Here is a 138269-nt window from a genome sequence, read left to right as displayed (position 1 = left end):
GTTACCAGCAGCAGTCCCACGATGCCACTGTCATCCATCCCATCTCCGCCGCGCCACTCAACACCAGCATCACCAACCACATCAACAAACTGGACAAATACGACTCTGTGGAAGCCATCAAGGTATGGATACAACCTCAGGACTAATTCGTATAGACCCACTGATGGTCAGGAGAAAAAAAAGAATTGCTGGAAGTTTCTGGGGTTTAAAAGCCCAAAGCAATGTTTTCCTCGAATGCTGTGAGATGAAGGATATTAGATATTGAGATAAATTTGTTTAACTTCAAATGCTCCCTCTTTCACAGATTGATGAATATGTTTTGGCCTTAACCCCAGCAACCTTCCAGATAACAGTTTTGACCAAACAGGTCTTTCTTATCTGAATGCATGACATGAAGCACCATCTGTTCTTGTTGTTGTTGTTCACTTACTCTCTGAAGACCCTGGCTGCTCTCTAAGGCCTAATGTGCGTCTCATCTTTGTGACCCGACACTGTTCTGTCTCAGCTCCCATACACTGCTTTCTCATCAAGTTACTACTGACCCTCTACCAAGTGTTTATTGTAGTTCAGACAGAAGTGCTTGTGGATTGTTTTGTTGAGTATTGTAAGTTAGGTTTGCGTCTCAGTTCTTACATCATGAGAGTAGATCAAGTAAGGTGTCAGGAGATTGCTCATAGCCACTGTTTTGAAATTGGATACTGGCTAGGCTGGTGTTGCTGCTGTAAATTACAGACCAGACACATCACTGCAATAGCATTGAACTCTTTGGCTCGGGACGGACTTCTTTGAGTGAAATAGTCTTCATCTATCATGTAGTTAGAGTCTAAAGTGAGAATATAATCCAGTTCTTGCATTGGGGAAGAGGCAGATATGAATTTAGAGCAACCTCAGACGGGGGAAACATGAATCCTATCTTATTTCCCAAAGCACAATCTGCCAAACTCCTCTCTTTTGTTTTGTTTAATTATGCAGATATTTCATCCAGATGTTACAGCTAGTGAATGAATCTAGTTCAAATCCTTCTGAATTGTACAGACAGGAGTGAAGAAGAACACCTGCTGTCATAACTTGCTCAGATCTCAAACAGCTTTGTCTTTCAGCACAGCTCTAATAAACTAGGGAGGGGGACAGAAATTGTCGCTAACAGATTAGCTGTTGTTATTCCTCACCTAGTGTCCCCATGTTATTGGAGCTGTGTTGGAGGCAACTAGCAGCTATTATGGTCCTTTGTGGTCAGTAGCAAAGTGGTCATCTTTAGTGGTACACAACTACTGTAGACAACATATCCTACAGAGAGAACCTCCATTTTGGTTCCTAGGTGCTTCTACCATTGCATGCATCTCTACTCTGGTCAGATTGTACAATAGGGCAATAGGGCTCCATTGTGGCTCCTGTGAGGATGACTGTTGCTCGTTCCTCCCCTTCTGCAGCCCGATGTGTCGGTCCTCTTGCCCCTGGACGACCCCGACATGTGTCCACCACTGTCTACCAGCAGGGGCGTTTCCATGCGTGGCCTGGAGATTTTCTACTAACTCTGACCTCTGCTACTACCACAACCATCCAGGCTCTTGAATCTCCACCTATCCCAACAACCTCTTCCTCTTCCCCCACCGACACACTCCCCCCCACTTCCTGTGGCTCTTCCTGTTTGATGCAGGTCGGAGTTCTGACTCACTTTCTCTTTGCTTGGAATCCCCCCATCCTCCATTCCCCTCATCCCATAACAAGAACCTTTCAGGCTTGTGAGAAGGCAGTGTATTCCTCCCCTTTCTTTGAGTCTTCCCATCCAGCATGTACCTGCTACTTTTCTTTTACAACTCTTTTTCATGTTTGTCCTCCTTGTTTTCATGGCATGGGTTTAACTGGATGGGACATTATTGTGGGTTGGGATAGTAACAGAATATACTGTGGCTCCAAACTCAACATCACCATCAGCTGTCACCACAGTCCCATGGAGATCCATAAATCAGGCCCCTGAAAGCAACATTAAATTACCACCACCCCCCCACCCCCGAAGTACACACTTACAATTTGTCCATAAACTGCTGATGTTGCGCCAAGCATGAGGCTACTCAAGGAACTGTATTTTCAACAAGAGCATCTTCAACCCAGAGCTGCGCCATTTCGCATAGCGGTCCCCCCCCCCCATCCATCCCACTCCTCCCACCCCCCACTCCCCACTCCCTCCCCCGCCCACCCTCGTTCTGACAACCGTACAAACCTGATGGAGGGTATTAGACAGGGCTGCAGTGGGTAGACAGGCGCTCATCATCATTCCGCTTCACTTCGTTTTTTTCTGTTGTTAATGGTTTGACCTTGATCTTTAAATGTTGTGCTTCCTGCACACAGCGACCTCCCATTGATTTATGCTGTTTTTCTTTGAAACCTCAAAAGGCATGTTTTTTCTTCTGTTAGACATATTCCCTTTACCATACCATCTGGTCTGAGTTATAACTTGTTCTGTGTGTAACAATGCAATCAACGTTGACTGCATGCTCTCTTTCTCGCACTCTCTCTCTCTTTCTTCCCGTCTCTGGCTTTCTCTCTTCCCTCCTCTCTCCCTCCCTTTTCACTCTCTGTCCTTCCCTCCTCTCACCTGCTGTCTCTCACAGGCCTTCAACAAGAACAACCTGATCCTGGAGGAAAGAAACAAGTACTTTAACCCTCAGCTGGCCGGGAAGACTTACACCAATGCCTACTTCACCGATCTCAACACCTACGATGACTATTAAGACTTTGTTGGGCGTCTTATCTCCTCCCTTTGTGCATACCGCCAACCCCCAACTCCTTCTCCACCCGCCTTCTCCCCCACAAGCCACACAACTGGTTACGACCACTTTGTTATTTCTTTGTTGTTTCTCATGCCGTATGTGACATCACCTCCCATGCTGAGACTCTCAGGCAGCTGCCCTCCAACCCAAGAGAGATCTCTCCTCAGCAGTCCCCCTCAGGTGCCCAGGGGGTTTCTGGGAAGGTCTGGAGGTGTTTAGGGGGGTGAGGGGAGGGTTCTTGACTCTCACAAAAAAGGACAACTGGAATACTATACATTACCATCATGGACAACAAAGGAAAAGGTTTTTAAATTAAAAGTAAAAAAAAAAAAAAAAAACTTGATTCATTGCTGGATTTGAATTGAAATCCTATGTTCATCTTTCCTCTGAAGCCTCTCGATCCAGACCGGTGGTGACTTGGCGGGAGAGATCCACCCAACTGCTCTGCATGACTTCACCTCATGTGTTTTGATCTGTCTCTCAGCTTGCATGGTTGATAGTGGCCGTCCAGAGGTTACGGTCTTACAGGCATCCTATCATACCTGTGATCTCTAGACTGCTGTTTCTGTGTCAGAAGGTCCCTTTCGAGGACCCAAAGGAGGGTGACCTTTGAGATGCCTGATACCACCAACTACCACCAAACCCCTCTTTTGGAGAAGGGCATGTACCCAGTGGCAGACTAGGCATGGATTCAGGATGTAGATAGTCGAGGAGACATGTTTGTGTTTTTTCTGTTTTGGGGCTTTCATGGGTCTAGTGGTTAAAATACAATATCAATGTCAAATATTTTGCTTTTGCTGTTGTTATTGTACAGTCATTTCAGTTTTTTGAAGCTGATGTTCTCTGTAGATTTTATACGCACATTTACTCTATGTCTGTTGAAAAGTGCAAATGTTTTTGTTTCGCAAAGAAGAATTGATTCATGTAAGTTGAGAAGAAGCATCTTTTTTTGGCACAGTAATTTTTATATAGTTTTTGTTTTGAAATTCAGAATTTTTGATAGTATGTGTTCAGTGTTCTTTTGGCTTTTTGGATTAGTTAGACATGCATTGTGAAGGCATAAGTCTCTAACCAAATCTTGAGCATAACTATTATACAGCAATTATTCTCAAGGTGATGCCTTTCTGTTAAAGATGAACGTCATAACTGAGTGAAACACTCAGCTAGTTCTTTTTTCCCCTCAATGTTTCAACTGTAACTAACTCTTTTTACATGTTTGCTTGTTTTATTGTGCATAAATTAAAACGATTGCTTCGTATCCTTCAGTGTTGTCAGAGTCTGCAAATGAAAGTACTTTTATACCTTCTGCCATTCATCATCTGTAAGGCGTTGCTTCTTGCTCGTAGTTAAATGTAATTAATCACACAGAACATCATCATTTGGCCCAGTGGCCCATATATATCTGCGACAGTAGGGCACTGTGAGGAAGGTAGTAACATACCAGTTTACCCTTTTGTTAAGAACCTTTAGCAGGGGTTTGGAGATGAGTAGAACTTGCAGCTGTGGAAGGATACGTGAAGGATACAGCTTAGAGAAAAGGGAGCGTTTAGGTATAAGGGATCTATATGAAGTGATGAAGCGCACCTGCGTTTTTCTCCATCAACCTTCAACCTGACGGGCCATCTGTGAGCAGAGGGTAATGGTTGGGAGGGGGTTGTTATTAGTCACCTTCAGCATTTTGCCTCAGACATGGGGTGTGTGGGGGGGGGGGGGGTGCTGATAACAGCCGAATCACAGGGGCCAAACTCCTCCACCAGAATCAATCTCTCTTTACCTGACTCCTCTGTAACCCACAGAGGGATGAAGCAATGGACCCAGAAACACACACGTGCAGCTGGGGTGTCTCCATGGTGGAAATGGGATGTGAGACGAGAGAGAGAGAGAGAGAGAGAGAGGAGAGAGAGAGAGAGAGAGAGAGAGAGAGAGAGAGAGAGAGAGGAGAGAGAGAGGAGAGAGAGAGAGAGAGAGAGAGAGGAGAGAGAGAGAGAGAGAGAGAGAGAGAGAGAGAGAGAGAGAGAGAGAGAGAGAGAGAGAGAGAAAGAGAGAGAGAGAGAGAGAAAGTGAGGAAGATAGAAAAAAGGAGAGAGGAGGAAGAGAGAGAAGGGAAATAGAAAGAGGAAGAGAGCTAGAAAAAATATAGGGAGTGTTTACATGTGAGTGCTAATATGTTTGCCTCTATTTAAAATGACATTGCCGATGTTAGAACCGTCTATGCTGCTAAGTGAACGTTGTAAAAAGCATGCTATTTATCCTGGATTGAGGATTCATGACTTGATTTACATTTTCACACATACACACATCCAAAGGCATATCAAATACAGTCTAGGCTTTTCTCGGCACTTCCATTTGTCACTGTAGAGTGTATATTCCTTGGCGCTCCAGCAGAATGATCTATGTTGCACTTAGTCACAGAGACACATGTGACATTCCACTTCTCAACCAGTGACATTGGACTTGGGGACAACAAATTACTTTTTGGACCCTATAGATTAAAGAAAAAGGTTCGAGATACCAGGAGTTTTTGTAATGTAACCTACAGGGGCTGCATCGGACTGGTGTAGTTCATAAAGGAATGTGTGTGTGTGTGTGCATATACATGTGTCCATCTCCCTGTTCGTACTGTGTCTTGACGCTCTGTAGGATTTGCTAATTGAGACATCTACAGAGGCCTGTGAGTGACAAACAAGGCGAGCGTGTGATGTTGTACCTGTCAGGGGAGTGACAGAGTGTGGCTGTTCCATTATAGCCCAGCCCCTTCTCCCAAGAGTCAGTGTCCCTCATTCACAGTGACGTCAGAATATTCCGGAATGTCATTTTAGAACTTTGACAGAATCCATTCTATTAACCCAGGCATGTTGGCTGTTAGCCACGGAGTTCTATAGAACCATGACAAATATTTTTTGACAATTCAATGCGACACTCAACCTTTTTCAAAAGCAATTAATATATTTCAGGCACATTGAAGGGGTGTCAAGTTATATTAAATTAAAATAAATATACATCACAAATAAGCAGAAATTAAATTAATACAATTCTAAGCGCGTTGGGCGACATCATGTAGAGCTCTTTGAAGCGGGCAAAACAAAAGAGTTATTCCAACGTCTTTTTCAGTGACGTCTCAAGGCTGGAGTTGGTGTTACCCTTTAACTCGGAAGAGGTTACACATATACATGCACCCACACACACTACGTTTGATATGAACTGAAGAGGTTGTGTAATAAATTCTGTCAGAAAAAATAGCCACAGGAACAGAAGTCTGCATCTCAATTGAGAGCCTATTCGTGACGTGAAGTGGGTACTTTAGTTCTATAGACCCCCCAATTACACAGTTAATGTGTCGACTGTAACAGAGCCGGTTAGAGACCCCGCTAATTGGTTGTGTGTCAGATTGACGAGGTTGATGAAACAGTGAACCTCAGAGCTTTTTTGGAGAGTGCTTTCCCTCACCTTGCATACAGATGAGCGTTCCATCTCATTTCATTTCCCAGCTTACTTCTTTGAGCGGTGAAAAGTGTGTGTATGTGTGTGCTTTTCTTCTTGTTATATACCAACTAAAGAAAATAAATTGCCATTAAGAAAACCGGGACATGACAAACTTTCTCCAGTAACTTGTACACCAGCCTGTACACCACAAACTGATTTCGCTTCAGCAACTTTCCAAGGTGCCCCACGAGATGACCACAATCCAAGTTTCTGTGGCCGCCATGGAGCCCTCCTCTGTCCCTGCTGACCCTGGTCTCTCTCCACCTCTCAGGGCAGGCATGAGTGAGCCTGCTCATCTGTGCGGGAAGATAGCAAGCTGGCACATCTCAATGGCTTCTTAACGCCAGCCAGGGAACAGATATCACCATAGACACCCGTGCCAGCGGGAAAATAGATGCCACCATAGATGCCCGCCCAAGACATCTGGCACCCCAGGTGCCCTTCCATGCAGCCCCGGGATTCAGCTGCAGGAAGCCAGCGGTGTGGGTCCTGCCAGGATGACCCCCCCCCACACACACACAAACCACCCCCTAGCCAAGCTCTTATTGAAGCTTATTAAGGTCAGCAGGTCCCTTAGGATCCCATTCACCTCTCTAAAACCTTTTGGTGGTGGAGGATGCGAGGGTGTTCCAGACGGCAGTTCCATCTCCTCCTCTATCCTTCCGTGCCAACTTCCCCCACAAACAAGCTCTGATCCTGGACATCTGTCCCAGCTTAGTCCCTGGTCTCCGGCCCCCTTCCTGGGTACCTCAACTGAGGGACGTGTACCAGCACACTGGGATGAGCGATACCAGTCAGAATGAGCTTATTGATTGCGGCTGTGATGCTGATCCAGATATGGGAATGGAGAAGGCACATACACATACAGCTGCAGGGGGTCTTCTTGGGTGGTTCAGCTACAGAATAACAGAATAACTCTCTCAGGTAAAGTGTGTTATAGTAACTGGTGGGATTTTTTGGTTTGTTTACATCTGCATTGGTTCTTGTGGCACCTACTGTACAGCAGGAACACAAACTGTGGTGTACTTCTAAACATCTACAGGAGAGTTGGTAAGCTGATTCTAGAAGATTAAAATACTCCCACTTGGATTCAAATATGTCTCCTTTGCACATCCAAAAGGACATGGTTTCTTATTTTGCCAACATATTTTGTGTCAGGTTACTTTTGTTGTACTTGTAGCTCACTGTTCTCCTGGCACGCTGGATCTAGACCCCAGACTCTATCTTCAGATCACCATCAAGAGATAATCAGTGGAATGTCCTTGTTTACGTCACGGTTGGAGCTTGTGCATGTGTGGTTTGTTCTTTGTCTTTCTAACATTTTCTCTGTCTTTGTCAGTCTGTGTTGGTCCATTCACTGTGGTTGGTGACAGTGCTTGGAGATAGAGTGAGAGATGCCTGAAGGGAATTAAATAGTCAGGTGAAAAACTGAGATAAAGAGGGAGCACATCAATGCTGTGAGTCAAGCTCCAGTTTTGAAATGTGAAGTAACTTTTAATTTTGGGGTTTTTACAGGCATTATATCTCTGTGTGTGTGTGTGTGTGTGTGTGTGTGTGTGTGTGTGTGTGTGTGTGTGTGTGTGCGTGGGTGTGTGTGTGTGTGTGCGTTAGTGAATAGACCGTCTCTCCAAGGTATGGTTTGTCTGTTTGATTAATGATAGAGCTCACACCAGACACTAAAACACTTAAGGGATTTGTGCTTCATACAAAAAATTGATTACCTTTAACAAGAGAAAGATGGAGGCTGAAGGAAGAATAATGATTGGGCGCCTGTTTTGCTCCACAATCATTAAACTTTACTGAAGTAATCATTGGTTCCTGTTCTGACTAAATTATCCAATATCAATGTCACCAGAAGCAGCAATATTGAGAGTCATAAGTTTGTTTATTTCCAAGTCCCCCAGCTACACTGCATTTGATTGCGGCTGGTATGCAACATGTGTACTTACTACTTAGGAGTTATTTAAAAATGTTACAGTTCAGATTATTGTTCAAACTGCAGAAGCATCCAAATAATCCTTTACAATGTCAATTTTTTTCTGTTAATCAAAGAAGTGTGTTTCGTAACTGTGGTCAAAGATACATCAGAGGTTTCTTACTTTATTCTCTGTCTCTTTCAAAAACTGGAACAAACTCATTTTTGGGATTTTACTCATGTACTGTAAAACCACTTAGCTCAGCCGGCTAATCACCCACCACAGCTCATGAAGAAACCGATGTCATCCATACTTCATAGATGATTCTCCACATATACTTTCTGTTCCTCCACTCTAGGGCCTCTTATTGAATCCCTGGCCCTGCTCTAATGAGCCTTGTGATGAGGTATGGATCCACATCCTGTTTACTTCAGGAACACCTACTTTACCATAAACAAATAAATCAATATTTGGGGGGGCATCCATTTTACTAAAGTGTTTATATTTCAACATCTCGTATTTACTTTCTGATCTATTTCTCTGATAGCCCCTGACCTTGCCATGATCACATTTCTTTGGGGACATTAGCCTCCATATTTAGCTGAGCAGTAGAGTATTCCAGCCCCTCACCCCCACCAGTCTGGGCACAACTAGACAGATGAACGGAAAGGTCACTCACAGAGCCACTAGCCCTCCTAAATGAGGGTCAATCCATCATTACCCTCCCAACCTGGAGGCTGGTTTGGCAACAAGCCCTGTTTTCCCAGCGGACCACTAAGGGTCCCCATCCACCTCTGGAGACTTTCATGGAACTACAAATGTAAAACTTTAGATGAAACACACAAGTGCGTGTGTGCATGAGTGTGATGGGGTTCTGTCGCACGCAAGGGGAAAATCCTCACAAGCAAAGATCCTGTATCTCTCATTAGCGATGCCATCCTCCATTTTCAGAGGGTGATCAGATAGGGAAGAGGATGAGTGATGGTGGTCATTAATACTGAGGTCATCCTGTCTCCCCCGTTCACTTCAACCTTCTCCGCGTCTGTCAAAAGGGCAAAACAGCTGAATCATAGATAAATGACCTTCAATCACCAGCTCTCTCTGAAAACGTTGCCCATAGTTTCGTTTTCAGCATTTCACCAGGAGCCTGTCTGGCTTTGGTCTGCTCTCATTCAGTGGTTGACTCACCTGTGTGTTCATGTACTTAGACTCCATTCGCACACTCTCCATCCGACACGTACTTTGTTCATCGGGCTGTTTTCCTGTCTGCGGGAGAGATCTGCCAGGTGGTAGAATTTGATCCCCCTTTTCTCAACCACTGGAGATGAGCTGCAGGAGTGTTGAGCACAGTGGTGCAGGACTCCTGCTGCTTGGAGAGCCCGCTGTGCTGACTCAACTGGCGTTCACCTCACTGACGCAAACTCAACAACGGACCTTTGTTCATGAAAGGAAAAGCTGCAAATAGTGCTCATGGAGGTTTGAGTGGTGTGTGTGTGCACGTGTGTGTGTGTGTGTGTGTGTGCACATGTGTGTGTGCATGTGTGCGCAAAGCTCTTGAGAAACAGCAGGCACTGGAAACACATCTCTCAAAGATTATTTTTCTCAGTGAAGGAGTGACAGGTAGGATGATTCTGGACAAAAATACTCAAAGTCAGGGTCTTCTGAGTTCGCAAGATTGATACTCTCCTTCTCTCTTCTTGTCCCACTCTCACTCCCTCTCAGTCACTTTTTCTCTCTCTCTCTTTCTCTTCGTCTTTACCTCTCAGTGAGATTGACTGGTTTTGTTTTGGGCCGAGCAGCTTGAGGCTAGAGAACCACTCTGGGGGAGAATTGGCTTTAGATGAGATGAGGTTTGTCTCTGTGAGCTGTCAAGCCCTGTTTTTGAAATTGGGGGATGAGGAAGCAGGGGAGGGTGGATGATTCAGTCACCAAAGCATCTGTCTGGAATTTCTTTGGCGACCAGCCAACAGGTGCAAATCACTCTCTGTTCTGACTCTGTTCACCTTTATTTGTTTTAGACCCTGCATCCCAATAACGCTCAGAGCCACTAGGTTTCTCAGAGCAAACAGTGTGTAGGCGGACTACATCGCGTTCTGACTTGGGCTACACAGCCCTGCTTTGAGCTCTCGAAACGAGAAGAAAAACACATGATCGTTTCCAAATTGAATATTGAGGATGAATGTGTGATAGGGAGTTGTAGTTCTGTGTGTGCTGCAGCAGAGGGTTGTCCTCCAACACCAGCTCAGCCAGGGGGTGTCATCATGACCATCATCACCGTGAGGCATGATCGAGGCCATGGAGTGCGGAGCACTGCGGTATGTCACTGGATTTATGTAATACAAGCACAGTTTTCTTTCCTTCTCCGTCTCTGGTTCATATCCATTTCTCCTCATTTCCCTCTCCTCCAGTCATGGTGTGAAAGAGGAGATGAGGTGGATGGGGAGGGGAGAGGTTGGGGGAGGGAGGGAGGTGGGGGAGGGAGGGAGGGAGGGAGGGAGGGAGGGAGGGAGGGAGGGAGGGAGGGAGGGAGGGAGGGAGGGAGGGAGGGAGGGAGGGAGCAGAGTATGGAGGGTGTTGTCTGAGTCTCTTTCAGAGAAACAGAAAGCTACCCAGATGAGGTGGGAGGAGGTGGGTGGCCTTAAGCCACGCGGAGGCCAATTCCTGAGAGGAGAAGACAAATGACACTGACACCATTAGGGGGGAACATTAACATATCATGTAACATAATATTAACAAGGGAATGCAAGATGATTGTCACCCAAACCAATGCTTATTGTAGAATGTTTTACATTTCATAAACGCAATAAGAATGAGGGGGGGGGGTCTATTAGACTTTATGTTGTTGAACTGAAGTTGCACTGAATTTGGTGATGGATTAAATTGGCTATGAGAAACTGCCTAGTATGTGGAATATTGATTGTGGACACTCAAAAGCGACTGTTAACTGAAGCAAGCCTCCTATTTGCACGCAGTGTGGAAATGGCTCTGGAAATGGAAAACACTTCCGGCCACTAAATGTGTTAATTTAAACATTGGGTATTTTGGACGGTGGAATGCATGACCAATTAGTGTGCGTAGCATGTAAACTAGCATGATGTCCTGGTTAAGGGCTTTGATGTGCGCCGGGTTGTGTAGCATTTGTGGGTTGGAGTTTGTATCAATGGATATGACCCTAAAGAGAAACGAGAAAGGAAGACAGAGAGCGAGAGGAGGTGCCTCAAAGCCCTTGATACAATCAACCCCCATGGGCTTTCGTTCAGCAGTGTTTATTCTATAGACGCATTTTAATTAGCCCCTAACAAAGCTCTAGGAGACAAACATGATCTGATTATGAGTAGAGGCTCACAGCGAACAAAATCTAATTTCACAACTAAACATCATTCCATGATCAAGCCAGGAGGACACCACCCCCCCTGTCTTCTGAGAAGGTCTTCCATCCAGGCCTGTAGCTTTACCATGTATACCGTAGACCGTAGAATAACGTAGCCTACCTCAACTTTATGAAAGGTGAAACACGTGTTAACTTTGCCTTCAGACGACATGATAGCTCGCCCCCATTTGCATACAGACAAGATTAGAGTACCCGGCGACTGCCGTCGACTGCTTAATGTCTGCAGGGTGTAAACACAAGCTGATGTTTTATTCAGATCTAGGTGAGGAGGTGTCTGTAGGTGTCGGTTGATGTGATAACTCTGACACCTCGCATCTGCTGCCTAATGAGGCCGTCCGCGCCCCGCGTCAAGGACATCAGGCGTCTAGCTGTGGCGTGCCGGAGAGAAGGACTCGATTCTTTGTGTGAACGATGTTCTGATGCAGCAGGGAGGGAGGCAGGAACCTCACCGTCAGGAGTAGAGATGGCCTTCAGATCCACACATCACTCAGGGCAAACAAAGAGAAAGGGCATTACATAGGACGAACGCCTCGAAGAATATTTGCATAGCTGACCACATCTTAAAGACTGAAGATGGAGCGGGTCTAACACCCGACCAACCACTGGGCATGGTTGGTCATGTGACATCTGTTTTCAAAACCAAGGAAAGGGTCATAAGATTGGACACTCAAACCTTTACCTTTAATACATTTTCAGAAGGAGCCAGGCTATGAGGAGCGGGGTACAGAGAGGAGAGAAGGTTAGAGCAGAGAAGAAAGAGGGGGGAGCGGAGAGGGTGAAGCTGAGAGGAGAGGAAAAGAATTCTTCGGAGGAGGAGGACAGAGGAGCATGGGGCAGGACATGATGAATGAAGCCAAAGTTTCTGTGATTGAGAAGGAGGAGGGCGAGCCTTGCAGACAGTTTTCTACCATGCTCGTTGATTCCTTGTGACCCAGGGTTAATGTGGCGGCACAAGGCCCCCTACAGGTCACAGTCATATTTCAGCTCTTTAATAAGCCTGCCTCTCAGTCCAATGGTGTTTCTGCTTAATTACTCTGTCCAGTGTTCGGGCAATACTAACTCACATATTACTGCAACCACAGGCATGAATAAAGATATTAACTATATGTCTCTCTATTGCACCCCCCCATCTCTCTTTCATTCTCTCTCTTTTTCTTTCTCTCTCTCACACCCACATATGCAACACATCTCTTAGCACTCTGTGTGGAGTCTATTGTCCTTACTAGTTCCCTTAGTCATGCATCAAATGTTCAATTTGGCTATTATGAGCTTCTGGGGAAAATAAACACCCCATTTTTCGCAACTCCCCAAACAGTTTTAGAGAAGGAACACATGCAAATCAGCACCCAATTTATCAACACCCCTATGATGCACACTGGTGGGTGGGTATCACTGTCAAAAGGCCAATTAGCACGAAGCCCATTGCGATCGCACGTCCCCAGGAGAGGCAAGCCATTATTACAGATTCATCATTAGCAGAGACCAGGACAGGATGGGAAAGAGTCCCCACCGCCTCTGGCTCTGACAGAAACGTTCTAGGCCTTGTAGTACAATGTGTACAGTGGCAGCAATGTTTTGTAGGCCATGGGTGTATTTTTATCAAGGTTTTTTTTTAATATTTCAACAAACCAAATCCAAACCATTACAATCTGATGCTCCCGGTGGTATGCAGGAAAAGGTGAGGTTGAGAAACCCAAGGACTAAGGTTTTTAGTCCTCCAGCATCTGGTTGCCTCCAACAGCTTTTTGATGATGGTGGAGAGTCAAGGGGCTGTACATGTTCCCTTTGACCCTGGAAAGGTTGTATCCTCACATCAATTGAATTCACAGAGGAGGAGGAGGGGGGGGGGGGGGGGTTGGTAGTCTTCTGCAGCGTGATGTCAATACAACACAGAGAGAACATCTGAGAGACATAGACTCCTCACGTGTCCGAGAGTAGAGTCTCCTTCGCGGGGAGACAACACTGTCTTTGAAGCTTGATGAAACCTTGACAGCAATGATGTGTTGACGACCTTGGGAAAGCCTTACAGCAAATGTTTTAGCCCTGACTTGTGGAAGCCGCTTGCATTATATGGTATCGACTGTAAGTGTGAGTTGACATGGTTCCCTCATCTCACCTAACATTCTTTTTTCAGCAGGTTATTTAACATTTGAAAGCCTGAAGTTGAAGGTGACCTGTTATTACCTTCAGGAACAGAGAAAGATCCAGAGACAGTGCCCTTTAATATGTCCTCGCCCCCTCTCTTTGTGCTGGCATTTTCACTCACCTCCACAGTCCTCTGCTTTTGCATTGTCAAATTCCCAAATGGACATAGAGATTGCTTGATTCACAGTGAAAAGTGAGATGAACAATAGCATTTTGATCTCAGGTTCTAATTAGTCAGGTTTGGTTTAGTATCTTCGGTACGGCATTCTATTGTTAGGTCTTAATTGTCCTTCACTGAATGAGCTTGATCTGAAAGTGGCCTGTCGGGGTATGAAAGCCTCACAGCAGCTCTCAGTCAACAGCCTGAGCGGGCTTGTTTCCGCAACTTCTGAAGGTCGTAAGATGATGATCTGTCAGTCAGCATGGTGTGGGTGATGGCATCTGGGTACTGCAGATCAATATAGAGGGGATGTGTGTGTGTGAGGGGGGGGGGGGGGGGGGCACCGGACAAAGATCGTGCAGGGAGGGGTAACAAGGGCAAGCAAGAACAGAGCAGAGTGGCTCTAGGATTGGTAAATAAATGTGACTCAATGTAAAATTGCCTTTCTTCCGTTCCAGCATGGAATGTCATTTAGAATCTGTATACATTCATTAAATGTCCAATAGTATAATTGGAACAATTTGGTATATTTCCTTACGATGTAGGAGATGTAAGACAACCAAGGTTTCATTTCCAGTGTCACACTAACACAGTATTGGGAGTTAGAAACACACACACATAGTAGTAGTACCTCATTATCTCTGTTTATTTATCATTTCCCTCAAGTGCTGGCCAAATGCAGACAGCACAAATAGACCAGTACCTGTATACACAAACACACACACATAAACATACACACACAGGGACAGTTCAGAGGTTCTCAAAGTTAACTAAAGTAATTGCCTGTTTAAATGTAGCCAGACAGTTTGCTCTTCTCAATGGAAGTTAAAGACTGTAAACTCGATGGTATGAGGAATACCATTCTAAGCCACCATGTTATTTTACCAGGTCACTGTGTGATTTGTAGTTGGGCTATTCCACATATCAATTCACAATCCCCTGTACAAAAATGTAATTTCTCAGGAATCATGGTATTCCATGGGTCAGATGAAAGATGCTGAACCTTGCTTGACACTACCTTTCCCAGCATGGAGTATGTCAGGTGCATTTAAGGACATGGTAATAATCCTCACTGGTGTGCCAAATGCGTAAATGAATAATCAATTTATTAACTATGCATTCTTTTTTTTTTCAACAGGGCCTCACCTCCAGTACGACTCATCATTGTGAATTTAGGTCCCTCTTACTAAAGAGTCGTACAAGTGTGTGCGCTTTTCGTTCTGCTCTGGCATTTACGTCATCAATTATGAAAGTCTTCTATTGCATATTCCTCTTCATCACATAATTTCCAGTATCGAAATCTCTGAATACTAACTGATCAAATGAAATATTTAGATAAATGAAAAATGCAATTGACAGGAATGATGAATATTGACATAGCCGTGGGGTGTGTTTTGTCCAGTCCCAACACACAGGGAAGTAGGTTTAGGAAGGAGAAGGAAGCAAAAGCATTACCATTTTGATTTATTCACCAGATCACAAGCAGAGGTGTGTAGGGGCGGGTTGGCTGGCTGAGAGACAATTACAATGTTCTGGAGTGTGGGCAAGCCTCTCGTAACGAGGTACATTGATATGAGTTGGGGGGGGTGTTATTGGTAAATGGAGGGACAATTTTAACGTCACTGAAATGGAAAGGTAGTGTGCCGACGGTGGAATAGGTGATGAATAGGTTCACCGTCGATTTTGACGCAGCTCTCGGAGAGACTGACTGATAAAAGGCAGAGTTTATTATTTCATGCCAACCTATAATGGCAACATTTCAGAGCAGGAATTCAATACAGGTGCAGGTGTTCCAAAAAAGGTCAGAATGTTTTGAGGAAAACATTCCTTTTGTCGGCTCGCCATTTGAAAAAAAAATATTCTACTGTTCTTATTTTTTAACTGTCAACTGTCAAAATCAGCGCAGCTGCACAATCTTCTGGTCTTCTGTTATGTTTCTGAATAGGGCTTCTTAATTCTTGTAGCGCATGCACTTTGTTACCTTTTATTCTCAGAAGGTTGACATGAGGTTATGTGTTTCTCGCCAAACACTGTCCACCTCAAATAGAATACACCATGGAATACTACTAATCTTGTCCACCGTTGTAGCTAGGGTGACAGCCCTTCTGACCAATGAATTATGGCCGTGCTGTTGCTTTGGCCAATCAGACTGGCACTGTTCCAAGCAGCGTTGGCTATTACAGTGCTGTGTCATCACCCCTGCTGCCCACCAGCAGATAAGGAGTTAGAAAAATAACAAGTTGAGCACAAGTTGAGGACCGTTCTGCCCTCCACCAACCTCTCATGGAGACTCAGCAGATGAGTGATGACCCGAGTGAAAGAAAGACTGAGACTGAGACTGAGAGAGAGAGAGAGAGAGAGAGAGAGAGAGAGAGAGAGAGAGAGAGAGAGAGAGAGAGAGAGAGAGAGAGAGAGAGAAGAGTAATCTGGTCAGAGATACACACTGTCCTAGTAAATGGTGGTGAAGATGGTACACCCAGACACTGTCCTACTTTTCTACAGGCCTTGGGAACTCTAAACCAATCTTCATATTTTAAAGGCTTATTAAGGGAGGTCTGATTTATGATGTTTTTCAGACTTCAAATGAAACTTTTTGCCCAGCTTGCATCACTTACACCCCCACACACACCACACTCATGCATACATACACCATGTTGCCTTCTGTGATGCAGTGGAGCTGAGGAGTGCCAGTTTACCAATGACACCAGCTGCTAATTAGAGCCATGGCTCATTAGTTTTCCGGTCTCCATCTTTGGCCTCCACAATGATCCCTCTGTGGACCTCCACTGGCCTCTCACAAGCCTTCCCCTCATCCGTCAAGATACTGGACATCATGATGTGTGTGTGTACATATGCAAAGCTGTTTGGGGAGGCTGGGGTAAGAGAGGCCAAAGGGGAGCGAGAGCAAGTGTGTGTGCATATTTGTCCCTTTGTCTGCACAAGTCTACGTGCCGTGTGTGTGAACACAGAATACAACATGGAGAAAAGATGGGATGCGTGCGCGCGTGTGCTGTGTCTATGCTAAGCACACGGCAGGACAGTCGTGTGGATCCAAGCTTTTGATTTCTTCATTGACAAAGATGAGACATTCCAGGAAGACTGGGTCGTGAGCTCGCATCAGACATGGTGGACAAGCCTGTCAGGAGGTGTGATGGATCAGGGCTGGAGTGCGGGCACGAGCACAGACAGGAGCTGGGAGGCGCCTGGGGCCTCAAGGAGCATGCCTCACAGAAGCTCTATATCACCCAGCTAAACCACCTCCTGTCTGACAGCAGCACAATCCGTGAAGCCACATGGGGAGAGGGGTTAATGGCTGTGCTGAGCATGTAAACATGAGAACGGATCCTCGCAGCACATCACGGTGCTTTAATAACCAGACATCCTCCTTCCTGAGGGGCTGGAAGAGCAAACACGTTCCTGGGCTTCCGCTGACTAGGCCATCGCCCCAAGCGCCGGTGTTCGGCAACTGAACGCGTGGCACTTACAGTTTTTTTGTTGAAATTTGTTTCCGCATGTAATATAGATTTTCCAATGAAACAGTAATCACTGCGTAAAATCCCCAAGGTCGTATCTGACGCACACACTCAATCACTTTATATGTGCCATGATTTACAACACGAAAACAAAGAATCCATTTTTAAACCCATCCTTGACGCATTCTCTTTCCCCTACTCCTCTGGGTACCACAGCCCCCCACCCACCCCCCTTCTCCCTACTCGATGTGTGTAAGGCGGATCAAAACTCTCCTACATGCCCAGTACCTGGTACTGCCTGGGTAGAGCAGAGGAACTCTGGGTTCATTTAGACTTCTCCAGACATCACAACACAGCTGGCCAGCTGACAGCTAACCCAATGCTACGGTAACCATCTGTTGCCAACTCTGACACCGCACCCCCTGTGTGACACACTGCATGAGAAACCGAGCAGTGTGTGTGCACGGGCATGTTTGTTCATGTGTATCTGAATGTGATTTTGTGTGATTCAGATGTTTGTGTGTGTCTGTGTTTGTCGTTATGTGTTGGTGTGGATGGTGTTTGATTGTGTGTTAGAGAGGGCATGTAGTGTTCAGATAGGCACAGCAGGGGTGAACAACGATAAGTTAGGGCTGAAACGCAGTCAGCGTTCCCTCCTGTGGTCTGGTCAAGTGCTTGATGATGTATTTGTAGACCTCACCTTCTGCTTCCTTCATCTGTACTTACAACTCTCGCTTTACTACACTCTCCTACTCCATCCCTCTCTCCATACAACATTTTCAACCTTCACTTTGTCCTAATCTCTCCCTGTTGCATCATACTCTCATATCACACCATTCTCTTTTTCTTTCTCCGTCCATCTCCATTCTTCCATCTCTCCTCCCAGCAGGGTGGATGACATTAAGATGGTTCTAATGAGTATCTCTCACCAGAAGACAGTTGGCTGTTTATGTGGGCATAGTTGGGATTAAAACTGTCCGGCCTATAAGGCTACTTAGAAACTTCCCCTGAGAGTCAACGGTCACATCTAAGGAGTTTAAACATCTTAAATGACAGTGTGTGATTAGCCAGGCCTACAGATGCACTTTGGCCCTCTGAGAACACATTTAGTTAACTTTTCAAAATAAACTTAGTACTAACGTAGTAATGTGTCATAAGACAAGGCGGAAAAAGATTTATTAAGGGGAAGATAAGTGCCGAGAACACTTTCCCTGAGCACAGGAAACACATGATTGTAACACACACACACACAGTCCATCCTTCAATCAGAACACGTCCTTTACTGCCCAACACACTCATCTCCAGGAAAACCAATTAATCATTCATTTGCATAAGCCATTATGGCTGTCGGAACAGAGGAAGTCGTAAATCCTGAAAAGTGAGCAATTGTTGTGGGAAGTTTAGAGACGCTAACTATTGATGTGTTTTTTGTTGCTGTTAATGTGTTGTCTTTGACTGATGACGATTGAGAGTCAGGGCTGAAGCGCTATTGAAAGTTGTACTTGCTGACGATGGAGTTTTGTTTTATTTTTAAGTGATAAATTCACTGTAATGCAGAGAATTTAGCTTTGAGTTTCTTCAACAGACTTTGTTATTGCAATGACCGTTATCAAATGTATTGTATTCTTCTACTGTATGTTAACTCCCAGGGCCACTAAATTAAGATAGATTGTTTAAAAGCTTGGGAGTGTTAAGGTCAGTGTTATTCAATTTCTTCCCTCTACGTTTCATTCACATTTCTGCAAATATTCATTTACTCACTGGACCAGAGGTTCATCAATAAACATGATGAACCAAAACACAATTTTTTTGCAATGAGAAGAAACTATTTCAAAACAACCGCCATGTTTGGAAAACATGTCTGTCTCTGGACCTGGAGTGTGCCAAGCAGGGTTCCTCTGTGGAGTAGATCTGGCTGGCTCTGGCACAGTTATTCTGTTGACTTAAGATGCTGGATTTGATAAGAGCCCCTTTGTCCTACGGAAATGTGGGGTACTGTTGGCCTATTTGTGTCTTCGGGCTTCATTTAGGCCATTCAATAACAAGGGAATACTGTCGTGTAGTCTATCCTCCACTGCACTTTTGGTGCCCTGATTTATTCAGATTACCTCTTCAGTCTTCGGTCGGCACTGTGTGGTAAAAAAGGCACCTTGAGCTTTCTTAATTAAGAAACCGTAATTTAAAATGTCATCACCCCTTCCAGTTCAGTGACCATGGCGACTGAGAGAAGCTGCAAGGCTCTTCATCTTGGGGCGATGCTCGTTACTCAGATTGGGTGAGGTGAGCTCACGCTAATAGCCAAAGCAAACAAGGAAGGAAGAAATGACGGATGCTTTCGTGTTCTGAAACCACTCACCTTCCCAAGGGGTGTTGCTTTGTCAAAGACAAGGCCAAAGCTGATGGGACTCTTCCTCATGTTGATTACTCTGGTTGGGTTTCCAGTCATATATCAAACTTTAATGTGTGCGTGTGTGTCTATTTGAGAGTCTAAAAGCTATTGAAAACTTGTTCAATCCCACAGGAGTATTTAACTTCTTGTCCATCCATCACCGTTGTCTGATTTGACTCATTGTTTTCTATTAAACAACGTTTTGTGGTGGTAAATTGTAAGATGTGTAGTGCTTGTACTGGATAGGCCCTTTTGGGATTTTTTTTCCTCTACCCCAGATTTCATTTTTTACCTTTTCACAGATATGCCTACCTTCTGAAATAATGGAATTCAATAACCCTCCTGAATCATTTGAACCCCATTTTGAGTGGATACAACAGCTATAGTGTTCTCAGCCTCACTAAATAAAGGTCCGGATAGAGAGAACTTGGCTATGGCTAAAGGCTATAGTAAAACACATCCCATGCCCATGTTCACTATTAACAATACCATACTATTACATATTCTTATTCCTCTCAATGTACTTTTTACGTTCAAATATTAAAAAGTACATTTCATCTTGTGACCTTTTATTTTGAAACTTAATTTATGAAATCCCCAGAAATGAGATTGAGGCTAGCTTCCCTCCGCTGTATGCATCAAAGGTTTAAGAGGTTCACTCTGAGATACTCCAGACTAGTAGAAAGCCCATAGCAAAGATCTTTCCATTAGTAGGCTTCATCGTCTGAGGAAAGGCACCTTGAACAATAAAATCATCCTCTAATTAAAACAATAATTGTCACATGGTCCCAAGATGACCCCACCCATGTCTACACACTGTAGCTATAACACCACAGCACATCATGGTCAAAGCCTCCAGACTGAAGCACAAGGTAAGCAGCTTGAACATTGTTTCACGCCCAAACACATCCTCACAAACGTGCGCACACACAATAAAAACAAAAAAGACAATAGACAATTAAAATCTGCAAGACTTCTCATCTCATAATACAAGGCACAATTTCACGTGGGTTTCGCGCGTACCGAAAAATGAACAGCCTGACTAACTCCTGTCTTCTCTTCAGCTGTGTTAGCCTCCAGTACAATGTGTGTAGGCAGCATGCTGTGCATCCTATTGCCCTTTCCTGCAGGATACGATGAGTCAACATGAGAGTTCCGCTTGGCTCCGTCTCCCTACTTTTTAAAACTACTGATCCCATGGTTGGTATGCAATGAGAATGTCAAGATAAACAGAGGTATGTGTGTGTAGCTGGCAGTACTTTAGCCTTGCATACATCCATAATAAAAAATGAGGGAGTCAGATGGCTGAGCGGGTAGAGCATCGGGTTAGTAATCTGAAGGTTGCCAGTTCGATTCCCGGCCGGTGCACATGACGTTGTGTCCTTGGGCAAGGCACTTCACCCTACTTGCCTCGGGGAGAATGTCCCTGTACTTACTGTAAGTCACTCTGGATAAGAGTGTCTGCTAAATGACTAAATGTAAATGTAAATGTAAAACACCTGATCAAAATGTGTGGGCAGCTTGTATGAGGGAGGAGGAACATAACTTGATCTGTGTGGTCAACCATTAGCATGTAGCTGTGAAGACAAAACAAGTAAAAGCCAATCCCCCCCATAGGAGTCCATCTCAGTGCTTCCACCTAACTACTCCTCGTCTCCTGCAAGGAGGAGAGGAGACACGAGGAGGCAGCTGGTCTAGACTATTGGGACACGTCCTCAACTGGTGCCTCCTCAGCTCCATATGTCCTGGAGGTAGCGTTTCTCCTCCCGCAGGGAGGCCAGCCTCTTCATGGCCTCCAGCTTATCCAGGTGCAGCTCTGCTGCAACCAAGTCTATCAGGGTGTCGTTGACATCTTTAGCCATGTTCTTAGCATCCCTGGTGGGGGGCAGGAGAAGAGAAACATAAGTGGAGCATAGGGTCAGCGCTTTCAGTAAACAGAGATCCTTGTTACATGTTGCCTAGGGATACTCTTGATCCGTAATGGGACCGTTTCCTAAAACAACGAGATCCAGACTATGATCTTATTATTGTCAACTATCCACATTACCATTATCCTCACCATATCGTTATCAAAAATAGATATCCTTATTGTTGTGCTGAGCTTACCCGCAGACATATAGGCGGCCATTTTGTTGAAGGAGTATGTTGCAGATGTCCTTGGCATGCAGCAGCAGGTTGTGCTGGACGTATCTGGGCCCTGCCTGGTCCTGGCTGTCCCTCGAGAAGCACACCTTTAGATGGGTCAGGGAGCCGTTACCCACAAACCCCTGCAGTTCCTCCCTGTGGAACAGACAGAGACAATAGAGAAACTCGATCAGACTTCTCAGCCATCTTGGTCTGAAGAAAGATAGATTCCATTTCATGTGTACAGGAAGTGTTCACCACAAGGTTGCTCTTTGTTATTCATGAGAGGTTTTAAAACTTCTCTCAGGTTATCAAAAAGTTTTTTCTCCATAGCAGCAAAACAAAACTACAACTGAAACTGTCAAGTGAGAATATGTCTGTGCACCATCTAAATGATACATAGTATGTACTACAGGAGAAATGGAAAATATGGATTTTATAAGCAAGGCTGAGTCTCCCGTCATGAGCACCTTTTTTAACAATCAATCCTCTCAGGCATAACCCCCAGTAAAACCTTGCTTTCTGAGTGGGGGGTCCACTGGCTGCTTTCTGTCCTTCGAAGAAATAGGCCTGGTAGGCCAGTCCAGGAGAACCATATTTAAAGTTAAGCAGTCAGAGCTCAAGACAAACCCAGTCTAGCCTGTTCCCTGAGCAGGGGTTGAGGGATGTTTGGGTGGGGGATGTACCTTGGGGTTGGGAGTGTGTCCGAAATATTAATCTATCAAGCATTGCAGTTGGTGAACAACTTAAGAAAGCTTTATTGCTTGCATTGTGCTACAACGTTTGTCCGTTAGCATGTTGTGCTAGCAACCTATTTAAACAGGACCGCTCTTGACAGTGATTGGCTAAAACAATGCATGCAACTGTCCCATGGCTCTTCTTTCATTGGCTCCCTTGCATAGACCTGGCGCGCGTGTGCGTGCATGTTTACGTGTGTGCGTCTTTACGACATCAATCCTGATTAGCAGAATAAAGAGCAGAATCTCCGGTCCTGATGTCGTAAAAGCTCCTTCACATAAGTGTCAAAAGCAAATGGTCACCAGACTTCAGTCTTCATCTAGCCCTTGTAAAACAGTATCTCTTTGAAACAAACAAAAAACCTCCCTCTTCTTAGTCCTCACCCCCAAGATAAGGGTCTTGTTTGTTTACCCAGAGTTCAGATTTGGGGGTAGGCCTCTCTGCACACAAAGTTAAACACAGTACCATTTTATACAGAATAGTGTTACATCTTCAATTTTCCCGACTGAGTGCTTTATAAGAATGATAAAGAGCAATATGAGTCTCAATAAAACATTGCGTACATGATCCTGAATACTGAGCGGTGTGAGAAAATAAGCCACAGTCCTACACTGGCTCCACATTTCACTGTCTCTCTCTCTCTCATCTGATTGCTCTTTGTTCATCATAAATAATATTTTTTTGTTTCGTTAGTTTAGTTCCCGAGTGTGTTGGAACATTATAAAAGAAAACAAGAGATAGAAGTTAAATTGACCAAAGAATAACAACCAAGGACTACAAATCCCACGTGTCACAATACGCAGAAGTGATAGTTCACTTTCTGGTTTTTAAAAGAGTTCCTCTGACCTCTTCTAACTTACCTTCTCCCATAGTACCAGATACTGGTGTTTACACAGAAAACAACCCTGGTGATACTCTGACCCCAAATCAGAATCCTGCAAGCCAGCTCTCCTCTGTGGTGAAATAGGAATCCATTGAAAGAGGGAGAAAGAAAGAGAACAAGTGGGACAGAAGGGCAAGCGGCAGGGGAGGGACTGGGTTGCATGTCTTGTTGAGTGCAGCTGACTGAAGGTCCTGGAGTTGATTACGCCAAATCACACAACTTGTTTCTGTTCTAGAGCATTGTGTATGGAGTTCCACATCCTGACTTTGGAGGGATACTACCTCAAGCTATTGATCATTTACGCTACCAAAAGGTCAATATTTCCACTAAATATTCACATAGCACTTGAATGACAAAATGAGGTCAAGTATTTTCGACTCGTGAAAATGTGCATGGCTTTGTTAAATCTAAATGGGTTTATTTATGCCTTGGATAAAACAAAAATAAAAGCCCTTCAATCACAGCTAAAAAAGCATTTTCCAAATTGACATGATTCAGCCCTGCTTCCGCCCGTTTTACTTCCATTCGTGATGACGTGACAAGTTTAGACTGATCACCAGTCTTCCTTTGCAGAATCAGACCAGACCACTACAGGCTGTATGCTCACAGCTGCAGAGGTAGACCAGTCCACTACAGAGTCAGACCAGTCCACTACAGAGTCAGACCAGTCCACTACAGGCTGTATGCTCACAGCTGCAGAGGTAGACCAGTCCACTACAGTCAGACCAGTCCACTACAGGCTGTGTGATCACAGCTGCAGAGGTAGACCAGTCCACTACAGAGTCAGACCAGTCCACTACAGGCTGTGTGATCACAGCTGCAGAGGTAGACCAGTCCACTACAGAGTCAGACCAGTCCACTACAGAGTCAGACCAGTCCACTACAGGCTGTATGCTCACAGCTGCAGAGGTAGACCAGTCCACTACAGAGTCAGACCAGTCCACTACAGAGTCAGACCAGTCCACTACAGGCTGTATGCTCACAGCTGCAGAGGTAGACCAGTCCACTACAGAGTCAGACCAGTCCACTACAGGCTGTGTGATCACGGCTGTGATGCAAACACACAGGATTGACTCCTGGCTGGGAGACCATGTTTAACCAAGGGATAACCAAGGGATAAAGAGACAAGCTAAAGCAGACAGGAAATCCCTTTGATCTGTTCAACTGTGATTACAATAGACAAATCCTTCCTTTTACACCCTAATTCTCTAACCCAACCTGATTGGTAAGCTATTGGTGATTCTGTACTGTTGTGGTATGGTAAACCTGGCGAGTGGAGTTGGTAAAGTTGGTCAAATTCCAAACTCAGCCAGCTGAATAAAGGACAACACGGTCCTAATCATCCATTCTGTACCTTAGTTATAGACTTTTGGGGCCTTTGGGACCTAAAAACCCCTAGTCATACTTCTATACTATATGACCTATGACCCCACCATCATTAAATGGTGGGGTCATAGGTAAATGGCTCCTTATTTCCAGAGATCTTTCTGGACCGTAGCTGTGGCTGAGAAGGACAGACCTGTCAGGAGACGGTGACATCACCAAGCCTGGTGAAGAAAACTGGGTGTTTACCCGAGGTAAGGCGCTCTGATTAAAGCAAACACCCAGTCGGGGGGGAAGGGCATTGCGGATGATATGGTTGGTTTTTGCTGTCACCCGTCGGATGACAGGCTATCCCATTACACGCATGCTTGTCAGAACACACCTAAACAGGAAGTACTCACCTAAACAGGAAGTACTCACCTAAACAGGAAATCTTTGTCTCTGTGACGGCAGCCATAGAACAGCCAGGTCTCGCCAAACACGACCTCAGGATGTTCCCCCCTCTCCTTCTCTCTGAAAGAAGGAAAAAAGAAAGGAGGAAGAGAACTCACAGCTCAGTCAACATCCACAAATCAAAAAGACAAGCCGGGATGCAGAGTCCTTCCTTCCCCACACAAACAGCCAAGGTTAAAAGCCGCAGAGACATCATTATCTATTTCAACAGCAATACAGTAAGTATCGCAATCTGCTAATGCACTGGAATGAGTGAGGAACACAGTGGGGACAATTACACTCAACAAAAAGATGAATCATGCTTTGGTACACGGCAACTGAAACTTAACCTACTTGTGTTATCACACTGCGTGTGTGTGTGTGTGTGTGTCTATCTATCTATCTATATGTTGGTGTGTGTGGCACCACTGCTGTTAAAAATTCTCTCTCTGGCAGGGCTCCCAGAATCCTTTGCAGCAAGGGCTCAAGGGCACGAGCTGTGTTGCTATCTACACAGCACACCTGCTAGGAGGTGACAGGTAAGACACGCGACCCCTGACCTCTACAGTGGCGTCAGTCAGGTGACCCTCCAAAACACCAAGCTTCATCTCCAGCTGGCCATCTGGACAGAGGGGGAGGCCAAAGGAGGCGAGGCCTTCACAGGGGGACCAGAGAGGAGCCAGAGGAAGGAGGGAGAGAGAGCCTGTCTTTGAGCCCAGAGGAAGGAGGGAGAGAGAGCCTGTCTTTGAGCCCAGAGGAAGGAGGGAGAGAGAGCCTGTCTTTGAGCCCAGAGGAAGGAGGGAGAGAGAGCCTGTCTTTGAGCCCAGAGGAAGGAGGGAGAGAGAGCCTGTCTTTGAGCCCAGAGGAAGGAGGGAGAGAGAGCCTGTCTTTGAGCCCAGAGGAAGGAGGGAGAGAGAGCCTGTCTTTGAGCCCAGAGGAAGGAGAGAGCCTGTCTTTGAGCCCAGAGGAAGGAGAGAGAGAGCCTGTCTTTATGCCAGGGGCTGCAGTCACGCTCCCAAGGCGCCCTCAAACAGGACACGCCACTTCCCCGTGTGCCGCACCGACCCGTTTATTCATATCCACGGACTGAGCCGCACTGACAGCGTCTCTTGAATTCCATCAGGACGAGGAAATTCTCTCCCGCGGCTAAATGGAGCCTATCTGCTCTGTGGGATCAGTCACCAGCCAGGCCAGACATTACGCTCTGCTGGAGGAGCTGCCAGATGCTTCACTACTGACGTCTTATTTACAACCAAAAAGATGATGATGCTGAATACTATGCAACAGAATTCAATTATGTTGCGTTGTCCAAATGCTAAATATAATAGGAATCTCCATGCGTGTGTTTGTGGCTCGATCATCTTGTGAACCGAGGACAATAAGAAGTATGAAATGTGTATATGATAACAGTATGAAATGCGTACATGATTAACAGTATGAAATTCGGCAGGTGACTTGCTCCGGACCCAAGTGTGTGCAGTGTCGAGTGTGCGAAGTTGTTTGGTTGAGCGGTTTCACGACTAATAAATATAAACGCGTTTACTGCCAGCTGCACCAAGCGATGGAGCCATGGATCCCTCCAATATGGTGTCCTTCTGCATGGCAGGATGCGCTCTGAGACCCACTCATTTGACAGATCACAAAATGTTTTATTCCAACCGGCACTGCACTAGTGCATCGAATAAGAGAACAGACACAGGAGATAAAAGCAGGTATGAATGTCTGGCTGGGTTCACATCTAGAAGTGATTTGAGTGGATGTCGAACGGGCAGATACACATTTTTGCACTGTTGGCACCCAGGATCTTCTTTTACTGATCTGCCTCCAGTAAACTCATTTTAGCGGCCCTCTCTCTCTCTTCTCCCTGCCTGCCCTGAAGAGATCAATACCAATATGAAAAACCTGCATTCCATTACAGCGGAGCAGACCATACCGGCGCCTTGCTTGAATACTAATGACGCCTGTCCAGTCCAGCCCGTCCCAGGATGCATTGTTCTGGGACACAGCGCTGGGGCCATTCGCTCTGCACAGGGTTGGAACACAGGCCCCCCATTACCCCCCCCCCCCACCCCCCCCCACAAAACCTCCCTGAAAAACAGAGGAGGGGCTTGTGAAACTACAGGTTGTGATGTACCTGCAGGTTGCAGGGTGACTATATTTCGGCCTAGCCTGCCCCCTTAGGGATCAATGGCACCCCTGGTCTATCTGCTCCTTATACATAGGGCCCATCTATGTCCTGGAGCTATCTGGCTCCATTACTTATCCTTAGATCCAGGCCTTAGTAATCAATAGCAGGAAGTCTGGGACCTTCGATGACTCGGAAGGTTTTGGTTCCGTACAGGCGGCCATATGGTACATTTAAAAACATCTACTGACCTGCAGAGGAACAAAGTGTCTCAATGTTGTTTTTGTTGCTAAAAGGCAGCCCTTCAGGCTTTGTGGCAGATACAGCATTGTGCTGACAAAATGGAGATGGTTATCTTGTATCAAACTGCTGCATCTGGGCTGGGTGTCTTGTGATGAATCTAAGGGTAGGCTCTGCACAATGTTCTCCCCATGACAGGCTTTTATACTGGCACAAGACCATACCCCACCGAACAGAGGAGGGGGACGGGTAAGGAGAAAGAGAGGAGAGGGGGAACAGGAAACAGAGAGAGTGTGAGAAAGCAAATCAAAGAAATGGGGCTTGGGGTTGAGAGTTGAGAAAAAGAGAGAAAGAAAAAGGAGACAGGTGCACAGATAGATCTTCCCAAAGCTTTTCCCTCCTCTGGAAAAGAGCTTTATCTCACGAAAAAAGGCTTCTATATTGGAACACAATGAATGAGAGGATTGCTGTATCAGAGCCGGGAGCTCTCAGGAGGAAGGCCCTTGAGCAGGCGCGTGCCCCATACATGACGTTATGTAACCTGCTGTGTTTGAGTCCAAATAAACCCTGGAAGGAAGTATTAGGCTGTAGCTTCACATGGACTTGCATGGGATTAAAGATTCCACTCACATGTAAATACATATACAGTGACGGTCAATCGTTTATTCATCCGTTTAGCCAACCTGAAAGATCATGCAGCCCGTTTGTCCTAACCCACAGATCTCCAGAGACGTGCGCTACATGTTTGCCGACATTATGTAAACAGCCGTCTTTATGTCCAAATCAAACCCTCTGACTAGAAAGGTCCCCTTTAAATTCCAAACTTTCAGGAAACGCGAGGTCTACAGTACTGTCGGACACTGACAATTTGTGATGAGTAAATAAACCCTTGGCAGCACCCAGAGCTAGCCACCTGTGTCACTGAACAGCCGAAGCGGAACCCTCTGCCACGACCTTGACAGTACGCCATTGACGCCGCTCGCCATTTATCAGCGGCGTGGCATCCCACGGATGCGTCCCCCCCCCCCCCCGTTCCCCATCGGTCTCATTCCGGAACATTCATCACAGCGGCAGGAGGCTCTGACACTCATGTTGGAGATCACCCATCACGGCTGTGTCACCTCCGAATAACGCAACATAACGTGACCAGGCCATATGACCCCCCCCCCCCCCCCCAGCAGACAGTGCGAGCTGACTGAGGCCCTTCCTGGTAGACCTTCTAGCTCTCCCAGGGCTCTGAACATGACCGTATCCCGGATACGGCCTACTGCTTACATAACATGACCCACAATAGGAAAAATCTCATTCCATCAATCAATTCCTGATCCTTTTCCATCAACCTCTATAAATGTAATCGCAGCGACCCGTCTGCATTCACAAGCAAGCAGGTACTTCACAGCAGGTGAAAACAGCAGAGACCGACAAGGTCCAGGGCAGCACAGGGTAGCTTACATCCAGCCAGTGGAGCAGCAGCCAGTCAATAGCTCACTCACACCTCCACTGCAATGACAGGCTAACATTTACATCAACAGCCTGGGCACATCCCGGGAGCCTCTTTATTATGGGATCGATTGGTCTCCATGCTCCGATGTGACCCCATGCAGTTCATTACAATCCCCCCTCGTAAATGCAGTGCTTGGGAGAGCCCTGGAGAAGGTGGATAGTGGAGGGGGGGAGGTCTGGGTGAGGGTAAACGGCGAGTGCCTGGATTAATCTCCAACATGATAGATCTGTCCACGCTTCTACTACCCACACCAGCTTGCACAGACAGCACGTTGACAATCCTCGGACGAGAACACTTGAAAATGATTATGCAGATTACCACCAAAAAGGTGTGGTTTGTCCGCACTTGACTCCACTTAGTGTTTTTAATATTTGTTCCGGTGGTAAAATTGTGTGGCGGAAAGAAACCTCATCAAACTTGAAAATATTCCATGGCTTGGTTGTTAGGGTGAGGGAGCTTGATAATCTGAGCTACGTAGTTTAGTCCACTTAACACCAATACTGCATTTTTCAAACATTAGTTAATAAACATGCTACAATAGGCCGAAAAATTTGAATCACTCACTCCTATTTGGTTTAAAAAAGAATAAAGCCATGACAAGAAAGCCATTCTTCACCGTACCTTTGCTGAAGGAAGCCGATGAAAGGGGCGAGGCCTGTGCCAGGGCCCACCATGACGAGGGGGGCTGAGGGGTCAGAGGGCGGGCGGAAGGAGACATTGGGCCGCAGACTCACACGGACCTGAATCAGGTCAAGGGTCAGACAAACATGTACAGCGATGTTTACATTTACATTTAGTCATTTATTTACTTATCCAGAGCGACTTACAGTAGGTACAGGGACATTCCCCCCGAGGCAAGTAGGGTGAAGTGGTTTGCCCAATGACACAATGTCATTTTTGCATGGCCGGGAATCTAACCAGCGACCTTCTGATTACTAGCCCGATTCCCTAACCGCTCAGCCATCTGACTCCCTCTATGTTGGAACGTTCTTTCATCCGTTTCGCCACCCGAAAGATCACGCAGCCTTCATCCGGATCATTGACTGACAGGTGATGTTGTATGCCACTTAGTGGGGGGCAGATGGGGGGCATGTTTAAATGCACCCCTGCCAGACCTGAGGGTCAAACAGAACAGGAGCCTGCAGAGCCGTCCTCACCTTAGGGGCCTCCAGGACACTCGAGGAGTCAGCTTTCCCATGGTGCACCAGCATGGGGTCGACCAGGTCGTACAGCCAACCTGTGCACAGGCCTCGCCTGCCTGCAGGCCACCAGGAGCATGCGGGGAACTCCACCACGTTGAAGACAAAGTGCAGCTTCCCAGGGTGCCGGAGGCTGGAACTGTGGAGGGCAAGAGAGCAAAGACAACAGATGAGAATGCAACCCTGCCTACTAGACATGCTGCCTACACTCAGTTCTGCAGGCCACTGGAGACCTAGATTGACCACAGCATCAATAATGCAGAACACAAATGCCTCTGTAGCAACTGATAAACGACTGTCCCTAATACACTCACAAACACAGGATGAGAAGAGCACTAATGAGAACGGTGGCCTGTTTTGACATTCGCTCAAATACTTGTGTGCCGGAGTGATCCTAATGGAAGCTGGAGGAGGTGGTGAATGCTACTCTGGGCCCAACCCCACAGTCCCCTGGGAGCACCACTCATCCTCCTCTCAAAACAACAAGCACTCTGCAAATGACCTTGGACTAATGTGTCTGAATGGAATCCCAGTGCCGAGTGGGCCATTGGGGACCTTGATGCAGTTTACTGTGGAGTGCTTACCTGGCGACAGAGTAGGGCCTCGGCTGCAGTTTGGGTACTTGTTCTGTGCAGGAAGACACACGTGGATCAAGCATGAGTAGGAGGCAATGGGAGGAGGTTAGGTCATTTGAGCTTATCGAGATGCGCCCAGACCAGTCACGTTTCCTCAGGCCCCGACCCCAGGTCTTCTTCTAGGCCACACGTCTATATTCATGAAATCACACAGAGTGTTCTGAAACCTCCAGGTCCCAGGTGTGGCAGGATGTAGACTTTGGCAAATGCAGACGTTTTCAATGTCAGCTGAGAAGGTGCCCTCGTTCGGGTAATTTTGGCACCTGAAGCGAGACTTTACTGTCAAAATATGGTGCAACAGAAGTTATGACGGCGACTACTTCGCTACCTTGGGGACACCTCCTTGTTTAGTCACAGTAACTTGAAGGTCTACATCAACTCAACCCAATCGAGTCGAACACAATTCACCCAACAAGAGCGTTTTGTGTACGAGGTAAAAGGTGTTCCACAGACAGATCGACCAGAACTGAGCCATATGGACAAGCTGGGACCAGACAATCACAGCCATTATGTTGATGGGGCCACTAGCAGGACACCCAGCTGGGCTGGATGAGGCTGTTTCCTCCTCTGTCTGTTGGAGCCATGCATACTGCCCACAGCCTCAGTGGAACAGACACAACACTCCATCACTCTGGGATGTGATCCAACACACAACCGTTAGGATTATTCCCACATGACCACAATGCAGTGCACATACAATTCAGCTTAGTTCAGTAAGACTACAGCCAACAGTATATCTGGATATCCTGAGCTAGACAGGTATGGTCTCTCTATCCCCTGTCCCTAGTGGAGGGGCATCAGTTCCCTAGGAGGTTACTGTCATAACCCCCCTCCCAAACACAGCTTTATCTCCTAAGGTTGCTGTCCAGTCTATTTGCTGACACAGATCCAGTGAGTCTTGGCAGTGTTGGTGTATTGTAGGCAGTAGGCTACCCTGAGGGGAGAGGAAAGGACAACAACCAGCTGCTAGCTGTGCAAAAAAAGGCTTAGCTTGCTTCTCCCCAGGGTTCAACAAGAAATGACTGGTGTGGGCCGGCCACCTCACAACCTGCCACAGCTGTTCTGACGGTAGCCCTCCGCCGGTGGCAGGAGGTTCATGGATGTTAACAACATAGTCCCCCTTTCGGTGCAGGCGTACAAAGGTTCTGCGCCCCGGCGGACGGCGCTCATTCATGCGCCATGACAGCACGTCAGAAACACAGGGGGACCCATCCATCACTACTAATTACCGCAGCGTGATGCGCGGGCTTCATTTCCAACGTGCCGTTAACCCTTTCAGGAAGCACCTTGGATATTTCTCCAACCGACAGCTTGAAATATCACAGAAATGTTGCGGGTTTTCCTTAAGATTTCAACTGACTGATTGACAGGGAAACATTTTTAACGTTCAAAGGCTACATTGGCTAGTTTCCACAGTGGCCCTAAACACTTCAGTAAGTTCTCTCTGGCCCATCCTCTGCCAGCCAGGGTGACAAATAGAAAAAGGTGACAGACCCCCCGGGGCAGAGCTGGACGTTAGCCCCTGACCCCGCTTGGCCCTCGGACAGCCCCGGCCCATCCGATCCAGGGACAACCAATGACAGGACCTCTCGCAACAGCTGTCACCCCAAAGTGCTTCCAGAGACACATTTTTCACTGAGCGCAGATGCCCTGATTGGCCATTTCTGCATGGGTTCACCATGGAAAAGGGTGCTGCGCTCTGCACCAAGGGCCAAAAATAACTGTGACATTGGATAGGCCTGGGACTGTGACACAGCATTTTTCCTAGCTTTCTAGAGGAAACAGCAGCTTGCAAGTGCTAGTGTTACACTAGTCCCCATTGGGATGAAAAAAGATAATGTGTCAGCATTTCTAATCAATGTCTCAGTAGTGTACTTATGCTGAAAGCTAATAAAACATGTCCATTCAACACTTAGAACAAACCGCTATGAGGAACAGGCTGACACCTAACAATCGATACCAATCCCATTAGAATCTCCCAATCATATGATAATCCAAGGAACGGCAAAAGTTCCCTTCTGCCCATGAAACCTTGAATTGTTCTTTGCGCTGTCATTTTGGGAGTTCTTGTCAGAACAGTCCAGTTCACTGTATGACAAATGAACTAAGCCTCTACTGACCCCTGGTGGTTGAAGACTGTCTGTACACTATGCATTGAAAACGGTACAGAAAATCTGATTGATACCAACCGTCTTTGCTATTTGAGTTGTATAACTTGGAGAGGAAAAGGCTGTCCAAAAATGAAATTAAACCGTTGTAGATGCAGATGCGCTTTGAAAGCACTGACAGACAGGGAAGTGAGGGTAATCTGACCTATGAGTAGGCTGAGAGGAGGTGAGCAGGAGGGAAATACAGCAAGCAAGTCCAATAAGCCGAGGTTGGAGTCTCTGACATACAGGTTGTAGTCAGCAGAGCCCTGTTTGCTGCACAGCTCCTGTAGCCTCCTCTTTTGTCCACTGTCAGCTGTGCACTCCACCAAAGCTCTGAGGAACGCCTGAGAGAGAGAGGGAAACACAAACACATAGGGAGAGACTCAGTGCCGGAAATGGATTTATGTAGTCATATCTAATACTCCAGTGTCCAAGAAGGAATGTAACAGTTGAGTGTACCTTCTTGGGGACACTTCTGATCTCCATGCACCAGGTGAACAGATAAAGCAGGGTGGAGTTTTCAGGGATGTAGGAAGGGAGCTGGGCAGCTGAAAAAAAGGACCGGGAGTCACAAACAGAACATAGCACTTGCACATGACACTTGGCCTCATGCGCAACGCGTCACATTTGGATACATTGCATCCTGACATTGCAGCAGACTTTAACCTTTCTTCTTGGTGTCCTTGCGCAGTGAGAGCTGGACCTGACAGCTCCGCCGGTCCTGCAGGCCCAGTCTCTGGAGCAGCTCCTCCACCTCGGAGTCTCGATTTGGGCAGAGCACGTCAAATGAGTCCCCTGGCTGGTAGGCCATCGGGTGGTGCTGCGCACATACAAATATACAAGCATTCATGGCAGAACAAAAGCGGCATTGCAGGGTGATTTAGGGAAATCCTCCAGAGTTGCCATGATTGTGAGATGTGTGAGGTAAGGTTGCATGGTGGGACTGCCTCACTTACCGAGATGTCCAGCTCTAGCAGAAGAGCAGTTTTGACTGAGTCATCACTGGTCAGTCGGACCGCACTGGAGATGGGCACCTCGTGTACGGTCTCTTTGCTGAGCGGAGAGCTGGCCTGGAGAAGAAAGAACAACAGGGATGAGCATGAGAGAGGAAGTTCGATTCGGACCATAGTTATTATATGGCATTGTTCTTGAAGTCAGGTTCAGGCATGTCCATGCTAAATAAAGCAATACATGAAATGACATCAAGACTTACTTCTTCTTCTGTGGTGGCTTCCTGGAGCTTGACCTCCAGGTAGGGAGGGGGCAGTGCTGGGACATTGAGGGAGGTCTCAGAGAGCGGAGGCAGGGAGCAGGTCAGGGAGGCCTCTACAACAGCAGGGGGAGCTACAGCATCTCCACTCTGTATCTCTGACAGAGATGAGGATTCTGCTTGGGTGACGCTCTGCTCTGAGACTGCTCCGGGTAAGTCTGAGCTTTGGGCCTTAGCGTTGCTAAGACTCAGAAGGCTCAGTTTGACACTCGCTGTTGAAGAATCTGAGGGTTTGTTGATGGAGTCTCTCAGGTCTGGGGTCTGGGAGTCTCTAAGAGAGCCACTGCTCTCTGTAGGCAGGGAAGCCATCTTTGAGTAAGCTCCTTTAATAGCGTCCCACAGTCCCTCTAACCAGGGGTCCACCACTAACTCCAGCCTAGACACACAGAGCAAAGTCTAAATGGTGATGATGGGAGAGAGGTCCAATAGGTTGTGTGACACAACAGATAAAGTCCTAATGTTGGTTAAAGGATTACTACTCCTGTGAGGGACAATAGAGGACATTCAAAAGAAGCCAAATGAAAACATGTATGTCGAAAGGTTATGCCCCATCCAATGGACTCTCATATCGACTGTTCAAAATAGAACGTCAGTATTGTCAAGTCCAGGCCTTACCCTACTCCGTCGTCTGCATGCCCCGTGGCATAGAAATGTTTTCCTCCAAGTTCTTGAAGGCGCTTGTCAATGGTCTTCCCACAGTTGCAGAAATTTGCATAATTTGTATCACCTAGACCTGTACAAAACAAAAGAACTCCTCAGATTTAATTCAACAGAACGTATGAGGGGCAAATCCATAAGACTGAACTATTAACAAAACTATCACCAAACATTCAATGATGAGGTGAACTTGATTTATCCATACTCCTCACCTAAGAGTGCATAGTGGAGGTGTGCATAGTGGTCGGCAGCCAGTGTTTTCTTCTTGATATTCTTTACAAATTTCAGGGTTGTGTCTGGTGGCTCCCCATCCCCAGTCGTTGATACAACAAAGACAACAGGATCTCTTTGCCTTTCCAGGTTATACTAGATACAGTAACAGGAGCAATTATCCATTACCCGATATATTCCAAATATACATTCAGCCTTTCACACTGTCACCCTTCAGCTAAAGAGGGGGGTTGAGAACTAGGGCTTTGGTTTTTGAACGAGCCATTGAGTAAAGATTGTACAGAGTTGCTTACTTTATCCTGTTGGCTTAAGCAGAAGATGTCAGCGACGAGTCCTTGTTCCCCTGCCTCGTCGGCTATTCCTTCCGCTATGGACTGGGCTTGACCGCGCTGCGATCCGTACAGCACCAAGAAACGGCGATTTACTTCACAAGGCATTCTAGAGAACGGATTAATGCGTGGTTTAATGGCTTAATTTGTAATTCTGCATCTGCATTTTGACCAGCACCACAATGGTCTTATCTTAAATCACGGTCAAATTATCCTATTGACGACTTCACTTTGACAACACTTGCTGAAGCCTCGTAGTCTTACCTATAAAGTCTGAGACATAAGTAAAATTCCAAAAGAAAAGTATTTGCAACATTACAGAGCACACTTTCGCACACTTTCCCGACCATGTAAACTATCCGGACATTGCGTCAGTTCTGACACTGGCTGCTACGGTCACAGCTGTACGTGCACATGGAAAATAACGTTAGGCTACTTTGATGGGATGCCAGTCCTTTATAACTGGTTAGAAGCTGCTCCATTCTCTCATAGCCAAGTTATTTAACCCTAATATGAATTCCATATAGGTACTTGCTATATATATACGAAACGACAACAACAAAAAAGCTTTAACGTTTACATTTATACCCATACCCATACACACTTACTAGAATTCTCTCCATAGCCAGTGATGAGAAAGCCTATCGCGAGATCCAATGCTGTTTTGCACGAGATTGGAAGGACCTATTATCAGGATTAGAGAGGAATATTACAGAATGAAATAAGGTTATATATAACACATATTTATTTGATCTTATTGATACCATATTGTAAATAAACATTTTATGTGGATTAATATTTGTTTTCATACTTGAGAATTGTCAACAACAACAAAATAATATTCACTCATTCTACTGTACTTGGTCTTGCCCTCCCCGCCCCAAGAGCCTTCCAGAAGTCGCCTGCAGATCAGTGCGACTTAACAGCGCAGCTGCACTCCATCTTTTCAACTTTAAAAGTCATAATTTCAACTGCAGACACTCATTGAGTGTCCCCGTCCTCCAGTCAACATGTCCTCAATGGGGACCCTAGCCTTTGATGAATATGGAAGGCCTTTCATAATCATAAAAGATCAGGACAAGAAGACACGGTTGTCGGGCCTTGATGCACTGAAGGTACAATGGGCTAGCTTTGCAAGCTAACGGCTTGTGTCGCACGCTGCTTCACCCATGTGTTAGGGTGTTGTCAGTTATATTCTCTTAAAATGGATTCCTTGTTCAATTATTAGTTATGCAGTGCGTAATATATTGGCGTTTTTTTGTCCACTTTCCAAATCTCTACATGTAAATGTTTTTTTGATGAATTAGCTGACGCATTCCTCCTATAGGGTCCATGTGCTTCCGTTTTTCTAACGCATCATGTTGTACTAAAGTGAAGGCCGGTAGAAAGCGCTAACAGTGCCTAACAAGCTTTCTAGCTGTAACTAGCTGAGCATCTAACATTTGCACCGTCATGTGAATGATCTCTTGCCGTCATTTATTAACTATTATACATTTTCAAAGTTGGAAAGCTGACGTAGGCTAATCTATTTGTTTGTGTTCTGCAGTCTCACATTATGGCAGCGAAGGCGGTTGCTTCGACGCTTAGAACGTCTATAGGACCAAACGGTAAGTCCAAACAAATGCAGTCCTGCATACTTGTTGCGTCTCCCATTTTGCGGCAGAAATAAAACGGTCCGCCTTTTATTCCTTCTTCCCAGGCCTTGACAAGATGATGGTTGACAGGGATGGTGAGGTGACAGTCACCAATGATGGTGCCACCATTCTTAGCATGATGGACGTGGATCATCAGATTGCCAAGCTAATGGTGGAGCTCTCAAAATCCCAGGACGACGAAATTGGTGATGGGACCACAGGAGTTGTTGGTGAGCAGAAGTTCCCCCTCATACCCCAGTCACTCGAGCTCAGTTGGGTGCTTTAGCAGCAAATACACGGATTATAAAAATAATAATATAGATAGATAGTTATTGATGATTACAAATAAACGTTAAGCACATTTAAAATGGCTCAGAATTGTTAGTGATGTCACCTCTGGTTTCTGAAGATTTGTGGAACTGGACACAGTGCTTCTTAATGATTCCCCTGTCCTTCACCTTCCAGTGCTGGCTGGGGCTCTCCTGGAGCAAGCAGAGCAGCTGCTGGACCGGGGGATCCACCCCATCCGTATCTCGGATGGTTATGACCAGGCAGCTCGCATCGCCATCGACAAGCTGGACTTGATTAGTGAGACCTTCCCTTTCGACCCGAACAACAGAGAACCCCTTGTCCAGACCGCCATGACAACGCTGGGCTCCAAAGTGTGAGTGCACTCCTCCTGTCCATGACTTTGGTGGCACTGTGAAAGAGCTTTTATTTCTATTCCAGATGTTGTCATCTTTTTGGAAATTGTCCATCTGGTCGAATTCTGTGATTAAGTGTTTTATTTAAACCAGCTTCGCCTTCTCTTCACTTTCACAGAATCAACCGTTGCCACAGACAGATGGCAGAGATTGCAGTGAACGCAATTCTCACTGTGGCAGACATGAACAGGAAAGATGTGGACTTTGAGCTCATCAAGATGGAGGGCAAGGTGGGGGGCAAGCTGGAGGACACACAGCTCATCAAGGGAGTCATCGTGGATAAGGAGTTCAGCCACCCTCAGATGCCCAAGGTAGGAGCACAGTCTTTATGTGCCATCTCTTGTCCTAACTGTCTCTGTCATGGGCCTCGCAGGGTTAACATGTCTTCGAATTTCTTTGGATATTTATAATTCTCATGGCATGCCATATTGGCCTGTTTCTCTTGCAGGTTCTGAAGGACACAAAGATCGCCATCCTCACCTGTCCGTTTGAGCCCCCCAAGCCTAAGACCAAGCACAAGCTGGACGTGACCTGCGTGGAGGACTACAGGGCTCTGCAGAAGTACGAGAAGGACAAGTTCCTAGAGATGATCCGCCAGGTGGGTGGCAGCACAGGTCCACTCTCTGTTCAGACCAGGCAGTCAGTCGTTGTCCAACTACCTTGAGCATAGGGCGGAGATCTCCAGCATGACTCCAAACTTACCTGTGATTCCTTGTCGTTTGTGCCAGATCAAAGACAACGGTGCCAACCTGGCCATCTGCCAGTGGGGCTTTGATGACGAGGCCAACCACCTGCTGCTGCAGAACGAGCTGCCAGCCGTGCGCTGGGTGGGAGGTCCTGAGATCGAAGTGAGAGGAAGACCCTCCGTCTGTCCGCCCCCCCTCCCTTGCATTTTTACTGTAGCCTGCTGTGCCTCCCAAACCCGTATGCGCCGGTCATTCATTCTCTGCCTGTGTTCTATTTAAAGTTGATCGCCATAGCGACGGGCGGGCGCATCGTGCCTCGCTTCAGCGAGCTGACCCCCGAGAAGCTGGGTTCGGCCGGCGTCGTCAAGGAGATCTGCTTCGGGACCACCAAGGACCGCATGCTGGTCATCGAGGAATGCAAGAACTCCCGGGCCGTCACCATCTTCATCCGCGGAGGCAACAAGATGGTGAGGGCTTCACCGCAACATGGATGGAAAGCTATCCACTGTCACTGCGTCGTATTTTAAGAAACTGAAGTGTGTTGCTATGCATTTGTTTTCCTCCCAGATCATTGAGGAGGCAAAGCGTGCCCTCCACGACGCCCTGTGTGTCATCCGTAACCTGGTCAGGGACAACCGCGTCGTCTACGGAGGCGGAGCCTCCGAGATCGCCTGCGCCCTGGCTGTCAACAAGGCAGCAGATAAGGTCAGTAGCCTCATTCCCTCCAAGACATTATGACGGCGGCACTCCGAGTGACTGGTCAAGAAGTTCTCATGGTAGTCATGTTCTCTGGCTCACTCTCTCCATTCCTCGCTTCCAGTGCCCCTCATTGGAGCAGTATGCCATGCGGGCGTTTGCTGATGCGCTGGAGGTCATCCCCATGGCTCTGGCTGAGAACAGTGGGCTGAACCCCATCCAGACCATGACCGAGATCCGGGCCAAGCAGGTCACAGAGAACAACCCAGCCCTGGGCATCGACTGCATGCACCTCAACAACAACGGTGAGTCGCTAGCTCATTATACACAGGAGCTAGGGTTAGTTTAGGGGGGGTTCACCTCACAGCATTACCTCAGTTCATAGTTCTATGTATGAGGATACCAAGTTGTCTGAGACCGTATGAAATGACATGCATGTGCTTTCTCCTGTCCTCAGACATGAAGCAGCAGCATGTGATCGAGACTCTGATCGGGAAGAAACAGCAGATCTCTCTGGCCACCCAGGTGGTCAAGATGATCCTGAAGATCGATGACATCAGGAGCCCCGGGGAGTCTGAGGACTGAGTGACCTTCTGCTAGGCTCTGCAGATGGCAGCGTTATGAGAAACTGTTCTAGAACAGTCTCAGGCACTTCCCAGGCACTCTGTACCAACCTGTGTACTGTTATTTATCATTTGATACGAAACCCTCCCTTCAAACTGTTGTAGTTGTAAGGATGTCATTAAAATGTTGGGTCTGTGAAACTCCTGGATGATCTCATACTTTTCACTTACAGACAAGTACAGGAACATATTGCATGATTTATTGTTTCATTAGATAAGGCATACAGTTACATTGATTTAAAATATATGGTTTCATAAGTAACATAAAATTGAATGTCATTTATTTGATTTGCATGCACTAGTATGCATATTATTTAGTGTGATATTTTAATTGGACACTTATACTGATGTTACTAGATTGTAACCTGAGGACTAATACCTGATTATGATGGTCACTAATATAAAGCTTACTCTACATTAGCTAAAGCTTATTGATTGTAAACTTTTGGTTCTGTACAGCGCATTACTGTGGGTAAATGGAGGCAGTCTACATGTATTTGGCCAGCCAGTTGAACATATCCGTCCTGGCCTCTTGGATGCTAGGTTTGTCTGTTGGGTTGATGTCCTCTCTCTTGCGGTGCACGAAACCATGCGTCTGACCTTGAAACATCTTCACCTGGTAATCCACTGGGCATTTCTCCTGCAGGCTCTTCTCAAGAGCACTCACCTAGTGAGAGGACAAACAAAAAGCTGAGTAAACGAAGGGTATGAGGAAATGTTTAAACTGAATTATGTATTACGTTTCATTGGCACTATGGTTACAAAGAAGCTACTGCATTACTGCTGTTCTGAATCATGATTGCAGATGTTTATCTGAAAGTGCAAATCCACATCAAATACATTGAATTCTGTGTAGTGTATGCTGACTACTATCACATACAACTACTACCTCTAATGTTAAGATTACATTGCGATTTTTCAGTACATGTATGCTCAGTAATTCCCTTAACCCACTCATAGTACTGTCATGGTGAGCAACAAACCTGATCCAATGGGATCACCGCATCATTCTCTGCAAAGATGAACAGAGTTGGACTCTTCAGCTCATACCTGTCCTCCCTCTCTCGAATGATGCCTATAAGCAGGGTTCCATTAGACACCATGGTGGAGTTATAACAACACAATACTACATTTTACCTGATTAGAGAGTACAAATTAGAAACATAAGTACACGTTTGCCCTTCATCATGCTCTCACCATAAAGAGAGACTACAGCTTTGAGCTCTGGGTACTGCAAGGACAGGTAGTGCACAGCCACCCCTCCCCAACAGAAGCCCACTGCTCCGATCTGTTTAGCCCCACACTGGTCCTTCAGGAATCTCAACACAGCATCTACTTCCCTGCAGATGGACAACCAGTAGGAGGTGGCAGCACAGAGAAAGCAGAGGCACTGTGTTAGAATAATCAGATTGTTAGAATAATCAGATAACTGGTAAACAATCCCTTACAGGACAAGCCCAGACTGGGTTTCTGAGACTAATGACACATGGGATGTGAACCCACTTTTTTATGTTGGTTGGTTTCCTGTCCTCCAGCCACTGCTGAAAGGTGGACCAGTCATCTGTTGGATTCCATGGCTCCTTCCCAACAAAGAAGTCTGGACAGATAGCACTGAATATCACAGAGGTCAGAATACAACCAGTGTAAAGTTCATTTTTTCTTTCTGGTAAAAACAAAGATGTTTGACTGGTCACCTAACCTAGAATAAAGTAGCTACCCTAACTTTGTGGTACAGTGCTTTTGTCTAAGGGAGTGTTAAAAAATGATTTAGGAAGCATTGGAAATGAGAGAAAAAATGTTACATGTATCCATTGGAGGCCAGCATGTCAGCCATGTATCTGGTGTTGGGGAGTTGCCAGCCAAAGATGTCCTGAATGACGATGACAGCTTTGTTTGAGGCTGAGGAGGGCTTTACAACATAAACTTTGATGTGCTCTATTTGGATCTCCTGTCCCTGTCCCCCATACTCCAACTTGTCACCAAGATCACATGGGCATGGCATTGCTTCATTTGCCATCTGGGAGGAATTGAAATACAAAATGAAAAAGTGGTGCTGGGTGGGCTTGATACTGTGTGCAAAATGAAAAGGTGGGGTAGGGTGAGGTTAATGCTGTGTGTGTGTTTTATGCATGCACAACTTCTTGTGACACACCCATACATAACTGGTCATTCTGATATCCCAACGTGTTGTGTACCTTTAAAATGCAACACCAGTCACTTTAACGTAATGCTTTAACTTTAATCAAATAGCAACCACATAACACAGTAATAAACGTATTACTCAAAACATTTTCTTTCCTGGTAGTGGCTATGAGTTGAATTCCTAGAAGTTTTCCGTGGCATTTATCTCCCATGCAGAAAAAGCAATAAGTCCTTACCTTTATTCCTCAGCTCAGTAGATGTCAGGCGGTAAACACACTCCGTTTTGGAAGACTTCAAGGGTCAATTTGAAAAATACTGCAGGCTGAAGTTATGGAAATTCGGTGAAAGGCCATCAAACGCCACAGTTCGAAGTTTACTACCAATTGAGTTGAGGTTTTTTGAACGTCAAACGCGCTCCTTAAAATTGCAGGTTTTATTTGTGCTTCAAAGTTGCTGAATCACAATGACCGTGCTGATACAGATACAATTGGGTTTGACCAAATCATAGATTCAGTCTTTGTACTAAATATGCGAAAAATAGCCTATTAACCATTTAAAATGATTATACTACTTGAATAACATTCCTTATGTGTTTATCGTTCCTCTTCATTAAATAAAAATACGCTTTAATTAAGGTTTTTGGAAGGTCATTTTACTGAGGTGGATGGATCTTTGAATCTCGTTCAGAATGTCTTTTGGTTTGTTTATTTTAATTATTTGAATGTGCGTGCGGAGAGTGAATCAAAGTAGTAATACTTTTGTCCTCCGGACAACCTTCGGCCATTGGTTTTTGAGAATTTTTAGAAATAAAGAAGCTGATAGCTCAACTTGTTTTTTTAGGATTTTTTGTAATATAGAAGCTGATTACTCAACTCGTTCGTACGTTTAAATATAGCTTACAATTGATATAGTTGTTATTTAATTGATAATTATTTATTTTTTAAATATATTTTTACTCAAAAATAAGGATTACTGAAAAATCACGACAAATGGTTCTTTTTTCTACAACGTACATTTTAGGCAATTTTTCAAAGGGAGAGTGTTGGCAGATGCCAGGTTTAATGTAAACCTCTGAAGAACGTATGAGGGCACAACTACTCTAAATACGTATTCTGATCACAAAAATAGATTAATTCATCAGGAATGTCCACGTTACCGTCGTAAGTCCAGACCTGGTAGTATTTGGTCTGTACTCTGTTCAGTAAAAAACGTAAAGACAAATTAGTAATGTGTGGTTTATTCAAAAACCTGGCAACCTGGCTGTCGCAAAGTGACAATGTTGTCGTGTATGGTTAGCTGCTTTAGCCAACCAGTTAGCAAGCTTGTAATTCTGAATGTTTCGTTGATCTTTTTGCAAGAGGGGGTGCGTGTATCAGATCGTTGGCTCGATCAAAACCTCAATGCAATAATCTACCAGTTCAACATACAATTAGGAAACAAACGTTATCTGAAGGATCCTAACAGATACTGGTGTTCTAGTAGTGGACACCATTTTATGTTAGTTAATGTATCCGACCCCAAGGATATTCCCAACTACCTAGCTAGCTAGCTGGCTTAATGGACGTCTACAATTGCTAGCTAGCCAACTAAAACTTCGTCATTCGAGTGGTGGATGGGTTTACAATATCGTGCTACAAAATACTGCTAAAAAGAGCAGTTCAGGATTGATCAAGATGGATACGGCTGAAGAAGGTAGCTAGCTCTAATGTTGTGAGCTTTTCACCTGCTGCCAGTGCCACACTGTTGGTGACAAGCTAACGCAATAATAACGACATGGTGGTATGGATGTGTTTCTCGTGGCTATGCAGGCCAGCAATATTCATATTAAATTGCAGTGTGGCTTTATTACGATTATGTTAGATATTGGTAGTTTAGAAAAAAAGATAACTTTTGCTAAATATATACTGCAGGCCAGTGTATGTAGAATAATGTTATTGTCATGTGAAATCGCAGTATCTTGCCAGGTCGCATTAATGTTTATGAGAATGATGTTGCTCTCATTTTGTCAGCGGATATATGTCGGGTGTGCCGCTCCGAGGGAACCCCAGACAAGCCTCTCTACCATCCTTGTGTATGTACCGGGAGTATTAAATTCATCCACCAAGAATGGTGAGTGAATCTAAGTCTTCTTTGTGACATGAACAATAGCACACAAGCACGTTAAAGAGGAGCAAATCATTCTATCAGCGTAATTGATACGTGTATCAGTTCTGTAAATGTTAGGGTGGTTTATAAAACGAGTGTTTTATAAATGGAGAATGGAGACCTTATGTGTGACCGTACAATGGTGAATAGAAGAATGCTTTTCGAATGTTGTTTGCACTGCATATTCAATGCTGCATACGGGTTAACTGACTGGACCTAAGTTGATTCTAGAACCTCCCCACCCTTTACATAGATGGGGTTATTGTCTGTTTTTCTGTCTGTTAAGATAATTAGACTCTAGAAAGATGAGCCATAGTGTGACAGGCCGCAGGTAGCCTAAGGAAAAAAAATATGGCAAAAGTTCTAGAAGTCTCTAGAATATCCTGAGCAATTGTTGTATATACGATACCCTTATTTTGCTATCGTCAAATACATTGGTTACTTAAAATACCAACATTTACATACATTTACATGTATTTTTACTAATTCATTCAAAGCGACGTTTACATTGTACATATAGTAAATGCAGAACCAAGTCAATGACAGTCATAAAACCAATTGAATTTCCTTCAGTGTTTCAGTTGAGTTTGCTGGTATGGCTACAGCCCTAATTATGCCTTACTGCTCAGATGGTTTTGAAGTAGTCAGACTATGTGAGGCATAATTAGCCAGGCTTTTAATAGGTGTAACTATATACAGGAAATCCGATTTTTTCTGCAACATAATAATAGTTTTTTGGTAGACTTTTGCGGACTAATCTAGTCACAGTACTGTTAAACAGTGTTTTACTACTTGTAACTTGATAAGCTGGTTGTATAGACTTTTGTGGGGTTGCTCCTGAGTCCAGAAGTGCAGGAGATGTCATTGGACTAGCCCGTCATCATCACCCCACTTTTCTGAAAAAAAAACACAAGAAAAGAAAGCATGCTCTCAAATGTTGACTCTCGGGTAAAGCTTTCTGCTGGCACAGGTGAAATCGGACATCATTGCACGATAGCCTTCTACAACAGCATCCTTGTTTTGTTATTACACACAGCTGTTTTATCGGTCAAAGGGATCTGTTTCTGTTACATACACACATACGCATACAAACACACACGCGCGGCGCGCACATACATACATGAGATGGATTGACTGCTCTGCTGCCTATGGCTGCTGCTGGATTCCACGTCATGGTTGATGTCTGCTCCACAGCTTGGTGCAGTGGCTGAAGCACAGCAGGAAGGAGTACTGTGAATTATGCAAGCACAGATTTGCTTTCACACCAAGTAAGTCAACGTGGCTTAGATGATTTGGCCCCTTGAATGGATTCCCTTACACCAAGCACCCCCATCATGCTTCACTGTCTGGGTGATTGTTTTGGACACTTAGTCGGAATGTCCAATGTGTTTCAGTGTCAGCATGTCTCTCTCTTTCTCGCTTCTCTCCCTCGCTCCTGTTCCGTCTCTCTCCCCTCTCTGTAGTCTATTCCCCAGATATGCCCTCACGCCTGCCTATCCAGGACATCTGTGCGGGGCTCCTGACCAGTGTTGGCACTGCGATCCGCTACTGGTTCCACTACACCCTGGTGGCGTTTGCCTGGCTGGGGGTGGTCCCTCTCACAGCATGTGAGTTTAGGCCAGAAGAAACTGTCCTCACACACAGGATCCATGTCTAAGCGCACACAACTCATCCTGGGTCACCCTGGGCTGACCTGCAGGATGCGGACACCTTTACGTTACACGCATACACCAAACACGTGCTGCTACCGCTTGCGTTCTGATGGTTTTAAAGGATTATAGGATGTAGGAACACAGAAAACTGTTTCGTAAGAGCTAATGTTGTGATTTCCTAGAATTTGTATGAATGAGGAACGGAATGCATTACTACATTTGGCCTGTAGAGTTATTTTGGTCACATATTTGTTAGGTTTTTCAGTTTAGTTGCCTTGCCTACTCCTGGTGTTGAACCAGGCGTGTGATTGACACACTTTCCTCCCGTCCTTACATCCAAGTGGTTATTCTGTCAGAATTCATGTCGGTTTTTAATGTCTCTTTGACCCCTGAGTCCCTGATAGTTGTGTTTGGTCTCATCTTTCCTGCCCAGGTCGCATATACAAGTGTCTCTTTACCGGCTCTGTGAGCTCGCTCCTGACTCTGCCATTGGACATGCTCTCAACGTGAGTGGTCATGATCATCAAACTTTATGAAGAGTTCATATGATGCCAGGGGTTTGAATTGCCCAGGCCATTGTTGGCCATTGTTGACTTAGAATCTATTTACTCCTTCTGGGTCTTACTAATTGTTAACTTCAAGCACTTGTCTTTGTCTATTTGATTCACTCCTTTCCAGAGACAACTTGCTTGCGGATTGTCTTCAGGGTTGTTTTGTAGTGACGTGCACCCTGTGTGCGTTCATCAGCCTGGTCTGGCTGAGGGAACAGATCGTCCACGGCGGCGCCCCCCAGTGGTTGGAACAGCACCAGCAGCAGCCGCCGCCCAACGCAGCCGGACAACCCAACGAGGTACAACACACACACAGTCATAGACACAGTCAGACACCAACCACACTCACCAATGCTCTCTAATGTCACATCGTGACATCTTGCTGTCTTTGTCTTGATTGGATGACGTGTGTCCATGGTCCGCCCCCCCTCCTCCCCCCAGAACCAGGCAGCAGGTCAGGGAGCTGCCGACGACCCTCCAGCTGCCCCGCCCGCCCCAGCTGACCCTCCTGCCCAGAACGAGGCAGAGCCCGAGCCCCCCGATGCCCCACCGGAGCCGGGAGACGACCCTGAGCTGGACAACGAGGAGGAGGAGGGAGCGGCCGCCGAGGACGCCGACGCTAATAACGGGGCACAAGGTGGGAGGAGCTTATGATGGAGCTCATCAGCTGACCACACACAGCATTTGTGGTTGGATTTCTGTGATCCGTCGTATTCTGTCTGAATAAAATAATGACGGTGCTTTGAAATGATTTTGTTGGAGCGTTACTGGATATGTTACATAGTTCAAGTTCAAGTTCAAGTTCAAGTCTTTTATTTGTCAGGTGCACAGAGCAACACAAGGTTAGACTGGGCACTGAAATTCTTAAGACAAGACAACGCAAGCACTTGGCATAACATAACATATAAGTACACAGAACAAATTTACATCTATGCTGAGCTTAGATAAGTGAACTTCCTAAATATACAGATAGCAATAAATAAACGACTATACTAACCCTAACACTAAAACTTCCTAAATTACAGATAACAATAAATAGTACGCTATACTAACCCTAATACACAAAAAAAAAAAAAAAAAACAGGAGCCTGGTGGCGAGGTACAGTAGTGCAATGTTACTGAAAGAGCAACCAGTAGCTGAAAGTGACAGTGTATAAGTGACTAGTGTGCAGTAAAAATGTCCATATCAGTGTCCATTGAGAAGCCTGATGACCCTTGGGTAGAAACTGTTGTCCAGTCTGCGTGTGCGCGACCGGATGCTGCGGTAACGCCTGCCAGAAGGCAACGGGGTAAAGAGACTGAAGGATGGGTGGGAACATAGGTTCCATCACGTGTGTGTGTGTGTGTGTCTGCAGATGATATGAACTGGAATGCTCTGGAGTGGGACCGTGCAGCTGAGGAGCTCACCTGGGAGAGGGTCAGCCAGCCAATCACATATCTTACCAGCCAGTCTGGCCTCACACACACCTCATCCACCAACACAGGACAGACTTGTCATACAGCCAGCCTCCAAAACTCACCACAATTGATTAATATCTCAACCATGAATTAATCTTATACATATCTAGTTGTATAATGACAGTATATATACTATATATTTAAATTATGTAAATGAATTGATCTGTAAATTAATTTATTACTAATTCATATGACGTCTCTAAACTCGTCTTCAACAATTTTTACATCTCATTTTAATTAGCAGAAGCTGTTAAAAAAAAAAATCCAAATACTGTATATCGCAAAATTCAACTGTTCTCTGTATTCCGTAGATGCTTGGACTGGATGGCTCCCTGGTGTTCCTGGTGAGTCAGGGTTTTCCTACATCAGCCTATTTTTGTGTTGATGTGTAGGAGTTGCATGTTTATTATGCACATATGTGATTTATCAACTGAAGCTACTGTTGATCTCTTCCAGGAGCATGTATTCTGGGTGGTGTCTTTAAACACCCTCTTCATCCTCGTTTTCGGTGAGTAGAACATCAAATTGCTCTTATGAAACATCCCTTTGTTGTCCCATAATCCACTTATAATATAGACAATGGGTTGGGCCATTGTGAGAGAGCCTGTGAGGTCACTGACTTATTCATTCCCTCTCAGCGTTTTGCCCCTACCACATTGGACACTTCTCCGTGGTGGGCCTTGGCTTTGAGGAATATGTAAGAAACCTTCCTTTCCATTTAATTATAATTATTGATTTTATAGATATGATTTCGAGATATTTGCGTAAATGTCAATAGAATTTACTTTTGATTTTCTAATAGTTGTTAAATGCCCCAGCTAGGTTTCATAATTGAATTAGCTTATTAATTAATTTGTCCATGGAGATAAATCTATCTTATTTTTTGTTGGTAATCCACCCTGCCTTATTATATATGATGATGTGATTATCTTCTTCCCAAGGTCCAAGCCTCCCACTTTGAGGGCTTAATCACAACCATCGTGGGCTACATACTCCTGGCCATGACGCTCATCCTCTGCCATGTATCCTTTCGCCTACCGACCTCTCATCTGGAAGCCAGGCAGTGTTGCTATAGAGACACAGTAACTCTTTGTAGATAATAATTGACCGACAGGGCTGCCCAGTAATCCATGGACAGCAGGGTTGCAGAATGGCACGCATTAATAGAAACAGCTCTATAACATGAATCAGTCAATATAAGAGCGTGTGTATTCGAAAACGCTTGACGACCACAACACTGTATTATTATATGACCACCTGGTGAGTTCCGACAGAGATACAGTTAAGAGTATGTTTGTCTGTTTGAGTGCTGCAATGTGGTAGTGGTGGTGTTGTTCCTTAGTGTGTGGGCCTCAGGGACTGGCCGCTCTAGTCAGGTTCCAGCGCTCCCGACGTCTGCTCGGAGTCTGCTACATCGTTGTCAAGGTAACAACTGCATGCTTTCACCTCATTCTAGGCCTGCTGTAATCCACGCGGTAAAAAAGAAAAACAGAGCCTCCGTTATTATGACCAGGAAGTTATGAACGGTTAATGAGGCATATTTGTTTTAGGTCTCTCTGCTGGTTGTCGTGGAAATTGGAGTTTTCCCGCTCATCTGTGGCTGGTGGCTTGACATCTGCTCTTTAGTAAGTGAAAATGTATTAGATTGTGCTCAATTGCTGTGAAAGTACCAAGTCAATGAAGTGAATAGCTAAGTACAAGTTCAAGACAAAATCAACGTAGTTATTACACATATGTAAGGTGCAGGTGTCTGATACACTCAAGTTGAGTATCACAGAAGACTGGACAAAGAATACAGGAAGTCAAGGGAGTTAATGGTATCACAATACAGGAGGATACAAGACAATTAGAATAGCCTTCGCAAGCACAGAAAAAGGACACTGCCTGTTAGATAGCTTTTGTTTATGTCTTTAGATAGGGCTCCTAGAAATGGCCTGGACGCTCCTTATATTTTCCGCTTTCAAAGTTGCATGGCATTATACTCTTTGGTAATATTGTAATATTGTGTCACATGCTTTTTCTAGTCGTACCTTACAAATAACTAACTTATGGCTATTCAGGCATAAGAAAACAGCATAATGACAGTTGATCAATTATACAAAAAACATAATTAATAGATAAGCTTATTTTTCTCCTGACTAGTTATATTAGTTGGTTCTAATCTCCTAACTCTCCTAGTTATTGTATAATGCCATGCAACTTTGAATGAGGAAAATCTCAGGACAGTCCAGGCCATTTCTAGGAGCCCTATCTAAAGACCTAAACAAAAGCTGTCTGGCAGGCAGTGTCTTTTTCTGTGCTTGCGAAGGCTATTGTAATCATCTCGTATCCTCCCATTTTGTGATACCATTAACCCCCTTGATTTCTCTTGAGTTCTCATGAGCTTCATGTAGCAGGGTATAGATCAAACATTGTACATCATATTCAGAGCATTTCAAACAGTATAAAAGTAATAAAGTAATCTTTAATTATTGTTAAGTGATCAGTGGTTTAAGGACAGTTCATACGTTATCATTTTTATTTATTTTAACAAATTACTTGAGTGCAATTATTTTTTTTGTGTGTCTGTCGGCTGGATCCAAGGTTAGCTCCTAACATTGACCCTCCCTTGTAGGAAATGTTTGACGCTTCACTGAAGGACAGAGAGCTGAGTTTCAAATCTGCTCCCGGAACCACCATGTTCCTGCACTGGCTTGTGGGAATGGTCTACGTCTTCTACTTTGCCTCCTTCATCCTCCTCCTGAGAGAGGTAGGAACCAGGCCAGCAATCCATCTCAGACCACCATCCCTGGACACCACTACCTCAATTATCCCTTGAAGAATAAGCCCTGTAGATCACCTAGAAAGAATACAGTATCTTCTAGATGGCTATAATTATCTGCCAAGCCGTGTGGACTGAAAAGTATTCACTGCAGAGTTGCTGGTTACCGCTTTGACTCAGCACACACTTTTTTGTGGGCCAGGTGCTGAGACCAGGCGTCTTGTGGTTTCTGAGAAACCTGAACGATCCGGACTTCAACCCCGTCCAGGAGATGATCCACCTGCCCATCTATAGACACCTGCGCAGGTTCATCCTCTCAGTGGTGCGTCTCCACTATACTGTGTACTTCTTGGTGTCTTGATAGATGTGATTCATGAGACGCCTTCTCTGTCCCAAAACTCAACCCCCCACAGAAACATAAGGGAGCCATAAGGAATACAAAAAGGGACAAACTCAACATGAGTCCCTTATCAAATACTGACATAAAGTAGATGGTACAACAGTTATAGAGAGAGATCATGTCACGGTGGTATGGGTATTCAAAATGTCAGTCCTGTCCTCAGGTGGTGTTTGGCTCCATCGTGCTCCTCATGCTGTGGCTGCCCATCAGGATGATCAAGCTGCTCCTGCCCACCTTCCTCCCCTACAACGTCATGCTGTACAGGTAACCACAACAGGATGTGACATCACGACCAGGAAGCAACTCATAGAGTCCTGTCAAGGAGCCTGTCTGTGCCAAAGGTCTCACTCTGATTCTTCTTGTGCCCCCACCCCCACCCCAGTGATGCCCCAGTCAGTGAGCTCTCTCTGGAGCTGCTGCTGCTCCAGGTGGTCCTACCTGCCCTCCTGGAGCAAGGTCACACCCGCCAGTGGCTCAAAGGCCTGGTCAGGGCCTGGACCGTCAGTGCTGGCTACCTGCTGTGAGTGACCACCATATGTCGACTTCCTTTAACTATTACAATGGGCCTTGACTTGATCACTTTTCCATTTGCTACTCATTCAAATTCAAGTCAAATCATCAAGTTACTGGATAACGTTCTTAACAGAAGTTTTGTAAATACTCACACTGCACTGGCCTTTTGAATGAGGACAATCACAGTTATGGATTAGTGCGTTTATTGTTAAAGGTGGACGCACAAATCTTTTGAACTTGTGTCGTATGCCCCTCTACAGAGACCTCCACTCCTACCTGCTGGGAGAACAGGATGACAACGAGGCCAATCAGCCTGTCAACAACAACAACAACCCACCACAGGGTCACCATAACAACAACAACGCCAACCCCGCCCCTGCGGTCGGAGAGGGGCTCCACGCGGCCCACCAGGCTATCCTACAGCAGGGGGGTCCTGTGGGATTCCAGCCTTACCATCGACCCCTCCGGTTCCCTTTCAGGGTGAGTTAGTCATCCCCCCTACACCCTTATACCCTGCTCTCTTAGACACTACACCCTTATACACAACACTTTAACACACTACACCCCTACGCATCCCCTACAAACATTCCCTTGGGCGGTTAAGAACGCTCCTTCATATCTCCAACCAAGATGTCTGTCCTTCTATCCACAGATTGTGCTGCTGATAGCGTTCATGTGTGCCACCCTGCTAGTGGCCAGTCTGCTGTGCCTCACCCTGCCAGGTAGGACACCCCGCACACTCCACACTATCGTGTTTCCACCAGCCTCAGCTGTCCCGGAAACACCGGACGTAACTGCATGTGATGGTGGGGAGTCTATATCTACCCGTGTGTTTGTGTTTGCATTGCAGTGTTTGCGGGGCGCTGGTTGATGTCCTTCTGGACCGGAAGCTCCAAGATCCACGAGTTGTACACGGCGGCGTGCGGCCTGTACGTGTGCTGGCTGTCCATCCGCGGCGTGACCGTCCTGCTGGCCTGGATGCCTCAGGGACGCACCATCATCATGCTCAAGGTCCAGGAGTGGACCTTCATGGTACGGCTCCAAACCACCCCGTTACTGTGTGACAATGGTCTGTCTGGGATCAGAGAATACAGCAGCTTTGGATGTTCTCTCATGCATCTCTGGGAACTAATGTGTGTGTGTGTGTGTGTAGATCTTAAAGACTGTGGTGGTGGCGTTGCTGGTGGCAGGGGTCATCCCCCTCCTGTTGGGCCTGCTGTTTGAGCTGGTCATCGTGGCTCCTCTGCGTGTTCCTCTGGACCAGACACCGCTCTTCTACCCCTGGCAGGTGTGTATGACCACATGTCCCTCCCCCCCATGTTTGATGTGCATTCTAAACCCAGTGTATTTCCCCCTGTTCTCCTTCATCTTTCCCAATCCCAGGACTGGGCTCTTGGAGTGCTCCATGCCAAAATCATTGCTGCGATCACCCTCATGGGCCCCCAGTGGTGGCTGAAGACCGTCATCGAGCAGGTGGGTCAGAGGGCTTCAGCACGCGCTCAGTGGCGTACTTTCGCCTCGATAGGATCCCAGTGCGAGATCACGATGGCACAATGCTTGACGCGCAAGAATCCATGTTAACATGCATGATCTCCCCCTCAGGTGTACGCAAACGGGATCCGCAACATCGACCTCCACTTTATCATCCGCAAACTGGCAACGCCCGTCATCTCAGTGCTGCTGCTGTCCCTGTGTGTGCCCTACATCATTGCTGCGGGGGTGGTGCCTATCGTCGGTGAGTTGTGTGTGTGTGGGGGGGGCGGGCTACCATGTGTGTGTCTCTGTCTGTAACATCTATGTTCTTGTCTCAGGCATGACCCCTGAGATGCAGATCCTGATGCAGAGGAGGATCTACCCGTTCCTGCTGATGGTCGTCTCTCTCATAGGCATCCTCTCCTTCCAGATCCGCCAGTTCAAACGCCTTTACGAACATATTAAGAATGATAAGTAAGTAGCCCTCTCTGTCCACCTCCCCCCCTGCTGCTCTGAAAGACTGAGCACCACCTCAACATTTCTAGCTGTTCTTCTTTGATTTGAGTTTAAACTGTTTGGCGTGAACAACCTGGTGATCAGTGCCTCTCCTTTCCCCTACAGGTATCTGGTTGGCCAGAGGCTTGTCAACTACGAACGCAAAGCGAGAGCGAGCTCAGTTCCGCCACTGAATCCTGTCGCTGAGTAGTCAAGTTTGTATGAGAGGTTGTCACGTTGGTAATCCCACACCTTTCTTTTTCTAAATTACAAATCAACCTATCTCCTAGCCTCTTTAGGACTGAGTGGATATATGTAGGCAGTACATGACCCATCTTATATTCTGATTGGTTGCTGGATAGAGATTTGGCAACAGTATTGCTGACACCTTTCAAATCATCTCTGCCCAGCTGGAGTGGAGAAGAGGTAGGGTCTAGCAGCTGATATGGAATTCAGCCATTTGTCTTGTTCTTGCCTTGCTTTGTAAAGTGCTGCCTGAGAATTGTACATGTGTAAATACTTTGAATGCAGACTTTGTTGTCGCAAATTGGACAGTCTTGGATTAATGCAATGACCATTGTACATCTTAAGAAATGTATGTAAATTAATTTATTAAATCAATTGACAATTTATCCAGTGTCTTTTTGTCATGTTACATACTGTACATTAATGGTGTGTAATTGTTAAAAGTATCTGTTTTTAAATTCAATAGATAACAGGAGGGGGTGTAATATCTTCATCCTTTGGGATTAGGGGAGATTCAAGCACTATTCCGAATTTCCTTCAGAATGTCTGGGATCTCCTCGTGCCTTAGCTCCCTCGTGGTCTTGGTTATATTATCTCCATCCTTGGAAGGGAACTGACTGGTGATGAGTTTGTACCCCATGTAGGTAAGCCTTCCAGTTGGCTTTAAGATAGAACAGAGGGACTTGCGAAAGAAGATGGAACTTGGAGAATTCTGATGGTAGTCGCACATGGCAGTGAAGTCTTCTCTACATCGTGCCTCAAGAGTGAATTTGTAAATCTCTGACCACTTTCCAGCTAGCCCCACATTTTCCTCGTCTTGCCATTCGAGAAAATGCATATTCTGGTCTTTCCTGATCCGATACACTCGGTGACCCTGAACTTGAGGCTCACTGGTCTCTAATGAAATGGGAAACTCGAAACCTGCCGCGCCAAAGCCGACATCACACAGCCAACGCTTTCGATCAACGTTTACCATGGAAATACAGTGGTCGAACGGCGGGCCGTAACAACCGGTGATGGAGTTCCTGACCTGCCCTGAGAGCAGAGTGACTTCGAAACCTATTTCCGACAAAAGCCAAGAGAAAATCCCATTGTTCTCAAAGCAGAATCCACCGCGGCGCTGGTTGACAATCTTGTTGTAAAGCAGTGGAAGCTCCAGCCTCACTCGCCCACCACTATGCACAGTGAGGTTCTCGAACGGTACTGTCATTAGGTGACAGCGATGAACGCACATGAGAACGTCCTGGGTTGCAACCGCAGGCTTTTCATATCCAATGCGATGCAAATATGTATGTTGATCCATCTGATAGTGTGATCTGAAACTGTTAACGAGAGTTTTTCGGCGCATTCAAATGCTAACTTTGTGAAGCTCTAGGTACGTAAACAGCTGCTTAAATTATTGTGTCCAAATTGCTGCAGTCTTCTTTCTCTTTCACTTTTCCATGGTGGCTTTGTTTGAAGAGTTCGCCTCCTGACGGCCTATAAACACAAGTTTTTTCATGATCTTTAGGCTATGAGAAAAAACTTTTTGTTGTCCACGTATCTCATCAAATTTATAACATAGGCTATCTACAGGCGTAATAACTATTAACTTTTGATAATTTAATAGTATTGTGTAAGTGTAAAGTTTAACAATTCTACCAAGTTAGAAACAAGGTAGCTTATTCCAAATCCTCAATTAATCAAATCGCCTTTGTGAAAGAGCTAAAACTTCGTCTTGACGTCACATTAGCGCTCACCCTTACATTTTGGTCACAGTAAAGATGGCGCCCACCCATGTACTGAGATGCTGTCAACGGGGCTTAGCCTGGATACCTGTTATTTTCATCGCCCTGGTTGTCTGCTGGTCCTATTATGCATATGTTGTGGAACTTTGCATTTGTAAGTACAACACCTGTTAGTTCATAAAAGTGTATGTTTTAGCGTCGAGACTGAGCGTGCGGTATTTTGGATAGCTGTATCAGCCTGACAACTGGACAGGAAGTAAGAAGGAAATTATTGCAGCTCGGCAACTAACTAGCTAACAATGGATTGCCAAACTAAAATACCCACCACATTTGATAGCGATTTTTTTTCCCTCAAATTTTAATGTAATTGTAGTATGGAGTATGGAGTATGGCCCCGTTGTTACTACTCCCGTTGTTACTACTCCCAGTCCCAACCTGGTAGTTATTTTCCTAGGCAGAATGTAACTGCAATGAAATTAGCTAGCCAGCTAGTAGCTAGCTTTTCTTGTTGTTTATTCATGTCAATACCTGATTCACAGGTATGTAGCAACCTGGCTAGCTATCATAAATGACTAAGATGTGTAGACTAACCGGTGTGCAAATAAGATATCATATGGGCGTGGCATCATTTATCCTCTGTAATTGTGTGCATTCATTGTCAAAATTGACGAGTACACAAGTGCATTTTAGAGGATCCAAATTATGTGAAAGGTGACGACGCTTGATTATTGATCCTGTCTAATAAAATGTATTATTTTTCTGTAGATCAAGATGACATTGAGGCAGCGTTTAAGACTAACGTTTTATCAATACCCTTTGTTTTCCCTCTTGTCTTTTGCAGTCACCATCCCCAACATAGGAGAAAAGAGTAAGTGGAGTGTGGTTTGGACAGGATTGATGTTTCACAGGGTGGATGGCTTTTATTGAAATGAGCCCATTTGTTGCTCATTGGGATCCTTGTTTTGGGCAAGGGGCTGTAGGTCTTTAGTCCACTGAAATGTAGTCTATTTGCACTGGCAGGACCAGACACACTTTGGCACAGGCTGAACTCTTCTGGCGTTAAGAGTCCACTAGAGTGAGTGGGTATCCAAATGAGAGTGCACACACACAAAACACATCTATAAATTGTAGGTGGTCAAGGACAACATCATTGTACTCATCAACTGAGAGTGGACGCACACACAAACACATCTGTAAGATTTAGGGGCTCTGGAACAAAGTCATACTTCTCATCAACTGAGAGATTAATCAACTGAGAGGATACACACCCACACACCCACACACACACAGCTCTACAGAGCTTAGAGGCTCAGCATAGTGTCAGTGGCTGTAGGACAGCTCTATTCAGTGGTGGTGCTAAGATTGGCCTGAAGCGTGGGCAGGTCTGGGTAACACTGCGTCAGTAGTCACAAACCTCAGCTGTGTCAGTCTGCTAGCCCAGATAAGACCCACTATGTCCTCAGTTATTTGTTTTTACTTACGATTGACCTGCTCTAGGGCCAGATACAGGAAGACTGAGCTAAGGAAGGGAGAATGAGAACCAACTTAAATAAATATTCTGATATTAGAAATAGCAACAGCTAGTGTAGACATGAGTAGTTGTTCATGGGTGGCTGGTTTTGACTGGCTGTTTTTTCGACAGTAATATACCTGGTGTTCTTTCACCTCTTCTTCATCATGTTTGTGTGGTCGTACTGGAAGACCATCTTCTCCAGACCTGCAAACCCTTCCAAAGAGGTATCCCCACTAATCCAGCACATTTCTGTGTGTGTGTTTAATGTTTGACTCTGTATATGTTTATATTTCTCCGTCCTCCCTGTGTCTCTCAGTTCTGCTTGCCCAAAGCAGAGAAGGAGCAGTATGAGAAGGAGGAGAGGCCTGAGTCGCAGCAGGAGATCCTGTGGCGAGCTGCCACCAACCTGCCGCTCTACACACGCACTGGGGCCGGAGGTGTGTACCACGTGTGTGTGTGTGTGTGTGGGTGTTTGGGATCATGCCCTTTTGTACTTCTTGAGACTGGCCCAGTGTAGAGTTCCTCTGATCAGGTGTGTGTTCTGTGCAGCTGTCCGATACTGCGATCGCTGTCAGGTGATCAAGCCAGACAGGTGCCACCATTGCTCTGCCTGTGACATGTAAGTCTCATGCCTTTCTCATCTCTTCCAAAAAAAACAGAAAAAAAGTTCCCCTGTCATGTATTCCTTAACACGTCCTCTCATCTTTCTCTTTCTACCTGTGAAGGTGTGTGCTCAAGATGGATCACCATTGTCCTTGGTATGTACCCTGTGGTCACCGAACACTGAAATACAAAACTGTTAAAATAGTGTGGCGTATGTAGTCCTTCAGTTTGTTCTTGTGAATGAGGAAGTGGAGTACTAACTGAAATTCCTGTGTGTATGTGTATCTCTCTGTTGGTGTTTATGTGTGTGTCCCTGTGTGTGTCTCTCAGGGTGAACAACTGCGTGGGATTCTCCAACTACAAGTTCTTCATCCTCTTCCTGGCCTACTCACTGGTGTACTGTTTGTTCATTGCAGCCACCGTTCTGCAGTATTTCATCAAGTTCTGGACAGTGAGTAAAGACGCCAGGCCCATCTTTAGCCGCGCTCTGCCACCCATCCCTCTAACACAGAGCAGGGCTCCGCTCCAGCTTCTACTGCTTTGGTCTGGTACAGGTCATCTGTGTGCGTGTGCCTGTCCCACAGGGAGCTGACCAGTCTCCTAACTGTGCTTCTTCTCTGTTGTAGAGAGCCCTCTCTCTCCTTTCATTCCTCCACTAACTTCACTCTGTCTCCTTCTTCTCCTCCACACAAACAGGGTCATTGTGCAGTCTCTTTCTCTCTCTCTCTCCCTTTGGTTGTTCACCCCTTCACAGCCCGTTCCACAATCGATACCATCAGTCCCACCATTCAGCCGCCACCCCTACTCCTCCCTGCTCACTTGTCCTTCTCTCCCCTTTCTCCCTCTCCTCCTCTCACTTTGTTCCCTCTCAATAGATAATACCATTGTCTTCTCGGCTATCCCTTGTCTCTTATCTCTTGCTCTCCTTTTCTCACCCCACACTCTCTCATTCCCTCCCTCACCCCACATCTGGCCTAACCCCCTTTTCACCCCCTGTCCTTCCCTGAACTGTCCCCCCCTCTCTCTCTGTACCCTCGTCTAACCATTCTGTCTCTGTTTGTACTAAAGCTTTGCCGGAGGAAATCGGCAGAGAACTGCCCCAAGGTAACCCACCCCTCCAAAGCCTTAGTGTTGCTGTTCCTGTCAGCGTGCTCTTCTGCCTGCCGATGCTGTCATAGTGTGTGTGCCGTGATGTGTCGTACCGTTGTGACGTGGTTGCTGTGAAGACCAGTGTCACTCTCTCTCTCTCGCTCTCTCTCTCTCTTTCTCTCTCTTCTCGTCTTGTTCCTGTGTTGACACGTTGTCTCTCTCTCTCCTCCCGTCTCCTCCCCAGAATGAGCTGCCAGACACTCACGCCAAATTCCATGTCTTGTTTCTCTTTTTTGTGGCGGCCATGTTCTGCATCAGCATTCTGTCTCTCTTCAGCTACCACCTGTGGCTGGTAGGGAAGAACAGATCCACCATAGGTAACGCACTCTCTCACACACCACTTACCGGACATGTACACTCTCTCTCTCACACACACAAAAACACACACATTCACCTTCCCAGATATACAAGCATTCTGCCCCAACCTTATAAACACACTCCTACTCCCCAGCACTCCTTAACTATCCTCCACCTAAACCCCCACCCATTGCTCTTCCATTCATGCCAGAACACAGGCCTTTCAGCTCCTAATTGTCTGTTGCCTAGTTGCCATACTCTCTCTTTCCTTCCCTTTTGCTCTCTCTTTGTGTCTCCCTCTTCCTGGTTGTCTCTGTTTTAGAGGCATTCAGAGCGCCCGTGTTCAGGACCGGCTCTGACAAGAACGGCTTTTCCCTGGGCTTCCGCAAGAACATTGGCCAGGTGTTTGGAGACCAGAAGAAGTACTGGCTGCTACCAATCTTCACTGGGTGAGACGGACACTGTCCGGGCTGCAGACCCCAGTCAACCATTGGCTAGAAACGGTGGATTTGCAGCCTTAGAATGAGCTCTTTGTCAATGACCAGTGTCTTAACAATCAGTCTGTCCTCCTTTGGTGTGTCCAGTCAAGGAGATGGTCAGACGTTCCCCACGCGATTGGTCAGTTTGGACCCAGAGCAGGCCACAGTCACCCTGCAGCGACCAGAGGCCAATAAAAGGTGATCCTGGAACACTAATAATACGTCAATGTTATTAGCGGTCTCTCAGTTGTTTGTGTGCAATAACTGTATCACTGGAGCCGTGTGATAAACAGTTGTGTTCGTTACAGTGCTGAGGATGTCCCAGCAAGTCCACTCAGCGACTCCCAAAACCGTCTCCTTAGCAACGACCAGCACGCTAACAACATTGCCGAGGAGCACCCGGAGAAGGACACCCTGGAACCAGGTAGGTTCCAGGGTGCCCTGTTACTAAGGCAACAGGTTTTCACCTTCCCCACTTCCTTCCTTCATTCTTGTTCTTTTTCCTGGCATCTGACTTTTGGCTTGTGTTTCAGCTGAGAGTGACACCATCACAATATCCATGGAGAGCGAGTCATAACCAGGTGAGCCAATCACTCAGATCTGGACCGCATTGTTATTCATTGGCTGACTTGAGGACGCAAGAGGTTATGCATACTTGACTTCAGTTGTTAATCTGTCCCTCTCTTGCCCCCCCTCCCCCAGGAGAAAACGCCAGCAATTTTTATATAATGCCTTAAGCAATGCTACACTTCAGTTGGTTGCCATGGAAACAACCTCCTCCTAGCACTCCACTCCTCACTACAGACATGACCCCACTCGGCATAGCCCTGGACACGCATGCCTTAGACTCATCCAGCGGGGAGACAGCAGACAGACAGACTTGTTAATTAAACATCAGCAGCTTGGCCACACACACGTCACCCCCCCCATACAGGCCCTCCATCACACCCACAAACACACTTATACTACTGTGTGTATACACAGTCTAAATCATGCACACTCTCTTTTCTTTACCTTGATCAAAAAAAACTGATAATTATTGCAACTCACATTGATCTTAGACTGTTAATGAATGCAAGCATCACAAGATGATGGCAGGAATAATTATCAATCACGATGTTACTGTGCCAAAATCTGATTGGAAGTCACAGGAAGCAGAAAAGGATAGGAACCAGTCAGTACTGGGAACTGGACATTGGGACTGGAGTGTTTTTTTTCTACAGATTTTTCACTCCGTGGTTATAGAAGGGGGGCATGAATGGCACCCTGACTGGTAGTACTACAATGAAGATACTTTTTTGTGTTTACTTGTTTGAGCTAGTGCTTAGATCACACCATAGATAGATTTCATGGCTAGGAACTGAAATCTGGACTGTACCCCAAAAGCACCCCTCGTGTATGAAATGCTGGACTGAACCATGCTGAGGTGAAAGGGGGGCACAGACCCCTGAGTTGGATATCAGAGCACAAGATGGCGCATTTGCACTTTCTAGATTAAGTTTTGACGTCCATCGGATCAAATGTGCTGCTTTTTATCATGTCCAAAAAGATTAGGGATGTTTGTGTGTTTCTTTTAGGATGAGGAGAGTGCGTGCGTGTGTGTTTACCTCTGTGTGTGGAGACAGGGATAAGCGCTTGTTGTTGTTGGAAACTAGAATGATCAGCTTTATGTGTTCATCTGTTAGCTTGATTTAGTTCAGTGTCATCGGCATTGATAAATGATTGTTTTTACATATCGGATTACAACCTCCTCACCTACAAAGCCCACCTTTTGGTTGCCAAATAAAGGGCTGACCTACCTGAAACTCTTACTTCTGAACAGTGAAGTGTTTACAACGTGTGAGCGATGATACCTCTGCTTTCACCTCATTAGCCAGTGTCATAGAAACCAAATGAAAATGTATTTTATTTTTCCTCACAAGGTTTACCTGTGCACACCTCTGGTTGCTGCAGGTGGAGCTCCCTGCAGTACTAGCGCTGGCCAGCAGGGGGCCCTACCACACTCCTAGCTGTTAGGACTCCTCCAGCTGCAGGTCATGTGATGTACTTATCAACTGTTCAGAATTTGTTGTTCAACCAAAAAGTAGTGCCTCACTGCTTATGGTCACCTTTGGCAGTCCACACAACCATTTTGTACATGGAAATGAATCATGTGTCTTTGCAGCCCAGCTTGTGTAAAGTGCTGAGTTATGAGCTGTATTGTGTCATTGTTTAACATCTGTGACTGAGATGATGTGAATGACTGAACAGGGTCATGAAAGGCTGGATGTCATCAAATGACAGATAATGGTTTCGGATACCAACAGAATTCAGTATCAAACCAAATACTTAAACATGGCTGCACTGTGTTAAGTCAAAGGCTGAAATGTATATAAAGAGAGGCCTGTATGGACATCTGTCAAGCCCCGATCATGTCCAATTATACAACCTGCTGTTCCTGTGCTGTGGAGTTACAGTAGTGATGTGTGTGTGTGTGTGTCAGTGGAAATTGTGATGTCATACTGAATGTACTGCAAAGGGACAATGCTAGTTTGTGGGCACAGGCTTTCTTTTACTGCATTCTTTTTCATATTTTACTCCAGCTTTTCCTGGTCCTGTTCCTTCAGACCCCCTGACCTGCAAGTTTGAGATGTTTCCCTCTTCCAACACACCTGGTTGAAATGAATGGGTTGTTATCAGGCTTCTGCTGAGCTTGACTCATTCATTTGAATCAGGTGTGTTGGAAGAGAGAAACATCTAAGATATGCAGGGCAGGGGATTGAGAGGACCAGAATTGGAAACCACTTTTACTTTTCAATTTCCTTTTGACCCAGACCATATCCGTTTGTCCAGCCTGTCTCCCTGCTAGCTGATAGAGCAGAGACAACCTTTTCTAGCCACAGCCAGCGTGTTCTTAGTATACTACAAGTATAAGATTCAAGATGGGCTATGTTTAGTTGTGAATTACACTAATCATCATTCCTTTTTCCTATAAAAATGCGGTTAAAGTGCGGTAATATGCGAGAAAAAAAAATCTGGCAAAGTACCCCTCTCCTTTCTCTTGGTAAAGGGTTTCATGCATATCCTTTATGATATGCTGCTCTCCAGTCTATCCACTTATTTCTATGCTTCAGATGGACTGGATGGACCAGATTTCTGTTGCTAGCGCATTGCCCGAGACACTACCTGTGTCAAACTTCAACTTGAGTGCTCTTTTATATTGTTTCTTCTTGGGAGAAATGCCTCTGAATGGCGACACATCACAGATTTTTTATTAACACATTACTTATGTACATACCACTACCGCTTGAACGCATGAAGCTTAGCTGTTTACGTGTTTTTTGTGGGGGGAGGGGGGGGGATAACGCTGTTCAAAATGATCATATCTTCTTATTTTTAGCTTTCAGCAGACTTATCTAACTTTCAGGCTCATACTTATGTTCCACACATATAACTGAAGCCATAGTGATTCCTTTTAACAAAGGGAATGTCAAATGTCCATAATGTTGGACTGTTTTGGTGATGATTTTACTAACCCACAACCTCTCTCTGCATGCACAGTGCAGGTGTATTTGTACTCTGCTTATCGCAAGCTTAATATTTTCCTTTGTTACAAAGTCATGTTTTACAATGTGTGTGTGTGTGTATATAAATATATTGATTATGTAAAAACACTGCGTATATATTTTTCTTGTCTGATTAATTTTACCGTTCCTATTTTGTGAATGAAGTAATTGCTTATACACAGTTAACATGGAGAAATAACAATAGATGTTTTTTTTATCTCTGAGATTCCAGTCTTTTTATTCCATGGATTCATTGATATCACCAGAAAACGAAACTAAAAAGATTATGATCGATCAGGATGGAAACAAAGAGAAAGTGAAATCATTTTAAATGTAGAATCCATCCATTAACAATGAAACCTTCCCTCGACCTCTGAACTCACAACTGCCTTTATTCATTTGAACTTTGAATCCAAGCTTTTTGCTAGTGAGGTATGTGTCTTGCACTCTTACTATCACAGCAAAACACACATACACATCCACGGTTTTGTTTGAAGTTGGGCCCATCCCCGATGAGACTCCTGCTGGACCTGTAGAATCATGCATCTGGCTTCTGATGTCATTAGCCATTGCAGGTAAACATTAACTGAGAAACAGTGAGTTCACACACCAAAAGGGATGTGATGAAACATGATAAATCCCAAGCTGTTATTTCTGACTAGACCTATAAGTGGCTCTGTCTCACTGTATGTGTGTGTGTGTGTGAGGATATGTACAGCTTCCTGTGTGGAGAGAAACTGATGTGTACCCTGGAGTTGAACAACCTCTGTGTTTTTCTGATCTGGGTGACATACAGTCTCTGAGAGCAAACAGCACCCTATCTGTAAAGTTCAAGTCCTACAAGGCCATCACTGAAACCACTCTGGGTTAGCCTGCATTACAATGGATTAAAGATCTTAACACACTGTCCTCTGAGCCTACATTCTGTTTAATATTTTGTATTTCTCCTATAAACTAAAATCTTTGTTAGTCCTTGAAATTATCCACTTGTATAGATTACATAACATTGAATTTGATTAAATTAAACTTTATGTATCACCGAAAGGAAATTCTGTTCTGGCAGCTTCTATTACGTAAATGAACATCAGAAGGATCAACGCAAAAATAAACGGCAGGATATGTCTGTTGCTGAAAGTGCTTCAATGCTCAGCCAGAATGTTGTGTTGTGGATGTGCGGTGTTGTCTTTAAGGACCAAAAGTTTGGTCATCATTCTCCTTTCTGCCACCTTTGACAGTTAGAGTTGGCCTCTAAAACAAAGCCTGTCCTATCATTTGTCCAGTAATTTTGCAGTCTACCTCTCTGATGCTGCTGCCCCAGCAGACAACCGCATAGAAGATAATACCTTCCACAACCCACAGGGTCCTACAAATTTCAAAGGACCCAAGCCTCCTCAGAGTGGGCTCTGACCCTTCTTGTATACATTCTGGGTGTTACCAGTTCACTCCAGTCTGGGGTTTGTCCGGGGTGTTTTAGGAGTATCCAAGTTAGGTGTGCCAGGTACACATCTGTCTGGACTTGAACATTGTGATGCAGAGATTCAGTCTGATAAATGTACAATTCACTTTGAGATTTAAAAGCGTGTGGGTGCCTGTGTGTGTGTGTGTGTGTGAGTGTGTGTGTGTGTGTCTTCCAGTCTAATGTGTTTGAACATGCCACAGGTAGAGAGATACGTTTTCATTCCTTTTCCAAGTGAAACACAAGCAAATGTTATTTCATCTGAGGTTGTGACTGGGAAGGGGATGACCAGGTCGTGGGCAACTGTATTAGAACAACGATCCTATGTTTATTATCAAGGTCAAATCATAAAATCAGATCCCAACTCAGGAGCACAAGAAAAAGCATGGAGGCAACTCTGAGAGGATTACTCAGATTATGAACTAATAAGTGTCCACTGACACACTGACACTCACATGAGGTTGTTTTGTTATTTTCGTGAATGTGTTCATCAAAGATAGGCCTCTGCATGTATTCTGATTTTAAAGAGGGGAACTCAGGCAAGCCTTGCAAAAGCCTCACATGATGACGCCTCTAGCTGCTGTTTCCATGGCAGTGCAGGACATGTGATGGGGAACGCGCTTATGTCAGGCTCACCCAGGATCCTGAGGAATGCCTCTCTGCAGGGCCCGCCCCCCCGCCCCCCCCCCCCCCCCCCCCCCCCCCCCCCCCCCCCCACACACATCCTTTTATCCGATCTCTAGGCTACCCTTTTGTGTTTTTGTAAGTGTATACCGCTAAATAACGAAATACAAAACACAAAAGCATCCTTTCTTTTTATTTGCGCCATAATTTTTCTCTCGCTGGCCGTTCATTAGCCTATTTGATCGCTTAAGCACTTTTAATTGTAGACGCCCAAAAAGAAAAACGCAGAGGGAGGGTTTGAGTTGATTCACGACGCTTGAGCGACTGTCGTGATTTGCACAATTGGCCCCTCGAATTGTAGGTAACCTTACGTCGGATGGAAACCCAGCAGTGATTTGTCAAGGGTCTGCCATCCGTTGCTTAACAGAAGGCGGGTTCTATTTCAACAACAATTTGGAAACTTGTAACCGTCCTTCGTTCGCCCACGGTAGTGAAGTTTATTGGGAAAAGTAAAAGTTTCAGAGAGGCTGATGTCAGTGACAGAAAGCTCGATCACCGACCATCGTTGACTCTTCGCTCTATCAAAACCACGAGGATGGACCCGTCTAACCGTACCATCGACCCCAGCTGCATGGACAGACCTCCACTCGCCATCGACATTATTGTTCGTAAGTAACTGTCTTTGTATAGATTTTGTATAAACTTTTGTGCGCTTTGACACACTCAATTCATTCATAATATTTTTCCGTCCAGTTATCTCTTACCTGTCGGAGCATATATCATATAGCCTATAAGATCTAGTCATGTCCATCTATCCTGTAGGCTATTTCACACACAACTAACACTTTTTAGAATTTGGTAGGAAATTACTGCAAATCCATAATCAGACATTTATCCTGGCGTGTTTAAGTGTAATTCATATTCTCGCTGTCAGTGAACATTTAAACTTCTTTGATCAATTATGCTTTCAGCCATTGGGTGTGTAGACCCACTCGGATTAACATGCAACAAGGCCGTAATCTGGTCAAAACGTCCCCCCCAATATGTTGATATAAAAATATAAATTTGCTACGCTACAACAGGCAGCCACGCACGCTGTCCGAAATTATCATTACAAAAAATAATTCGTCCCCCCCAATGTTGACTCCATGGCTACGGCCTTGACATGCAATGATTGGAATTTTAAGGGATGAATTTATGTAAGGGCTCAGGGTTAATAAATCACTTTGCCAACGTATTTAAGGTATTTAGAGACACACCACAGAGATGGAGTGCTTATGAAATCTTCTTGGAATGAATGAGTGTGTTGTTAGAAGATTGGCAGATGTCTAATGAGCTGAGAAAAATACATTTTGAAAAGTTTTATTGTGTGACCTTGGGCGAAGTTTGTTTCCCAATGAATTTCAAGGGAGAAGATCAATAAGCAGAGTGACATGAAGAAAGATATGATAAAGAGATGTAATACCATACATTGGAGAGATCATGTCAGTCAACTCTCAAACTCAATAACCTGAAATGCATGCATGAACATGCGCACACATGCGTTCAAATGAGAGAACTAGGACTTATACTTGTAAATAATTCTCATGCCATCTAAGGGCAATGAGAGTGACATGAATTGCATCTTTATGAAATTAGGATTGAAAAGGGTGTTGAATTGATTTGGGAGGCCGCAACCAATGCAGTAGTGTTTGTATTGGAGTATGATCTTTTTAAGAAGTCAAAGGCTGTAGAATGGTATGAGGATGTTTTGTCTCCCTGGGCAAGGTTTTTCCAGGACCCAATCAATTCAAGTGGTATAATCAGGATGATCTGAGGGAACTGAACAACTGAAGGTGGACATACGAGAAGTGGAATGGAGATAGTTTTGTTTTCTGTGTGAGTCAATATGGTGGGGCATACAACCCAGAAGGGACGGACAGGCAGAAGTGTGTGGCATGGGTCTGAAACAGAGAGAAAGCACAATTTGTACATTTCCAAAATGCTCAGCCTGAGGACATTGTGCCACCTCCTGTTCATCAGAAATGAATCAAGAAACCCACAAATGATGACACATCATGAACTTCATGTCCTTCAACCACACTTTCTTTTTGGGAACGAAGACAGCTGTTGGGATGAAGTCGATAATTATATCCATATGTTTGCGTTCGCCCGACTTTATTTCAACACACATTTCCCAAAAACAGGAAGAGGCTCACTATGTCTCTGTACACTCTCATCAGATACGTTTAGTTTTTTACGGTGTTTGCGTGTTTGCATGCAAGAATGTCTTCTGTGGGAAGTGCTCGTTTTGGGCCATTACGGGTTTCTTGTTTGTTATTTTCATAGACCTGGATCACTCACAGCCGCAGGTTTCCCGGAACACACAACCCATTACCAGTTAATTCCATCTGTTCCTTATTCTCAAAAACAGTCATACCACACTGATTAGAAAACCTATGGTACCATGGCTCAATATAGATATACATTGTTCTCATACCAAGCCTACCATGCCTTCACCAGACTTTCATACACCAGATTCCTGTCTTCTTTTCTTACGTTCAGAAGAACAAAAACACACACAAAAAAAAATCCATTCTAGGGATCGTCTCTTCACTGTGTCAGGTGGCTTTTTGAAAATAGCATTTTGGGTTCCAGCTCAGCTATGTGCGTATGTGTTCCTCCCACAGAGCTGGACATCTTTGGGATCATCCTGTACTCAGTTTTGACCTTCATGGCGACGGCATCCATGCTGGTCTACATAGAGGAATGCGTTTACATCTACAAAAAGGTGCCTTCCAACAAGAAGAGTATTATCATCTGGGTCAATGGGGCAGCACCGGTAAGAAAATGGGACCACACAGCTGGTAAAGAACAGAATAGAACAGAAATAAAACCTCCATAGTAATGTCTGTGTGTGTGTTTTCAGGTGATTGGGACCATGTCATGTCTGGGGATGTGGATTCCAAGAGCCACTATGTTTACTGACATGACCTCTGCAACGTAAGTCACACTTACTGCAGAGCTCTGCACCTTCTCTCCTCTCCCTCGTGTTGTTTCAGTCTGGAAGCCCTATGGAGATGGAGCTGAAAGAGCAGGGAAACCTACACTGTGTATCAAAACAGTGTCAAAATACAGTCAGTGTGTTTTTTCACTCAAAAACACTTCACTTTGACGAACTCTCCCCTTCTACTTAGCTACTTTGCAATCGTGGTGTTCAAGTTCCTGGTCCTGATGATCGAGGAGGCGGGGGGCGACGAGGCTTTTCTTCTGCGTTCCAAGACCAAGACCCTGAGAATCAGCACCGGCCCGTGCTGCTGCTGCTGCCCCTGTCTGCCTCACGTCGCCATAACCCGGTAACCCACGGCAACTTCTGGGTGGGGAGGGTCAAGGGGTGGGCCAGGTGGGTTAGGGTAGCTCAACACATGGTCTGGATCTGACAAAACTATACTCCTTTTAAATTCAAGGCATGTTATTAAAAGGCTTTTCTTGTACAGCTGAAAATATCTTGGGTTAGTATCGATCCAACGAGCCCTTTTGTTTGTTGAAGTGAAGCTTGACAATGTGAGGCCTCAGAGCAGGTTAATCACCTGTAGGACACTCAACCTCTCACTGTGTATGACCCACCAAACACTCCCCCTGCTGGGCATGGCCTTGTACTACAGGTCTACTCAGGACTACTCTGAAAAGTATGCATCCTCAAGTTCAAAGAGCAAAGCTGGTATACTTACTTAGCTATTACCTTGTGTGAGGTTTACTCAGGACTCAAATGAATGTTTCATTTGATCCTTACAGGCGGACTTTGTTCTTGCTGAAGCTGGGCTCCTTCCAGTTTGCTGTGCTGAAGGTGGTCTTCACCATCCTGTCAATAATTCTCTGGACAAATGGCAACTTTGAGCTGACTGATGTGAGTTGGGATCATGGGAACACATTCCCAATGGCAGATTAGGGTTTGGAGACTCAGTCAGTCATCTGTGTGTGTATGTGTGTGTCCCAGTTGTCCATAACAGGTTCTGCTATCTGGATCAACCCGTTTGTGGGTGTCCTCACCATCATTGCCCTGTGGCCGGTGGCCATCATGTTCATGCACCTCAGGACCACCCTGCGTAGCCTCAAGATCATCCCCAAATATGCCATGTACCAGGTCAGTCCCAACAGACACCCTGATAACCCCTCAGCTTATGGTTACAGTACCTTGTACACATACATTGTGTGTTTGTGTAGTTGGTACTGGTCCTGAGCCAGCTGCAGTCAGCCATCATCAACATCCTGGCCATGAATGGGACCATAGCATGTGCCCCTCCGTATTCCTCCCAGGCCCGCGGTTACTGTAAGTTACTCACCCACCCCCTGGATCCTCCATCCTGCACACAGCAATATTGATCTGCATAAAATGTGCTATAGATTCCCTGGTATCAATGGGCCAACTGGGCTGTCTTGGCCCTTTCTCTCTCTCTCTCTCTCTCTCTCTCTCTCTCTCTCTCTCTCTCTCTCTCTCTCTCTCTCTCTCTCTCTCTCTCTCTCTCTCTCTCTCTCTCTCTCTCTCTCTCTCTCTCTCTCTCTCTCTCTCTCTCTGTAGTGATGAGTCAGCAGTTGTTGATCCTGGAGATGTTCATCATCACCTTGGTAACTCGTTTACTGTACCGTCGCCAGTACGACCCCCTTCCTGACCACAGCCAAGATGATGAGAACACCAAGATGGTTCCTGCGCTCGCCAATGCTCCGAGCACTGCTTGAGCTGTGTTGATATTTGTGTGTTTGAACGCTTTATACAGTGTGTGTTTGTGTCTGTGTGTCTTCATGTGTTTTTTCAATACAAAATCCCCCTTTATAATATCCAACCCATGGAGTATACCCCAAGTTAGGGGAAGCTGTTTTGTATGGAACAAATGCCATTTTAAAAATGACAACTGTCTGGTGAGCTGCTTCTACTGATACTGATGAAAAACTGAAACGAAACAATACATGAGTCTATTATATGCTTTCAGGAATATATTTGTATCCCACTTTGTACCTTTCACAATATGCATGATCATGATGGACAATCAATTTATAATATAAATTTTATCAAGATGAACGTGGTGTTGTGTTTTTTTCTGCCTGTTGTGTTGCATGCTCTCTCTCTCTTTCAACAGATCTTGCAACTGTGAAATAATGGGTCATTGCACACAGACAGATCAGTCAACAGGAGAAAAACTTTGCTCTTAACTTTATTTGAGAGGTAGTTGCCTTATGAATCCACGTTTCCCCGTGTGACATTCCTTAAAATCACGTGTAGATTTTCATAGTGAGTGTACATGTGAAAATATTAAGGAATTTGCCCCAACATGCCTTTTATGGCAATCCTTTTCTATTCAACACTCCTGTTCCACAGATGTTTGTGTATGTGTTGCCCTAACAGTCTAATCTATACATTTTCATCCACTTTTATCTATTTCTGACATTAGATAATCATTTTTATTATAGACCAATTATCACTCTACGTCACACAACTGTCAAGCAGGCTCAACTGCGCATGTGGGTTGCAAAAGGAACTTCTCCCCGTTCTATTACTCTTGGAGTGTCGTTCAGGTCATCATATATCTCTGGCCACTGGATTGCAGGGCTTGATATTAACTTTTTGAGGCTCTTGGCCTTTGGACAAATACATTTACGTTCACTTGTCTATGCACAAAAGTCACTTGACCCCGATACCCTTAAATAGCCTGTCCAAGTGATCGGGCAAAACTAGCCTGGCTAACGGAGGTCGCTTTCTCAGGCAAATGACGAATGAAACAGACAGGTTAAAGAAATCCGAGATTCTGGCTATTTTCACCAGACTCGTATCTACATTAGGCAGTCCTCCCTGACGTTTCTGGTGTAGAATGGAGTGAAATACAACGTTGTGCACACTGCCAGTGAGCGAGTCTGACTGAGGCTAACGTCAAAACAGTGTAACTGGGATGTAGTCTCACTCAGATTGCCAGTTTAAACAAATCAGAAAAATAATCGGACCAGCTGACTAAAAGCAGAATTCCCATATCTCTTGAAAGCTGCCCTGTTCGACTTTTTAAATGTAGAATTGACTGTAAAAGTGTAAAATTATGAACTTTGTGACATGACGTGAAGACATGGTTGCCGCTCGACTATGCGGTCTGTATCGGGCGACATTCTCACTCAAATTTCAAGACTTTCGTGACCCAAATCAAAATTCTGATGCGACAGATCATTGGGTAATCGCTTTCTCTCCTAAAGGCATGTCCTCCTCGACGCTTTTGGTCTTTTTAAATCTAACTATTTGTATTATCCGTGTGGTCCTTTTGCCTTTTAAAATGCTATCCTTTCCCGGTTTTCTGCAGCCACCGTGCGCGCGCATCCCGATTGTTTACAAACAAATAATTGGTCTATAGTTAGTGAAACTGTTTCCGTTTCAATTGATACAGAGTAGCAATACAAACAGTGTTTGTACAGGACAGGCCACATATCCAATCACTATTCAATATTTAGTCACATGTAGGTTTAGCATATTCTGTGAACCAATCATAGTATAGTATCAACAGTCGCCGTCATGTGCGGTTGACTCTGAATTTGAGAACGTTCTCTACGTGCAGTCTCGCGCAACAATTCGGAGACGGAAACCATTCAGGAGAACCAATGTTTTTATATTAGTTTTCCTATCAGAAACGTATGTAATTGATTGCACACTTATTAATACCGGTGCAATACTTAAATTTTTTTGGTGTTGACAATTTGTTTGTTATGTTACGCGGTCACTGTTATTGCAGGCTAGTATGTGGACACTCGGTGTTTATAATTTTGCTATAATTCTTATGCATATAGGGGAGACACAATCATTATAGTACAATGAGGATTTTTACAACACTTTTGAAAATCAGCAACCCAAAAATAGAATATTATTCTCGGTTTTCTCCGTCACCACTCTCAATCAAGCAATTTTTGGAATTTGGTAAGTAGCCTTATTGACTGAACTGTCATCTTCCTCTCAGTCAGTGCCCTCTTCTTCACTGACGTAAAGACTAAATTGTCGGGACTATCTATACATACTTTTAAAATCACGATTCTTTCGTGCGGAATCATGGCAGAGACACAATAATATTACATCGTCAGACAGTGTGCATGTAGTCTGGGTTTGTTTACTGGCAATATCAATAATTTTACATTATACTCTGTAGGCATAGCCTACACTTGAATTGCCACATGGTATGTTGATGTGGGAGATTTGATGCAACTTGACACTGGTCACGTCCTAGAGCGCCATGTTAACAGCTTAATCCCGTCCCCGTCTAAAGCTAAGTATGGACATACAGTGGTCTGCCAATAACAGTAGGCGCCACAATTATTAATAATAAAATATTCAGTCATGACTTATACAGGATGATCTTAGCCAGCTGTAATTTATTAACTTTTAACAGAGCCAGACATACAGTCAGAATGTAGGCTACTCACTGGCTAGTGTGCCTGTACACTTCTTGGTTCAACCAGTCTCTTGTTAAACAGTTGGATGCCTATTTGGTTTTAGGCTTTCACAATTCAGTAAAAAAAAGGGAAATTTAGACAATCGGGTAACCATTTTCATTCTGCCTGAGACTTCTGACACAGCAAGATGTTTGTACCTGTGTGTGTGTGTGTTTGTTGTTGTTGTGGACATAAAATTGATGTGCATGGGCAAAGATATGGATAAGAAGACTAAACTGTCATCTCTTGCTCTCTCTCTCTCTCTCTCTCTCTCTCTCTCTCTCTCTCTCTCTCTCTCTCTCTCTCTCTTTCTCTCGCTCTCGCTCCCGCTCACACACTCACACACTCACACTGACAGATTTTGCCTCCCAATCATGGATCAGGATAAGTCAATAGAATTATCTGGTTCCAACTTCCAGTATTGAAGTGTAGTTGTGGTGTAGTGCCACAGTCATGGGGCCTCTATGTACATGAGGTAGTCCGCATGTCTGTCCCCTAGAGATGATATCCCTGCAGACAGTAAGAGTCGCCATCTCTCTATCCCAGGAAGGGACAATGCCTGTGAGAAGACGTCCTACATGTTCCTGCGTAAGGAGCTGCCGGTGCGACTGGCCAACACCATGAGGGAAGTCAACCTCCTGCCTGACAACCTGCTCAGCCAGCCCTCAGTCAAACTGGTGCAGAAATGGTGAGACACACACTGTACACACACCCCACACACACAGCCTTGATGCAGTGCACGCACCATACACACAGTACCCAACTATGCTCACACGTCAGACACATGGAGCTGGATACAGTATGTATGTTTACACAGAGATTCCTTTAAAGATGAGACCACTCACCCATGGCATTACTGACAATGTTACTCACTGTGTAAATGTACGTGTGTGTGTGTGCACACGCGTGTGTCTGGGTGTCCTCAGGTATATGCAGAGCTTTGTGGAGCTGTTGGGGTATGAGAACAGAAAACCAGAGGACCCTCATGCCTTGAATGAGTAAGTAAAAACGGCTCAACTTTAAACTGATCATTCCCAATCAGTGACCTTTATTCCGCTTGATAGTGTGTCCAAGGGTGATGTAATACAGTATGTATACCTCTGGAGCCTGGAGTTAATCCTGTGTGCTAAATACAGCAGTCTTGCTGACTGGAAAGGTAGAGGGGAGAGTAGACCATAACAAAGTGATGAAAAACTCTGACTGAGGAAGTTAGATACCAGGTCAGATATGAACCCCAGCTTATCACTGTGGATTTGACTGAAAGTGTGATTCCACAGACAGGTGTGAACGCCACTTTAATGGACAGGCTCTCAACTGAAACAACTGACAGTGATTGGTCAGCATGAACTGGCAAAGAGGTGTTTGATTGACCCATGTATAAGCGAGTTGAATTGGTTAAACTCACTCAGTTGAAATAGCCCATCCATGTTATTTCGAATGGCTAGCTTTTTGGTGGGTTAGCTGGCTAAAGCAGGGTTTATGAAAGGAGGTTGTTGCATGTGTGAGTCAGTGGACTCTAGTTTGATCTTTGGAATTGGCAAAGTGAGGAAGCACTGCCGACAGCACTGATGTCACCTGATCCACTCTCGCTGCGTTCCCAGCTTCCTGGAGCTGCTGATTGAGATCCGTAACCGTCACAACGACGTGGTTCCCACCATGGCGCAGGGCGTGGTGGAGTACAAGGACAAGTTTGGATTTGACCCCTTCATCAGCAGCAGCATCCAGTACTTCCTGGATCGCTTCTACACAAACCGCATCTCCTTCCGCATGCTCATCAACCAGCACAGTGAGACATACATACACACACACACTGGGGAATAGGGATGTCACAACACACACATACACACTCTCCCAGACACAAACATACTCCGTCCTACATGTCAAATATCAATGTCTAGACTCAATGTCTAGACTGTTATCATCTTAACTTTGTGGGATCCAGTAGGTTGGTCTTTCTTTTGCAAATGATGATGTGTTTCCTGTTCCTGTCCCCCCGCAGCTCTTCTGTTTGGCAACGACACAAACCCTGCTCACCCTAAACACATCGGCAGTATTGACCCCACCTGCAATGTGGCTGAGGTCGTAAAAGGTAAACACCAGTCCAGGGCCGTGTCTCAAACGATTTACAGGAAGTATCCAGGATGTGACATCATACACTAACTCACCAGAGATGTTTCAAGAAAGGGAGATATTCCAATTCTGTCAGAGCAGGTATATAATGTGTGCAGGCACTGACACAGGAAGTTGAATAGCTACCATCACAGAAGCAATGTCACATTCTGGAATCTACCTTCAAGATATGACATTGTGTTTCTAAAATGCCATTATAACACATGTATTATTATGAAATAAATGCAACTTCCTTTGGGACATTACCTCACTTCCTCCTCCAGATGCCTATGAAACAGCAAAGATGTTGTGCGAGCAGCAGTACCTCGACGCTCCTCAACTCAAGATAGAGGAGTTTCACAGTAAGAATTCTTACATGTTTCATAACTTCTCAGTTTTCTGTCTCTGTTCTCTTACACATTCTTAAACTCACTTCATCCATCCATTCAGCCATTGGAGGAGAATTTGGTCTCCAGGCCGTACCGAGAAATGAACTAGTTTCACTTTTGTTTTGTTGGGGGGTTTCTATTAAAAGCTTCTTTACTGAGAAGGCCAGATTAAGTCCTGCTGAGATTGCAATGGGCAGAATGTTTCTCATTAACTTCAAAGGGAAAGCGAAAGCGTTGTCTGTGTGTATGTGTTACAGTACATTTGTTTGGTGTGTCTGGGTGTGCTTGTGTGTGGGCACGTAAGTGCACGTGTGAATGCGTATGCATGTACGTGGGTGTACTGTGTATGCTCCTGAATCTTAACTCCCTCTTCCTCCTCCTAGTGAAGCATCCAGGCCAGCCCATCCAGGCGGTCTATGTCCCTTCTCACCTGTTCCACATGCTGTTTGAGCTCTTTAAGGTGAGCACTGCTCCCTCCGTATCTGTGAGGACATAAACTGGTAGTACTGGAGCTGGAATTCAAATACGTGTGTGTGTGTGTGTGGCCAGAATTCCATGCGGGCCACAGTTGAGCTTCATGAGAACAGCAAGGAAGGTTTACCTCCAGTGAAGGCCAAAGTCACTCTGGGGAAAGAGGACCTCTCCATAAAGGTATGCTGTGTCACACACAAACACACTCGCACAAAGACAGACTTTTTCAATTGCCACTATGCTTTCTAAAACTCTTTCTATCCCTTCCTCTCTTCTCCTCGATCTTTATTTCTCTCCCCTCCCTCTCTTTTCCTCTCTGTGGGTCCCTCACTCTCTCTCTCTCTCTCTCTCTCTCTCTCTCTCTCTCTCTCTCTCTCTCTCTCTCTCTCTCTCTCTCTCTCTCTCTCTCTCTCTCTCTCTCTCTCTCTCTCTCTCTCTCTCTTAGATCAGTGATAGAGGAGGGGGCGTTCCTCTCAGGAAGATTGACCGCCTGTTCAACTACATGTACTCTACAGCCCCCACCCCCAGCTTTGAGCCCTCCAGTGCTGTTCCAATGGTACGCACACACACTGACACACTGTATACAATGAACTTCGTCCCACTCTTTGTGCTTGACATCTCCCTATTTAACTATACTATACCCTGGACTCTCTCTCCTCTTCCCAGGCTGGTTTTGGCTACGGTCTGCCCATCTCCAGGCTCTATGCTCGCTACTTTCAGGGCGACCTGAAGCTGTACTCCATGGAGGGGGTGGGGACGGATGCTGTTATTTACTTGAAGGTAGGAGGAGCCATTATGACATGTCCAATCCAGGTAGCCTATTGCAGAGCTGAAGAGCACGGGTGTGCAATCAAATACACCGCCCTAAAACGCATGAGTCACTGTGAGAATGAGACTTTTGATGAGTCAGTGTTGGAAAACATTGCGTTGTCTAGTTCCTCTTTCAGTTCCCCTTGCCCATGTGAGGTCAAATCTGGGTTTTCATGTTATTGTCACCCCACCCGTCCCCTCAGGCACTGTCCAGCGAGTCCTTCGAGCGCCTGCCCGTCTTCAACAAGTCGGCGTGGCGACACTACCAGACGAGCCCCGAGGCAGACGACTGGAGCAACCCAAGCAGAGAGCCACGCGACACCAGCAAGTCCAACTACAAGGCCAAAAGATAACTCTTGCCTTCCACCTCCACCAGTATGGAACCCATCGCTCCCTCTCCCCTCCCTCCTGTAGGATCAGTGTGACCTCTACACAGGCCTTGTTCCGAACTGTCCTAGGGAAACTATCAGTCTAGTTTTGGTCGTCAGCATCAATGTCAGTATCATGCGATGGCTATGTCTGCCAAGCGCTTTTACTGTTTTGTTTTTTTTTTACTGTTTTGTTTGTTTTTTAAAAGGATCCCCCCTAGGGACACCTCCGACTAACCCTGATTGGATGACTTCTCTGGTCAGCTGAGTTCTTCTTGGATCTATTTTAATTATGGATTATGGACAGTTTGAATTTAGTTTCAAGACATTATAGCTTGGTTTGCACCTCTCTCTCTCTTTCTCTTCCTCTCTCTCTCTCTGTCCCCCTTTTTCCTAGCTTCACTGACCACTGCCATCTAGCGTCTATTTTTCACAGCTCCATGTCTCTGCTGGAGGTAACTGCCTTTTGCGGTTCTGTCTTGAATAATAGGACCCCTGTTTTTGCCCCTGCAACAGCCCGAGACAGAGAAGGAGACAGAGGGCTTGTGTTTCACATGAAAAGGAGCGTTCACTTCCCTCCTTTGGTCATTTCTGTGATCGGGCAAAAAAAGGAAGAAAAAAAGGTCCACCGGGCCGCTGTCATGGTAACAGCACCTGCCTGTGTTGCTGAAGTAACTGAAGCTTTGATAAAGGGAGAGAGAACATACTTAGTCATGTGTAAAAACCATGGGAACAAAGCAGATACACAGATTATGCATTCGGACTGTTTTATTTTCAGAAAGATGAGAAAAATTAATATATTTATTTTGCTATGTTTAAATATGAAGCCTTCGATAGATTATACATATTCAAAGGGAGAAGTTTAGGATTGAATTGTATATGTGTAAATGTGATATATGTGGTGATTTGAGAAGAAAGGTTGGACTCAGTAGTAGACCACATAATGCTCTTTTCCTGTCAGCAATACTACTGACCTTTTGCGGTACACTACCGCTACAACACCTACGTAACAGACACAAACCCTGCGTAGCTCCGCCCACTATAGCGATGTTCACTGAAGGACCAAAGGGTCGTTGTCAAGTGGCTGTAAAAGTTCAGCCTTGTCTTTCCTGTAGCTTCTAGATCACCCCAGCATTAAAACATGTGTATAATTACCCCTTCTCGCTGATTCTCTATGAACCTTTGTAGAGAATGGATATACTGGGAATGCAGTAATCAAGTTAGCTGGGTAGGGCTATCAACATGACACGTCTGTCAGCCATGCATATCTCCATCAAAACCATGAAGCAATACATATATGTATATATATATATATATATATATATATATACCTTGCATACAGGACCTTTGACCTTCGCTAATACCCATTTCTCTGTCATATGAGCATTTTTTAAGCTTGAGGTTCAGTTCAATAGCTCTTGTTTTGCTGTTAAAGGGTTTGAGAGAATGTTAATTTAATAGGGTTTCTTTTGAATACTTTTTAGGTGAATAATTTCATCATTTCCTTTCTGAGCCTTTTAATGTTCTGGATCTGCCTGATGATCATGTTGGGGCGTGTTCCAGGACCCCCCTCTGCTGTGCTCTCGTGGTCAGATGCAGACCAGACTGTGCGCACACTCCTGTGAATCCTCCCTGGAATGAGAAGGGATTCTTTCTCTGTGTTTCTTGTTGTGATTGCCTAGTTGATTGACCAGTTAGATATGAGTCGGACAGAAGTCCTTCAATTTCATCTAGACTCCCACCTGTCCTTGTCTCCTACCTTCTACCATGTTTATTGGAGACTGACACAAAGAATAAATAGGAAGTATATAGGAGAACCTAAAATACGTTCTATGTCTCTCTTGATCGCCATCTAATCCTAATCTGTGTCAGCACTGCCAAGCCTTCACAGCTTGCCAACAAGCAGTATACTTACTTCAGTATGGCCCTGCACAGCTCCCCTAATGTGATCAAAATGTTATTTTAGCATTGATGTCTGGAGTTGGGTTGAACTGTGTTGTTGAAACTAGCAAGGGGCCTGAGGGCTCTGTTTCAGGACCAGTTCAGTTTCTTTTATACGATTCCTACACTCCTCCCTTTGTTGACAGCAACCATATTCAGTCATTTGAGGTCAGTTATGACCTCAAAGAGGATGCAAGGCTGCACTCAAAGGGTTGGAACTGTGCACAAGTGTTTAGGGAATCCGAGGATTCCAATCGTCTACAGAGAGTTTGAGGCTTTTGTTCGTTTTGTTTTGTTTACCTCTACGGTATTGATTGGTTAGTATATTGGATATACTTTATTCTTTCTACATGGAGTGACCCCTCATGTACTCCTACTGTATCTGCTGTTAGGACATGTCTGAGCACTTTGTATACATGAGCTCCTCCTGGTACAGAGAAGTCATGCAAAGATATGCAACATCATGTTACCGCTATCCAAACAGTCATTCGAATACAATACATGTTGCACTCTCTTACAGTAATGATTAACAGGACCAGTCTGTTCAGCATGGCAGAAATCGTAGAATGTGTGCCGTCATTTATCAAATCCTACAATAAAGAGAACTCCCAACGAACAAACAGTCTGTGTGAGGGTGTGTGTGTCCAAAAGGTTCCAAAGATACAGAACAATTACAAGGTTGTTCTTTCCTTCATTTTTCATGTTCTATTTATTTACATATCAAGCCATTTTGAATTACCCATTAGAAAATCAGACAAAAACACACACACACAAAGAACAAACCCATGTCTAGATGTTTGACATACAGTGCAGGCTACATGTAGTGCATACACGACAGTGCTGCCTCTACGGTCTGTAGGACCAGGAGCTTAGAGGAAACAGGTGGTTCATTCTGCCTCAATGTGGATCACTGGTGTGGATCGGCTGTGGCCGAGTGAGAGATCTACTGTGTTAGTGCAGAACTGGTCAGACAATGCTGCAAGGGCTTGATTGTGTTTTTCTGACAAGTGGGGGACTGCAATAACATGTCTGCTACTCTAGGGGGCAGTGTTTTACATTTGCAAAAATGTATCATAGCCTGATCTTTTTGATAGAAAGTGACTATAAGTCAGTCCCTATAAGGATTGTTCTGTAACTGCTTCATAAGACATCACTAGTCACACCAACTGTATAGTAGAGAAAAATAACAAATTGCTTTAACACACACTATCTTAAACCTAGCATTACACGTTTTGCACCATCGCTCCTCTAAAAGAGGTGACTTGATAGTAAGAAGAGAAGAAAAAGCAAAAGATAAAAAGCTGAAAGGAAAGAGGACCACAAACGGTGAGGTGACGTTATTGACAGGCTTCATGACAGTCCCGTCAGCCCTGAACAATCAAAAGCTGATCAGTCACTCACTTCCCATCATCCACCTCACACTTCTGTCTGCTCCGTTGTCACAGCAACGGAGTCTGTGATGGCTTCTTTGTGTCATTATTGTTTTGCCTGCAACACAAAACTACACTTTTCATGATGACCCTCTCTACCTTGTGTATACTTCCTGGAAGATACAGTTGAATCCAGTCAATGCTGCCGGTGTGTGTGAGAAAGGGAACGTGGTGTGGGTGTGGCATGTGTGTGTTTGAGTTTGTGTGTTAAAGTGTACTTTTTTTGCAAGAGCACTTTTCAAGTAGTGTGTATGGCTGTGAGAGGTTGTGTGTGTGTGTGTGTGGGTACGTGTGTTTCAAAGTCCGGGGCCCTACTTCTCATCCTCGTCCCCCTCGCTCATGCTACTGAAGGAGGCGGAGGCTCCTTTGGGAGATGCGGGGGGAGAGGGTCGGGCGTGGTGCCAGCGGGAGGGGGGAGATGGGGAGCGTGACGGGGACAGCTCCCGGGGAGGGCTGTTGGTCGGGGACCCGCGAGGGGAGAGGGCGTAGGAGATCATCCGTCCACTGCGCTCCTGGAACACCTGTTTCTTTAGAGTCAAGAAGTTAGAGAGAGGGGAAGAGGTGGCAGAGAAAGAGGGGGTGGGGGGCAGAGTGAATGGGGGGGGGGAAGGTGGGTGAGGGCAGAGAGAGAGGGAGAGGGCAGAGAGAAGGGGGGGGGGGAAGGGGGGTGAGGGCAGAGAGAAGAGGGGGAGGGCAGAGAGAAGGGGGGGGGAAGGGGGGTGAGGGCAGAGAGAGAGGGGGAGGGCAGAGAGAAGGGGGGAGGAAGGGGGGTGAGGGCAGAGAGAGAGGGGGAGGGCAGAGAGAAGGGGGGGGAAGGGGGGTGAGGGCAGAGAGAGAGGGGGAGGGCAGAGAGAAGAGGGGGAGGGAAAGGGGGTGAGGGCAGAGAGAGAGGGGGAGAGCAGAGGGAGCAGAGAGGAAGAGGGGAAAGAGAAAGAGACAGAGGCAATGAGAAAATACCAGAATCCAACACAAGACTCCAAGAAGAAGAGCTGGAGTAAACGGAAGTATCAGTACATTCCATGCACAGTGCGGTTTCGGGCCGGGGTCCTACGATCGCTGAGGCAGCCATGACGACTTACCCAGGTTCCATCGGGGCCGAACAGTTCCAGGAAGTTACCGATGAACTCCCGGGACTTCTCCTCCCACTTCTGGATGAGGTCATGGCTCTTCTCCTCAACGCGGTAAACAAAGTGTTTACTCTTCTCCTCCACCGTGCGCACCTTCTCCTTCATGCGGTCCACCTGGTTCTGAAGACGGTACTTCTTCTCCTGGCAGGGGGCGGAAACATTGGGAGAACGATGAAAGAACGTTGTGGGGACAGAACCGGAACGTTTCAACGACGTCGCTTGGGGGGCACATTTTGCTGGAAAGCATTTGATGGTGGGAGGGATTTGTTTTGAGGGTTACTGGGAGCACGAGTTACGTTGATGTAGCTGACGTTGAGTTCTTTGGCGGTGTAGCCCCGCTGCAGGTTACGCCTGGCGTAGACGTCGTAGTCCCGGACGATACGAGTGATTAGGTCAGAGGTCGAGATGCCCTCTGTTCGCTGGGTGGGTACAAACATGCCTGTGGCACGCACACACACACACCACAAACACACAGAATACACAGACAAATGCACAGGTTTTAGTTCAAAGGAAAACACACCTGAGCTACTGGTGTGAGACATGGTCAATGACAGCATGCCACACCAAGGTCATGTAAACAAACATGCATAACATCCATGCACAAACACAGACACACACACTCACCTGCCTCCTTGATGTGTTTGTAGACGTCCTCACTTCCTGCTGAGGAGTATGGGATATCGTCATGAGCCACAAAATCGATCTGAGAAGTAACCAGAGAACACGTATGACAGAACACACAGCACAGCACTAAATCCACACTTGCATTATAGGCAAGAAAACGAAAAGGTCTACTGTAGAGGATGTACACACACAAACATGCAGGCAAAGTCAACTGTCTGTACTGTAATAGCTGGATGTAACGGCTTTATACAATTAGTTTGTGCCTATATGTATGCACACACTCTCAGGAACACACATACACACCCTCACAAACACACCTTGTGTTTCTCCAGGAAGTCTTGTGTGAGCGTCCAGGGCGCGTCCCTGACCACCTCGTCGACATAGCGACAGTGTCGGAGGGCCTCGTACCGCTCGTCCTCCGTCATCACAGTAAAGCCCTTGTACTTATGAGTCAGCTCGTCGCTGCACACTGTCACACACACACACACACACACAATAAATACCATGTTGCTGATGACTCCAAGTCTGTTCTGTGAGCATAGATACTCTCCATGCAGGCGAGTGCGTGTTCATACCTCCCACTATCAGGTAGGTGTTGGGGAAGAGGTTCTTGGCCTGCATGAGAGCGCGGGCATGGCCGGAGTGGAACAGGTCAAAGATACCGTCAGCATACACCCTGACGGGCCGGTCCACTACACACACACCACACACACACCACACACATCAGTATTCTCATCATGTGCAGTCATTTTGTTGTGAATGAGTTCAGAAACAGTTCAGAAACACATGTGTCCACATGGAAACATATCATCTTTGATTTAGAAACGTCCTCTTGGGGGTGAATAAAGTACCTATCTATGGAGCTGGTGATGGGTGGAGCAAGGAGAAGAGAGGAGGGGAGAGTCAGGAGGAGGAGTACCTGGAGTGCCCCTGCGGGCCTGGGCGATGGTGAGTCTCTCATGAGGGGCGCGGCAGTCACAGCTGCTCTCCCTGGCGAAGATGGCAGGCTCAGTCAGAGTCTGAGAGGGAAGGGGAAGGGCTGTCAGCTGGAAAGCCTTGCACCAGCATCTTACAGGACTTACATTATATTTCAAGATGTTAAATTTGTCATGGTGAACAAAAGTTAATAGTATCTTAGTAACCACAGTGCAACAATATTATAACAGATAGTATAATTGCAGACGTGCATACAGTGCAGCAACACCATGAAACACTTTTGTGGGTGTGGTCTCTCGCCAGATAGTGGAACAACAGGATCTCAAATTCAACTTGTAGAAAACTACTCATTTGCAGAAATATCACAAGAAGTACTGCCAGGTGACCTCAGCTCATTCTGGTTCAAACATTCTCATGATCCTAAACACAATCCGGGATCAAACCAAAAAGAAAAATACCTGATAAAGAGAGGGATGGAGCAGAGAGAAGGTGAATAACAGGCCTGTATCCTGGGCCTGACCAGTAAGGGCTATTAATTGATCAGAGCAGATGTTTTTTCCTTATCAGAACTATCGATCCTGTGACAGACAAAGCTGCTTTCGCTGTCATTGATCTGCGCTGGTGTGCATTTGCACGTGCATACACGCAAACAGGAACAGCTGCACAAGGTGTTTCTTTATAAAGATGTGCATCTCTGCATGTGTGTGTGTGGTCCATGGTATTGATCTGGATCCATCAAGCCTCTCAGGACAACACAGAGGGAGGAGGAGGAGAGAGAGCAGAGGAAGAGGAGGCCAGCACAATCTGACTTCCTGTCCTATTCCCATCAGTGACTTACCCCCTCACACACACACACACACACACCTTGTATCAGTACAGTGTTCTGTAACATACCCTGCTTCCTGACTCAAAGCTTCACCCACTAGGAGAACAAGCCTGAGACAGACAGCCCGAATAGAATGGGACTGGTATGACCTACTTGAGCATGCAATGTCAGCACTTGAGCTGAGTGATTGCGTGGGAGGAGCAGGAGGTGGAGGAGGAAGAGGAGGACGAGACAAGTGGGAAGTTCTCGACTCCGGCCCACACCCAAACATGCTACTAGAAAGGACTCTGTTACAGAGACGCACTGAAGCACCATCTGTCAAGCAACAGGGACGTACTACAGAGACTCATTCACAGACAGGAAAACAGATAGCGAAAGAGAGAAGGTTAGAATTGGGATGAGTTAGAGGAGAGATAGAAGAAATGGAAGTGCAGTAAGAGAGGGAGGAGAATGCATGTTATGCAGTCAAGGAGGAAAAAAACAAACACGTGACAGATCCACTAAGAAAAGAACCCTTTGTAACCTAACTTGATGTGGTTGCTTTTCTGAAAACAGGAGTGACATTCAGACGTATAGAGCAGGGATAGAACAGAGAAGACAGGGACAAAATAACAACAAACGTCCGAGGGGTCTGCTGTACTGTCCCCTCCCTCGGAGCTAATATCTCCATGACAACAGATGGGGCGGAACTGTACAGTAAGGACATGGTGAGGTAACATTTCCCATGGTTCCCTGGGCAAGGTGATACGGGGGAGGAGCTGAGAGCCAACAAAGGGCAGACGGCAGCTTTAGGCTGAGCCAGGACGGCCGGACGGCCAATCAGGATGACCGCAGCGGGCTTGCTCAGTAAAGCCCTTACATTTTGGCCCAGGCAGTAAACATCTGGCATAAGCAGGATTATCAACAGAAAAAAAAGAGAGAAATATCCCAAGTATCAGCTGGAAAAAAGACAGCATAGAAGCGGAGGAGGAGGGGGGGGGAGGAGGAGAGGGGGATGATAAATGGGAAGAAGGACGAGAGAGAGGGAAATCTAAGATGGATGGAGATACAGGCATAAGAATGAAAGACAGGGAGTCACAGACATGGAGATGGAGGGAAAGAGAGGCACAGATAGATGGGAGGAAAGGAGAAAGAGAGACACAGAATGGTTAACTGTAAAGAAGAGGGAGAGAGCCGGATTGAGGCCGGCATCGCCTTTTCTCAACTCTGCCTCAAATGTGTCTTTTGAGGGAGATCTGTACCAGGATGACATTCCCACAGGGAGACGAGGCACCCCCTATCCTTTGTACAAAAAGACATAAATACACCCGAGCCCAAGGCAGTGTTTTCCCAACACCTCAACCACCCCCTCTTTCCGCTAACAAACACTGTCCACTCAGCGCTCCAAGATCACACAGACAGGTTTATGAGAGCAAAGCAGATCTCTTTGTCCCGCCATACACACTCCCACGCATACACCCCTGAGAAGAAACCCTGCTCTTGTTCCCCCCCAAAACAAACACACACATGAATACACACACCCTACCGTTCGCGGCTGGGGACAGGTATGCACAAGCTCCTCCATTTTTCCCAGAGGCTCATGGGATACAGTCCCCCTGTCTGTGACTCAGCATCAGTGAGAGGATGCCTCTCTCTCTTCCTCTCGCTCTCTTCCTCTCTCTCTAACGCTCTATAGCTCACTCTGTCTCTTTCTCCTCCCCCTTCACCTCCCCCTGTGCACCCGCCTCCACTCCGCTTAGCCTATCCCCCTTCACTCCCCCCTCCCTTCCTCCCCCTCCCTTTGGCAGTGATCCCTCATTGAAAGACCAGCAGCCAAGCCCCTCGGAACTCTCACCATGGCGACGACAAAGAGGAGAGAGCTCCATAAGGGGAGGCTGATAGTGGCCAATCAGAGCACAGCTTGTAGTGTTTTATTTACATAAGGGGCCAGGATTGGTTGAGCAGCCTATAGCACCATCAGTGATAAAGGAAAGTGAGCATCGATAGATAGATGGGGAAAATGACTGAACATGCTTACTTTCCTGAAGGATAGAAATTAAATTATTCAATTCAATTTGTATTTGTGTCTGCTTTCCCCTCTCCTCATATAGCAGAAGTTTACAGAATTATGGCTGACACTTATCCAGGCTTTTATCTGTGGCCATGGAGTTCGAGGATGCAAGCTGATAGCATGTGTGTTCACTAATGAAATGATCACTTTGTTAAGACTGGGGCTTCGGGATATAAATATCATGTGAACAACATTGTACTCTCTTTCTGCCTCTCTCTCCATAGGCTACTCCTCTCGAACTCAAAGTATTATGCCTGGCTCACACGGGTGTATTTATGTGTAGGCTATAGGCCTATGTGCCTTTTTTCCAAATGAACTAAGTTTTTAAGGGTAGAACTCAAAGTTATGAACAACAACCTACGTGTCACTACTATTAAACAACCACTCCTATGAAACAACCACAACAAAACGAACATCCTCCTCATATTGTCCAATAACACATTTTTCATTTTATATAGCCTAGTGCTGCAAAGACTTACCGTATGCGGCCCTTTTCTGCGTTCAGACGCACCTGCGCAATTGCCCTTTGCTCTGTTGCATCGCTGTCCTACCATGGTAAGTGACTTTAGGTGTGGCTGGTGCAGGAGATGAGCCGGGAAACCCGACTCTATTCCCCCTGATTCCCGGTCCGTCCGTCCCACTGTCTCAGTTCTGCCCAATGTGCTAAGTGCAGCAGAGCAAGACAAGCGCGTCTGTTAAAAGCAACCGAGGGGCGAAAATGAACCGAGTGGGCACCGAGTTCACATTAAGTCAGTTTGTGGTTTGCATCCAAGTATGCTAACTGGACAACTGTGTGACCATAGGTCACAGACGATGGTGACACGAACTCATCGGATGATACATTTGGCGCAACACGCTGACGGGAGGCAAAACGCGTTGACCTTTGCTGTTGCTAATAAAATGTGACTTTGAAGACTAGGCTATATTAATAAAAAAAGAAATACACAGTTTTTAGCAGTCGCAGCATTTGGGAACCTAAAACGCCGTTATCCTAGTTCAGACTGTTGAACAAAGTGACAGATGGGCTGTCTCACCCATGCAGCCTATCTGCTGGGCCATGGCCATCGACTTTGAGATGTTGAGGGGAATAACATTTATAAGAGTAGGCTGGTGAAAAGTTTTATAAACATGGTCACCGAAGACAAATGACAAAATGATTTGACATTTGATTTGTCCTGATTTTCCAATGTTTTCGCAGGGTCAGCAAAGATTGCATACACCCACTGCCCCCCCCCCCCCCTCCCCCCTCCCCCTCCTGAGACAGTACGCCTGGGAGAGCTTTCGTCCTCCAATCTGGGACAGAAATCTTTTGTGCTCTCCTCTTAGTCCCCTCTAGGTCACCATGGAAACGATTCTTTGGGGTAAACAGTTTGTGCACTGTCAAAGCATCCCTGAACGCAAACAGATACCCTTTCAAAAACCTGTCCTACTTTTAGGAATTGTAGATGGGTGGAGTCTGGGGCACCGAGACTATAATGGCTTGTGATGTAATCATATGGCAAATATATGTAAACCTTAAAAACTGAAGTGTGTGGCCCACAGTGAATTTTAGAATTCAAAACTTTCTAGGACTACATTTTCATGTGAAACAACATCGCCATCGTGTGGACATTGAACACGTCTCGCATTATTCTAAATGGTGGCGCACTTTGTGTTGTCATTTCCTGTACTTTTCCCCGGGAAGATAAGTTGGCGCGCGGAAACCTCTGTTGTGTTGACATTGCGAGAGAGCAAAATATTGCATTTAAATTGTTAGAAATAAATATACCCATGGCTCCGGTGTCAAACCCTGAAAAGGACATGGACAACCCGGACGGCGGTGAGTGTTCAAACCTTGGCAACTAGTTATATCTATAGAATAGAAAGGAATAGACGTCAATTGAATAGTTAACTAGGTTAGCTGTGTGGATGCACTTAAGCTCTTCTGAGACACTAGTGGTGCTACTGTAGCTGGAAAGTAAGCGCGTCGTATAAGTCTCACTCTGACAAAATGTTGAATTTAGTACGTTTGTACGAAATTGTGTTCCAGTGTATGAGTTTAGGGGTGTCCAGTCTCAACCCTATCTCCTTCCTATCTCCATCTGTCTTCCTTCCACAGCAGCAGGTGACGACTGTGGTCTGGCGATGTCTCGCTCCAGAAGGGAAAAGAAAGAGAAGGTTGGGAGGAAATCGGCTCTGGAGCAGCTCAGGAAAGCCAAGAGGGGGGAGAAGGTTAAATATGAGGTGAGGGACTCAGACGTGTGAGTGTATTTGTGTGTGTGGAGATGAGTGTGTGCTTGGAGCTAGGTAGCTAAATCTGTATAATTTGAACGAGTGAGCCTCAAATATGTACGTGCCTGTACAAGGTGGAAGACTTTTCCAGTGTGTACGAGGAGGTGGACGAGGAGCAGTACTGTCGGATGGTGCGGGAGAGACAGGACGATGACTGGATCATTGACGATGGTGAGTGTAAAGTTCCTGACACAAACTCCAGTTCTGTCCTTCTGAAAGTATCTGTAGGCCCTTCCTGAGGGTCTCTCTCTCTCCCCCCTTCTTTTAGATGGGACAGGTTACGTGGAGGACGGCAGGGAAATCTTTGATGAGGAGTTGGCAGATGACATTGTGGAGAAAGGCAAAAAAGGTAAGAGGGATCTTAGAGACTTTATGCAGCTTTTAAATCAGCTTTTTACTGGGGGTGGTCGTTAGGTTTAGATAGTTCAACAGGACCCAACTCTGTGTGTGTGTGTTTGTGTGTGTGTGTGTATGTGTGTGTGTATTTGTGCAGGTAAAGTTGGAGCTAAAGGAGCAAACTCTCAAAAGAACGTGAAGAAGGCAGCTGTCACCAAACCCAACAGCATCAAGAGTCTCTTCATGAACAGCAATGTCAAGAAGCCTGCAGAGGTGTGTGTGTGTGTGTGTGTGCGCACGCACGCATGCAAGCGTGTGCCGCAACGGTCTATATTTGTCTCTCTCAGTATTTAGTTATGCCATGCCCAACCAAACACTGATGTTTTCCTTGTGTGTTGGACCATGTGTTCTTGTGATCTACAGAAAGATGTAGACCTGTCCAAAGATGACCTACTAGGGGACCTTCTGCAGGACTTGCATTCTGAGGTATTGTGTCCACACAATATAGATTTACCATATGCACTAGCATTCAGGGGAAGTAAACACTGCACAATGAAATACTTTTAGTTAGTACTCTGCCTCCCCTTGACATCTTGACCCCTAAATGAACATGTCTTCAACTTTTGTCCTTAACCCCTCCCACTCCTCTCTTTAGAAAGCATCAATTCTGTCACCCCCGCCGATCGTCACACTGAAGAAAAAAAAGTCACTTGGTTCTCCCATGAACCCTTTCTCTGTCAAACCTCAAGCCCCAAAGGTACCTTTATAACCACCGCTCTTTTTAAACATTTAACCCTGCTGTGTCACGTCCTGGCCTAGTTCCTGTTCCAACGTGTCACTTCCTCACTAATAGGAGTCACCCTCGGGCTTGGGGTCAAAGGTTAAGATGTGTCGTCCGGCCCCCACTCGCTTGGCAGCTAAGGTGCCCTCCCACCCCCCACCCTCTGCAGCTGCCCCCGTGGAGAAGAGACGAAAGATGGAGGAGGAGGAAGAGGAGGGTGAGTGTTCTCGGTTCTACTGTTTTGTCTCTCTCTTTGACCATTTCTTTTTTCTCTCTTCTCGCTCTTGCTCTTGCTCTCTCTCTCGCTCTCTCTCGCTCTGTTTGTTAGCCAGTCCTACTACGTAAGAGTTATTGTGTTTGTGTTATTATTTAGTGGATGCCAGTCTGCAGTTTGATGAGGTAGACTTTGATGAGCCAATGGAGATGGGAGCAGAGGCGCTGGCAGTCAAAGAGGAGGCGGAGCCCGAGACCATGGCTCAGGTCAAAGTTGAGGTGAAGGCGGAGCCTCAGGACCCGATCCCACTGTGAGTGTTGTGTGTCTGTGCCGTTCGGTGCTCCGTGTTCCGTGTTCCGTGTTGAACCTGTGTGCCTATGTATCTGAGAGAAGTCCAGGAAGAAAGAGGGCTCCTATTTGTTTGAACATGTTGAAATCCTCCCTATCCCAGGTCAAGCCTGACGGGGGGGTCGTGGGGTCAAGAGGAAGAGGGCGAGGCCCCAGCGGAGGTGCAGGTCGACCCCAGCAGCCTCCCATTGGTCGAGGGGCCAGAGGGAGAGCTCATGTTCCGTTTCTATTGGCTGGACGCCTTCGAGGACCAATACAGCCAACCAGGTGAAGTTGCCTCAGTCGAAGCAGCTCAGCTAATTCAGAATAACCTGTACAAACCTCAGACTTAATCCTCAGTAACATGGTTCAATTCCATGTGTTGTGTCAGTGCTATCTGTGGTCCTCTTATTGTGACGCGGTGCTGTTTCAGGTGTGGTCTACCTGTTTGGGAAGGTCTGGATCCAGTCAGCCAAGGCCTACGTCAGCTGCTGCGTGGCCGTCAAGAACATTGAGAGGACTATGTACTTCCTGCCCCGAGAATATGTGAGTTTCCTGTCACATGACCACGTCCTTTTTGTTTTGTTTTTTGGACTGGTCTATGTAGTCCTACCCCCTTGGATGTTGCCTGGTCATGACTGGGTTGGTGTGGTTGTGTTGCGGTTGACAGAAGGTGAACACCAAGACGGGGGAGGTGTCAGACACGCCGGTCGGGATGATGGACGTGTACCAGGAGTTCAACGACCTCTCTGAAAAATTCAAAATCATGAAGTTCAAGTCCAAGGTATCGAAATACTGTTGATAATTTACCGTACTGTTACTTTACTGTACTGTTACTGAGATGTTCAGCTCTGGCACGTGTTTGTGGAAGACTGACGACTCTCCGTCGCCCTATGTAGAAAGTAGAGAAGAGCTACGCTTTTGAGATTCCTGACGTGCCTACGCAGAGCGAGTACCTGGAGGTCCGCTACTCTGTAAGTGCACACACACAGCCCTAACCCCAGAACCCTAACCCTATACATGTACACACACACACATCATTAGATAAACACACATGTGCTCTCCTCCTCCCTATCTCCCTGTCTCTGCTGTGTCTAACTGGGTTTGTTTTGCAGGCTGAGTCGCCAGCTCTGCCCTCCGACCTGAAGGGGGCGACGTTCTCCCATGTGTTTGGCACCAACACCTCCAGCCTGGAGCACTTTCTCCTCAGCAGGAAGATCAGAGGACCCTGCTGGCTGGATATCAAGACCCCACGTGAGTGCTGCTTTTACACACACACACACACACACACACACTGGGTATTGCCCTGACTAATGTCATTCTCACATGTTATGCTATAGCGTCATCTCCCCCTCTGTGCTGTGTAGAGCTGAACAGCCAATCAGTGAGCTGGTGCAAGGTGGAGGCGCTAGCCATTAGGAGTGACCTGGTCTGCGTGGTCAAAGATCTGGCCCCGCCCCCTCTCACCATCATGTCCATCAGCCTGAAGACAGTGCAGAACCCCAAGACCCACCACAACGAGGTGTGTGTGTGTGTGTGTGTGTGTGTGTGCATACTTACAGGAGCTTCAAAAATTTATTGTCAGCCAATATTCAGTTTGACTGCTTCTTTAGTCTGGCTCTTACTGTGTTGAGTGAAGTCTTGACTTCCTGTCCGTCCCCAGATTGTGTCCCTGGCTGCACTGGTCCACCATAGCTTCCACCTGGACAAGGCCCCCCCACACCCCCCATTCCAGACACACTTCTGTGGTGAGTGGACCTCGACGCAGAGAAGGGAGGGAGGCAGAACGTAGAAATAAGGGAATGTAAGGAGGATGAAGGAGGGAGAGGATGCTCGTCATGTGACGGCCTGCCAGGGCCTCTCCAGCCTGATGATGGTCTTGTGTGTGTGTGTGTGTGTTACAGTGGTCAGTAAACCCAGCGACTGCATCTTCCCTTACGACTTCAAAGAAGCCATCAAGAAGAAGGTGAGGAACCGCTACGTTGTCTATCCTCCAAAACTCTCCCGTTAAGTCAGGGATTTCATGTGTGTGTGTGTGTGTGTGTGTGTGTGTGTGTGTGTGTTATCCTGCCTTTGCCAGAACGGTAAGGTGGAGATCGCCGCCACTGAGAGGACTCTGCTGGGTTTCTTCCTGGCCAAGATGCACAAGATTGACCCGGACGTGCTGGTGGTGAGTAGCAGAGCGCTGGAACAGCCAGCAGAACAGACCCAAGCTTTATGTTCCTAATCCACCTTCAATATAAGAAGCCACCAGAGGCAGTGTCAGTAATACTGCATGGGAGCATTCAGAGAGTGTAACAACATGCACCCTCCCTGGTCTCTCCTCCCATAGAAACAAATCACAGATCTGAAAATGGAATGAGTAGCCGCTTTATTAGAGAGAACCATGTTTACACCTGTCGACATGTTAGATCTGAGATCTAGGAGAGCTAGAGGGAAGGCTGCAGTTCTAGGCTTCTAGCCAGGTGAAACAGGGCCTTGTGTTGTTGCGTTTCAAGCCCAGCTCACCTGTTCATCTGCTCCCCCCCCCCCTCCCGCAGGGTCACGACATCTTTGGCTTTGACCTGGAGGTGCTGCTCCAGAGGATAGCCTTCTGCAAGGTCCCCCACTGGTCCAAGATGGGCCGTCTGAGGAGGGCCAACATGCCCAAACTGGGGGTGAGCAGAAGCCCCTTCCAGCAGGGCCCCTGGAGCTGTCTGGAGAAGCCCTCAGCGTTCCTCCAGGAAGGACGTTTCTTTTAGCGTCATGTTTTTAGCCGATTGCATTTATCCTGAGTGACATACAGGAGGGGTTTGAACCTGAGACCTCTTTGATCCCCAGTCAAATGCTCCAAAAATGTACAAAGCCCCAGCCCCACCCTGGAGAGCTGGCCCCCAGCCCCACCCTGGAGAGCTGGCCCCCAGCCCCACCCTGGAGAGCTGGCCCCCAGCCCGGGGGGCTTGTTTGGCTCGCCTCTGATCACGGTGTCTTGTCTCCATAGGGCCGCAGTGGCTTCGCTGAGAAGAGCGCCACCTGTGGCCGGCTGGTGTGCGACGTGGAGATCTCAGCCAAGGAGCTGATTCGCTGCAAGAGCTACCACCTGACTGAGCTGGCTGCACAGGTGCTGAAGACTGAGAGGGCCACCATCGCCCCGGAGAACATCAAGAATCTCTACAGGTGTGTGGTGTGTGTGTGTGGATAGATGCTGAGAATGCTTTTTTGACAACAGCCACACCAAGAATTGTGTTAGCCCCACCATGAAACAAGCAGGCACATGGTGTATTGTGTGTGTTTGTGTTCCTGCCCCCACAGTGACTCTCCCCACCTCCTGTACCTGCTGGAGCTGACCTGGACAGATGCTCGTCTCATCCTGCAGATCATGTGTGAGCTCAACGTGCTGCCTCTGGCCCTGCAGATCACCAGCATCGCCGGTAACGTCCTGGTGAGACCCCCCCACACACACACACACACACACACACACACGGATACACACCTCTAAGAAACATGTATTCAGTCCTCCTTTCGGTCTGGCCTGATTCTCCCTCTCTCTCCCCCCTCCATCCCTCCCTCAGTCTCGTACGCTGATGGGGGGGCGTGCAGAGAGGAACGAGTTTCTGCTGCTGCACGCCTTTCACGAGAAGAACTACATCGTTCCTGACAAGCCCTCCTTTAAGAAGGCCCAGCAAGACCTGGTACTCTCACACTCAACACACACACACGCGCTTACCCCCACACACACACATACACACACTTGAAATGCCTTATGTAGCTCTTAGACGCTCAAAGTCACATCTCCTCCCACTCGTTCTCCTCCCTCTCTCTCTCTCTCTCTCTCTCTCTCTCTCTCTCTCTCTCTCTCTCTCTCTCTCTCTCTCTCTCACCCCCTCTCTCTCTCTCTCTCTCTCACCCCCTCTCTCTCTCTCTCTCTCTCTCTCTCTCCCTCTCTCTCGTTCTCTCTCCCTCTCTCTCGTTCTCTCTCCCTCTCCCCCCCCCCCCCTCTCTCGTTGTCTCTCAGATTGAGGGAGAGGAGGATGGAAGCGCAGGGAAAGGAAAGCGAAGGAAGAAGGCAGCGTACGCTGGTGGTCTGGTGCTGGACCCCAAAGTTGGTGAGTGAAGCATGTGTGGTGTGTGTGTGTGTGTGTGTTCTAACGGTTGGCTTACCCTCCTCTCTCTCTCTCTCTCTCTCTCTCTCTCTCTCTCTCTCTCTCTCTCTCTCTCTCTCTCTCCTCTCTCTCTCTCTCTCTCTCTCTCTGTAGGTTTCTATGACAGGTTTGTGTTGCTGCTGGACTTCAACAGTCTGTACCCGTCCATCATCCAGGAGTTCAACATCTGCTTCACCACAGTCACCCGAGAGGCCCAGAGCTCTCGCAACAAGACAGAGGTGTGTGTGTGAGTGTGTGTGTGTGTGAGAATGAATGTGTGTGGCCCGTGGGTTGTATGAATGGGTGCTTGATGAAGCTGTTGCTGTGGTGGTGACAGGAGGAGCAGGAGGAGATCCTGAGGTCCCAGAGCAGGGCCTGGAGATGGGCATCCTGCCCCGGGAGATCAGGAAGCTGGTGGAGCGCAGGAAGCAGGTGAAGGGGCTGATGAAGCAACAGGACCTCAACCCTGACCTCTACATGCAGGTTAGCACACACACACATTCTCTCTGTCTCTCTCTCTCTCTCTGTCACTCTCTCTCTCTGTCACTCTTTCTATCTTCTATCTATCTGGTTCTCTCATGTCTCCCCCCCCCCCCCCCCCCTGCTTGGTAACACCAGGTGTGTGTTCTGTGTGTCTCCAGTATGACATCAGACAGAAGGCTCTGAAGCTAACTGCTAACAGCATGTATGGCTGCCTGGGGTTCAGCTACAGTCGCTTCTACGCCAAACCACTGGCCGCCCTGGTTACACACAAGGGCAGAGAGGTAAGTCACACACACGCACGCATGCCTGGCTCCCTAGCCGCATGCGTCAACAAATGGTGGCTGGTCAACATGCACACAGCCACTAGAGGGCACTCTAAGATCAACGCACTTCACACACAACACGTTTCCCCCTCACAAACAGCTTTCCTCTCGTTCACTCCCTTTCTGTTTCGCTCTCTCTCGCTCTCTCTCTCCCTCATTTATCAACCCTCTAATTTTCTCTCTTTCTCATGTTCTATCTACAATTTCTGGAGGACTGTTAAACACCCCTTGACATTGATAGTCCCGATTCACAGTCGTGCCATTAAGCCAACGCGGCACACACGAGCCGGCGTCCATGTATTGAGCTCTATCAACACACACATGCCATTACAGTCATACACTCCTGACAGGTATGATTGCGTGTGCGCCGGATGACACACAGGTTTAATTTGGGGCGTGCGGTGCCATGGTATTGTATGAGGAACAGAATGCCGCACGCTTGTTCCCCAGAGCGGTGTTGGTTGTAATGAGGCTCCACGCACTCTCAGCTCTGCTACGGCAGCCCGGGCCTTAGGGAGCTCTTCATGCTGGAAGGACGCTGTCCTTCCACTGGCATCGTGCTCTCTAATAGAAGGCAGGGCTTACAGGGGGGGTGTCAGCTCTCTCTCGGACAAAGTAGCTCACACATACATCTTTTAGACTCACTTTTAACTCACTTGTTCGTATGGATCTGAGAGATCTGACACACACACACGTTGTTTGATAGGAGGTCATCCAACGATGATCCATGTATCTTCCCCCCCCCGCCCCATGAGTTGGGCTAGGGTGAGGGGCCTGGGCAGGCACATACCCCTCAACCACCACTCTCCTCGACACGACCAGCCCCCAAACATCCCCGCACTTTCCACTCTTAATAGGTTAATGAACGGCGAGTTAGCTAGCATCGCTACGCTACGCTACAGTACGATGCGGGTATATTTAGTTGCGGTTGCTAACACTAGATTGAATTCATCATTGACTTCAGTTTCCCCCCGGCCAAGTAGTTCCGAGTAGTGGGCCATAGAAAGCCGGTAAGGTCAGCTGGTGTGTGTTTTGTCATGTATTTATACAGATGAAATGTCAAAGCTACGCTTGCCCCCCCCCCCCCTCATAATTTTAATCGTCACATGCGCCCTCTACTTTTATAATCTGATTTAGTGGCATTATTTATTTATAAATGAAACGTAGACCCCCCCTGCCACCGACTGGTTGGGCTCACCAGGGTAATAGAAAAGGCCTTGTGCCTTTGGTGCAGACTCGTCTTACTCGCACCCTTGTCTAAGCTTGAGGCCTAGCCCCATCTGGGAGACAGGGTCGGCCCAGGGGCCACAGTGATTTCTTAGCCCAGGAAGGGGTTAAGATGCCTGGGATTAGGAGGGGATGACAGACCCTTGGCCGTGGCTCCTCTGATGTGATTTGCCAAGTTAGGAGGGGAAAGCCCCCAGTTATCTCCAGTCATCGGCCAAGTCTCGATGGTGTGTGTGCGTGCAAGACGGGAGAGGGGCGACTACTAGCCGAACTCTGCCCTTTGTGGGGAAACATTTGTTGTCCCCTTGCCCCCCCGCAGGGCTGGTATGTGGGGGTATTAAGTGGGGTGGGGAGGATGAGGGGGAAGGTGGAGGTTTAGGGTTACAACACCCAGGGTCCGGCATAGATTGATGTCCCCCAATGTTTTATTTTTAGTTCCTTTGTATGCAGAGCTCTGCAAGGGTAGGGAGCACACATACACTTGTGTGTGTACACACACATACACACACACACACACACACACAGCAAGATCAAACAGTGACAGCACTGATTACTGTGTTTTCAATGGGTGGACCAACTGGAAGGCTGATTGGAATAAGCCTGTGAAGTGCACTGCTGTATGTGTGTGTGTGTGTGTGTGTGCGTTCATGCGTACATGCACGGCCGCAAACGTGGTCCTGTCCTGTGCTAATCGACCGATGTTAACGACACATGTCCGTGGAAGCTGCTGATTGTTCCGGAACGCTGGTTAGTTTGACCTCTGACCCCTGCCTTCTCTGTCAGCTAGCATCTTTGATGCCCCAGAGCAGGTGTGTGTATGTTGTGTGTGTATGTTGTGTGTGTGTCATATTTCAGGGTGACAGGGCACACTCCAGTGCCATTCTCCTGTAATTGATTCCTTGTCCTTGTGTTTAAAAACAGTTTCACAGAACCTGGTAGATGCTGGTGAGGGAAGGAGGGGGAGGAGTGGGGGTGATGATGAGGTAGATACCGCCCCCCCCCCCCCCCCCCGCCCTCTTTAGCTCAGGTGCTTTAGTCCCAGTTGTCTAAGAATCACAAAAGTCATTTTTAAACTTCCCAGAATAATATTTGTAACCATGCTTAAGCTAGCCCTCTCTCCGACAACACCATCTCTCTTGTTTCTCTGTGTGTGTGCGTGTGTGTGTGTGTGTGGGGGGGGAGGGGGGGGGGGGGAGGGAAAGAGTCACAGCCAGCATAGCTGCACGCGCTCCTCATTCTCCTCAAAGAGTCAGATTGACTCCTGATATTAAGTGGACTTAACAAATAGTCACATGAGGACGGACGGTTATTCTAGTCACCGTCTCTCACTGTACAGTAAGCCGACGGTCGCTAAAGGGTTGAACTGAGGTTCTATTGGGGTTAGTCAGGGCTTGGGCTTGTTTGGACTGTTAAGCTGGGTTTCATTGGAAGCGAGGTGGAAGTGGTCAAGTAGAGGTTGTCTTTAATTGGGACTCCAGAGTGTTGGGTGTTGGTGATTTGAAGCGGTCGTGTTAAATCAGAGCGGTCTACTGCTAGATTAACCCCTCATACAGCAGACATGACAGCACAGCTTTGGCATCTGCAAGGACAAGTGTGTGTGTGTGTCTTCAGTTATAGCACACAATATGCTACACTCGCTAGAACTTGGTACACATTTCTCTTGAGAGACAAGCCGCGTGTGTGTGTGTGTGTGACACTGCGCTCTCGACAGTCGTGCTCCTCTGATGCTATTTCAGGGGGAGGACTGTCATCCCCAGAATGCTTTTCAGCTGGGCACTTTTCAAAACAATCGTCACCGGAGCCTCCGCTCTCTTTTACTGGTCCAATGTGCCGCTGTGGAGCTTAACATGCCTGCTCTCATCTGCCTGCCTGCCTGCTCTCATCTGCCTGCCTGCTCTCATCTGCCTGCCTGCCTGCTCTCATCTGCCTGCCTGCCTTACTGACTGACTGAACAAATCACTGCCATCTTGTCTCCTCCTTCTTTCTCATCCTAATGTCCCTTTCTCACTATCTTTCTAAACTTGCTCTACTCTTCATTCCCTTGTTCCCTCTCTCCCTGTGTGAGGCATGTTGTCTTCAGTGGCACCAGCTCCACCTTCTGCCCCCAGCTCTCTGTATCGCTGGGTGATAGTTTGACCTGTGACCCCAGCCTGGCAGACACTCGCTGAACCCCCGAACCCTGACCCATGGCAGGCAGGCAGGCAGGCATGTGAAGGATGAGGATGTCTCCCACACAGCAGTGTGTGTGTGTGTGTTTCTCCTGGCCCCGGGCTCTACAGGAGGCGCCGTCAGTGCTAGCCGCTAATTTGCTGACCTGCCTAATTACACTGCTCTGACAGGGGGGGGGGGGGGGCAGGCAGGGACACTTCACAGGGACAGAGAGGAACAAGTGAAATGGAGAAGGTACAGTGGTCAAAGAGAGAGAGAAAAAGAACGAGAGAGTTTGAGTTTGCCTTCATTTCTGAAAGGGATAAAACCATAAGGACGTGCATGGGCTGAGAGACTGGGGGGGGGGGGGACAGACGCGTCCAGTAAAGGCACTGGGCGGTGCTTGAGTTATGTCGACTCAATACTCCGGCGTGTCTGGAGCAGTAACAGGAGTCGTCCCTCTGCTTTTTCAGTTGTTTGTGGTGGATATGTCCGGTATGTACGCTGCTGAGTGCACAGCACACACACACACACACACACCCCTCCACCTCCTGCGGCCCTGTGTTTGGATGGATCCATATTTTGGGGGGTATGTGTTTAAAGATGAGCTGTCCAACAGACACACACACACATACCGCAGTCATGGTCAAACGACTTGTCTTTCACTGGGGTCATTCCTTAAGCAGTCCATCCTGTTGTAACTGACAGCACATGGAAAACTAGGCTAAATGAGTCCACACATGAATTACATCAACCCATCCTCACCTCGCTCTCCTTCACACCTCGCTGCCATCTCTCCTTCCCTCTCGTTCTTTCCCTCTGTCCTCCCCTCCCTCTATCCTCCCTCCCTCCCTCCCTCCCTCTATCCTCCCTCCGTCTATTAATTCTGTGGTAATGTTGAAAGCATGTGATAACAAGAGTTGCTGCACTGCACAGTGAAGACGCCTATAAAGCTGGATAAAGGCCATTTAGGCCTAAAGGTCTAAACATAGACCCACTTCACTGTCTCACCTCTCTGTCTCTCCTGTCTCCTCTCTGTCTCTCCCTGTCTGTCTCTCCCTCTGTCTCTCCCTTTCTGTCTCTCCTCTCCCTCTCTGTCTCTCCTCTCTGTCTCTCCCTCTCTGTCTCTCCTCTCTCTCTCCTGTCTCCTCTCCCTCTCTGTCTTTCCTCTCTGTCTCTCCTCTCTCTCTCCTGTCTCCTCTCCCTCTCTCCTCTCCCTCTCTGTCTTTCCCTGTCTCCTCTCCCTGTCTCCTCTCCCTCTCTGTCTCTCCCTGTCTCCTCTCCCTGTCTCCTCTCCCTCTCTGTCTCTCCCTCTCTCCTCTCCCTCTCTCCTCTCTGTCTCTGCTGTTTCACTTCACCCGTTCCTCCCTCTTTCACTCATTCCTCCTTTATTTAGCTAACTTTGTCTCTGTTCTTTCTACTCTCCTTATCGCTCCTTCAACCTCCCACATCCATAGGGAGAAAATACGTGTGTGTGTGTGCGTGCGCAGGCACGTGTAAGTGAGTGAGATGACCTTGGCGATGGTCACTAATGGGAGAGGCTGTTCTGTCATTACTCAAACTTCTCCTCCGCCCCCTCCCCTGCGCCGCCCCCCCCCCCCCCCCCCCCCCCAACCAGAGGTATGTAACAGCCCATAAAGCATGCTTAAGACCCACTCTGGTTTCAGGGAGTGGAGCCCCCCCCCCCCCCCCACCACCACCTCTCACTCTCTGAAATAGCCCTGTCCTTGTCCCTATGGAGGAGTGTGTGTGTGCCTGCTGGTGTGAGAGGGACCTGGATGTGTAGGGGACGTTGATTGAGGAGCATATTGCTGGTGACAGGTCACACTGCGTCCAGCCTCTTTCACCCCCCCAGATTAGCCCTTCACCCCCCCCCACACACCCCTGGACCCCTGGACCCCCCCCCCCCCCACCTGTTAGGATCCCTCAGCTGCAGAGGACGTGCGCACGCCCGCACACAGACACACACACACAGCCCTGTGTTAACACAATTCTGTTTTGTTCATCTCGGGACAAATCATCTTTTCCATCTGTCCCCCTCCTCCGTTCTCTCCCTGCTTGGGATTGCTTCATGGCTGTGAAGAGCCTCTGCTTCTCTCTCATCTCTCTCCTTTCTGAACGCCTCTCTATCCTCCGCCTGCTTCCACTCTGCCACTCTCTCTCTCTCTCGTCCTCTCCTCCATTTGAATTCACCTCCCTTCAACGTTGTCTGTTTTCGCCTTCCCTCGCTTTTTTGTTGTTGTCCGTCACTCACTCTTCAGGTGACTGAGGCCATTAGGAGTCGTGTGTGTGTGTGCGTGTGTGTGTGTGTATGTGTGGGGGGGGGCTGTAGGTCCATCACAGCAAGCCTCTAATAGACCTCTTAGCCAATTATCTGCCATTTAATTACAGATTACCTACGCTTTAACACACACACATGAACCACAGGCAATAAATCCTCTAATTAGTCTTTCATTGTTTAGTTCATTTCAGTTTTTTTCAAATTTTTCCCTCAGATTCTGATGCAGACCAAAGATATGGTCCAGAAGGTAAGCTACTGACTTGCAATCAATTTGTCTATGATGTTTACTCATTGACCAAGATCAATAGAGGTTGTAGGTCACTTCCTGTGAACCCTGACCCCTGTTCACATCTTTTCAGATGAACCTGGAAGTGATCTACGGAGACACTGACTCCATCATGATCAACACCAACAGCAACACTCTGGAGGAGGTGTACAAGCTGGGCAACAAGGTGAGTAGAAGGGATGGGGGGGGGGGGGGGGGGGGGGGGGGTAGAACGAGAGAGGCCAAGGGAGTGAGAGAGAGGGTCATAGAGATGGGAAGGGATGGGATGGAAAGATGAAGGGACTTGGGAGGGGAAGAGAGAAGCAGAGGGGAACAGAGAGAGGGAAGTGGAAGGTGGGTAAGAGGCCAACAGCCAGCACAGACCCTGTGAGGACTAGCTCCAATAAATCATCAAAACCACAGTGCTTAGCCCAGCGCTAACAGATGCCTGTGTGAACTCAGGTTAATCCAGTGCCAGGCTATCTTTAGCCCAGGGATACATGCAGTGGATGGTCTGATATAGCTGTGGGTTTCATGCCTCGGGTGTTTAAACAGTATTTTAATCTCGGTGTAGTGTGTGTGTGTGTGTGTGTAGACTGTGTATTTTAACTGTGTGGGTGCGTTAACTGCTCGTGTTTACTTTTGTGTGTGGGCATAAACTGTACATGGCATTCAGTGCTTGTGTGTGTGTTAACTGTGTGTGTGTCCCACGCTCAGGTGAAGGCAGAGGTGAACAAGCTGTACAAGCTGCTGGAGATTGACATTGACGGCGTGTTCAAGTCCCTGCTGCTGCTGAAGAAGAAGAAGTACGCCGCCCTGGTGGTGGAGCCGCAGGCCGACGGCCGCTACAGCACCAAGCAAGAGCTGAAGGGCCTGGACATCGTGCGCAGGGACTGGTGCGACCTGGCCAAGGAGTGTGGCAAGTCAGTGACTCCCCCCCCACGCCCCCATCTGATCTCATTCTTCTCAAAGCCCCTTTCCTACTCCGGTTCTTTCCTTCAAACGTCCTCCTGACAGTGTCCCCCCCCCCCCCCCCCCCCCCCCCCCCCCCCCCCCCCGCCTCCTTAGCTACGTGATTGGTCAGATCCTGTCGGACCAGAGCCGCGACGCCATCGTGGAGAACATCCAGCGTCACCTGGTGGAGGTGGGGGAGAAGGTGGCCAGCGGGGCCGTGGCCCTCAGCCAGTACGAGATCCACAAGGTGGGGTCACAGCCGCCAGAGCCCACCTCCAACTGTGAACGTGTTGCTGAGTGTTCTCTCACTGAGTCTCCCTGTCTGTCTCTCTCTCTGTCTCCATCCAACAACATGACATTAAATACATTTTACCTATGCCCCCGCCCCCAACACACACACACACGCTAGGCCCTGACCAAGGACCCCCAGGACTACCCAGATAAGAAGAGTCTTCCTCATGTCCACGTTGCCCTGTGGATCAACACCCAGGAGGGGCGGCGCGTCAAAGCTGGAGACACCGTCTCCTATGTCATTTGCCAGGTGTGTGTGTGTCTGCAAAGACACCTGAACCTGTCAGCCAAGGTGCCTGGATCAGTCAAATACAAAGGGCGTATATTAACTGGTACCTCTTTCTCTCTCTCTCTCTCTCTCTCTCTCTCTCTCTCTCTCTCTCTCTCTCTCTCCCTTCTCCTCCCCCCCCCCCCCAGGACGGCTCGTCCCTGGGGCCCAGCCAGAGGGCCTACGCCCTGGAGCAGCTCCAGAAGCAGGCCGGCCTCAGCCTGGACACACAGTACTACCTGGCCCAGCAGGTGCATCCCGTGGTGGGCCGCATCTGCGAGCCCATCGAGGGCATCGACGGGGTCCTCATCGCCACCTGGCTGGGTGAGAGCAGGCTGGGGTTCCCAGCACTCTGCCGGCTCCACACATCTTCACTCTGGGGTGTGGGGGCTGCTTCTCAGCAGTTCCAGATCTGGAGCAGAGTGTGCAGAGAGGTTTTTTTCACAGTGTGTGTGTGTGGGGGGCAGGCCTGGACCCGTCCCAGTTCCGGAACCAGGTGCAGCACCAGAGGGAGGAGGAGGGGGAGGGCTTTGTGGGCGCGGCCGCCCAGCTGACAGATGAGGAGCGATACAGGGACTGCGAGAGGTTCACCCTGGCCTGCCCGCGCTGCCGCGCCGACAACGTCTACGACAACGTGTTCGACGGAGCGGTGAGTCCCGGAGCGCTCACACACACGCGTGCTGGAACACACACTGTCAGACTGATGTGCACACACTAAACCAGTTGTATAATCAGCATTCGAGCCAAAACAATCATCGATGGGGTGGATTGTGTCACTGATAAACGTAAATATTTATGATCTTATTGTTGATCTTTTATGCATGTTATCTCAATAGAAAACAGCCATAAATATCAAGATACCGTGTGTGTGTGGGTGTGTGTGTAAGGTCGAGCCACTCCTAAGCCTTGGTGAGGTAGGATTCTACGTTACAGCTCTCCCTATATTTTTAGACGTTGGGTCATCTCAGATAAAGACTCTGTTTTCATTGGCATAGTTTAGACTTAGACTTCAAACGGCATCCCCTCCACACACACACACTCTCAGGCCAAGGCCGTTGGAAAGAGGATAATTATTTGTTTGTGTGTGTTCTCACCAAATGAGGAGCTGCCTTGCAGCCTTGTCTCATCTCAGGGAAAACTCATAAAACTGACAACAGCCCTCACTCGTCTTCTACTGGCCCAGACTACTCACACTCCCACGGCACACACACACACTCTCTCTCACGTACACACAGGCTGTCCTGGGCAGTGTGGATAAGGCAGTTAGGTAATTAGGCTGGTGAACAGGGTCTAAATACTCCGCAGAGGAGGAGAGGACAGACAGGCCTTGACTCTGCTCCGCAAACACACCACAAAGAGATGCAGGGAGGAGAGCGAGAGATGGACAGTGCGTAGCTGTCAGGGAGTTCGAGAAGGGGGGGGGGGGGGGGGGGGGGGGGGGGGGGGGGGGGGGGAACACGTCCAAGAGGAAGGGAGGGAGCAGCTATCAAAACCAACGCTTGAAGAGACGCAAGGATTCTTCTGGTCGTGGAGGAGAGGGTGGTGGGGGGAGGGTGGTGGGAGATGGAAGGAGGCCACTTTCATCCTGACCGGGCCAAAAGAGGAACATGAAGTCGAAGAAAAAGAGGGAGAGAGGAAGGGGGGGGGGGGGGGCAACAGATAAGAGAGGCATATCATTGCATGTCCTGCTTCACGTAGTCCCCTGCGATCCAGGACTTACTAGAAATGTGTGTGTTTGCTTGCGTGGGGGGGCTCCCGTGTTTGTGTGTGATGTGGAGTTGGTTGTCAGGACAGTTGAAGACAGGCTCACACACACACTGAATAACGATGACAAAAGGATAGGACCCTCACCTCACAGACAGGCCCAGTCCATGCCTCCTCAGTGGGCCTGCTGCTCTCTCACTGGGCCTGCTGCTCTCTCACTGGGCCTGCTGCTCTCTCACTGGGCCTGCTGCTCTCTCACTGGGCCTGCTGCTCTCTCACTGGGCCTGCTGCTCTCTCACTGGGCCTGCTCTCACAGGCAGCTGAGGAAGTAACGACCTCGTACAACGGAGGAACTTTAGTGAGATATCACATGTGTGTTTGTGGCATGGGCTTCTGGTGACTTCACTCCCACCTTTACTGAAAAGTCTGCGACGACTCACACCAGCACGCTGCACAAACGTTCTCCTTAGAGCACCGCCGCGGAACACAGCTTTCAGAGTATGTTTGTGCGAGTGTTTGCGCTCTGTTGGAACCTGCCACTGAACATGGAGCTAATGGAGAAGGGCCGCAGCGTGGCCTGTTTAAAGGTGTTCTGCTGCCGTAATTGTTGGTGTAGGCTGACATTTTTATTGTGTCAAGAGCCCATTTAGTTAACTGAAAGCCAGAGCTGTCAAGAGGCTGCATGGCCGGGCACCAGCCTCTCTGACCGGCCGTCAGCGCTCACAAAAGCTCCACTGCTGCCTCCCTGTCTCCCCCCCTCCCCTCCTACCTGAGAGGCTGCTAGGTTAGATCACTGGGTTGAAGTAGGGTTTGGGGTTGAGTGTGTGTGTGTGTGTGTGTGTGCGTGCGTGGGAGTGTTCTTTTGTGTCCCCTGTGCGTGTGTGTCCTTGACGTGTGCTTGCTTGTGTGAGTGTTTCCCTGAATGTGTATCTGTGTGTGTGTAACCCTGTAGCTGATGTCATACTTGTGTTCCAGGAGGTGAGAGCAGAGCCCAGCCTGCTGCGGTGCTGCCACGTGCCCTGTGAGGGGCGCCCTATCAGCCACCCCGTCAACATCTGCAACAAACTGCTGCTCGACATCCGGCGACACGTCAAGAAGTACTATAGTGTGAGTACTGTGGGGGGGGGGGAGGGGGGGGGAGGGAGGGAGGGAGGGTCCGGGGTTTTTTAGTGGCAAAACTTTGATGGTGGGATCAGCTCAGAGCGGTTGTTTGTTTGTTCCTCTTCTCTGCTGAATGCCACACTCTCCCACTGTTCTCTCTCACACTCATTCACCTTTTGCCCACCTGCAGGGCTGCAAATGGATTTGATTTAAAGCTCTTTTATACTATAATACTATGGCTGGAGCACAAACTCAGGCCAGGCAGCCAGCTGGCAATTCTGGTTCAGCTTTATCTCCCAGAGTAGCATACATTCTTTCCATGCTGGGTCTGAGGCTGGGTCTGAGGCTGGGTCTGAGGCTGGGTCTGAGGCTGGGGCCGGGGCTGGGGCCGGGGCTGAAGCTGGTGTACTAATAGGTGTAGGTAAATGTTCTAGAACTCTTCCAGGGGTTCAGCAACTCTGCATTGCAGTGGTTCTAGAGTCAGTGGAATGCGCTAGAGTGTCCGATTTGAAGGAGTTCTCTGGTGGTGTGTGAGGCTTTAAGGAGTGTTTAGTTGTGGGGGGAGTGTCATTTTTGTGTGTGTGTACAGGGAGGGGGGCTTGGGGGGTGGGGGGGTGTTACTCTCCCACAGGGCTGAGCAGAAATCAATTAGAGTGGTGAATGTGGGGGGGAACAAGCCCCTCTCCCCCTTTGTCACGACGTGTGAAACAGCTGCTACCACTGAATACTTACCTCATACACACACACAAACACACACCCTGGCAGCCCAAACTACAGTGGGCAGAGCACACACACAGGGGGCGATGAAGAGGGGTAATATTGTGTAATTAAGGATTCCTTTCAGTCCGGGGAAGAGCTCAAATAGAGCTGTTTGTCTGGGCAGATAGAGTGAAAGCCTGGCTTGTGTGTGTATGTGTGAGCCTCCTACCTTGGACCACAGGGACATTAATCATTAGTGAAATTACCTCCAGCCCCCCCACTATTATCAATAAACCGTCTCTCCAAGACTGGGCAAACACTCGTTCTGTCTCCATCCCTCCATCCTGCCCTCTCTCTCTTTCTCTCTCTCCACTCTCCGTTTGTCATCCTTTCCCCCTTCTTTCTCCTGCTGTCTCTGGCAAAATGAGAGTCACTCGCTCCAACCCCCGCCCCCCCTCCCACCACCTATTTGCCCCCATCTAACCACCGTTGCCATGGCGTTTAACAAATTATTGCAATTACCCTCGTCATGTGGGTCGCCCCTGGAAACAGGCAGAGGGGCAGAAGAGGAGGGGAGGGAGGGATGAACAGAAAGAGTGAATAAAAGGGAAGAAGGTGATAATCCTATTTTGAACAAAAGGTCAAATTGCTGAATAGAGAAGCTTTGATTAAGCGTCCGAGGTACAAAGTGGACTGGTTGGAGCCCTATTCACTGTGTCCGTGTGTGTGTTCCTGTGTGTGTGAATGACTGTCTACAGAAAGGACTGGTTTGTACCCTTGTGTGTGAGTGTGTGTGTGTGAGTTAAGTGGACTGGGTTCAAACCTATTCGGTTTTGTGGGAGTGTTGATTACCAAACCTCAAAGCCAGCTAGATGCCCCTCTCTGATCCTCCAAACAATTGTGTATGCATTGAGAAGGGGGATAGGGTTTGTGCAGGTGAAGACGACTTTGTGGAATTCCGTAGGTCACCATGCCAACCAGATCACCAATAGGTAAAAATGAATGTGCAGATTAACAGCTGTGATCGAGGTGGAGAGAGAAGTAGAGAGACACTGCATGGGTGATCAGAGGGAAAGTGAAATCATTTAAAAAGGGGGGAGGGGGGGGGGGGGGGGGGGGTGGGGTCACGGGGAGAGGGTGGTGGAGAGAGGAAGAGGGGAAGCGGAGAGAGAGGGGGAAGTGTTTCTGTCTGAGGCTTGTCATGGCCTGGTCCTGGCTCTGTTTGGTTAAATGATGTGGAACTCATTTGACGTCTGCATTCAGTGTGTCAGGTATCCACTGGTGTAATTATGCAATTATGAGCCTTTATTCTCCATCTGTCGCTCGCTCGCTCTCTCTCTCCCTCTCTCTCTTTCTCTCGCTCTCTCTCGCTCTCTCTCTCTCCCTCTCTCCCACTCCCCCTCTCAGTTTCTGCAACTTAATGCTTCAATTAGATGGGGGGGGGGGGGGGGGTTGGGGTTTTTTCTCCCTATTTTCTCACACAGCCTGTTTTTAGCTTGCTCTGATTCGGGACTTCGTTTTTCCTTCAACTCTACCCTTGAGTGGGATCGAGAGAGGATATATTTCATGTCTTCTGATGGATTTGGGGTCATTGGGCAGAGCTAGTGAGGAGAGGGACACTGTGGGGAATGGAGGTGTGTCTGGAGCAATGTGGTATGCAGGTTTCTGCATGTGTGTGTGTGTGTGTGTGTGTGTGTGTGTGTGTGTGTGTGTGTGTGTGTGGTTCCAGTGGTTCCAGCTCTCATGGGAATATCCATGGGAATATTAGTGTGTGCTTAGTCTGATGTCCTTCCAAACACAAAGGGGCAGGGGATCAAACACTCATACACTGATACCACACACACACACACACACACACACACACACATCTCGTCAGTCCCCATCCCCACCAAATGAAAACCAAACATGCACATATGTCTCAATTCAATTACCATCTCCCAGAGTTCACAGCTTTACCCACAAGCCTTTGGGCCTGAACTAAATTATCTATACAACACCAGAGGGACTACACAAAGGGCTGAGGATCATGGGAAATGCGTTTCTGTTAGTTGTGATACTGGTCAGAAACACAATGCTGGGGGGTTTCACCCTGGTGGCTTACACACACCTGGGAGATAAGGGTGTGTGTGGGTGTGGGTGTGGGTGTTAACACAGGCTAATAAGACTGATAAGCATATAAAGACCCTTCAGCTAATCAGACTGCTTGAAATAATTGTAATTGAGAAGAGACGGGGAAAGAGCTGTCCAGTGCTCTTCCATCACTTCCTCTTGCAGGAAACCTGTGTGTGTGTGTTATTGAGGGTTTTAGTGTGTTGTTGTTGTGTGTTTGCTGGGGTTGATAGTGGCACGTATGCTGGTGATGAGGATGTGTGTGTCTGGGGGATGGGATGGGTGTGACGAGGGTGGGTGTGTGTGGATGACGAGGGTGTGTGTGTGGATGACACGGGTGTGTGTGTGTGGATGACGAGGGTGTGTGTGTGTGGATGGTGAGGGGGTGTGTGTGGATGGTGAGGGTGTGTGTGTGTGGATGACGAGGGTGTGCGTGTGGATGACTAGGGTTGTTGTGTGGATGACGAGGGTGTGTGTGTGTGTGTGTGGATGACGAGGGTGTGTGTGTGTGTGTGTGTGGATGACGAGGGGATGGTGTGTGTGTGGATGACGAGGGTGTGACGGTGCTGATTGCCTCCGTGTGGAAGACAGAGAGAGACAGGTGCAGCACAGGCTCCAGCCAGCCTATGGATGGATGGATAGAAGCAAAGAGAAAAGAGAAGGCAATGGTGCTGTGGTCTGTTATTAGATGGGTATTAACCCCCTCCTAACCCCCAAGATCCCCTGTAATGACTAGGCTGGAGATGGAGGCAGAGAGGAGGGGGGGGCGGGGTGCACTGCACCTGTCTTAGGGCACTGACTCATCCTGGGGGGTCCTAATCACATGGTCGTCCAGGGCCGTACCTGAAAAGAACCCAAGCCTAATGCAGATGTGTGTGTAATGTTTGAGTGGTTTGGGGTGGGTGCTGAATGTGCTGTAGGATGTGTGTGATGCGTCTCCCTCCCTCCCTGTCCCAGGGCTGGCTGCTGTGTGAGGACCAGGCCTGTCAGAATAGGACCAGGAGGCTTCCCATCTCCTTCTCCCGCCACGGGCCCATCTGCCCTGCCTGTACCAAAGCCACTCTCCGACCCGAGGTAACACACGCACACACACACACACACACACACACACACACACACACACACACACACGAGTTCCCATGTGTTGCAGACGGTTTGTCCAGGTGATGGTGCTATGGAGTCAGTTAAGGAGCCTTGCTGGTCTCTTCTCCTTCCCTCTCCCCTCCTCTCTTCTGCTACTTTTCGCCTCTCCTCTCACACACTCTATCCACACCGTTTTGGTCATTCAATATTTGTATACAAACACACCCAATGATAAGAGTATACTCTGCCAGTGTCCGCATTAACAGTGGCTCACTGTTACATTCAGCCATAAACCCGCCATGCTGACCTCACAGACACTCTATGAACACTTTGTTAAACTGCACTGGTGATCCGAAAGAGATTCTCCCCTTGAGATTTGCAGTGAGTTTTTCCCTTCTGTTCCAGTCCTACATGCCTCCCTTCTTCCCCTCCTGACTCTTCTGTCTTCCCTCCCTTTTTTCCTCCTATCTCTCCCTCCCCATCTCCCTCTCCCTTCATTTTCCCTTCCCGTTCTTCTCATCTCATTTGGCTCAACCCGTGTCTTCTTCTTTTCCTTTCCGTCTCTCACTGTCTCTCTCTCTCTCCCCCTCTCCCCCTCTCCCCCTCTCTGTATGTCTCTCTCTCTCTCTCTCTCCGTCTCTCCCTGTCTCTCTTCGTCTCTTTCTCTCTTTCTTTCTGTCTCTCTCTCTCTCTCTGCTTATCTGTGTGTCTGGTTATGTGGCGACAGGTTGAAAACCAAAAGGCCAATTTCTCTTGTCACCATAGCCACTTAGTCTTCGCTCTCTGTGCCTGAAGACCCTGGCACTTTAAACTGCCGACTGAATAAAACATTTAACTCACCCCTACACATCCCCTGCAACTGGCCTTCCCTTTCATCCCAGGTCCTGGATTTCTGTTCCCTCTGGTTTCCTCTTCTCTCCATCCCCGGCACTGTTCTCCTTTTGTCTCTGCTTGTTCCCCCAGTATTTCTCTCCTCCCCTTATTACTGCATTGCTGTTTTTCGAGCCTCCCCTTCCTCTCCCTTCTCAGTCTAACTCCTCTCAGTCTAACTCCTGGCCTATCTTTCTCCCTTCGTTCTCTCTTTGTCACTCTCTCTCTCTCTCCCTGTCCCCCCCTCTCTTGGACAAATTCTGAGAGTGATCTGATCTCCATGTAATGGGGGAGTAATAGGCACTCTGCATTGATTGGTAAGTAATTTGGGGGAGTTATGCACAGGTGCAATTTGTAATATTTTCAGTAAATTAAATTTCTCATTCTCTCCCTCTTTTCCTCCCCTCTCTCTTACTCTATCTATCTCTAACTCGCTCCCCTTCCTGTCAGCACTAATGTGGGGTGCAGCATCTCTCTCTCTCACACATTCACACATGCTGTATTTCTCTCCTGTCTTTTCATATTCCCTTTATTCCATTCTCTGTCCCTCGTACCTTTCCCTTTCTTTCTCTTCCCCTCCCTCCTTGTGCTCTCCCTTACTTTGTATCCCTCCCTTCAACCCTCCCTCCCTCTCTTCTTCTCTCCCTCCCTCCTCTCACTCTCTAACTCGCACCCTTTCCCTTTTTCCTCTCTCTCTCTCTCTCTCTCTCTCTCTCTCTCTCTCTCTCTCTCTCTCTCTCTCTCTCTCTCTCTCTCTCTCTCTCTCTCTCTCTCTCTCTCTCTCTCTCTCTCCCTCTGTCTCCCTCTCTCTCCCTCTGTCTCTCCCTCCCTCCCTCTCTCTCCCTCCCTCTCTCTCCCTCTGTCTCTCCCTCTCTCTCCCTCTCTCTCCCTGTCTCTCTCCCTCTGTCTCTCCCTCTCTCTCCCTGTCTCTCTCCCTCTGTCTCTCTCTCTCTCCCTCTCTCTCCATCTCTCCCTCTCTCTCCCTCTCTCTCTCTCTCCCTCTCTCTCTCCCTCTCTCTCTCCCTCTCTCTCTCTCTCTGTCTCTCTCCCTCTCTCTCCCTCTCTGTCTCCCTCTCTCTCCCTCTCTCTCCCCCAGTTTTATTGATGTACGCTCAGGCACCCATTAGAGCTCTTTTTTCCCTGTAGTGGAAATTGCAGCATGTTAATTTTCACACAAATTACGGCAATAGCAGGTATCTCTATTTGATACATTATAGCGGGAGCAATCAGAGATAATTGAGTGCCTTTCAGACAGAGACGGCTGCATTCACTCCCGGCTCAAAGCCGGGCCATTATCGCCTAATCGCTCTTTAAACACTGAATTTTCGCCGAACAAAAATTCTTGTCATAATTTTGCTTAAGTGTATTTGGAAATCACAGTCCTTTGAGCGAGGATAATTGAAATCAAATCCCTTTCACTGGAGCTGACATTTCTACATTTCCCCCCAATTGAAATTAATTTCAAAAATTGAGCATGAATATCTTCAAATAGCAGGCAATTATGCATTTCAATGGGGAGAAATTACCGGAGCTGAATCGGCAGAGGCAGCGGGCGCGGGCTCCAGTTAAATGGCATTGTTTCCCGCCGTGTTTGCCGAGTAAAGATTTACATATATTGACTCATTATGGTGGCTTGTGAAGCTGATCGCCGTGACTACTCGAACCAGCGGCAGCGATTACGCTGCTGGTATGTCCACCCCCCCTCCCCGCCTCCGTTCACACTGCTAACGAGGGACTCTCTCTCTGCCTTTCTCTCCTTCCCTGTGGATCTCTCTGCATCTCTCTCTCCCTGTTTCTCGTTCAGTCTCTCTCTTTCCACATTTCTCCGTCCACTGCTTTCCCCGCGTTATTCTATCCCTCTCTCTCTCTTTCTCTCTCTCCACCTTTCTCAACTGCAGCTGCAGCAGTTGTGTGTGTGTGTGTGTGTGTGTGTGTGTGTGTGTGTGTGTGTGTGTGTTGGCGGGGTGGGGTGTGTGATTAGGTCAGGGTGGGGGAGAGCTGGTACTGTTAGGAGAGGAAAGTGTAGGTATACTTCTATGGCTCTCAGAGGTGACATTTTGACCCAGCACCATCAGAAGTTGGATAGTTGCTATGTTTGTGAGCACACATATTTTATGACCTACAGGACTACACACACACACACACTCACACACACACACCTGACTATTACAGTGCCCTTATCCGAATAGAATGCGACCATCTGGTACTTTAGTGTTTAGAGATTGTTGAGTCTGTGCGTGTGTGTAGGAGATTGAATTTATTAAATGTATAGTGTGTGTGTGTGTGTGTGTGTGTGTGTGTGTGTGTGTGTGTGTGTGTGTGTGTGTGTGTGTGTGTGTGTGTGTGTGTTTGAATCTGAGGGAGAATCTTGAGTGCTGAGTCTATTGTCTGAACAGTAGTGGGCCATTTTAGACTGTTGGCTGTGGTTTAGTGATTTAGACCAATTGATATTCTTTATCTCATTCTTTCTCTCTCTGTTTCTTACACACTTGCTGTCTCTGGTCCCTTTCTCTCCCTCCCTCCTTTTGCCCCTGTAGTCTTCAGGTTCACCCCGCATGGCAAAGGGAAGTGCACATTCTCTATGGACGTGTGTGTACGCTGGGTGAGGCAGTAGCTAGTTAGGGAAGAGGGGAAGTGTGGAGGGGGGTGGGGGGGGGGGGGGGGGGGGGCAGTGAGGGGGTGGGGGGGTCCAAAGCTCCCGAGAGAGAGAGGCAATTTCACAGCTGGTTTGCTCTTTAGGCAGCCAGCCTGAAAATGCTGCAGATTTGTGGTGCAAATTGAAACGGTGTCAGTATTGGAACAAAGCAGTGAGCCGAGTGACGAAGCTCACTGTGTGTGTATGGGGGGGGGGTTGTGTTTTGTTGGGGGCGGGGGGGGGTTGGTGTGGGGGCTCTAAATTCAATAACGACCTGTAACATCTTAGCCACGCCTTTTTGACACCTGTCAGTCAAAGCCTGCAAGTTCTCTAGCCCACCCACAATCAGACAGAGAGAGAGAGAAAGAGTGTGTGTGTTGTGTACTGCATATCAGAGTGGGAGAGTGGGAGTGTGTGTGTGTGTGTTGTTTGTGCCTGAACAGCTTTGCATTGGCAGCGGTAACCATTGCTCCATTATGGGATGCATCACTTAGTCGTTGACCAGGCAGTGCATCGTGGGTCAACAGCTGTGCAGTCTACATGGACAGCCATAGAGGGCCATGAAACACACACACACACACACACCCCAGTACACACACAGGCTCGACACGCAACGGTGCCGAAACACACACACACATTCCATTCCTGTCTTCAGTCATCACCATACACGCATTGCAAGTGGCCACGGCACACACACACACATGGGGAAATGGCATCATAATAACGGCATCCTCCACACACACACACACACACCTGACGTGTGTGTGGGGTTGGGGCGTCTCATGGCCTCTTCAGTTGAACAGGGGGAAATGACGACCCGATAGCTGCAATTAAACATGCAGTATAATGGTTAATCAAATTGACAGCAACTGCTGTTCCGCTGCCGCTCTCACAATGGCTTATCACAACAAACTATTATGAAGGAGGTAATTTTAGGGCTGATCCCATTCTCTCACACTCTCTCCCTCCTTTTTCCTCTCTCTGTCTCTCTGTCTCTCTCTCTCTGTCTCTCTCTCTCTGTCTCTCTCTGTCTCTCTCTCTCTGTCTCTCTCTCTGTCTCTCTCTCTCTGTCTCTCTCTCTGTCTCTCTCTCTGTCTCTCTCTCTCTCTCACCCTCTGCTCTCTCTCTCTCTCTTTCTCTCTCTCTCTCACCCTTTGCTCTCTCTCTCTCTCTGTGTTTGTGTCTCTCACGCCTTCTGCTCACTCCTCTCTCTCTCTCCCTCACTCGTCTCTCACCAATTCCTTTGTCTCTTTCCCTTTGTCTCTCCGTCTCTCTCTCTCTCTCTCTCTTGCAGGCAATTGTGTGGCTAGAGTTAATTGCCGCCGAGATTAACAAACCAAACAAATTTGTATCCTGCTTTATTATGTCAGAGAGGGGAGGGAGTTAGAGGGAAGTGGGGGGGGGCGGGGGGTAGGGACAATATATGAAGGAAGAGGAAACAAAAAAAGGGTTAGAAGAATGGAGGATGAGTAGGAAGGCTTGTGCTTTTTGCATCTCTGTAAGAGAAGTGAAACAGTCGTTTAACCTGCTTAAAGATTCTTTGCTTCTGTCACATGTTTAGTTGTTACCTTTGCTTGCAACGCGATGAAACAGGACTGGTAATTGGTCTAAACGTGTTGTTCTGATAACATTGTTTGTGATAATAAAGGCGCGGGCGCGTGTGTTCTGTCTCTACAGTACTCTGAGAAGGCCCTCTACAACCAGCTGTGCTTCTACAGATTCATCTTCGACTGGGATCACGCGCTCGCCAGTGGGAAGGGTGAGGCCACACGCACAGCCACCGGCAATCAGGGCCACAATTGCCGCACACCTTACCTTTTATAAACATATCACATTAATATTAACATTCTCACAATCACACACACACACATGCGGTAAGGCAGCGTAGCGGGGGGGGAGGGAGGGGGTGTTAAGGAGGCTCGGCTCCTCCAGTCGACAGCCCTAATTTAGGAGACGGATTCAATCACACACACACGGAATGCAAAACGCTCCCATCGCTCCAATCACCGAGAAAAAGAAGGAGAGGGCCCTCCATCCGTCTGCTCTCCTTCTCTCCCTCTCCTTCCTGCCCGCACTGTCCAGCTCTACCTCCGCAGCCCACCCCCACCCCCCTCCACCCCACTTCGACAGGCACTCGTTTGGCAGTGTTGATTGAAAACAGGTTTTAGATTTGGGGAAATGATAGGGGGAGTAATAGGAGCGCGGGTGAAAGGATAGCCCTTCTCCCGTAATGGGACATGGAGCGTATATTCCCCCCCCCCCCCCCACCCCCCTCCTACAAATAGACGCAAAGCCATGTTCTGAACATGCTCAGAAGCCACCCGCCACAAGGCCTCTTCCCCACAGTCTTCTCTGATGGATGTCACTTGATTAGAAAGGGCCTCTCTGTGAACTGGTTTATTTATTTGATTAAATATTTATGTATGTATGCCTGAGTGTGTGTAAGCGCTGGTCGGAGCGAGACAGCGGAGGTAAATATAACGTGTAATCAACAGATGACCAATCTGGAGATGGAGGGAACCGAAATAGGGGGACTGGGATGGAGAAGGGGAGGGGGGGTGCTAACATGATTATAGCCTTCCTTATCCTCGCACTTTCTTTGTGATGTGAGAAATCAAGGCCTGTTCTCTGTTCTTGACTTCCTTCCGCCGTCCTCCCCTCGGGCATTCTTTTTCTCTTTTCCCTTGTTTCCATGTTTCTTCCTTGTTGTTCGGAGTTTAGTCTCAGGAGTAACCTTTAGTCTGTGTCTGTCTCCATGTCGGTGTGTCTCCCTGTCTGTCTCCATGTCAGTGTGTTTCCCTGTCTGTCTCCATGTCAGTGTGTTTCCCTGTCTGTCTCCATGTCAGTGTGTCTCCCTGTCTGTCTCCATGTCAGTGTGTTTCCCTGTCTGTCTCCATGTCTGTGTGTCTCCATGTCAGTGTGTCTCCATGTCTGTGTGTCTCCCTGTCTGTGTCCATGTCTGTCTCCATGTCAGTGTGTCTCCCTGTCTGTGTCCATGTCTGTCTCCATGTCAGTGTGTCTCCATGTCAGTGTGTCTCCCTGTCTGTGTCCATGTCTGTCTCCATGTCAGTGTGTCTCCCTGTCTGTGTCCATGTCTGTCTCCATGTCAGTGTGTCTCCATGTCTGTCTCCATGTCAGTGTGTCTCCCTGTCTGTGTCTCCATGTCAGTGTGTCTCCATGTCTGTGTCTCCCTGTCTGTGTCCATGTCTGTCTCCATGACAGTCTGTTTCCATGTCAGTGTGTCTCCCCGTCTGTCTCCATGTCTGTCTCCATGTCAGTGTGTTTCCCTGTCTGTCTCCATGTCTGTCTCCATGTCAGTGTGTTTCCCTGTCTGTGTCCATGTCAGTGTGTCTCCCTGTCTGTCTCCATGTCAGTGTGTCTCCCTGTCTGTCTCCATGTCAGTGTGTCTCCCTGTCTGTCTCCATGTCTGTCTCCATGTCAGTTTGTCTCCATGTCTGTGTCTCCCTGTCTGTGTCCATGTCTGTCTCCATGACAGTCTGTCTCCATTTCAGTGTGTCTCCCTGTTTGTCTCCATGTCTGTGTGTCTCCATGTCTGTGTGTGTGTGTGTGTGTCTGTGTGATAATAGACATTAAAGGATCATGTTCAAAGAGACCCTCCTATCACTTTGCTCGTAGGTCTCCATTTGAAAACCCCAAATCCTGATGAGTCTTCAGGACTAAGTCTTTCAAACAAGCACATGTTAACACACACATGCTGCCATAAAGTATAGGGTTCAAGTGTCATCACCTGGTCCTGGGGCAGTAATACCCCATATTACTATTACACCTAGGGGACAGAGTGCTTAGATTACCGGGCTGAACCCATGTCCTGTACACGCTCTGCACGGGGGGGGGGGGGGGTGGAACTTCTGCCAGCTTTCCGTGACCTTTGCTGTTATCACAAGCTTTCCCTCTCTTTTTTAATCTACTGCTCATTCTCAACGATGACAAAAACCAGCACACTTGCTAAACTTATCTGACAAGCCAGCCTTCTAGTGCCCCTTCAAACCATTGTGTATGATTGTTTATGTTCGAATGCATGTGTCTTTATGTGTGAGAGAATGTGTATGTACTGTGTGTATATATCATGGCTGTCATTTTTTAATTTAATTAATGACATGCTTTGTAATGAATTTATCTAGATTACTCACATATCAATATCTAAATTAACACATTATTTTGCAACCCTATACACACACACACACACACACACACACACACACACACACACACACACACTGCAAGTGTGTGAGAGACAGAAGAGAGAGATGTGAATGTACTGGATCCTTATGTGTATATATGTATGTACATGCTACTATACAACGTGTACGTGTGTATATACACACACTCTAGCTGTATATATGTGTGTGAAAGATTGAGGGAAAGTGACTGATCTACATGTATTTCACATTGTGCCTGATTGCTGCGACTGAGTAAAACATGGAGGTAATTTCATCCACGGCAGGAGAGCTCTAATGGAATACACAGACACAGACACACACGTAGACATACACACACACACACACACAGACATACACACTGCCGAAAAAACACTTGCTCATTTTTTTTATAGAAAAGAAACATCCCATATCAGTGTTGTTCAAATCATTCCACGTTGTCAGGTTTCTGTCTCTCTTTCTCCCCCTTCCTCTCCGTCTATCTGTTGCCTTTTCTTCTCTCGCTCGCTCCACCCCTCCCTCCCTCTCTCCCTGTGTCTCAGTCTGGAGTGTGGGCAGTATGATTGCGTGTGTGAGCAATAATGTAATTTCGCCGCATTGATAAAATATAAATTGTCCTTGAGCTACGCTTTTCTAATGATCCATTTACCCACATCGTCCCTGACACCTCTCTTCACCACGGCACACCAGCCCTCCTCCTCCTCTCTCTCTTTCTCTCTCTCTCTCTCTCTCTCTCTCTCTCTCTCTCTCTCTCTCTCATCCTCCTTCACCCATCCTCCGCTTTCGTCCCTCTCTCTCCTCTCTCTGTCTCATCACCTCCCTCCTTCCCTTCCTACAAACCCAAAATGGGGTGGCAAATCTGCGGGTGCGATTGTCAAATCAATTATTCATTCTGTGCAATTACACTCACACAAAGAAGTTTCCCTGTGCTCTGAGTGGTGATTAAATTAACTGCTATTGCAGCTGCCCGCTACCAGCTAATATAATATTCATGTATGCGGCGGACGGAACGGCCGATCTCCATTAACTTCATCATGCTCACTTAATTACAGGCTTGTTATTGTATTTACACCTAGTTAGGGCGTACAGAGCCCCCGATACACTCACCGCAACGGCAGCACACACGCATGCACGCGTGTGGGAGAGCGTGCATGCGTGTGTATTAAAGGTGTGTCGCCCACCTTTAGAGTACAGTGGTTGTTGAACATCATTTGCGCGTGTTTCACCTCTCTTGCCGTTTCTTTCTCTTTTTCTTTTCTCTCGCCTGCATCGCCGCCGCCTCTCTTCGGTCCTTCTCCTCCTCTCCCTCTCCCCTCGGCTCTTTCCTTCCCTCTACCTCTTTTTGAGGAAGGCCATTTGAACTGCCAACCCCTACTGAGCAGAGACTTACTGGGGGCACCGTCTCTCCCTCCCTCTCTCTCTCCCTCCCTCCCTCTCTCTCTCTCTCTCCCTCTCTGACTCTTAAATCATTCTTTTATCCCCTCCACACACAGTGATTGAGGTGGAAAAGAAAACGAAGAAAAGGAGGAGAGGGAGAAAAAAAAAAAGAGAATTATTTTCTCCTACCTTTCAGAAATGATGACATGATTGCTTTCGCTTGATCATGCATCATCTTCCTTCTGCCTCCCCTCTCTCTATTCCTCTGATAAATAGTCCCCCCCTCCATCTCTTACTTGTACTCTCCGCTCTCTCTCCCTCCCTCTTCTGTCACTCCCTCCTAGTCTCTCTCTCCCTCCCGCCCTCTATCTCTCGTTTTTCTAGAGGTGAGTATTATCTGGTAATAGTTGCTGGTGGTGATTGTGTCACTGTATGTATGTATGTGTGTGTGTGTGTGTTATTGCTATGTGTGCTACTGCTAGTGTGTGGTGTGGCATATCTAGTTGCCTATGTGCATGTATCAGCTAGTTTTGTACGTGTGTGTGTGTGTGTGTTACCCTCTCCATCCATCTGGTGTTTAACCTTTGTTCTCTTGGGCCAGTCAATCCCTCCGTATTTATACAACAGCCACTAATGCTCCAGCCAGGAATACAGCCGAGCTGATAGAAGTGCACAACTGTAGTGGCAGATGGATAAATGGCCAAACGGCTGATCTCGCCCCGATAACGCACAAACACACATACGCACATTCCTGGTATAGAGAGACGTGTCACCGTCCTAACTGCCATGGATGTTGCCGGCAGAGGGCCCCTGCTCCCCAGGCCCTCCTGAGGGGATAAGAGAGGGCCAGTATCGACAACCCCACCACCACCATCCTGGTGGGTCCTGGGATCGATCCCATGGCCCTGTGTGTGGGAGCGCGCAGGCTTGTGTGTTGCCATCGACCACCGGACGGGACCATCACCTCAGAGTGATCGTCCTACTGCTGTTATGGATCTGTGAAGTGTCCAGTTCAGAGGGAAATAAATCTCACAGCTTCCATTACAGCACATAGAGGGACCGTTTCTCTCCTCGTCCTCTCCTCACCTTGTTCTGAGAGGCCAACACACTGCCCGATTGGGTGAACTGGTGGGGTTGTCGAATTTTGTGGACGTGATACCTTAACAAGACTACATGACAATGACTAACATTTCTCTCCCTTTCTGTATATCCCAAGGAAAGTCTATAAATGCCCATGATGCGGCGAAGGACGTTTATAAGAAGTTAAAGGAGGTTCCAGACCGCGCCCTGGCTGCCAGTGGCTACTCCGATGTCAACCTGGCCAAGCTGTTCCAGGCCTTCGCCTCCCTTAAGTAAAGTCCCTCACCAACAACCACCACCCTCATTGGTCGCTAGGGGTTTCAAGACAGCTAATTGGTTTCCCGATCGTCCTAATGGTATCTTGGTAGGGAGGAGGTCCCGCCCTCTGGTCTGATGTTATTGATCATTTCACTTGGGTTTCAATTCATGTCCTCATGCCTTCATTGAGTGGCGTAATGACTCAGGTGATGTTTGTAGATATATATTAGACAAGGTTGGCATTCGTGTTTGTAATATAATGTGATGGCTGGTTTGGTCAGCAGTGCCATGTTTGACAAACCTGACTTTTGGGGCCTTGGGTTGGAAGGGTGTGTGTGCATAAGTTTATAGTAATTCCAGGTATTTACTCTTGCACTCACATAAGATCCCCTTGTCTCGTCTGCCGATTATGAAACCATTATAAGGATAAAGACCCCATCACATCTTTACCCTCCTCCACACACACAGTCATTCTGTCCCTCACTCATCCCCTGACCCCCCTCACCCCTATTGGCCCACGCAAAGGGGGGTAGCAATCAGACCTCAATGGCTGGTGGGAAGATTGAGTCCTGGGTTATGGTGGTGATGTGTGTGTGTGTGTGTGCGTGTTACTTGGCAAGGATAGTGTGTAGCAGAGACGAGGGCAGTCCCAATATCTTTGCTCTGATAGGGCTTCTCAACAGCGCTCCCTGGCTACTCCACAGCACGGCAATTAGCCAATGATACGCACCCTGATCGCCGATTCCACTGAACTCCTGTAGCGATTGGACACTTGTTTTGATTACCTCCCAATTCAGACACTGTGTACAAGAGAAAGAGAGGAAGATGAACGGGGAAAGAGGACAATGGTGGATGAGATGGGGTTAGAGAGGGCGTTAGCACTCTTGTCTCCATATCAAACTTTTTTTTTAACTAAGCCCTGTTTAAGTGACGTCATTAGATCTGTTCATTCCAACCTATTCCTGGTCACTGTTTTTATTGTATGTATTGTAACTGTTTTTTGTTAGTTTTTTCTTTTTCATTGTTTGTCATGATTTGTGAACTTTCAATCAAGTGTTATGATATTGATACGTCATTTAATACAGAAATATCAATAAAATTTAAATTAGAAATCTGTGTTATTCCATCTGTTTTCCACGTCCATGATATGCTTGCTGCCCACACTAGTGTATTTACTCACCATAACTGGACTTCATCAGAATGCATATACAGTAAAGGGCCCATCGATGGACCTTTTAGTCAATGGTGTAAAAACCAGAATTCATTTTTGTGTTCAGAAAAAGATAGGTGATTGATGATTTCTGCTCTCAACCCCAATGCCAATTTCCATAAATAGTAGTGCTTTAGAAATCACTTACGGCCCACACCAGCGACTTGTAGAATCGACTTTAAGTGGGTTGCACTTATTCAGCAACCATAGTGTTTGCTTGTGTCTGTGCAGGGAGGGGGGGCTACATTTACATAAACACACTATTTATAACATCACTTTCAATTTGAAGGTGTAAAAAATACTCATTGGAGTCTTTGGAGAGGACCGGTCTACACTATGCCTTGTATTTCCAAGATTACAGTACAGAATAATTATGGTTGTGCCAAGCTCCATGATGCGCGTCTCAATGAATGAACGTGGGCTTTTTGTGTAACTACCAACCCAAGCCTTCGCGTTAATTCGACCTGGCTAAGCTAATAAGAGCGAATGAGTCTCTTTTTTTGTTATGTTAAGCTTTATTGCCTGTCTTTTTGACCAGAATGGCGTTGTTGAGCAAAGCGGCAGACAAGGTATTCTTTGATGAGGGAATTAGCGGTCTATTCTGTCCCTATTATTCATAGCGCGGTGGAACATGTAAGTACCAGAAAGGGTGTCAAAAGGAGAGCTGGTCCTATTGCAAAGTATCCCCCTTGTTCGGCCTGAAAGGGCGGCTATGAGACGATAAACCGCTTAATACACTGAGCTAATTGGATGAGAGCGAAAGAGACGGGAATTAAGGGGCGATCTAAAAGAGACCCGAGTGCCAGGGCCGCTATTCAGGTCTTTCATTGCACGATCTCCTCCGCTCCTCCGAAGGAGGCGAGGCAGTTCATCAAAGCGCCTTTTAGAGCCTCTCTCCCGGGGACTGAGAGAGGAGTGAGTCGCAGAGTGATTGGGCCTATTCTCTATGAGGGACCTGGTGGGGGAGACGAAGCCCTGGAGAATCGGAAATCAGCGGTCAAATCAGTCGCAAATAGAGCAAGGCAGGAATAGCAATGATGAAAATGGGAGCGCCATTGTGGAACTATTTTTTCTATAGACACCTGTAGGCCGCAGACAAAAACGTAAGAATGAAGCCATACTCATGGGAATTAGGTGCAAGTCATGCCGTTTTTCTCTTTCCTCCAATGACCCCTTTTAAACTTTAAATGTGATCATTTAGACATTTCATATGCTGACAACATGTATTATCCAACTCACGCATATGGCGTCTGAGGCAATGACCATATGGCAATTCCGGGAAGGAACAAATGTTCAAAATATTCAATTTCCCGTGCAATGTCTATGAATGTGCTTTTATTATTGCTTGGACGACACCATTTCAATTTTCTCGCCTCTTTTTTGCCCTGGAAAGAAGTTTAAGCCTGGCGCGCAGCAGGTCATCCGCCTCCCGGATCGTGCCCGGCATTCCCGAGATATTAGGGACAAATTGGTTTGCTATTCATTAGTTATATTCACAATAAGATTAAAGCGCCCTGGACAATCTCATAAAAACATGTGGCCCTATACAGAAAACATGCTCTGATAGTTTTTATAGAAAGAGATTTCAAACACTCAGAGTTCATGTTGCGCTGAGGATTTTGGTCCACAAGAGAAAATTGTTTTCTTTCTCTCTTTGCATAACTGTAGATCAGAGTTCAGTTTGTCATGCATGACATGTCAGATTGAGTTGGTCTGTTAGGCCAATGTCATTCACAAGAGAAGAGGCGTATACAGGCTTAATATGTATTAGAACAAAACGTACCCAAAATGTATATATTACGCCCCCCCCCCCCCCCCACACACACACACACACACACACACACAGTCACACTTTATCCAACTGCACTTCCATCCATCCCATAGGCCTAAAATATTTCTGTTGAAATGTAATGCTTGTTAGCAGCATTAGAATGAATACGGAGATTAGGAGGAAGGCTGATAAAACAAGACTACTGAAAGGTTTTTCACCGAAGCAACCAATAAATGAGTAGACCCTGCTAAATTAATTCACTGGGTAATTTCACGCGATTTGGTGCGGTACCATGAACGGGTCAAACGAGCGAGAATGACTTCACTGAAAGGCGCGCATTGATTGCTGTAATAGGGCTGCTTCGCGCGTGAGATTCAGAGGAGGGGATTTGGGAATTAACCGAGGGAGGTGGAAGATGGGGAGACTATGGGGGACTCCAGAGAAAGACTTTGATAAAGTGGTTTGTTACTTCATTAATGACAAAGGAACCCGCTTCCATCGACATGGTATTACAGATGTTAAGACCAATTTAGGGCCTTTAAAGGATGTTAAAGCGAGTTTCGTGAAGGAGCGCGGATAAAGTGGACGCTCTAATTGAAAACCCTCGCCTTTGTAGCTCGTTCACATGTAGGGATTACCTCATGAATATATGGGTCTTTATTTTGTCAACTGAACTGAAGAGACCAGACGCACGCAGCGGCACTGAATTATTTGCCATTAGCCTCCTAATTCATTTTCTCTTTCATTTATTCAAGATGGCCATCGAGCCGATTGCTAAATACCTTTGAATTTTTGAGCGGTTTGGCTCTCAACTTTTTTTCTTTCATTGTCCTGCATTTTAGACGCAATGAAATCTAGCATTTCCAAAGGACAATTGTTAATTGAAATGCAAGGGAATGCATTTTTCTCATCTAAATTTTACAGGATTTAGCCCAGTAGATGCTAAATAATCCTATACATTAAAATTGTTGAATATCAAATTACATTTGAATAAAATAATTTAAATCGATTTAATTTGAAAGATTACTATCCATGTAATGCTAACATTTTCAATGTAACTTATATTATTGAAGACAGAAAACATCAGTTCTTTTATAACAATTTTATTAATATTTCTATAGTTCTATTTTACAGGTTTGATTTCTGGTTCAGACCTATTTCAATTATATGATGGTTGGAAATAATAAAAGATAATTCATTTTATCAGCGTCATTTATTCAAATATGTTCTCCTCTTCAATACTAAACCAGAAATGTACAATCACAAATAACTCCTGTCCTTCACTCAATCCCTTGGGACACAGGTTTGACATAAATAATGATCTAAAACCTAATATTTCATTAACACAGGTGAAATTCTACACAGGGCAACATTCATAAGACACTACACCAAGTGCAACTGCTCAAAACAGAGTCTCCTTAAAATATACAGGACTCTGTTCTGAAAATTATCATTTTTTGCCTTTTCCCAAAAATGTACAATGGTATTAACAGTATCGTCTCCCACAGTGCAACCATAGGTGTCTGGTACAACCTAACTTCACATTGTTTGTCCTGGAATCAAATGAACTCCGTTGGCCAATATGACATTGAGTGGTATTTGTTTGGCTCATGATCCCTTTATTGAAACCACTACTGCAAACTGCATTTCAAATGGAGACTCTTGCTCACGTGTCTGGTGCCAACAGAAAACAAACTAGATGCCGGTTATATTGGACCAGGCTGCAGAGAAGTCTATGGAAGGTGTATTGACTATTTCCTTTGGCATGGCAACCTATTGACAAGTGGGTTCATGATCCGTACTATCATTCCAGCATGATCAGCATGGATCAAGGGGCAAGGTTCTGAGCACTGCATGATGTTGTCCAGGTTCAACAGAATCCATTTCCTGCCAGTTCTTGTTCTTCTCATGATCTTCCGTCCATCCTCTTTTGTGTGTGTGTGTGGTTCTGGCCTTAATTTTCAAGTACCATTATCCTTCTAGCGGGAGCAGCAGGTGTGGTTGATCCGAGTTAGTCTGTGGATGCAGCATCGCACAGCAGGATTAACACAAGCAGGATGTGAAACTAGTGAACCAGGAAGTAGCGCTGTGTTTGGTGGTGTGGTTAGTGGATTATAATTGATAGTGGTATGTTCGTGTGCACCCACACAGCGGTCCAGTTAGCCAGTTCTCTTTGAATTTGGTCGTGCTTTTTGTTGGGGGGGTGGGGAAGGGGCGCTTTTGAGGTATGGAAGGTGAGGGATGTCAGTGTAAGCAAACTGCTCCAGAGGTATGAGGGGGCAGGGATTGGACTGTAAGCCCAGGAGAGAGGGCCCCTGCTCGGGTAAGAGCGCGCCTCAGCACACCTCCTTGCCTGGAGCTCCAGTTGGCAGGATGTTGAGCTGAGTGAGCTGAGCTGAGTGTTCCTTAGCCTTGAGTCGCAGAGCGGCGATGCTGGACGCCCTGCGGTCTGCTGCGGCCGAAGAAGAGGGGGAGGAGGAGGAAGGGTCAGACAGCACCGGGGCGGGGTGGGAGGGGCTCTCCACTGGCGGTGCTGGCTGACGGAGGAGTGCGGCGGTGGTGGAAGCGCTGGTCAGTGGACCCATACTGGAGAACAGCCTGAGGAAAAAGATGAATGGATGGATGAAAACAAAAAAGAGAGAATTATAAAGACATGAAATATTTAAAATACGATTGACAAAATACACTGGGAAGATTCAAACATATTATTCCTGTTACAAGTGTGTCAAACATATGGTGACAGCGATTAAAATGCTGTATCTATGCTATTTCTATCCAAGCGTTATCAGAGCAGATGAATATCACAAGAAGGGGGATGCCCAGGGTTTCCAGTGAAGGAGGAGGGGGTGGATTCTGGCTCCAGACCTCCCCTCACAGCTTGGGGGCTGCAGCATGAGACTGGGGCCTAATTAGTGACACTGACAGGCAAAGTGACAGTGTGACTGAGGAGCTAGCTAACACAATGATTCTCATTAGCATACACGCACACAGAGTGTAATAGAACAAAACATATCCAAAATGTATAGATAATCCCCCCCCCCAACACACACACATAGGGGAAGTTGCATCATAATTGTCAGGGTGGAGGTACCTAGGCGCTCACCTGCCGAAGGTGGGTCCGATGAATGCCGGGTGGCGGAACATGGCCGCTGTACCCAGGAAGGTGCCCAGGCCCAGGGGTGTGGCCAGGGGCGGGGCCGAACCATTGTGGGGTGGAGCCAGCCCCGGGAAGGCGGCGGCAGCAGCGGCGGCAGTCCAGGCAGACTCCAAGGCGGGGTGGGGGTGGGGGGGGAAGGGGCCCCCCTCCATGTAGTGGCTGAGAGGGTGGGCTGCAGCCAGGGGACTGTGGAAGGGCAGCCCTGAGGGGTGGGCCTGGACCCCGGCCTTCTCTCGCTTCCTCCACTTGGCCCGGCGGTTCTGAAACCACACCTGAGGAATAGGAGGAAGGTTGGAGGTCAGAGAGGGGGAAGATTTGAAGGAACATGACTGGAGAGAGTGAAAGGGAAAAATGACTAATTTATAGTATGAAAGTTTCAATATTACCCCTTCATATTTTATAATCCTGAAAATGGTTGATCATATGATAACATTTGGACCTTACAGTGATTCATCATTAAGGTATGGGTTATTTCCACTAGGGCTCTTGTCAGATGGCTCTAAATGCTATTCTGCCAATGTCTGCATGAAAGAAATCTCAGAGCCCGTCGCTCCATGGTTCAGAAGGTGGCAAATAGGCGGAAAGTCAACAGTAATTACTATCGCACCAAACCCCGCGCACTCACGGTCCGTTAGTCTAAGTTTGCTAATTAAAATCCGGTTCTAGCAGACCAAGATCGGGGGTGGGGCGTGATAATTAAGAGTCGTGTTAACAAAAGATTGAGAAAATAACCGCAGAACAGAGTCCAATAACAATTAATGCGCTTTAAATTAAATTCTTTAAAATGTAGAACCAGTGGGCCTACACTAAAGTGTATTTAACTTTCCCACGCATCCACTGTGCTCAGTTTGCGCTGCTGAAATACGGGCTCTGACAATGGGAAAATGTCAACATAAGAAAGTGATTGAATGGGTGTGTTTGATCGACAGTGGCACACACGCAAGTCATTCCCAAAGCTGTTTAGCATTACATGGCCCCTCGGGAATTTATGAGTTTTTATCACCTCCTGATGGCGCCCCTTAAGTGATTTGTTCACCTACGGTCCCCAAAGAGACATCTGTTGTTTTACATCGGCCATAACCCCGGAGCTTCCACCGTGTTTGAACGGTCTCTTTGGTTATGAGCCCGGGGCTTCGACATGCACGACACGCTCTCAACGGAGGGGAAGGGAGGGGGCGACGCAAACACTTTTAATGGTCCCTCATTCGCTCCAAGTGCAAAGCATCGGATCAATGCAGGTCTATTGCAATCACATAATGGGAAATCAAATAGCATTATCCCGCCACCCTATATCTATCCACTCCCCGTCACTCTTTCATTCTCACTGTCTTCCTCTCTCTATCTCTCTCTCTCTCTCACTCCCTCTCTCCCTCTCTCCCTCTCTCCCTCCCTCTCAATTTTTTCTCTCTCCCCACTTTGCCCAGTGATGGGAATTCAAACACCAGCATATTCCAGAAATAGCCCGTGTTTGCTCTTGCTCTAAGTGAGCTTTTATGAATCGTCTGCGTTCGCTTAATTGCCACTAAAATGTCCCCAATCGCATGTAATAACTTTCAATAACAGGAAGGTCCTTCCCTGCGCAGCAATTGGGGCCATTTAACACATTTTAGAGTAATACATCATTGTCTCAAATAGCCCTCTCTAGCCGCCTCAATTCTGTGCAATTGGTTTGCATTAGGCAAAGCCCTCACAAACAACCGGTACCTGTAAAATTGGTTTAATGAAGGAACTATAGGCTGTAAATTGCAAGACGATCTAGCTTCTGTTTAATTTTAATTTGTGTATCACAGTTATTAATAAAGAAAATAGGCCTATATGGTTGAAAATATAGTGTAGGCCCTATTTGGAAACAGTTTTGTAGGTCCACGCAAATAATTCGCTTGGAGATGCCATAGTCAGAAATAAGTATATGTGTAGAAATTCCTAGGCCTACTAAAGAGAACAATCAATCAACCTGGAAACTGCAATGATATGCGGCTATAATCCGCTTCCATCTGGGCAAGTGTGCAACAAAACGAAAAACATATAGGTCAACATTTAGCAACACGTAAATAGAGGTTACTTACTTGAACGCGTGCCTCAGTGAGATCCAGACGCATTGCGAGTTCCTCTCTGAAAAGGAAAAAGGGTTACGGGTCAATTTGAGTTACTCGATGCTTTTCGATGTTTAGTTTTTTGTCTCCTCTTCACCGTCAACAATAGACAACCATAAGTTTTTTTCTTTCAAGACGGAAAACCGTCAAACCGAGTTTGATTAGGCTATTTTCTCAGTGGTTGGAGGGTAATCAGAATAGACCACTGATGATCAATTATTGTCTCCCGTACATGCTATAGCCATCATTTACTTGTTCAAAACAATAGGCTACTGACACAAATTGTGTCAACATTTTACAGAAAATTTAGGCCCATGCAGATCCAGACAAACTGCAATTCGCCGTACGTGCCATGTTTATTTTTTATTTGAGTTTATTATTATTAGATTTGTTTTAATAAACTCTAAAAAATAAATCCAAGAAGCCAACATGTGAAGTAACCTATCATGTAATCCGTCCCGTTCGAGGTGAGGCCTGTAACCTAGTTTGAAGTTGAACATTCTGTGCCTGCAGACGTATGCAGGCACACATCCGACCAATGTGTCTGTCAATGCTGTATTATCTTACAGCCACATCCTTGATCAGAAACTTGGAATCCTATTTCTTACCTGAATTTTATCCTATTTAATTAAATAATATAATATCACAGGCTATAATCATAATGTAGGTATCTGCCATTTGATAGTACAGGCAATTAATAATGTGCCTATTGTAATTGGAATAATATTCTGCTACTGGCAACATTTACTGCAATTTCTTGAAATAGCAGACATCCTTGCATGGCGCAGCATACAACCAAATAATTGGCTATATTGTTAAACATTTACAAATGTGAATTGAAGTACAGATATTAAGCCATTTAGGCATCATTCTTGTCAGATAAATGATAGCTGATATTGCGTCAACGTGTCTGTGTGGGTGTGTTTGAGCGCGCCTCTTATACCCTTGAGCTTGGAAAGCCCTGTAAACGTAAAAGCAGGCCTACATTTTGGTTGAATGCATTCAACCAAAGACGTGGGACCTATCATCTAATTCTCTTTAGGCCTGTGGCAGTGATATCAATATCACGCAGAACAATATGCTAAGGTAGCCTAGCCTACATTCATAACACAATCCTTTAAGTGCTACCATATTACATTATTGTGTGGGTTTACGCCGGATTGCATTGCCTCAAACACAAATCTCTATTTATAGAGAGTATAGTCATTCATGTTATTAAATACCCTATAACCTCAGGCCAATATGCAATTCTTATTGGCCTGATTATTGCAGTTGTGCACAGGTGGTTGATTGTTTCATAGGCTAGGCCAATAGGCTATTCATTCAAGCAAATGCCATGCTTTGTTTGAGATGCGTTATTACGTCCAATACTAAAAACAATATAAGCATAATAATAATAATAGGCCTAATAACTACAATAATACAATTCATGTAAATAATTATAAAAAATAAATAAAAAGGCGGCGGCGTACCAATAGCCAACATGTTTTCGCTGAGTTTTAATTAGGCTAAATCAGTTTTGGTAACTTACTAGGCTACTAAAAGCTTATATGATATGCATGTCAACTCTTCCTCGTATTCCAATAGACAAAAACAATTTATTTTAAGTAGGTTATAGGCTATATATTTATGCGCACCTTTCCTAAAATAATTTGCTCCTTACCTGGTGAACACATCAGGATAGTGCGTCTTTTGGAAAGCTCTTTCTAGTTCTTCAAGCTGGTAACTGGTAAATGTAGTCCTGTATCTTCTCTGCTTCCGTTTCAGCATCCCTTCCTCCGAGTCGCTGCCTGCGGACAGACACACGCTGTCCTCCCCGTCCCTCACGTCCCCATCCCCGGCGTGGCTCTCCCTCTCTTCGTCCTTGGGGGAGAGACCTGATGTGTCCCCGCACGCCTCATCCTCTTTTCCTGCATCCTCTTCGAACTTCAAAGGGCCTAGTTCCACCAATCCCAGACTGCCGTCGTCGGACCCTTCTCCAGGGCTCTGGCCTCCCTCACCCCGGTTTAGGGACGCATTCTCCCGGTAGGATTTGCTGCGGCTGATGCTCACCTGCGGCGCCTGGCTGATTTTGAGGCTATCACAGGCTTGATCCAACAGGAGCCGCTCCCTGTCAAACTTCTCCCCGTGATCGTGAAGGTACTTTCCCCCAGGCCCGTATAGCCGTCGCAGCTTAGGTGGCAGGTGCATGTCGGTGTCGAGAGACAGGGGATCTCTAGTTGAACCTATGAAATGCCAATGGGCAAAGATGTTGGAGCAATGCGCGAGTACATAGAAATAAATTAAACAGCAGTGAAAATCCTACGGTTGAATGTCAATAACGAAGGCAATTTTCTAGACTTTTCAATTTCCAACTGGAAAATATATTTATGAGCAGATTGACAAAACCTATGACTATGTTCGACAAATCAAAAGGTCTAGTCTGTTGAACAAGGTAATGTGAGCCTAAATAATAATAGCCTGATAACCCTAATGCCAGAGTTGAAATGAACTTAAACTAACTTTACAGTATGGTTTGTTGTTCATCATGCCAGTTTCATTAGATTACCGTGAACTGTTATTTTGCTGACAATTACCCACAGAGAAGGCTAGACTACTGACAAATAACAGTGTGTCTAGAGCCGTTTTGCGGAGGATAGCTTACCTTCTGTCGGCTTGTTGATTTCCCCTCTGCTTGGCAGGGTTGTCAAACTTTGCGCCCCTATCAGCCTTACTTTGCAGGGACTCCGACGGCCCAGTATACTATCTATACAATACGAAGAAAGTAGAGTGGGCGATTTACTCTTTCGTTCGCCCCGATCGTGGAAATCTTCCTCAAACTGACCACTCATTTTGATCTGTTGCGATGTCTTATTCGACAGAGCGTGCGTTCAAAGTGTTAGCTTACTGTCCCACTCTCTCTCTCTCTCTCTCTCTCTCTCTCTCTCTCTCTCTCTCTCTCTCTCTCTCTCTCTCTCTCTCTCTCTCTCACTCTCCCTCTCTCGGTCTGAGATCGTTCCTCTTCTCCCTCAACTGTCGTTAATGACAGACACTGTTTGCTGGCTCGGGCTCTGCTCTCTGCGCGCTCTCATCTATACGTATTATCGCGCGCCTGATTGGTCCGTGTGGAGGAAAAGAGTGACTTTATATATTTTTGCCTTAAAGATAATTTGAGTGAAACGGACAAAAGCTTGAAATGGAGCTCTGATCTCGTGGACCGAACTCGCTTTGCCGAACTGCAACACATTTTTGGGGGATTAATTAACATATTGGCTATAGGCAAATATTTTTTACAGAATTTAAAGCAAGTAGGCCTAAAACTAAATACAAGCAACACCAAATTAAAACTTCCTTGATATGAATATAACAAAACCACAACCACTATGATAGGAAATTAGGAATAACCTCATATTTATAAAAATGTCAACAGCATCTAGCCTAACACAACATCCATCCAGTGTGTAAACATTTTTTAAACCTAAATCTAAACATTTAGACTTCTTAAACAGCTTATTCAGGCTATAAGACTATGGTCTACAGCTGTATTATATACCCTAAACCTTTTATGTGGACTAGCCTACATTTCGAAGAGAAGTCTGGCCCGGGGTTTGCTGGGAACCTTGCCTGTGGCGGATCACTCAGAACACTCATTGCTGAGATTAACGTGTTCCTTCAATACAAATTGGATCAATATAACTACAAATAAAAAAACTGCAGTCACACATTAGGTCCAGTTAACATTAATAAGGGTTGCATTTTTTACATAAAATATAACTGTGTAACAACTATGGTGCCATTCTACTGAGAATACATGAACAGTGTGTTGCAGCCTAAATCAATGCTTTTAGTGCAATGTTGAAACATTTGTCCCAGTGGGGAATCCCACTATGGTTCAAGTTAGCCCACAAGTCCTTAAGATCAAAACCGTTAAAGATTCTTGATAACACTTTCTGCAGTCTGACAGTTCGGGAAGTTTACACTGCAAGTCTAAATTGATACCCATAACAAAATAAAAAAGGTTCCCTCCTTCATTCTCTTTTCTTCACTATCACAGACACACACACACACACACAACCCAACACACACACACACACTCACACTAATTCCCTCGTCTCTGGGATTTGTCGAGGCGATCAAATGGTCGCGCGCGTATGATTGACTTAAAAAGTGAAGGTGGTTGATGATGAAACGCCGCGCATTGAGTCGGGACACCAAGCAGGCTCACGCTGAAGAGGGGGAGATGGATCTAGAATGTAATTTTAAATGAAAGTCTATTTAACCTGCTGAGAATGGCGTGACCCTACCCTCGCCTCCAAACCCATCACTGTTAAAAGGATCATTTTCAGAATTCAATCCCAAAACTTCAACAAGCTGCAATTTACTCTTTCTTCTGCCCCTTTATGTCCATGCTCAGTAAGTCTGCAGAGCTGCTGCTGCAAAAAATGAAAAATAACAATAGAAATATGTTCAGAACATTTTCAAACTTTTAAAACGTGATGGTCTTATAACTCGTTTCACATCAGCTCGTGCTAGAATTCTAAGTGCACTGACCTGTGTGAAAGAAAATAGTTTAGTGGTAAGGCCTATGCACGGTTGCCTAACTGTCTGTAACAGTCAACACGGAATTAAACGTATTCCCTTTTTAAAATGTTGCTGCCATCTTTGTACACATTACAACACGTTATTGTTTGCGCGAGTGCACCTAATTTGACTTTTTTATGTAAGAGAGGGACTTTGGCCTAACCGATGGTCCTTATTTACAATTAATTCACATGTTTAGGGTGTCAGAAAGTTCTGAACCCCGCTTTTGCACTCAGATCAACACTGTCATGAGAATAATAACAATATAAAATGTTTTTTTTTCTTTTTTACCCCTGCGTGGTCACAAACAGACGTGCGTAATACAGACGGGTATTTAAAGTGGCTATGTAATTTGGGGGCCACACTTTGATTCATTTATCCACGCACTGTTATTAACCCGGGAAAACGAGATGTCAGCCGCCATTTCAGCCAGCAGGACATCCGTGCTTTGTTTAAATGCACTAATTACGCGCATACATTAGCGAGGGACAAAATAAGCGCAATTTTCACATTTTCAATTTTTGGTCTATTTAGCGCGCCACATGCGGGTGAAGAGTTGGTGGAAAGAGGCAGTGCCCGTGGCTCGCGCTCTTCTCGTTTGTGTCCTCTTCACCCGTTGCCACATGCCTGTTGTATTTTCAAAACATTCTAACCTGATAATTTTCTGTGAACACATATAGCCTACGTTCAGTGTATGTTCAGGCACTTCTGGTCTGTGTGTCCAAGCAGGTGTAGCCTACATTGTTATTTGCATGAGCTATGGGTCATGCCAATGTGTTGCACTCAATTGCACCCTTACATAAGATTAGGTCTCCCAGAGACAACACAATTCAATCCAGTGAGTTGATCAGTAGCCACGTGCCATTGTGCAAGTGTAGCTAGCCTTGGACAGTCTCCTTGAGCCCGCGGAGCACCTGTAGCACGTGAGGCAAGGTGGCCTCTTGTAAAGATCTATAGGCCTACTCTGAACAGTAAGATAAAACAAGATGAGTCTGAGTAATTGAATTAAGTAAGTAGCATGATCAGGTTTGAAACTGAAATTGTTTGGTTATTTTTTGTGTTTATTTTGTGGGTCACGTGTTGGTGGACTCATCCGACCATTTCCCCTTTCAATCATTCAACTGGCGCCATCTCCTGGATTGATTATCCCCCTCCTTCCACTGAATACCACTGATAACAAACGATGACACCATGGACCATCAGTGTGTCCAAACTGGCCTTATAACTCAAGCACAAACTGCTTTTCCTCAGAGCATATTCACATAGAAAGTAATTAATCTGTATAGTCTAACACTAGGGTTGTAACAATATATTGTGGCACAATATATCGTAATGCAAAAATATTGCAATATGTATCGTAGAGGTATGGCAATATTTTTACAATATGTTGTTTTATCCTTTTGGTTGAGCTACCAGCACACAACCTACTCTGCACTTGCATAACATGTGCATTTCTCTGGATTTACAGAAATCGCTTGAACTGAGTTAACTAAGTTGTATGTACAGCAAAGAATGTTGTTGAAATCTGTTAATTTAATTTCAGTTTCATTTAAAATGTTTAAAATATCGTATACAACAAATACGTATTGTATTGTGAATCCAGTACATATCGAATCGTGAGCTGAGTGTATCGTTACACCTCTGTCTAACACCGGTGTTTATATTGTCGACCTCTGACAACTGAGAACATTAATTTATATTTTTTTTATATTAGCTCTCAGTTGGTATGGACAAGTCAGCAAACCACATCTGCATCACCTCAACGATGTTTAGGCTGTGCTAGGTGGCCGACAGTAGCAATATTCTAGAGCAAGAACCGGCGCTTCAGTTTGGTAGCGCACTGAAAAACTGCAGGTGTGTGTGTTAGTGTGCGTGCGTGTGTGCGCACGCGTATGTGTGTGACTAATTGGCTGAGTGAATAATTGATTGATTTGAATCTTCACGATAGACGAGTGACATTTGGACACCTGTGCGCTAGGTTTAATCTGACAGTTTGAGCGGTTAACGGAAAATCAGTGCAACACCGGCACTCTCGTGAACTTGGTGCCTGTGACTTGTCTTCATCCTTCGCTGTGACATAATTGGATGCTGCTCTGCTTGAGAGGGCGAGCAGAAAAAAGAGAGAGGAGAGGAGGGGGCTTTTAAGGCGCGCGTAAGCAAAGTTAATTAGCGGTTATTAACAGCCCGCATAATGAGAGCGCGAGGGAGTCAATTTAATGACTTTGTTAGCGCGAGTTCAGAACGACAGGCGATGATCGGAACAACAAAGGCAATCGCGCACGCAGTCATCATCCGTAATTTCCAACGGTAATGCGGTCTGATAAAAAACAAAGGGCTCTAATTTCGCTCAACTGACTCGATAATTTGCCCTTATGTAAGGAAAATAATTGATGACTTGAATATTTCAACCCAAGATTAGTCTTCATTCCACTCAATGATTAAGTAAAAATAAGATTATCTGATGAGGGCGTCATCAAGGCCTTGAAAGTAGGTGCATGGACAGCAGCTCTACCTTTTACACTTGCAAATAATGTTTTCTACAATAACGCCATCCTGCATATAGTCAGACATAACCTTCTAATTTTTGAGTTTGTTTAGTCATTTAGCACGAAGCTGCATGTACACAGGTTGTAAGTTGAAAGAAAATAAAGAGGACAAAATCATAAAAATGCATACTTTTTTGCCTTCAAAATCAGCGTTAACAACTGAGCAAACTTCCCAATGGCTCTTCCCTTTCCTACGTCGTCGCAAAAATTGATCTTCACAAAATGTGACTCGAATTGTTTTTAAGGTTATGCCAGGATATATCAACAGTTGATGGCTATGGTCACACTGAATACACACGTGTAATTTTACGCATCGTTTCACCATTAAGCTACACAGATGCAGTGCGTGTACAGAGACCTATTTATTATCGATTCATGGAACACGCTCTTATATTCACTGCAGGTGGATAGGTCTTGGACGCCAGCAGCAGCAATTTCGCGGCCTCATTGTCTCCACTGATTACTGCTTTGATCACAAGAGGAATCAAGAGCTCGCAACACTTGTGAGCCGTTGCTATCGTCACCAACAAAATGTGAGCTTTAACCACGGGTCGACCGCACGAGACTGTTCAGGCCTGTGTACATTGGTACATTTGCCCTTTTATTGATTGCGGGCCTTCATTTAATTCAACTGCGCCACTGTTGAAAAAATCCCATAAGAATCATCCTAGTAATGAGATAATCAGAGTAATGTATTCAAATCAATTATCTTGCAAGCTTATCAAAACGGGCATGCCCCCCTTGAATTTGAAGAAGTCCATTTATTCAGTTAGTGGCAATAACGAGCGCAAATAGCGCAATGCAAATGAAAGTTGATTAAGCTAAATTAAGGACCTCGTTGCTATCTGACCTTGTCTGCGTTTTATGTAAATCCCCTTGTCCTAATGTAATAAAAAATTCATTTTTGATACTAATCAGTTAAAATTTTCCAGGGAGATCAAAACAGCCTATGTGGTTATCAAGACCCTCAAATTGATTGAGTTAGTGAAGTTACCGTGAGGCTTTTACTCAATACCCTGGTGAATATAACAGGTAACTCACCTTAATGAAAACCTGTAGAAAATGGCCCACTGAGGATCCCAAACTTTCATACTAGAAAATATGCAGTGTTTTGGTGCAATGGTGGCCCTGTTTGTATGATTCTTCTGGTGGTTCACTGGCAACCTTTCACTTACTCTCTCTGGCTCTGCTGTGTGAATAAACTGGATAATGAGTATAGTGGATGGATGTTGCATTGTTTTGATTTGTGCTCATGACTATCTGGTGGTTAAGAGTGCCATGAAAATTATATCCCAAATTCCCTTGGTAGCATGTTAAGGAAGGAATTGGATCAGTAAATATTTATGTGAAGCTCTCTCATGGCCTATGTTTTTAACTACTTTATAAATTGAAGCGCTACATATTCAATCCAGTGAGTTGGTAAAGATGCATGTGGAGTATCCATGTCTCATTTAAAAGTAGTTGACTCGCACCAGCTTGGGACCCTGATCACAGTGTCTGGCACAGTGACATCAGACACTTCATCTTAAATAGAATCAGCTCCCTGGCCAGAGACAAAATGGAGTCCGGCAGGTGTTTTTTGGTGGCACTGTAATGTTTCTGAAGCTCCTAGGGTCTCTCCGTTAAGCCAAAAAAGGGTGGGCGGTGGTGGTGGTGATGGGGGAACTGAGCAACGTTGTGTGATGCCACGTTATTCTATTCCTCCTCTCCCTTTTGCTCTCTCTCTCTCTCTCTCTCTCTCTCTCTCTCTCTCTCTCTCTCTCTCTCTCCTCTCTCTCTCCATAGGCCTTATCCATCCAGGGCTCCAAAGTTATCGTATCTGTTTTGTTTTCTCCATAGATGGTGAGTATAGGGTGTGATAAGAGTGTGTTAGGACTTTGTGTGCATGAGAGAGAAGACTAAGATGGTGCAGGGTATTGGTATTCTATCAGGTGGGACTGCAGTTAAGGAGTGAGGTGGGATGAGTAGCTGTGAAGTGAGCGTTGAGGGGAACAGGGGAGTCTAAATTGGTCCTGACTGAAGAGGCAGTGTGTGGACAGTGTGTTTACGTGAATGTGTGTGTCTACTAGTGTGTGAGTATATGTATCTGTGTGTCCCCAACACCATCATTAGGTCTTCGGTAGTCCCAGTGTGGGGGTGGTGGCCTGGCTGCCCAAGGTCCTTTTGGGGCAATTTGACGAGAGAAAAGTACTTAGATCCTGGGATGCAGGTCTGAGGGTCCCCAGTGGGGGGCAGCGCAGCCCTGCAATCTATATTGGATTTATTCCTGTACCATCTCCAGGCCCACACCCACCCCCGCTGAGAGGAAGTCATAGCTGTACTCACTCTCATATGACATACACAGACATGCATGCACATACACACACACACCTAGACCGAGTCCATCTTCTGGACCTACTGCTATCAGCTCATAGCTGAAGTAGATGGTTCCTCTTTGTTGGATGCAGGGCCCAGTGTCAAGGAGGAGTGGGTTAGAACAGACGCGTGCGTGATGAGTCCTCTACCTAGAGATCATGGTGTAGCAGTTCATCGCAACTTATTATTCTTGTTTGTTTTCCATCTTCCTACGTGTATCCTCCTCCTTTCCTTCCCGTATGCTTTTCCTGCATCTTGGGTTTTTTCCCACATTTTTTTCTTCTCTTTCACCCCTCCGACACATTCCTCTTTCCTCTTCTCCTTTATACTTTCCGTCAAATCCTCCTCCTGACGTCCTCTCCTCATGCTCCTTCAGTTTCTGCTCTAGCGTTTCATCTTTCTGTCCAACTGATGAGTTGGTTTCACACGCACGCATGAGCATGCAAACACATACACGCACACACACATTTAGTCATTTAGTCATTTAGTCATTTAGTCACACACACACACTCTAAATCTCCTCTGACTTTAATAATTGGTAAATCCTCTGATTAACTCCAGGTATAAGGATTGTCCGTTGAGCGCTTTAAGTAATTTTGTTTGTGTGTGTGTCTGTTTTTTTTTGTATGCTTACCCCCCATCCCCCCGTCCCCATCCCCAAAGCACATCTTTATAACCAAGCAATTCCAAAGCAATTTTCTCTGTGGGAGGAGAGAGTGTAATTTTCTATTCTGTGACACTGTGATGTGTAAGAAACTGGGAGCCAGTGCTAAAAGCTGGCTGTAGTGTGTATTAGTGTAGGTGTGAGGAGCTTTAATGGCCAATGCGGGCCAGGGAGGGGGGCCTGGTGAGGGGGTGCATGTCAGCAAGGGCATCATTTAATGACTCCCAAATAATGCCCTCCTTGTTAGAACTATCGTTGTGGAAACTGGAGGGCATGAACCTGGCGAGTGCGACGCGCTGCAACAGTCTTTATCTTCATATTAAACCATTTGCATAACATTAGTGGGATATAGCTCAGGAGAGACTCAACTCACGCAGAGAAAGAGACAGAGAATGTGTGTGTGTGTGTGTGTGGGAGTGTGTGGGAGAGAGAGACAGAGGGATGTTGCACTTAATTTAAAAACCGGAGAGAGGGTATACGAGATGTCCTTGCAAATCTAATCAGAGTTAAGTGAAGCAATGAGTGTGAGTGTGTATCTGCGTGTGCCTCTGAATTTGTGTGTTGTCTTTCTTCCACAGCATATTATAATCCATCCAAATCACCAGTTATATTATAATCCATAAACATAATCAGTTATGTATTTACATGTATTCATTTAGCAGGCGCTTTTATCCACAGCAACTTCCAAGAGAGAGCTTTTCACAAATGCATAGGTCACTGATCATAACAACGAGATGACAAAACATGAAGCATACATTGTGGAAACCAAATAAGTGCCAATGGGAAGAACCATAAGAACATGCAGTTAAACAAGTTACAATTAAACAACATGAACCTCAAAAAGTGCAAGAATGTACATGTACAATGTTTTAAT

General features: G+C 46.5%; 12 protein-coding genes across 17 annotated transcripts in view; 7 read left to right on the top strand and 5 right to left on the bottom strand.

Moving 5' to 3' along the window:
- The window catches only part of sema5a (sema domain, seven thrombospondin repeats (type 1 and type 1-like), transmembrane domain (TM) and short cytoplasmic domain, (semaphorin) 5A), a 77226-nt gene extending 73197 nt beyond the window's left edge, over positions 1-4029 (top strand). The window contains exons 21-22 of the mRNA XM_047023945.1: positions 1-122; positions 2613-4029. The exon at positions 1-122 is cut by the window's left edge and continues 90 nt beyond it. Coding sequence (XP_046879901.1) covers positions 1-122; positions 2613-2732 — 242 coding nt within the window. The 3' untranslated portion in view covers positions 2733-4029. The remainder of the gene's footprint in view (positions 123-2612) is intronic.
- A 16657-nt stretch (positions 4030-20686) lies between these two features.
- mtrr (5-methyltetrahydrofolate-homocysteine methyltransferase reductase) lies at positions 20687-36226 on the bottom strand. Of its 3 annotated transcripts, none has more exons than XM_047023865.1 (16): positions 36177-36226; positions 35533-35677; positions 35221-35374; positions 34967-35084; positions 34295-34727; positions 34038-34151; positions 33748-33901; positions 33541-33629; positions 33245-33425; positions 30881-30923; positions 30255-30435; positions 29719-29837; positions 25217-25309; positions 21835-22008; positions 21225-21603; positions 20687-21015 (listed from the first exon to the last, which is right to left on the bottom strand). In XM_047023865.1, exons 2-15 carry the CDS (start codon positions 35674-35676, stop codon positions 21459-21461), a joined length of 2142 nt encoding a protein of 713 aa, XP_046879821.1. In that variant the 5' UTR covers position 35677; positions 36177-36226; the 3' UTR covers positions 20687-21015; positions 21225-21458. The 3 variants fall into 3 exon arrangements, with proteins under 3 accessions (XP_046879821.1, XP_046879819.1, XP_046879820.1); XM_047023863.1 differs by lacking the exon at positions 36177-36226 and adding an exon at positions 35833-35935; XM_047023864.1 differs by lacking the exons at positions 20687-21015; positions 36177-36226 and adding an exon at positions 35833-35935 and having other exon boundaries at positions 21220-21603.
- A 216-nt stretch (positions 36227-36442) lies between these two features.
- cct5 (chaperonin containing TCP1, subunit 5 (epsilon)) lies at positions 36443-40055 on the top strand. Its single transcript, XM_047023867.1, has 11 exons — positions 36443-36683; positions 37115-37175; positions 37268-37432; positions 37668-37866; positions 38025-38217; positions 38355-38504; positions 38635-38754; positions 38874-39059; positions 39160-39297; positions 39413-39593; positions 39746-40055. Exons 1-11 carry the CDS (start codon positions 36579-36581, stop codon positions 39871-39873), a joined length of 1626 nt encoding a protein of 541 aa, XP_046879823.1. The 5' UTR covers positions 36443-36578; the 3' UTR covers positions 39874-40055.
- Positions 40056-40089: 34 nt separating this feature from the next.
- Positions 40090-42829, bottom strand: cmbl (carboxymethylenebutenolidase homolog (Pseudomonas)). The gene is made up of 6 exons (XM_047023871.1): positions 42290-42829; positions 41714-41928; positions 41415-41522; positions 41109-41251; positions 40895-40986; positions 40090-40578 (listed from the first exon to the last, which is right to left on the bottom strand). Exons 2-6 carry the CDS (start codon positions 41926-41928, stop codon positions 40399-40401), a joined length of 738 nt encoding a protein of 245 aa, XP_046879827.1. The 5' UTR covers positions 42290-42829; the 3' UTR covers positions 40090-40398.
- A 485-nt stretch (positions 42830-43314) lies between these two features.
- Positions 43315-54140, top strand: LOC124470117 (E3 ubiquitin-protein ligase MARCHF6-like). The gene is made up of 26 exons (XM_047023862.1): positions 43315-43745; positions 44063-44162; positions 45393-45466; positions 45662-45805; positions 46284-46356; positions 46529-46700; positions 46843-47038; positions 47757-47818; positions 48171-48203; positions 48316-48367; positions 48498-48556; positions 48801-48881; positions 49216-49284; positions 49410-49484; positions 50474-50608; positions 50823-50942; positions 51184-51284; positions 51403-51540; positions 51794-52013; positions 52186-52255; positions 52384-52565; positions 52687-52821; positions 52917-53006; positions 53136-53268; positions 53345-53480; positions 53628-54140. Exons 1-26 carry the CDS (start codon positions 43727-43729, stop codon positions 53710-53712), a joined length of 2754 nt encoding a protein of 917 aa, XP_046879818.1. The 5' UTR covers positions 43315-43726; the 3' UTR covers positions 53713-54140.
- A 42-nt stretch (positions 54141-54182) lies between these two features.
- LOC124470121 (arylamine N-acetyltransferase 1-like) lies at positions 54183-55095 on the bottom strand. The gene has a single exon (XM_047023870.1). The coding sequence runs from the start codon at positions 55093-55095 to the stop codon at positions 54262-54264; it is 834 nt and encodes a 277-aa protein (XP_046879826.1). The 3' UTR covers positions 54183-54261.
- On the top strand, positions 55031-63253 carry zdhhc20b (zinc finger DHHC-type palmitoyltransferase 20b). 2 transcript variants are annotated; one of them, XM_047023868.1, is made up of 14 exons: positions 55031-55122; positions 55506-55628; positions 56316-56342; positions 57117-57211; positions 57304-57424; positions 57537-57606; positions 57713-57745; positions 57921-58041; positions 58924-59056; positions 59359-59485; positions 59621-59713; positions 59824-59939; positions 60049-60096; positions 60218-63253. In XM_047023868.1, exons 2-13 carry the CDS (start codon positions 55511-55513, stop codon positions 60090-60092), a joined length of 1098 nt encoding a protein of 365 aa, XP_046879824.1. In that variant the 5' UTR covers positions 55031-55122; positions 55506-55510; the 3' UTR covers positions 60093-60096; positions 60218-63253. The 2 variants fall into 2 exon arrangements, with proteins under 2 accessions (XP_046879824.1, XP_046879825.1); XM_047023869.1 differs by lacking the exon at positions 60218-63253 and having other exon boundaries at positions 60049-60097.
- A 2000-nt stretch (positions 63254-65253) lies between these two features.
- On the top strand, positions 65254-70192 carry slc51a (solute carrier family 51 subunit alpha). Its single transcript, XM_047023749.1, has 8 exons — positions 65254-65808; positions 67810-67961; positions 68049-68122; positions 68317-68475; positions 68915-69026; positions 69117-69263; positions 69344-69449; positions 69699-70192. The coding sequence occupies exons 1-8, from the start codon at positions 65736-65738 to the stop codon at positions 69854-69856; spliced, it is 981 nt and encodes a 326-aa protein (XP_046879705.1). The 5' UTR covers positions 65254-65735; the 3' UTR covers positions 69857-70192.
- Positions 70193-71686: 1494 nt separating this feature from the next.
- Positions 71687-79282, top strand: pdk3a (pyruvate dehydrogenase kinase, isozyme 3a). The gene is made up of 11 exons (XM_047024007.1): positions 71687-72065; positions 73121-73262; positions 73501-73572; positions 74176-74360; positions 74574-74663; positions 74968-75045; positions 75456-75532; positions 75622-75723; positions 75989-76099; positions 76210-76323; positions 76557-79282. Exons 1-11 carry the CDS (start codon positions 71963-71965, stop codon positions 76704-76706), a joined length of 1224 nt encoding a protein of 407 aa, XP_046879963.1. The 5' UTR covers positions 71687-71962; the 3' UTR covers positions 76707-79282.
- Positions 79283-79388: 106 nt separating this feature from the next.
- On the bottom strand, positions 79389-86346 carry pcyt1ba (phosphate cytidylyltransferase 1B, choline a). 2 transcript variants are annotated; one of them, XM_047023893.1, is made up of 8 exons: positions 86135-86346; positions 82763-82862; positions 82419-82535; positions 82161-82312; positions 81844-81922; positions 81516-81658; positions 81172-81360; positions 79389-80619 (listed from the first exon to the last, which is right to left on the bottom strand). In XM_047023893.1, exons 1-8 carry the CDS (start codon positions 86207-86209, stop codon positions 80404-80406), a joined length of 1071 nt encoding a protein of 356 aa, XP_046879849.1. In that variant the 5' UTR covers positions 86210-86346; the 3' UTR covers positions 79389-80403. The 2 variants fall into 2 exon arrangements, with proteins under 2 accessions (XP_046879849.1, XP_046879850.1); XM_047023894.1 differs by lacking the exon at positions 86135-86346 and adding an exon at positions 85131-85241.
- A 989-nt stretch (positions 86347-87335) lies between these two features.
- pola1 (polymerase (DNA directed), alpha 1) lies at positions 87336-120147 on the top strand. Its single transcript, XM_047023825.1, is given in 37 exon segments — positions 87336-87474; positions 87754-87878; positions 88001-88097; positions 88195-88275; positions 88420-88535; positions 88686-88748; positions 88918-89019; positions 89116-89260; positions 89417-89567; positions 89709-89872; positions 90018-90130; positions 90255-90368; positions 90484-90558; positions 90700-90838; positions 90952-91106; positions 91248-91332; positions 91489-91550; positions 91665-91754; positions 92125-92241; positions 92565-92740; positions 92876-93005; positions 93136-93255; positions 93579-93669; positions 93820-93948; positions 94043-94188; positions 94347-94469; positions 100382-100414; positions 100527-100619; positions 101150-101355; positions 101501-101633; positions 101796-101927; positions 102095-102269; positions 102413-102594; positions 104625-104756; positions 108516-108632; positions 113824-113905; positions 118918-120147. Coding segments are annotated over 37 exon segments (4383 nt in total). The 5' UTR covers positions 87336-87425; the 3' UTR covers positions 119058-120147.
- Positions 120148-123153: 3006 nt separating this feature from the next.
- On the bottom strand, positions 123154-130167 carry arxa (aristaless related homeobox a). 2 transcript variants are annotated; one of them, XM_047023917.1, is made up of 5 exons: positions 129915-130167; positions 128934-129495; positions 127244-127289; positions 125124-125449; positions 123154-124618 (listed from the first exon to the last, which is right to left on the bottom strand). In XM_047023917.1, exons 1-5 carry the CDS (start codon positions 130099-130101, stop codon positions 124357-124359), a joined length of 1383 nt encoding a protein of 460 aa, XP_046879873.1. In that variant the 5' UTR covers positions 130102-130167; the 3' UTR covers positions 123154-124356. The 2 variants fall into 2 exon arrangements, with proteins under 2 accessions (XP_046879873.1, XP_046879874.1); XM_047023918.1 differs by having other exon boundaries at positions 124581-124618; positions 125112-125449.
- Positions 130168-138269: the final 8102 nt, after the last annotated feature.

Source organism: Hypomesus transpacificus, chromosome 8 (genome assembly GCF_021917145.1).
Source record: "Hypomesus transpacificus isolate Combined female chromosome 8, fHypTra1, whole genome shotgun sequence".
In the NCBI taxonomy this organism is placed as follows: Eukaryota; Metazoa; Chordata; class Actinopteri; order Osmeriformes; family Osmeridae; genus Hypomesus; species Hypomesus transpacificus.
The sequence above is the reverse complement of the archived record's forward strand: the minus strand, read 5'-3'. Positions and strand labels throughout refer to the sequence as shown.

What these genes read in the sequence shown, in the direction of transcription:
- mtrr (XM_047023863.1), bottom strand. Translation starts at nt 35,918, where the DNA reads ATGGTCGGGAAAGTGTGCGAAAGTGTGCTCTGTAATGTTGCAAATACT. An exon ending in TTATGTCTCAGACTTTATAG is followed by an intron (nt 35,678 to 35,832) that starts GTAAGACTACGA and finishes TCCGTTCTCTAG; the next exon opens with AATGCCTTGTGAAGTAAATC. An exon ending in GCTTAAGCCAACAGGATAAA is followed by an intron (nt 35,375 to 35,532) that starts GTAAGCAACTCT and finishes TACTGTATCTAG; the next exon opens with TATAACCTGGAAAGGCAAAG.
- cct5 (XM_047023867.1), top strand. Translation starts at nt 36,579, where the DNA reads ATGTCCTCAATGGGGACCCTAGCCTTTGATGAATATGGAAGGCCTTTC. An exon ending in TGGGACCACAGGAGTTGTTG is followed by an intron (nt 37,433 to 37,667) that starts GTGAGCAGAAGT and finishes TTCACCTTCCAG; the next exon opens with TGCTGGCTGGGGCTCTCCTG. An exon ending in TCCGCGGAGGCAACAAGATG is followed by an intron (nt 39,060 to 39,159) that starts GTGAGGGCTTCA and finishes TTTTCCTCCCAG; the next exon opens with ATCATTGAGGAGGCAAAGCG.
- cmbl (XM_047023871.1), bottom strand. Translation starts at nt 41,928, where the DNA reads ATGGCAAATGAAGCAATGCCATGCCCATGTGATCTTGGTGACAAGTTG. An exon ending in CTGGCCTCCAATGGATACAT is followed by an intron (nt 41,523 to 41,713) that starts GTAACATTTTTT and finishes TGTGATATTCAG; the next exon opens with TGCTATCTGTCCAGACTTCT. An exon ending in AGCTGTAGTCTCTCTTTATG is followed by an intron (nt 40,987 to 41,108) that starts GTGAGAGCATGA and finishes CCCTGCTTATAG; the next exon opens with GCATCATTCGAGAGAGGGAG.
- LOC124470117 (XM_047023862.1), top strand. An exon ending in CCTCTTCATCCTCGTTTTCG is followed by an intron (nt 48,368 to 48,497) that starts GTGAGTAGAACA and finishes ATTCCCTCTCAG; the next exon opens with CGTTTTGCCCCTACCACATT. An exon ending in GCTGTGCCTCACCCTGCCAG is followed by an intron (nt 52,256 to 52,383) that starts GTAGGACACCCC and finishes TTTGCATTGCAG; the next exon opens with TGTTTGCGGGGCGCTGGTTG.
- LOC124470121 (XM_047023870.1), bottom strand. Translation starts at nt 55,095, where the DNA reads ATGCGCCGAAAAACTCTCGTTAACAGTTTCAGATCACACTATCAGATG.
- zdhhc20b (XM_047023868.1), top strand. Translation starts at nt 55,511, where the DNA reads ATGGCGCCCACCCATGTACTGAGATGCTGTCAACGGGGCTTAGCCTGG. An exon ending in TGTTGTGGAACTTTGCATTT is followed by an intron (nt 55,629 to 56,315) that starts GTAAGTACAACA and finishes TGTCTTTTGCAG; the next exon opens with TCACCATCCCCAACATAGGA. An exon ending in CTGCAAACCCTTCCAAAGAG is followed by an intron (nt 57,212 to 57,303) that starts GTATCCCCACTA and finishes TGTGTCTCTCAG; the next exon opens with TTCTGCTTGCCCAAAGCAGA.
- slc51a (XM_047023749.1), top strand. Translation starts at nt 65,736, where the DNA reads ATGGACCCGTCTAACCGTACCATCGACCCCAGCTGCATGGACAGACCT. An exon ending in CCTCACGTCGCCATAACCCG is followed by an intron (nt 68,476 to 68,914) that starts GTAACCCACGGC and finishes TGATCCTTACAG; the next exon opens with GCGGACTTTGTTCTTGCTGA. An exon ending in CCAAATATGCCATGTACCAG is followed by an intron (nt 69,264 to 69,343) that starts GTCAGTCCCAAC and finishes GTGTTTGTGTAG; the next exon opens with TTGGTACTGGTCCTGAGCCA.
- pdk3a (XM_047024007.1), top strand. Translation starts at nt 71,963, where the DNA reads ATGAGGATTTTTACAACACTTTTGAAAATCAGCAACCCAAAAATAGAA. An exon ending in CATGCTCATCAACCAGCACA is followed by an intron (nt 74,361 to 74,573) that starts GTGAGACATACA and finishes GTCCCCCCGCAG; the next exon opens with CTCTTCTGTTTGGCAACGAC. An exon ending in CAAGATAGAGGAGTTTCACA is followed by an intron (nt 75,046 to 75,455) that starts GTAAGAATTCTT and finishes TCCTCCTCCTAG; the next exon opens with TGAAGCATCCAGGCCAGCCC.
- pcyt1ba (XM_047023893.1), bottom strand. Translation starts at nt 86,209, where the DNA reads ATGGTAGGACAGCGATGCAACAGAGCAAAGGGCAATTGCGCAGGTGCG. An exon ending in ACTTCCTGGAGAAACACAAG is followed by an intron (nt 81,923 to 82,160) that starts GTGTGTTTGTGA and finishes GTTACTTCTCAG; the next exon opens with ATCGATTTTGTGGCTCATGA. An exon ending in CAAACACATCAAGGAGGCAG is followed by an intron (nt 81,659 to 81,843) that starts GTGAGTGTGTGT and finishes TGCGTGCCACAG; the next exon opens with GCATGTTTGTACCCACCCAG.
- arxa (XM_047023917.1), bottom strand. Translation starts at nt 130,101, where the DNA reads ATGAGTGGTCAGTTTGAGGAAGATTTCCACGATCGGGGCGAACGAAAG. An exon ending in AATCAACAAGCCGACAGAAG is followed by an intron (nt 129,496 to 129,914) that starts GTAAGCTATCCT and finishes GGCATTTCATAG; the next exon opens with GTTCAACTAGAGATCCCCTG. An exon ending in ATCGGACCCACCTTCGGCAG is followed by an intron (nt 124,619 to 125,123) that starts GTGAGCGCCTAG and finishes CTTTTTCCTCAG; the next exon opens with GCTGTTCTCCAGTATGGGTC.